This window comes from Perissodus microlepis, chromosome 19, assembly GCF_051167445.1.
Source record: "Perissodus microlepis isolate ML-2025 ecotype Zambia chromosome 19, ASM5116744v1, whole genome shotgun sequence".
Lineage (NCBI taxonomy): Eukaryota > Metazoa > Chordata > Actinopteri > Cichliformes > Cichlidae > Perissodus > Perissodus microlepis.
This window is the reverse complement of record NC_140479.1, coordinates 24883277-25027455: the sequence shown is the minus strand read 5'-3', so window position 1 is coordinate 25027455 and position 144179 is coordinate 24883277. Positions and strand designations below refer to the sequence as shown.

The window sequence follows — 144179 nt, the reverse complement described above, 5'->3', positions numbered from 1 at the left end:
TATTTTATGTGCTGGAATGTGTAGAAAATAGGTTTAAATGTTAAACTAATTTCTTCCAGTCAGAGAATGGTGCGTATAATTACATTTTTGCTTGATGCATAAAGTTAAAAGATTAAAACTAATAAAACAAGTTTTAAAAAGAGACTTTTCCATTTGATTACATTTTGTATGATGGATTATGCAGAAAAAGTAGAATTGGGCTGAAAGATCTATCACTTTATGACCTATTCAGGTTGTAAATCCCGTTTTAAAAAAGTAACTAAGTAACTAAGTAATTAATTACTTTTGAAAATAAGTAATCAGTAAAGTAACGGATTACTTTTTGGGGAAGTAATCAGTAATTAGTTACTGATTACTTTTTTCAAGTAACTTGACCAACACTGGTTGTTTCCCAAATTACTAATCCTGATTCATTTTTTATACTAAGAAGGTAAAATTTTCAGACGTTCAAACATCCAACCAGCCCTTTTTCTTGCACTTACATACATTTATGTCTGTATTATTTATAATAGTGATAAGATGCCTGTATTTTTCATGCATTATGTGATGAACAGCAGGTCCTCCTGCACATTTGCTGAGACTCTGAATCATGAGGTATTGCCATCTTTTCTTAAAAACTGATGCTTGGGTGAATGAGCACTTCGAGACGTGCATTTCCTCCATCCTTGCACTTCTTCCTCATTTCCTTCCTCGCATCCCCCGCTGGGCGAAGCCGAGATTCGAGGAAGAGACAAATGAGGGAAGCGAGAGGGCCCATTAGCCAAATGAAATGCAGCTTAAGCTGTACACACCTCGAAAGATGCCACAAAATGAGCAAGAGAGCGAGGAAGGTGTCAATAAAACCGGAGGTGTATACACCCAAACAGTAATGAGGTCTGTTCAGGCAGAAAAGTGGCAACACCTGTGTGGGTGGACCACAGACCTCTTTGACAGCATACTTATCACAACAGGAAAAGCACAAGTGTACTAATGACATTAACAATGGCTCTGTTCTATTTAGGTCTCCTAGTAAGCCATGACAGTATGACACAAACACACCCCACACACAATACCAGCAGCCAGTAAGTAAGCAGCCAAATGAAATTCAGCCATTATTTATTCTATTATGTACGTCTGTTCTTTTCCAAGTTAATATTTCCACTGAGATTAAACTTGGTTCTCTAGCAGATAAAAGTGTAAGTCCTCACAGACAGCGTGACCTGGTTGTGACTGCTAGAGACCAAAGAGTGACAGAGAGAGTGCGTGTGTGAAACTAGTGTTATTTTGAGATCACATTCAGGTGTTTCTAACCATACCCCCACATATTCAGACACTGTTTAACCCCAGCGTGCTTTCCTGTTCAGGCTCACATCGCTCACTTTGAACACAGAAACTCACAGCAGACACTCGAGCCCGTACAGCTCAATTGTATTCAGCCGCACAGGCCTCGTGTTCACCGTCCAATGACTTTTATTCAAACGGAGACAAAAGGGGTCTTGCCCTTTATCTGATATTTTTTTTCCCAACTTCCCACTCAAGTGACATGCCAAAGTGGGGAGAATATAAATGGCTCATATAATAGCTATTCTCAGCACATTGTACTCCTTTGGCAGCTGGATGAGCGGGGCTCTGCATGCAAAATAATATACCCATACTGTGCTGACGAACATTTAATACTTCTTCAAAACGCTTACTTAGATAAAAGGAGCCCGTCACAGAAATACGACTCCACTTGTGAAAACAGCTGTTTTAATGTCATTTATGAATCTTGAGGGCACTTTCTGAAGCCTAAAAGAAATCTGATCTCAGTTTGTATTTGGAAACAGAATACTGATGCAAACTTTGACAGGAAAATGTCATTCTGGTTGCACAAATGCCATAAGTAACTCATTAACTTGGAATTTCTACTAAATGAATTCTTGCAAATTAAACCGTGTGATCTCCGCTTACCTCTTTTTACGCTGTGGTTACATTTGATGCAGTCTGTGGGGCCAGAGGAGCACGCTCCTCTGTTAATTGCTGGAATCACACTGGTATAAGCAGAGTAGCCGTTGATCCTGCAGGGCTCTCCATAGCACGGTTTCACTGAGGTGCAGCAGTACACTGGATGGCTAATCCCTGAGGGTTGGGGACCCGTGCTGGGGAGCAGCTTCGGCCTCTTGCTGCCGCTTGGGCATAAAGCGAGGGGTGATATGGTGGAGGCGGAGTTGTCCGGGTGGCTGAAATGGACGTAGTAGCCTGGGAAACAAGTGTACGTGTGCGGGCTGATGGTTATGGCTGCCGGGTGGCCGACAGAATGGTGGTGGTGATGGTGGTGGTGATGATGATGGTGGTGGTGGAACACCTCAGACAGTGAGCCGTCCTCTGGTTCCTTGAAGGTTTTGTCATCCAGGAAGAGGGCCAGCCTGTGAAAGTACTCGACACATCTCTCCTGGGAGCAGCAGTAACAGGAAGACACCTCCGTCTCCACCTGCTCCTCTTTGATTGTTTTTAAGGAGAATCCCAGAGAAGAGCCACAGTGGAGAGGATGCTTGACACACTCCTGCCCCCCTGTGGCACCCTTCCACTCCGGATCCAAAGTCTCCGTCTTACACAAACTGCAGCATTCCTGGATGGCGGGGCTCACCTGGGAATGGACTGGATCTTCTGTGCCCTGTTTTCTGTGCTTTAGTTGCCCCTCATGTTTGGGATGTGTTCTTCGTTTGGTGTGTGTTGTTCCTTTGCACACAGGCTTACCACTCATTCCATCCTGAGTCGTAGCTGCAGCTTCACTTCTACTCCCTGGCTTGGACTCCACCTTCCTTTGCCGTTTGGCCCCATACGGGGCACTGGTGAGTTTGAGCAGCGTTGCAGCGGTGAGGCCTGCTTGACGCCGAGGTGTCGGTGCAAGCAAACTCAACCAGTCGATGTTCTGAGCCTCAGCTGTGGAACGCTTTTGTTTTTTCGGTCTCTCTTTTTGGACTGCTTTCCCTTCCAAAGAACCTTTTTTGGTTTTCTGATCTCCATGTTCAGTTTTAGTGAGCTCTTTCGCTGGCTCTTCGTTGGATGGCTGACATTTCTTTGCGTTATTCGCCATGAGTGAGTCGTCTTTGTAGAGCAGCAAGCTGTTGACAGCCTCAGCGTTAAGAGAAGCCATTCTCCTTCTGCGGGGCTCAAACATAGCTGAGGGCATCATGAGTAAGGCGTCAGATTGGTTGTTTTTTGGTTCCAGTGCTTGCTGATTGGCGGCAGAGGTTTTCTTGAGTCTATGTTTGGTCCCTCTTTGGATGGAGTGTTCCTTCTTTTTAACTTTTACACTCCTTTTCTTCCCAGCTTTTAGTGCATTCTTCTCTTTACCAGCAGCTCCTTTCTCCTCCAGACGGGTGAGCAAGACGCAACAGTCCAACGCATCTCCATCACTCACGGCTAGTTTCTTCTTTTTATTTTGGTGCAAGTCTTTCTTGTCCCTCTTTTTCTTCCTCTTCAGCTCAATCACCCCCCCTCTCCCTTTCTTCACACCATCCTGCTTTTCCTTACTTCCCCTCTCCTTCTTGGGCTTCCCGTATTTTGCCGTCTGGCACCGCTGAGCTTTCACCATATTCTCAGCGTCTGGGAGCAGATTCACTAAACTGTCTTCATCCACGGGTTTCTGATTGGTGGAGGGTTTCAGCTCAGACTGGGCTTTCAGTGGATATCATCATGGATCATCATCTGGGTCCATATGGCTCTCTGAGAAGACACAGATCAGACATTCAACATTAAAGCTTAAGCCACACACAGATGTTACTCATGCAGAACCTGAAAGTGACTTAATGTAACAGACAGGATCTTCTGATGCATTATGTAGCAACCAGTTTTACTCCGTTTGCTGTCAATTTTCCACATCCACAGAGAATAGGAGCACTTAGGAAACCCCTCTCCTTAACATGCAAATACGCTTCGTGCTCAAGACAGAGGATCAGACACCAAAAGCACATCACACGCTGCACGCACATTATGCATTCAGACTGCTCTCCCTTTTTCTTTTAGATGCATTTTAGATTTCATTTTTCTCCTTTTACACTATCTTGATCACAGCACGCTGATAACCACAACATTAAGACCACTAAAATTAAGTATCATTAATTAATACACTGTTAAGCTGAGAAACCTTGGGTCCAGCCATTCATGTGAATCTTACTTTGACACGTACCGCCTACCTAAACCTGTTCTTGATTGTTAACTTATTGTTCCAGAGCAACAGGTGTGCTGTTGCCATCACACCTGTAGTATGGGAACAACACACCTCGACAGCAGTGGTTTCCTCTGGCTGAACAATGCGGCCAGCCCCCCCACAAAAAACAGGAACACAACAAAAATGCTGCAAAAGCTGTCACTGTGGTATCTGTGACATGATGCGCAGGATCATGACAACAGTGAGAAAGGGCACACAGCCAACTCTTCACATAAAATGCTCATATAGATAAATCAGAGTCCTTTGTAGTAAATGCACGCATACTTACTTAGTGCCTTTTAATTTTTTTTTACTCTCACACAGCACTTTATTCTATGCCTGGCGTACATCCATCCATCCATGGAGTTCAGTTCCTTGGCCAAAGCACAGATTGCAATGAGGACTGGAGCCTCCTGGAATTGAACTGTAGCTCTTCTGATCAGTAGGTGACCTGCTTTGCCTCCTGAGCTGGCACTTTAACATTTAGGATTAATATTGAGAAGGGCTGAATTTTGACCTAACCCACCATCTTGTCCTAAATAAGATGCACAAAAAGGACAAGAGGTGGTTGTAGCTCAGGAGGTAGAGCAGATCATCTACAAATCGGAAGGTTTGTGGTTTGATCCCTGGCTGCTCCTGCCTGCATGCCAAATATCCTTGGGCAAGATCCGAACCCTAAGTTGCTCCCTGATGCATCCATCACAATGTGAATGTTACACAGAAAACACATAAGCATTGAAAAAGAACTGTTTGTATAAAGGAGGGAGGAAGTGTAAAGTGTTTTGAGAACTCAGTTAACATAGAAATGCCCTATTTAAAAACCAGTCCATTTGCCAAACTGACCCAAATATCCTTTTTTTTAAAAAAACAAAACAAAACAGGAAGTGAAACTCTTGCCATTTACATTTACAGGAGTATCCTGGGCCAAGCTAGGCAGCATTAGCCTAGCATGTTATATGGCAGGAGAAACCAGAGCACCTGGAGAAAACCTGCAGAAGCACAGGAAGAAGAAAAAAACTCCACACATAAGTGTTTGTCCTGGTTTGAACCCGGGATCCTCTTGCTGTTAGGCAAGCACTGTGGCTAACCTCTGAGCCGCAGTGCAGTAAAAGCCGTTTTTGCTTAACCTAAACAAGCAGCAAGCTGTGCAAAACACAAAGCTCCCAAATATGATTTGAACTGCGGTCTCTTGGCAGACAAACCAGTCCCTTCTTCTTCCACTGCCTCCCCCTCCAGCATTCTAATCTGGACTGTTTAAAGGAAGGCCGTTATCTCTCTGGATCCAATACTGCTGTGGCTGTTGTGTTCAGGCACCAGTGCTAAAGGGCACCTTGTTCGTATCACTGTGGCCCCACTGCATCTGACTGAATGGCAGCATTTGATGCCCTGGGATGAGAATGCACTGGATGCTCCCAGAGGACCCGTGTGTCCATGCCCTGATGGGTCTGAGCTGTTTTAGCTGCACGAGGGAGGCTTGCACAATATTACACAAGTTCTTTTAATGTTGTAGCTGATCAGTGTATGTTTAGTTTAATGTGCTGTAGCTTCCACGTTTCGGTTTTTGTTTTGATTCGAGTTTTAAAAGAGAACTGTTGGCTTTTGATCCTTTGTATTAAAAGACCATTTTTCCTTGAAGTCACATTGAAGCAGATTAATGACTCAAGAAAGTCACTGAGAGCCTGTTGGGTTGCAAGCACCCACTCACTGCTAAAACACAGAAGCCAAAAACCAGAAAAAGGTGAGGCATTTGAGTGATGCATTTAATATTTGATACGATGGATGCTCAGACACTTGCTTCTCATATTCTCATTTATAGTGTCAACGACACAACAAACTCTTTCAATTCACTGTAAGATATGAAATTAAGCAATGATTGTCTGACACTTAGAGGCACAAAACAAACAGTACCACGAACAAATGACTCATGAATCGATCCCGATTCTACAAAAAAAAGAAAAGAAAGGGAAAAAAACTGGTGGCAGAAACACTTGTCACACAATAGCCTCTTCAGTTTCCATGTCAACAGGCTGATACCAAAGCAGCTCCAGCAACTTTAGAACAAACGATGCATAACAAGACTTACGGCCCTCCGTAACTCACAGCTTTCTGCTCCCTCAACGGGAAAAAACACCTCACTTAGGAAAAGCCTTTAGATATCCTGATGACTCAACTCCGGCGACCTTTATGTAATGACACTCATGTGTGCAGCAGAAGGAGATGGATCGTGCTTCTTGCTGGAACACAATTATGCTACTTGACCTCCAAGGAGTAAGTCAACATGGGTCCTTTTATTATAAGTGACTCTCCAGCGAGAAAATCCCTGAGCTTTCACAAACACACACAAATGATCAAGTTCTGAGCACGCTTCTTATTAATAGATTCAGTGTAAGTGTATGATATGAGCTAAGAAGCTAACGATACTATATTTCAATCACTATATTTCAGCCAATCATGGAAGCCTATTTCATTTCCACACTAGTAAAGGTCTGTTCAGTATTTAATGTGAGTCTAAAAAACTCTTCACTTCAAAATACTGCTAGGTTTCAGATTTAGGGTATATACATATAAATAGAGTAAATGTGGCATAAGTTGTTTTTTACGATCTTAGGCACAGACATATGGGCAAAAGAAATAAAGGAAAATGACAAAAAATGTGCACAATTACTTTTAATGTTGAAGGAACTACTCATGTCATACACAACTACAAATCCCAGATTCCACAGCGACTTCGCAACTTCCCTTCTTCTTCTCAAATGTAATGCTTTGAATTTTTACTGTAGTATTTATATGGTTATTAACAGTGTTGTATGTTAATAGTTATTTAAATAAATTTTTTTGTACTGTGCATGTATAATTAATCACACCTCGAATGTCTTAACATTAGTGGGTCGAAACATTTTCACAGGTCGTTTAAATTAAGGGTTGTAGGTAGAGTAGTTCTTTACATGAACAAATGCATTCTTGTTAAAAAAGGTTAATATCATGTAGACTGATGGTTTTTATCCGGTCGTTAAGTCTGACGTCACTAGCCGTGTCTGGGCCTAAACTCCGCTGCAGGTCCATATATCAAACGATCACTATGGCATTACTGAGAGTTGAAAAACTGTCTAAAGTCTTTCATCTTTAATAAAATGATCAGCGTTCTGCTCTACCAGGTGTAACAATTGAGTTTAACATCCAGGCATCCATGAAAATGGAATTTATGACATTTAACGGAGTTAGAAGTTAGCAGGAAGTTAGCTCGCTAGCTTCTATCGAAATACAATATAGCATGTCCTGGCTGCGGGATTTTGGAAACAAATTAAAACGTACAGCTCTGTTATCACTTCCAACATAAATGAAGACAGAAAACTAAACAGCAGTGATGTTTGTAGGGTTACTGAAGTTTGGCTAGCTGGTATATAATGATGTGCTACGTGACCGCTAGCGACACAGCTATGTTAGCATAATATAAACAAGCTAACTTTTTTTCCACTCGATAAAAGTTAACGTGAGTGTTCTCGGTGGTCAGGAACAAATGTAATCGCATGGTAGGATGCTGTAAAAGGGCCAAACTTCAGCCAGGAGAACAACTGAGATAATCCATCCACAATACGAGGTTAGTCATTCATATACTGCTGCATGGGCTGGGCTGTAGTTACATCCTAAGGTTTTAAACTGAGTTTAAATAAATGATTAGCGGTAATAAAAGCCGAGGGAGGTCAACAGTGATCACTGACTGTTTTAGGAGCTTTTTGAGATTAAATAGAAGAAAATACAAAACATTAAACATGTTAACAACACAAAAGCCATATTAAACGCAGACTACTTTAGGCCCGGAAGTAGGATTCGTCACGTCATCACTTAACGACCGGATAGGAGCACATGCCATCGTTTAACAATGTCTTAGGTTGCAGTAAGTCTGCTTTAGATGGTTAAAACATTATGGCTCATCATCAAACTCTCTATGGAGAATATGAGTGGGATTTTTACGTCCAGAATGCCCCTGTTGAGACATTAATAATAATTTGAAATATGTATATTATCTCATTTACTTTAATGAAAAAAAAAATCCTATAAATCACCAGAAAAAACAAAAAACCTTTCACCCTTTGAACACCGAGCAAAAACCGCCTGCCATCTTTCTAAAGGCTACGATTGACAACAACTGATTGGAGCTGATGGTATTGTGAGACGCTCTTACAAGCCCACAGTAAGTGATGTTTATTATCTGTACTCGTGTTGGCTTTCTATAAATCAAAGCGCATCACATCATGCTGTAATCTTTTTTGCCCGTTGTCCTGTTTTTAAAGTGAACCACTTAGGAGTTCCAACAGGGCTTTAATGGCTGCGATGGGGGCATTCAAGGAGAGTGTATGCGTGTGTGCGCCGGAGAGGGTTATGAGAAACAAAACAAGGATCTCATACACTGCACGCTATGAGCTGTCTCTTTGAATTTTGCCTTTAATTATGGATTTAAATTTTTTACATTTTACAATTAGGCAGCGCAAGTCTAAAAAAAACAACTATATATAGGGCTGTGCCGTATAACATCGTCCACGACATTGTGATATTGCTGTTATAGCAACGCCACACGTTCTTAGTGCACATAATAATGAGACAAACCTGGGCATGCACCTAAAAAAGGCGAGCTACTTTAGCAACCTCCAACAAAGCACGATGCTTTGCAAAATAAACAAGAACACTGTTCCTGCCGAAGGTGGAAACAACAAACTAGTTTTCCACTCGAGATTGAAAACATCGTCAACTATAACCGGGCTACAAAGGAGTAGATACTAGCAGCTGGTGATGTGCAACCCAAAAGTAAACAAATGACTCAAACCAAGCATCGCCGGCTGCTAGTTGCACTCCATATGGCAGGAAGAGCAAACGGTGGATGGAAATTACTGATGTGGTTACACGGTGGAAAATCAGTGCTTTAAGCAGCTGGTTAAAAAGTTAAGGTCAACTTAATATACTAAAGTTTTAAGCAGTTATTCTATATTTTTACTTAAAAATTCCAGGAAAAAGCTAGCTGGGACACTTTTGTGCTTACATTTGACTTCTGCCATGTCACTGGATATACTGCTGTGCCACTACTATCACACTATAATGCTGATGCTGCTTCTGCTGGCACCTTGTTTCAGTAGATTCACACTTTGATTTAGGAGGTGTGCCATCACTGACAGCAGCTCACTGGAAAAAAGGAAAATCCCCCTTATTTACTTACACTGACTGCAAGCATCACTGAAATGTAGCTTGCTATTTTTTCTATGTCATGAGAAATATCATTGCACATCATCTTGAAATATTTTAATATCATTTTAAGGCTGTATTGCCCACAATAAGTGGTGTAAAATAATATTTTAAAAAACCATAAGGCACTCTTATGGTGCGGGCGATCGTGGCTCAAGAGTTGGGCGTTCGCCTTGTAATCGGAAGGTTGCCGGTTCGAGCCCCGGCTTGGACAGTCTCGGTTGTTGTGTCCTTGGGCAAGACACTTCACCTGTTGCCTACTGGTGGTGGTCAGAGGGCCTGGTGGCGCCAGTGTCCGGCAGCCTCGCCTCTGTCAGTGCGCCCCAGGGTGGCTGTGGCTACAATGTAGCTTGCCATCACCTGTGTGTGAATGGGTGGATGACTGGACATGTAAAGCGCTTTGGGGTCCTTAGGGACTAGTAAAGCGCTATATAAATACAGGCCATTTACTCTAGTATTTACACGAGTTGACCTTATCAGCAAGTGTGCAACAAAGTGCATTTTTTTACTATGTCAGCTTGCTCTCAGGTCCCACTTAATGAAAGCTTGAATAAACCAAAACCTTGTGTAGCTCCTTTCGGAGTTCTTTAATTATAGTGTGAATAGTTTTATTCTGCTTTTCCAGTCATTTTCCCCCCTGTCTGCTAATATAAAATATGTGCAAGACTTTCTGCGCTAAAACCTGAGTACAATTTTTTATAAGCCACAGTGCATTAAAATGAATAACGACACGGAACATACTCGGGCTTAACCAGGCGAACAAATGTAAACCCACTTAGATCCGGAGCGGACAACTCCACCCGGACGTTTTTGAAACCATCTCATAGCTCGGTCTTACGGCCCTTATTGGCGGATGAGTCGGTGAACCGTGAAATGCAATCCATGAGGGAGAAATTTAATTTTCAGATAACAAGAGGACAGAGGGAGCCTCACATTGAGTTTCTGTCTGTGGATATCAAATCAAGTTACTTCATTTGAATAAGACAAGCATGCACAGTGGAAGGACAGGAGCTCATTGAAGAGCATCATCGTTTCCCCTGGCTAGAGCATCGCCACGCTGACCACAACAAAGAACGCGGCCTTTCAGTGGAGGGAATTAATGCCAGAGTATTACAGTCACTTTTCTTTCGTGCTGTTGCGAAAATCAACCTAAAACACGTTGCCAGTTTAGATGAGCTTTGCTCACACCGCCTTATGCACAGCAGCAATGCCAGTAGGCTGCATAAAGCCACCCACACACACATACACACACAGTTTGAAAATATTAACATTTGTATTACGACTCTTTGAGGGAACATTAAACATAAGTCTTGAAAATCCCTGTTAGCAACAGTTTATGTTTTTTTTCTAACATCCTCCGTGTCCATATAACCCATTCACAGAGAACACGGAGTCTTTATATACACTGAAGGATGTTTAAACCCTGTTTATCTTTATTTTACACAGGAAACCTTTTTCTCCACTATCTGACTTTAAGACAACAGTAGACATGCCGAGTACAAATCTCTGTGACTAAATCTGTTTACTTTGAAAGGTCAAGGATTTAACAGATGAATCCAAAGAGGTCAAAGGCCATCGAGTGACTAAAGGCGGAAATCCATTTTTGCCTTCTTTGCTTTTCTCATTACTTTTGTTGTTGTTTTTTAAATAAATGTATCCCATAGCTGAGAATTAAAGGCTCTTTTCACGACGTACTGCATTTACAAAAATATTTCATCTTTTAAAACCTCCTTAATGTGATACACTGCTATATTGTATTACATTGTTATATTCTTATACAGTTATAATGCTTTTTTAAGGACTCATTAGCCCAAAAAAGGAGGATTTGATGATTTTAAGTAATCCTTTTTTTTGGTGGTGACTATTTTCAATGTGCAAACCTATAGAATACAGTGTCAGTGTGAATATACAGTATACGCTATTTCATTTTTACAGTATTAAAAAAGCTGAAAATGCTGAAAAAACTAAAAATGCTGCAATGTTAACATTTATTCATTTTAAAGTCCTTCTTTCCAAGTGTTACATAAGTAACACTATTAAAAATAGTATCTTGCAGTACAAAGTTTCAAAAGTAAAAGGGTGCATTCATAATATCATATTGTTTAGTGCTGTGTTTTACTACTAATCTCCCAACATCTAAGCTGCATTTACCTGCTGCTGGGATTCAACACATTTATCTGCTTTTAGGCAGTTTGTCCTGCAGGAACACGTCACACAATAGAAGCTGTTAGTATTACTGTGTAGAAAAACCTTAATTTGCACACAAATTGCCAACCAAATAAATGTAGGAAAGGAAAAAGCTCAATATTTAAATGTAAAGTACTAAAACTGAATTATTCAAGTACTTCATCAAGTACTTTGGTTGATGCAGTGAAGAAATATCAAGAAAAAGAAAACATAAAGCAAAAGTGAGTAAAAATATAGTCATTTTTTTCCTTTTAAATCCTTTTAAATATCTTGAGACTCCCTTTTGACCCTGAGATTAGTCGGCAGATGATCAAATGCCAGTGCAGCTCTACTGTGTGAATCTTACGCATTTTAAAGTAAATGGAGCATAGTTCACACATCAGACCTACTTGCCATTGATTTGACTCTCTCTCTCCTGCCGATGGCACATTAAGAGACTGTAGTTTCATCTACATCAGAAGTCCGATAGATACAGGATTAGGAGGAGGAGGAGGAGGAGGCGGCTCTGCCTGGCTGTCTCACAGGCTCATTCAGAAGAAGGACATGGTGTAGCGCTGTCATCATGAGGGAAACAGCCCCGAGGCTGGAGCTCTCGGGGACCTAAGCTGCTGTGCTTCAGATAGTGCATATAACCAAGCTCCACTTTCCTGGAGCAAATCAGCAGTTCCACAGTCTTACACCACCAACCAAACAAACGCTAACCATCCTCCACCACCACCTCGCTTCTCCTACACGCAGGTTCGGGCTCCAGCAGTTACACAAACACCCACTACTGTTTCGCGAATATATTGGGTAGGAAAAAACGATTAACGTTATAATCACACTGTCCAACAAAATAAAGAAAATAAATACAAATGACTCGCCTCTTGAAGATCGTAGTTGGCCACGGTGGTGGTGGTGGACAGTGTTAATCTGACAGCATGCCGTAGCAGGAGTGCAGGCTGCGATATCAGAAGTAGGAAATAAAAGGAGAGATCCTCAGCGGGGAAACGAGTGGAAAACACCCGACCATCCTCGCTCAATCGGGCTTTTTCGGAGCTGCTAGTTAATATCAGTATCATTAGGAGGCTCGTATTACAGCCGAGTTGTTAGAAGCAGCCTAACCACCGACCCTGTCATCTCCAACTGTGACTGAAACACAGCAGCGATTCACCATTACCTCGCGTGTCCCGTTGGAAATAATCACCCACTCAATTTCAAAATAAATAAATAAAAAAATATCAATAAAAATCTCCCGTCCGTGCTGTTTTTTTCTTTTCCCGATGATCAGTTTCTACTCGGTAGAGCTGCGGACCCGGGGAGCGATCCGTGGACCAAACAGCCCACAGTAGCTGGAGACATGGTGAACAAATCGGTGAGCGGTGACCTACTTCCGAAGTGGCAAGCTGGAGATAATATTCATGCGCTGCCTGCATTCGCATTCGCCGTTGCACCGGGACATCCCCGTGTAAAATCACGGTCACGTTACTGTAATATTCCTACAGGGACTAAACGGTGTCATCGTGACAGTTTTTTCCACACTTCCTCGTGGTTTTTCTTTGCTTTTTAATTCTTTAAATCTTCTGTGCATATGCGCCAAAGACAAGTGCAATTTCCCCATTTCCCAAACGTCGGTCTGTTTTATGATGCATTTGTACCAAATGAAACCAGCTCTATTTTATGTCCCAAAAATAAATAAATAGAGTTATTGATAAGTAAGTTTTCCCTCTGCCTCATTGGCTGCAAAGCAAGAGTGAATGTACTGAAACCTGACTGACTTTCAGCCATTAGATGGTCAACTTGAAGCCGCACATCCACAAAAAGCGCAAGTTAAACATAATAAAAGCAAGTGGGCATGAATAAAAGATGTGGAATATTAAAATATTCTAGCCATAAAGACCATATCATCACCCAATTCAACTACAAACTAAATCCTTTGTGTAGTTTACTATATAAAGGGTTTCAAGTTTCAAACGAGTATTTGAATAATTGTTTTAAAACCAGCTGAAAATACAAGTATACGTCCATCTAAATGTTTCATCTTAATGTTCCTACAGCTTCTATACAGGCACATAATGCCAATAGGTACTATTCATTGAATTTTTAACAAGCCTTTGTTCAAATACAGAAGAATGCTTATTACAATAGCTTTAACAACTCATTGCGTATAAAACAAAATAAAACTACAGTAACTAAAACTTTCTTGGGTGCAAAAGGCATAGGAATATTCTAACATGCAGCCCTGCTATAGGTTGGATTATGTTCTGGTTTTCTTTTAATAAGAAAATAGGGATACACTCAGTTCAACTGCTTGTTAATGCAAATATCGAATTAGCCAATCACATGGCAGCAACTCACGTGTTTAGGCATGCAGATTTGTTTGAGATGACCTGAAGACGACAAACTTCTAGCTTTAGAACGGGGAATAAAAGTGATTTAAGTCAGTCTGAGTGTGGAATGGTTGTTGGTTGTCTGGTTTGAGTATTTCACAAAACTGTTCATCTCCTGGGATTTTCTCACGTAACCATCTCTAGAGTTTAGAGAGAACTTCAGGAAAAGAGAAAACGTTCAGTGAGTAGCAGTTCTCTGGGTGAAAATGCTGTGTTGATGCCAGAGGACAGAGGAGAGTCAGACTGCTTCAACTGGTAGGAAAGTAACAGCATGCACTATTAAAATAAATGTCTAGGGTTCGTCCACGTTGCTTTATGTTCAGCCTATTTATATCCATCATTCTGGGCCAGCTGTAATTTGTTATAGTTTGTATAGTTTAAGAACTTGTATTTTTCTTACTTTTCATCTACTCTTTGTATTTATGGTCTCCATTTATATATGCTTATTAAAAAATGTCTGTTTTTAAAATATTTATTTTCTTATACAGAGAGCAAAGAACTTTGTTTGTGTAAACAAACTTAACCAAATGAAGATGAATCTGATTCTAACTCAAATAATTTATAATACAACCAAGGTGTGCAGACAAACATCTCTGAAGGCATATCGTGTCCAGCCTTGAAGCAAGTGGGCTACAGCAGCAGAAGACCACACCAGGTGCCACTCCTGTCAGCTAAGAACAGGAAATGTCAAAATTGGACAGCAGAAGACCGGAAATATGTTTCCTGTCTCATGAGTCTTGATTTCTCTTTCATTAAAATGTTAAGGTCGAATTAGAAGTAAACAACATAAAAGCATGGCTTCATCCTGCCTTGTTTCAAAACTTAGGCCGATGCTGGTGGTGTAATGGTGTAGGGGACATTTTCCTGTTACACTTTGGGCCCCTCAGTACAAACTGACCATCAGTTGGTACTAATTAAATTTTCACTAATAACACCACAGCGAGCAGTATCGTTGATGGCCATGCCCATCCCTTTATGACCACATTGTACCCATCGTCTGTTTGCCACTTCCAGCAGGATGACACACCATGTCACAAATGTGAATATATGAATATAACAATGAGTTCACTGTATTCAAGCGGCCTTCAAAATCAGCAGATCTCCGTCTAATAGAGCACCTTTGAGATGTGGGGGAAACAAGAAATTTGCGTCCTGGATATGTAGCCGACAAATCTACAGCAACAATATGGACCCAAATCTCTCAGGAATGTTTCCAGCACCTTGTTCAATCTGTACCACAAAGAATTAAAGCAGCTCTAAATGCAAAACCCAGTACGAGCAAGATGTGCCTAATAAAGTGGCTGTGACTTTATATGAAGCACAGTTTATCTGTAAAGAAGCACAAAGATGAATTGCATTAAATGCATTCATGTTAAACTGTATTCATTTAAGTAAAAGCTACAAAATATCACAACTTCCATCCATGTGTTGACAAAATAAGTCATCTGAACAGATCTCGTTAGCCTCGGAGAAGAAGAGACATTTTAATCAACATTGATAACATTTACATAGAGCCCCAGGAAAAACACTAAATAATACGATATATTATGTAATGACGAATATGCAATGAGCTATAAATCCATCATGTTAATGCCTAATGTAGTAGTTTAGTAGTGTTTTTCTCATGAATAACATCAAAAAAATAGAAGCATGTATCCCTCTTAATTAGGCTAATTTACTGTATCCTCTGCTCTTAATGAGACATTCAATCTAAACATGACTGATCATTTGCTGCTCATCATTTATTACCTCTTAACACAGATAAGATCGGCCCGTTGCGATACACACAAATTACGGACTATCACTGACGGCTGCTGGACTCACTCAGTGGGCGTTCAAGTTAAAGAAAAGCTTAACGGACGGTTCAATTTTGTTTTTCCACAACAGCCTGATTGGAAAGCCACCATGTTGTCAAGTTACTGACAAGTCAGAATCAAGCTTAACTGGGATAAATGCTGTCCTCGCTGATATCAGCTTTACAGTGTGTAATTAACAGCTGCAAAGGACCTGAGTGTGTTGAGCTAATGAGGCGTGAGCACCGGGGGGAGCTGAGGGAGAATGGACTGCTGAGAGGTGACCTGCGCTGCAACAAACACGCTGCAACACACTGCGAGGGCTAGAGGGCTAAATGCTTCCTACGTGCAGGATGCACTCACTTACCTGCTCAGTGCTGATCTATAGACATACAGCAAACATCTCAATCATTTCAGGAGAAACAAAACAAACCCACCAAAACATTTTACCAGAAGAGACGTTTGTAATGTGAAAGAGGAAGTACGTCCTATTTCACTACTAGGGTTTTATATATTAGGACATAATTTAAAAATACTAAAAAAAAACAAATCATTTGGTCCTTAGGATCTGAAATGATGTAAACACAACCTCAGATGAACCACAACATGACATACTACACCATGTCATTACTTATTTAGCAAAATGAAGAAGAAGCAGCGTGTGGAAACTAAGTACACCCTTCCTGCTTTTGTAGGAATTAGTAGGATAAGTAGCATCCAGACTCTTAATCAAATGCACTTATTTAACTGGTCATCAGCAAGTGAACAACTCTATGAAAGCAGATGTTCTGGCAGTTTGCAGGTCTGGTGCTTTCAGCAACAGAAAGTCAGTCAGCTTCACTAAGATTGGAAAGGCTAATGTCTTTCCTCGTTAAGACGTTGATCGATTGATGATCTAAAGTTAATCTGGGAATGGATGTAAAACCATTTCCAAACAATTTGAAGTGAAACAAAAGATTATTCACAAGTAGAAAACATTAAAGGCATTTGCCAGTAAGCGGAAGATTGCACAGCACGTTTGATGAGAACCTAACGCAGCATATCAGCACGAACACCTCATAAAACTATGGTGGTGGAGGGGTGATGGTTTAGGCTCGTTTTGCAGTCGCAGGACTTGGTTATCTCGCAGTCTTTGAATTGACCTTGAATGGTTCCGTATACCAAAGTATTTACAGAGTCAAATGTGAGGCCAACAGCCATCCTCTTGTAGACTGGCTCCTTTAACCTCCTAGGACCTGGCGTCCACATATGTTGACATCACATTTTGGCTTATTTAGACCAAAATACTCAATTTTGCTCTGCAAGGGCCTGATATCCACTTACAAGGACATTATACTGCTACTGTTCTATCAAAATTTTAAACGAATATCCTCAGATGTGGCTCTTATTTTTCTTAAAAACAAAAATAAGGTAAAAAAAAAAAAAAATCTGGTAATTCTTTGTTTTTACATTCATCAGCCCCAATCAGCCCAAATATCAAAGAGAAATTAAAAATGCATGCTGTGGAAGAGTTCAGGTCTTAGGAGGTTAAATAATCAAGATGTTGCAATGGCCCAATGAAAGTCCAGACTTCAGCCCAACTGAAATGCTTTGACAGGATCTTAATAGAGCTGCGTATGAATCAGTTCAATTGTACTTATATAATGCCAAATGACAACAAAGATATACCAACGCCAACAAACCTCAATGAACTGAAGCAACTCTTTAAAGAAGAGTTTGGAATTCAAACTGGGTTTTTTTTTTCATGCCAAATGTTTATTTATACCCTCAGCAGACACAAAGTACTTACAGAGCACTCATTCACTGGAGATGAGTTTTTAGTCAGTTCTAAAAAAAAAAAAAAATTGGCCTGAAACAAACAAAAAAATCATTTATTTGTTCTTTTCTGGTCTCCAACAAGTCCTCAGAGGAGTCATTTTCTAGCAGATAAATACTAGAAACTAAGAATAATGTCCCAGTGCAGTTAGGCTGCACACAGTCATTCGAGCCACTTGTTGTTGTTACAACAAAAATATTAATTATGGCTGCTTTAAAGAACTAGTTAATGACTGGAATAATTGTTATGAGATTTTCAATCATGTCCCACTAACTGTGAGCCAACACCTTCAGTCCTACAGCCATATTTTTATATAACCAGTGTGAAGCAACCCAAATGTGAATTTTTTTTTTTAAAAAATCCCCAAACTAAAACATCACTACACCAGGAGACTAAATATTTGTGACAGGCATCAATATGTTCAGGGAGTGAAGCCCTGATGAGACATCATGCAGCGAAGGTACTGCAGGTGGGCTGAGAGGTCATTTCTCATATATATAAACACACACAACACACTAAAACATTCAGTTAGAAAACTCTTAACTGAATATTTAATCATAATTAAAAGTTTTAAGTTATAAATTCTATATGATCAAATACTTTGGGAATTTAAAAATAAAATCACTTGAGTTGGTTGTGACTAAAGGTTTGGGTGGGCTGTGGAAGATTTTCACATTTCAAGCTGTGCTGTGGCGGACTGGCAAGGCAAGGCCAGCACAGTTAGGAAGCCACACTTAGATGTGAATGCACTGCCTAACAACAGTGACACAGGCACAAATAATACCTTCAGGTCAGATCTTTAAAAATAAACTTGCAGCAAAAAAACAGGATACAGAAATGTATGATTTAGGCCTTTTGAGTTGAACTATGCACTCAACCTATTATGTCACCACAAGGGTTCAACACAGTCCGTGAGGAGACGTTTGTTTCAGATCGGTCATGTGCCCTTTGCCCAGCTGCCTGACTACGCAATGCTGGTTTTGTGTCCACGACTTGCTTTGCCTGCTCAAACTGACCGAAACATCGTGTACCAGTGGAGCTGATCCAAATACAGTTTCTACTGTTGCTCAAAACCTGCTTGTGGTATTATTCGCTGCAGCTCTTATGACTCTTAGCCGAGGTGTCCTCACTCTCAGGCTAGCTACAAGTGGCTGATTTGAGACTAATGGTCAGTTTGTCATTTTCCCTACAGTTTTTTGGCTGCACAGCAGCTCTGAGCCTGACAGTGATACCCACAGCAGATAATGTGACTGTTACACACACCAGCAAAGCCTGAATGCAACAATGATGTAATGAAAATCACATACAACCGCACAAAGCTCCACATAAAACAGCTGGGTGACACCCTAGAGATTAAAATAAAAACGTACCAGCAGTGCTAATGAATGGGAAGAGTCAGTTTAAGAACAGAAGAGGAAGTGCCGTGTACACCAATCTCCTGTCATTAAAACAAAATGGACTTTTTCAGTAGGGCATATCTCTCTAACCACTTTAACAACCTGTCATTGTTTGGCTGCAGACTGTTTGTTTACCAGGGGCTTTCTAAAGGGAGCGCGCGTGCGAGAGAACGCCCCTTAACGCCCACTCACATCCTGGGCCATCTGACCTCAGGAATTCGCATGATAAGGTGGGGCCAGGTTTCACAATGAACACACCCGAAACTCTGGCTGATTGGGACCCACACCCAGTTTCACACCTTGGCTCAGGCGATTAGAGGATCATCAGGGGGTCCTTTTGTCCCTCTGTGGGGGGATACTCCCACTAGGTTTATATCTGGGACTCTCCACCATTTGACCTTAGAACTGAAGAAGCTTCTCGGATGAGAGGTGAAACGTCTTCAAGTAACTTAAAGAAGTCCAGACGCTTTTCTTTGCAAGCTCCTTTGACTACGATGACCTGGATGACTGAGAACCTTCACAGACATGTGCGAGAGAAGTGTTTGTGTCAGTCTTGGCTGATAGCAGCAATGTGACAAATAGCTGGTTATCATGTGATTGTGTTTGCATGGGTTAGGAAAGATTTTAAAGCCTAATCTTAAACTCAATTTTAACTTAATCTGACCATTTCTGTTAGAAATAGGAAGACAGGGTGCACAATTCAGTCTGACGCAGGCGGGGGGGGGGGATACACGGAGCAGTCAATGAAGCTTTTAAAAAACAGCCAAGAAACTGATAAACATGATAGACGAAAATCATCTTAATTGCACACGTGCAGAGGCAAAACGCAGCTTCAAAAGAGAATGTGGCATGTACACAGAGCAGCGCTTCGAGCTCAAAACTGGTTGTAAGCTGTTTATCGTCTTCAACGTGTAGCCTACCGATGTAAAGATGACAGTTGAGCAACGCAGAGCAGATACAGGACAGGAAGTGTAATTATCTGCTTCTACTGTTCTGCTTCAAAGAGACGGGGCAAGATGCCAGGCTGCCTGACTAGCAAAAGGGGAGAAGAGAGAGGGGAAAAAAAGAGAAGTAGATGGAGAGATACTGATGAAGATCGAAGTGAAGCAACGGAGAGGAGAGGAGAGGAGAGGAGAGGAGAGGAGAGGAGAGGAGAGGAGAGGAGAGGAGAGGAGAGAATCTCACCTCTTACATCTCACTGAGCAGAAGAAAAGTCAAACTCAGTAGAAGTCAGAGAGGCTTTTTTTTCCTTTCACATTCAGCTTCCTGCTTTTCTTTGCCTGACAGCTCTTCAGAGATACAGGCGTTTGACACAGACTTTGTGAGAGAGCAGGGGAAAACAAGAGGGGGGGGGGGGGGGGGGATATTTAAGAGAATGTGTGTGAGACAGCGATGGAGGGAGGAGGCAAGAGACAAGAGAGTGATGGATTGAGATAGCACGGTGAATGGAGACAGTGAGAGATTGTCATCATCATCATGAACAATGACTCTCTGATAGAGGAGGCCTGAGGAGCTGAGGAGTGAGTGAGGAGGGGGTGGGGGTGCCCGCCTGCCCACCTGCCAGGGTCTCAGTCATGCTTTTAGCATCTGCCAGACTGAAGGACGCTTGGTGCCATGTGCTTTTCGCTGAAGGAGCCTGACGTTTGTCAGTCACAGGGAGGACTTCTGTTCTGTTTAGTCGCAGCCAAACAGGATTTACTGTAATGCCTCCATCAAAACCCACACACACACACACACGTAAACAATCCCAGTGTGTGTCAGAAGTAGAAGTGAGTGAGACCCCATCTCTAAAATCTCCACTGCAGCTGTGGACCAGTGGACAGCTGACAGCAGTCTGTGGATCTCTGCTCCACTTCTCCTCCCGTCCACACCAGCTCTGCCTCCTCTTCTTCTATGTTTCCATGAAGCAGGCCTGTAATTTTCACAGCTGTGTCTTGGAACTGTGCCAGCGTGAGTCGGGGAAAGAGAGCGCAGAGCAGTATGGGCTGGCTAATGGCTTTTAGACAACTAAGGGCTACAGAGCAGCTTTGCTAATCCCGAGGTTCGCTGCTCATTCAGTACAGAGAAATATTCATACCAGTGAACAGGGATAAGAAGGAAACTCATTAGCATTGTAAAACATTTAAAAAAGGTGCAAAGTTCTGTAAATTGTATGTTAACCTGTAACAAGCACTTCTTTTGTGGTTATGATGGCATTCAGTCAAGTAACAGCTGAAATCTACGATCGCAGCAATTGACCTCATTATAATGTCAATAAAGACATAATTACAGGTCAGCCTGGCTATGTGCAACGCTGTGGTTGGGGGTTAAACTTCACTATTTGCCCTATTTTCTTCCCAATAAGGCCAACTAACCTGTGGCTTTGTACAAAATAAAATAATGATGTTACTTTCTGTTCCACGTGCATTTCTTTGGAATCCCATCATACACCCACATCTCAGCCGAGGCTGGGTTACCTGCAGAGGACAGTGGGCACCTGCTCTGAGGTTTCATAACTCTGCTGGGTCAGGGTTTAAGGATAAAGCTCCCAGGTAGCTCTGTGTGTCAGCTGGTTCCTTTAGATGTATTATATGAAAACATATCTGGTTCTTGCTTTATGTAAAGTTAATTTTAGGGCTTTATAAGAAGTAAGTTTGGTATTAGAAACAAAAAAGCTCACTTACTGAGCTCAGCGCATGAAGGCAACTCAGATAAGCATGATTATTTTTAACATAAAGTGCTCTTTAAACTCAGCTGGCTTGGACAGCACTGTGATCATGAATAACCGACTTGTGTTCTTCACTTAGTAAATAAGTAAGTAAATACAGGAAATGGATTTCTCTAATGTTCTCCCTAAATAATTCTTTAGAAATACATTTTAGAAATACAAGTTTCTCTGCTAGAAAACAAATCTTGAAAATGTAACAACAGATATTAGATTAAAAAGCAAATTAAAAAACTAAACTGTTACAAAAAAAACCAAAAAACAGCCCAAAGTGGTGTTTCTATTAGACAATATTTAACATCACTCTGTGGGGAATTACAGTGTGATGACAACCACACAGTGATGTTTTGGAAAATTGGGACTTGTCAGTGTGCTTTTCCTACGCAGCTGTAGGCGGAAATTGTTTCACTTTCAGATGATCTTTTCAACAAGTGAAATATATTTTTAAAGATGATAACAGGGCGACAACACAGCCACTGTTTCAGTTAGTCTGCTAACAGCTATTCTTTTCATTTTTGCCTTCTCCTCCTCCTCCTCCTCCTCCTTCTTCTTCTGACCACATGTGTCCCGACTGCAGGCTGGAGGTATTCGTCTCCTCTGGGACATCTGGGAGGTCAGTGCGTCTTTCCTCCGTGGCCACATCAGGGCAGTTCTTCATCAATAATGGGATTAAGTCCTGGATTGATATCCAGCTTTATGGCTCACGTGTGGGCAGCGCAACGCTATTCAACATGCTGCTATGGCAAGCCTGTCAAGGTAACGCTGGAGAACCGACCAGACACAAATCTACCACGACCTCCAAAGCTGGCGCTCTATTGTTAGGCTCTTCTGCTCACAAGAGCCTTTACAAACACTATTATGCCCAGGAACTCACCAGGCAACCTGTGTTATAAAGCTCATGTCATATGAAAAGCCTGCACTTTCCAGTGGCCTTTAACAGCAGGAGATGATTCTTCCCAGATTATGGCATTTCATTTCCTTGACTTACTGATTGTTTAGTCTATGAAATGTCAGGGAAAAGTGCAAAACAGTCCAAGTTAAACCTTCAGATTGCTTATTCTGTCAAACCAGCGGTAATGCAAGACGTATTCAGATGTTTTACCAGAGTAAAAGTGCCAAAACCGCAGTGAAAAGGCACACAAGTAGGCGAACAAAGCATTAATAATCTTTTATAGAAACTACAGCTGTTAAATAAGTAACCTGCAGAGAACTTTCAACTGTTTGGAGTAGATGGATTAAACCACATAAAACTCTAACATCAGTTTGTTTATCTTTCCTGAGTAAATCAACGTTTAAAACGTCCAAAACGCCACTAAATGTTTACTTTGGTGGCATCATTAGCTTGAAAGTGTATAAAAGCTTAATAAACCCCTCAGATTCGACTAATCGGCATGCTTTAGCCGTGTCTTTAGAAAAACAAAAAAACAACCCCTTACATGTTCCAAGAGGATCTCCATGTCCCCCCCTGCTCTTACAAACCCACAAATACAAACTCCAACACAGAGCCGAGCCTCAAACTTGACTCTAACAGAAGCTGCTTGCGTGACATTTTCTGCGATCACGAGCTGGGAGTCTCAGCCGATCGAGCCTTGCTACCCAGCGTTTGGCCGATTAAAAAAAGAGGCAGCTTTGCCACCTGCACAAGTGACACCACTGACAACAGATGTCTCCGAAAGTTACCTCCGAGGGTTTTACAGATCCCCGGCAACAAGAAGGATCTGCTATCTGTCAATAGCTGACACATTATTCCAACCCGAGCTGTCTCCTCTCTCTCGATCCTGTCCTGCCTGACACTTTCAGTTTTGCCTCGAATGCGATAAGAGTTGAAACGCTTTCGCGTCTTACCGTTTCGCAAAGTGTAAAATAACCCAGCGGGAGTCGATATGTTGGAGAGGAAGATCAGTTCCACGGCAAGAGAGAGTGATGCGTCAGGTGTACGCTTCCCGCAAGTGAAGGAGGAAAACCGTGCGGAGAGCGACTCATGTTGAGTTGATCGGCTGAAGCCTTTTTTCTTCTTCTTCTCCTCTCTCCTGCTCCGATCTGCGCCGCTCCACGCTCTACGCGTAAAAATCGCCACTCGGTAAACTTAGAACTAAAGCAGAGGTTAATAAGACGGAGCGAGGCGCACTCGGCACTCCGCAGAAATCCTGCAAACTACGGCTCACTTTGGTATGTTTTTACATAACAGCATCATCCGCTTTTTGTGTTGACGCATCATGTAGCCTAGAGAAAACATGGAGTTTCTTAAAGGGCCACGGACGCATCGTCCACATGTCACCGTCCCCAGCAGCCCCCGCTGTGGCTGACAGATGGGTTTCACCCAGTTAATGTATTTAAGCCCTTTCCTTTTGACGGGTGTATTAACCTAACCCTGGCGGGGGGATTGAGGGGAGAGGGTCGGGCTCTGCTGCTGAACACTGTGTGAAGAATTTATGGAGTTTATGGTCTCCCTTTTTTTTGTATTGTGCTTTTGTTTGCGATGATATTTAAAATGGCTTGTTTGCAGAAATTGGTCGTCGGGTAGTATTTTAGCATTTGAATGTGATCGCGGAAACAATAACAAAGGTTATGATTAATTTAGATGAACTGACTTAAGCTAAACAAACGAGTAATTTCTAAAGTAAAATTAAGCTTCTATTTAAAAAAAAGTTGTAAGAAATGAGCAAAACCTTGCAGCAAGTAAACTACATTTGAAAATCTGCAACGTGTAATCACGTGCTTTGGTTGTGGGTTTTCATGTGGGTGTGTTTTTAGCCCTAGACTCTTATTGATTGGTGCACCAATATGGCTTTTTAGCCCCACTAGGTATCAGGGGAATACCCACTAATTATACCTCACGTTGCTGCTAACCCTGCAGATCTACAATAACACAATGACATTCCTCTTCAAGGAAACCCATCCATCCATTCAGCCAATGATTTTCTTCTGCTTATACAATTCGGGGTTGCAGGGTAGCTGGGGCCTATCCCAGCTATCATAACTCAAAAGGCAGGGTAGCAGATTGCCAGTGGATCAAGAAACTCCAAAAGAATAAGCCCTAGAAAGAGTTCATTAAAATACAATACAACACCTGAAAATGGCAAAAGCATCCCTCAAAATTGCATCGTTAGAACCACATCGCCATACCAACATGCAAGATCAGTAATTAAACTGTCACCACTTCAGATAGATGTGCAAAATTTCATGAGTTTTTAAGCACTGATAATAGATTTTTAAAAATAATTTTGGTCACTTGTTGGGGAAATTATTTGTGTAGAGCAACAGAGGCTATATGTTTTGACTCATTAATTTCTGAAAGCTCATAAATAAAATCAGCGTAGGGAGTGAAACAAAAACTACTTCCAAAAACATTCAGCTTTGATATTAATGAGTTTTTTGGGTTCATTGAGAACATGGTTGTTGTTCAATAATAAAATTATTCCTCAAAAATACAACTTTCCTAATAATTCTGCACTCCCTGTAGTGTTAACTATCAGCTGTCCATTATTAAAACAAAATCTGAGAAATAATTCCACCTGTACACTAAAGATATTTAAAAATGAAATATGTTAATATCACATGAATTAACCAGAAAATGTGTAATTAATCTTTTAAACTGCTTTTGTTGAGTTACACTAAAATATATAATATAATAAAAGTTCATTCTTTCAGCCACATTAATCATGTAGTCAAAATATCCATCATCCATTCCCAGTCCCAGTCACATGTCTGAGCCATCTCAACTAGCTCCTTTTGATGTGGAAGGAGTAGCGGCTCTACTCTGACACCCCCCGAGCCCCCGACGCACAAATGACCAAGCTCCTCTTCTTGTGTCTTAGGGAAAGCCCAGCAACCGTTGGCAGCTCATTTCTAGTGTTTTGTGTGAACAGAGTGACCTGGGATGGACTCAAAATCCCTTCTGACTTGACTGGACTTAAGCTACTGAATCCTTTGTAACCAGACACTTTGGTCAATTGATCTCCCGTTTCACCTCACTTTACAGCAGCAGTGACTGCTTTTTAACGAGACGCTGATTTCATTTGGTGTAAAAAGCAATGCCCCTCAAATCTCTTTGCTTTCAGCAAATGTGAGAGAGAAGAGGAAAAAGGTTAGCTCAGTTCTAAAATTTATGAATGGATTCAATTTAATTAAACGTCTGCTTCCCAGTGCTTTGACTTAATAAAACAGGCATTATATTGTGGCCTTTGGCTAACATTTAAAAAGTAATTTCTACAATTTTAAGCCAAAAAATAATTCTGTAATTTATGTTTTCGCTTCCTTGACACACCTGCACTAAAATTATACTGCCTACTACTGATAGACTTGCTCATGTTTTGTTTTTTGTTCTTTGTATTGTTGTGTAAACTGATTTAATGTGCGTTGTGCAGCGCTATTTCAAGAGAATGGCATATTTTTCAATTTTCAATCCAGACCTCAACGGTAGTATAACATATGGAATTTATTTTATTTGTATTCTATGATTTTTAAAAGAAGTAGCACAAAAGAGGGGGATAAAACCTGGTGCTCACACAGGAAATTGCATTGCCACTGCAGCTTTAATACAGTCGACGCATCCCAAACAGCTAAACAATATCAATTCCAAATACAGTTAATAACATATAAAAATAATTAAATTGGCCAATAACCAATGTGCAAATATGCAAACATGCAGATAAAATCATCTTATCATTACAGGGAGTGCAGAATTATTAGGCAAGTTGTATTTTTGAGGAATAATTTTATTATTGAACAACAACCATGTTCTCAATGAACCCAAAAAACTCATTAATATCAAAGCTGAATGTTTTTGGAAGTAGTTTTTAGTTTGTTTTTAGTTTTAGCTATTTTAGGGGGATATCTGTGTGTGCAGGTGACTATTACTGTGCATAATTATTAGGCAACTTAACAAAAAACAAATATATACCCATTTCAATTATTTATTTTTACCAGTGAAACCAATATAACATCTCCACATTCACAAATATACATATCTGACATTCAAAAACAAAACAAAAACAATCAGCGACCAATATAGCCACCTTTCTTTGCAAGGACACTCAAAAGCCTGCCATCCGTGGATTCTGTCAGTGTTTTGATCTGTTCACCATCAACATTGCGTGCAGCAGCAACCACAGCCTCCCAGACACTGTTCAGAGAGGTGTACTGTTTTCCCTCCTTGTAAATCTCACATTTGATGATGGACCACAGGTTCTCAATGGGGTTCAGATCAGGTGAACAAGGAGGCCATGTCATTAGTTTTTCTTCTTTTATACCCTTTCTTGCCAGCCACGCTGTGGAGTACTTGGACGCGTGTGATGGAGCATTGTCCTGCATGAAAATCATGTTTTTCTTGAAGGATGCAGACTTCTTCCTGTACCACTGCTTGAAGAAGGTGTCTTCCAGAAACTGGCAGTAGGACTGGGAGTTGAGCTTGACTCCATCCTCAACCCGAAAAGGCCCCACAAGCTCATCTTTGATGATACCAGCCCAAACCAGTACTCCACCTCCACCTTGCTGGCGTCTGAGTCGGACTGGAGCTCTCTGCCCTTTACCAATCCAGCCACGGGCCCATCCATCTGGCCCATCAAGACTCACTCTCATTTCATCAGTCCATAAAACCTTAGAAAAATCAGTCTTGAGATATTTCTTGGCCCAGTCTTGACGTTTCAGCTTGTGTATCTTGTTCAGTGGTGGTCGTCTTTCAGCCTTTCTTACCTTGGCCATGTCTCTGAGTATTGCACACCTTGTGCTTTTGGGCACTCCAGTGATGTTGCAGCTCTGAAATATGGCCAAACTGGTGGCAAGTGGCATCTTGGCAGCTGCACGCTTGACTTTTCTCAGTTCATGGGCAGTTATTTTGTGCCATTGGATTTTCCACACGCTTCTTGCGACCCTGTTGACTATTTTGAATGAAACGCTTGATTGTTCGATGATCACGCTTCAGAAGCTTTGCAATTTTGAGACTGCTGCATCCCTCTGCAAGATATCTCACTATTTTTGACTTTTCTGAGCCTGTCAAGTCCTTCTTTTGACCCATTTTGCCAAAGGAAAGGACGTTGCCTAATAATTATGCACACCTGATATAGGGTGTTGATGTCATTAGACCACACCCCTTCTCATTACAGAGATGCGCATCACCTAATATGCTTAATTGGTAGTAGGCTTTCGAGCCTATACAGCTTGGAGTAAGACAACATGCATGAAGAGGATGATGTGGACAAAATACTAATTTGCCTAATAATTCTGCACTCCCTGTACTGTGCATTAAACAGTCCTGTAGCAGCGGGTATAAAGGACCTCCTGAGATGCTCAGGCTTGCACTTTGGTGCAATCAGTGTTTGAGTGAAGATGCTACTGTCGATAACCTCCGGAGCATGAAGAGGGTGGGCAGGGTTGATGGTAACTGATTTCAGCTTCGAGAGCATCCTTCTCTCTGCCACCTGCTGGACTTTCTCAATATCAGACCCGAGCACAGAGCCGACCTGCTTGATAAGTTTGTTTACTCTGTTCCTGTGTGCTGTGTGGACCCCTTTCTCCCCAGCAGGCCACAGCATCAAACAAATCACCACCATGTGGTAGACACTGTGGAGCAAAGGTTGACAGATGCTCTTAGCCTCCTTAGGAAATTAAATTGTCTTTGCCCCTCAGTGTACACTGCTTCCATATGGCTCTTCCAGTCCAACTTAATGTGCAACTGCACATCAAGGTATCTGTGGCTGAACACTACATTAATGGTGGTTATAGGTGCTGGTTGGGTCCTCCTCCAACCTCACCTGAAGTCTAAAACCATCTCATTGGTTTTTGCGATGTTAAGATGAAGATGACTGCAATCACTCCGAGTCAAGACAGTAGGTTTTAAAGTACTAAGCTATAGTTACCCTGTGATAGGCTGGTGACCTGTCCAGTACTCTTGTCCAATAACACCAGTGATGTGATCAGGCCATCCCTGACCATTTTACTGCTTTTTGATATCAAATGTTTTAAATAGAAATTCATTTCTATTTATTTGTGATAGTTTTAACCAAATTTGGGACATAGTGTTAAATGCTTCATATTAGCGATACTTCAGAATATCCAAAAAGAAAAAAAAAAAGACCTTTTTAAACTTGGGCACGGTTGCTGAATTGCTTTGTCACGTGTCTCTACAATGGCAGGTGCTTTCAGGTCAACGTGAGGTCGTTGTCGAGCAGGTATGCCTGAGACGTGCTGCTAAACAGAGGCTTACCCTCATCCAAAGGGAGCTGCCCAATAGGAAAGGAGAAACGAGACAATGCTGTCCAGCAGCTTGAAGTTCTGCATGTGTCAGCAAGCTTTGGGCATGACTGTTAGTGTGTTTACTGCAGTAGGTTGTTTGGAAATGTCTTTGTATTTTAGCTGTCTGCTGAAATAAAATTAAAGATTGAATAATATAATAAGTATAGTATTAAAGACAATGACTTTCTGTTTTAATTCAAAGGCTTGAGGAAAATACATTTCAATAACCAGAATTTCTGCAGAATTCTCAGTGTCCTTGTAGGTACACAGGTGAGCACATTGTTCTTATTCTCAGAAGGATGGCGGTATGGAGCCCGTTAGCACTGTAGCAATGGAATCAGCTGTAGGTGACTACAGAGGGATGAGCTCAAAATTCTCCCCTTCACAATCAACATAACACAGCGCAAGCACAAGCAGGTACTGTGTGGCAATATCCATGATCTCATCTGTCTGGACTGACACAACAGCCCTGCTCTGCTCTGGGCTGATGACGTCCTCCCTCACGAGAGAAAACAAGTATCTCATGAGCTCGTTCTGCATCGTTCCCCTAGAAACCGTGGCGTTCTCAAGGTGCTACTTTCTGGGGTATTCTGGAATCCCGGGGTTGCCTGTACTCCGAACTCACCGCCGCTGGCTACACATCAGTTAAATGGAGCTCCATCAGCTCTCACTTGTTTCCTCCCAGAAACCTGTGGGTTAATTTCCCCAAATATTTTGGCTCATTGTCCATGTGTCCTGTGAAGCTTTGCTGATCAAACAATATTTTCTATCCCTGCATACAATAACATAAGAAATAGTGAAAAGGTCTAAAAATAGAGAAATTTGTCTAAGTCAGGTAGTTCACTGTGTCAGCTTATAGTCTACCTGAGCACCGTTTAACAAAACCACTGTGTTTATAGCAACTAATAACATTACAGACATAACTGACTACCATTGTAAGAATATAGACAGTAATAGTGTCAACATATATTTGCTAATTTTGCATTTTTGTGTATATCTTTGAAGACACAGCTGAGACCAGCATTCAAACTAAGGAGGAGTTCCCTGATCTGATCCAATCCTTCCTTGTCTTAACACATTCCTTTTATCTCCCGTGTTTACTTCTATTTGTTATCCTCTCCTATTTTTTCTTTTCTTTTTAGGGGGAAATCAGTCATTAAAGGGTTATTTTTGTTTATGTACTTTGTCATTTATGTCATTTAGGTTGTGTCTGCATTTTGGTTCCTCTCCATAAGGAGCTAAAATGTCACAATGGGTGAACTAATGATCAAAACTAAATGGCTTCAGACTGCTTATATCATACTTACGACATATACTTGCATGCGGTCCGCCAAAAAATACCAACAACCCATAGCCCTGTGGTGATGACACTATGCCTGAGAAGCACACAGTGTAACTTCATTACAAAGAAGGTCTTTGTCTATTATGACTCAGTGTTTTCTGTGTAGGAACAACACACAACCATGCTAGTCCTTAAATTTGGAAAATTGTAATAAATGTGTTTCGGGCCTGAGGATCACTGTGATCTTCAAGTTGTATTGTACGTAATGACACATGATGGCGATGCTATTAAACATAGCATGAAAAACGTTTGCATCATCATGATCTGTAGGTTTTAGTCACCAGTACAGAGGAGGGTCTGAATCGAAATCCACACATCCGTATGCGCTAAAAAAATGTATGTAATATTGTTTCATAAGTACAATATAAAATGTTACATTTAATGGAATCTGGTTATTTGAAATTCACTTGACAGGTGCACATTCAGTTTACACCAAGCACATTTTCCTTAGTGATCAATTATTTGAAAAAATAAATCTTTCATTTCATATTTCAGTCTTTTTTAAAATATCGCTTCATGTTTACTGAGGGTCAGGGATCTTCTTTTGTTTTGTTTTTTTGAGTGTGGCCTAATGCTAGAAGTTTTAATTCCATGCTACAAGTCTGGTTAACTACACGTTAAGGTTTCTTGACAAAACACCATAATTCACCACAGTTCCACCGACACGCCTTTCAATGAAAACTCAGAAACTCGCAATTTAGCTTCCCCGAGGTCTTTAGACTAAACTGACCAATTATGGAGGATGTCATTAAGATAGAAAGCCTGAAAATGATGAAATCTGTAAAGTGGAAAATCACGGATTTCCTGTTTGGTTGAGGGCACTGTGTTTTGTACAGACATGTGGATTTCCTAAGGCCTCGACTGTTATTGACTGATGTACACAGAGTTAACGTGTAAATTCCTGCACTAACTATGTGGTTAGAGAACACCTGTAAATTAAACACCATGTTGATGTAGTATATCATGATTAGAACGCACAAAGCTCACTTCCCACTCACGTCTGCCATGTAAATGTCTGCAGACATGAGTACTTGTAAAGGCTGTGAATTCTTGGGCTATTTGAGTTATAACAACTTCGTGTGCCATAGCGAAACAACTCACGTGCTCCCACAGATGTGCTCTTTATCAGAAAAAGCCTCATAATTTAGCATTATGAAGAACAATTCTGGTAAAAAAAAAAAAAAATCCAGTATATTTTTCTGGGTGACTTAAAGTACAATGGCTGAAAACTGCAAAAACAACTGAAGACAAAAAAAGACGTTTTTCAACAACTACATGCAATATGAAATGTATTACCATGAACGAGGTGTGCGCTAGGTGTCATAGATGTTCAAGCATCCCTAGTCCCTCAACAACAACCTCGTGTCAGAGGTGATTTATTATGTCGCCAAACTGAAAACTCGGCGCATTCACACGAAAGCAGCACGGAAGTGTGACAGTTCTTCTGACCTCATTTGAAGTGGATGTGGTCAACCTGCTAAGAGGGCTACATCAAAGTATCAAACATTTCCTAAAAATCTTTTATCTTTTTGCCTGACTTACTAGCCCAGTATCAAAGTTATTGGAGTGGATGGAGTGGATGGACAGATACACATGGCGAATGTGTGAATTTATATCCTGCTTGATACTAATGAGCGTATCCATTTAACTGCATATATTTCTAGTTTTGTGGATTGAATTTAGCATTTTTTTTCCTCAAATGGTTTAGTATGTGGTTTCGACCATAAATTTTGCTTGTTCTGCCAGGAATAAACAAACAGTCCCCAGTGTTGCCGCCTCAGTTGCAGAATTATTTAACTGAAAACTATGAAATTACAAACCAAGCATCCGAACTAGGAAGAAACTTAGTTTAAGGGACTTTGGCATTGTTGTTGGTGCCAGATGGGCTGGTCCGAGTACAGTACTGTACAAAAGTCTTGAGGCAAAATGTCTGGAGCAATAGTTCTCCAGGTTTTCTGAAGATCTTTTAAAGTTTTTCCTCAGACATTGGCTGCTTTCACTCATTTTCAGTCCAGTCCTTGTACCTGACCATTTTCAGAGGAATGCTTTTGATCTACTTTAACTATGAATCACTTAACCATAAAAAAAATGTCACGTTTACAGACAGATGACAACTTGGAAAAGAATCCATTTTAAATTGTATCTTTAGGCCAGGGGTGTCCAACTCAGGCCTCAAGGGCTGGTGTCCTGCAGGTTTTAGATGTGTCCTTGATCCAACACAGCTAATTTAAATGGCTAAATCACCTCCTCAACATGTCTTGATGTTCCCGGCCCTTGAGGCCTGGAGTTGGACACCCCTGCTTTAGGCACGTTATTAGCAACAGCTTGTCATAAAAATGCATCATTTGTGCTTATATAGTATTAAAAAGGCACAGCACCTGAGAGATGCATTCAACCATGAGCTGAAGCATCTAATTTTCTCCAAAGCCTTGTCAGAAATGGCCTCAATTGTACAAGTGATTTTTCCCATAAATACTGTATTTCCATTTATGTTTCCATTAAGTCTCATATTTCCCATTTTCTACAGAATTACAAGGCAATGAGGAGTAGCTCAAGACCACATGTACTTTATTTCTGCTGTGATATTCAGATGGTCAGAACTCAATATCAGTGTGGAGTGTGGGACATCCTTTCTTGGGATACCTTGAGCCCCCTAGCACCCTTGAGCACAGTTTAAATGTCACAGTCTTCATAAGTACTGTTCATGTTTGCACCTTGTTGAATCCAAATATGTCTCTCTTTCTCTCTCTCTCTCTCTATATATATATATATATATAGAGAGAGAGAGAGAGAGGCTGGAAATGGGTGAAAATCCACCCAGTAACGCAACTCCCATCCATGTTTAATTCACTTCAATTATAGCTCGAGCTACTGGCTCCTCTTTGGCTTTTCTCTGTGTTCAGTGGATACAGAGGAACTATAGAAACATGCTTTTACCAGACCTCTTTTTTATTCCAAGATACAAACAATGCACAAATGCTCTTCTAGTTCACAGAAATAAATCCAACCTCATTATCTTCTGCACATTAGTCAACCTGAGTCATACATGGCAGATATGATATCATGTTAACAGGTGATGGAGAAGTTTCAGCCACAAGTTACTGAGAGGGATTGGAAAGCCACAGGGATCACAGAGAAATCATTAAAGATTTAGTAAGATGACCCGGAAATAAGAGGGTAATTTTTTTTTATTGCTGTTTTATATGCTTCTAAAGTTCAGAGGTATAATTACACATTTAACTTCAACAAAGTGACTGTCAGGAGTACCTCATGATGTGTTCAGATATAATAGGCTGTAATAAACGAGTTCCACCTCAAACTATTAAAATGTAAAAAATGCAAAACTATGTTAACACGTTGTCCTCATAGTTTAACATTTGATAGCCTCGATTATGAATTTGACTTTTATAACTTATATTTTAATTTAGGGCATGTAAATCATCCCTAAACCTTATCCAATATTCATCTCGGTTGTTTTAAGGCTACTCTAACATGTAGGACAGGGGGTTTAAACACATATCATAGGTTATGCAGTGCAAACTGGAGGTCTTGTATTTTACAGACAGGATGCTGTTCCAGTGTCACAGGAGATATCACAATAATTCTCCCCAAAATTGAAATAAAATGGAATTAAACCAAATTTATCCAGGCTTCATGGATTGAGGTATGGAGCTCGACAGCAGATTTATTTTCCCTGCAATATTTCTCCCACCCATATAAACCTGACTAATCTCATAATTCACAGCAGCTGTAATTCTCAATCAGTGCAAAACGCAAGGAGAAAAAAAGTTCATGGAACGTGGATTACAATCCTTTCACAAATGTATGCAATAAACACAGACATAAATAGAAAATTAAAATTTTTATTTTATAAGATTTCATTTCATACATGTTCACAATGTACAACTACATAATTCTTTGCAGAAAGGAAGACAAATCTGAGAGATTTCTACAGACTGATTTTTATTGTATACAGTGACATATGCTCCCAAAAACAAACAAATGCTAGCAGAGCACTCACAGACATTTGCCCTTTTCACATATTTCAGTTTGCTTTGAAATCATGTTTCTGAAGATCTGAACTACAGTTAGATTAGATTTCACACTTACAAATCAAGAAAATTCAGACAATGATGGCAGCAACGTCATCAGACTTGTTTTTTTTTTTAAACTGTAGTGATAATAAGTGAGGTAACACTGAGCCCCTATATGATACACGGTTCTTCAATGCAGCCAGTGAGTGTAAAAGTTGCACAATTTGAAACATGTTGGCTGAAGGGTTTTTAGTGTATACCTCTCTGTGACCAGCGACTGCCAGTAACCTCCAGCAACCACACAAGGAATACACATTTCAGTGACCAATCACCAAAATGATTGGGCCTTTATCAACAGATTTCACAGCAACTTCTTGCTACCTGGTTGGAGAATACGAACGTTTTCGTACTGTAGCTAAAAAAAGTCACATCAAGGCCACTTAATGTAGTTAAAACTGCTTTTCATTATGTCGAGTTCTAATATCACAATTTCATAATGACCTGTTTTGACTGAAACTAATCAAAATCCTTGGCGACAAGTTCTTTTGTACAGTAAGGCCTTGTGTGTGTGAATAACTTTTATCATCCACAGCAAACCACTCGCAGTCTTTTGGTGATCACCCTCTCAGCTTTATTTGAACAAGGAGTTGAAAGCTCGTCCAATGATGAGTCTGCGAACTTCACTTGTCCCGGCACCAATTTCATACAGCTTTGCGTCACGCAGAAATCGCCCCAGTGGGTAGTCATTGATGTAGCCATTGCCACCTGACAAAGGACATACAGATGTTAGTGCAAAGTTACCGAGTAGTAACAGAGCTCAAGGGTGGCCATCTGTTAATCAACAAAAACCATGTTGGGATATCAGATATCTATGTCTCCAAAACAAAATTAATGAAAAAGTGACTTCATATAGGCACCTCAGCAAATAAATTCTACAGATCTACGTCAGCTCCAGCAGCCAGTGACTGTCAGAGCAGAATGGATTAAAACAAGTCAGACTGTTGTTGCTGTTTATTAGGAAAGAATCAGTGTAATGGATAAGGGGTTATCACATCAACTAATTAGTAAGAGGTTTTTACACATGAACTCCACAAATTGTCGGGCGAACTAAGCTGGTAACAGATCACAGTGCTGCCCTCTCACAACAGGAAAAAATATGCGTTTCAGGCACATTCTCAGTACTAGAAATCCTCCAGCTGGTTTAACAGGGTCTGCAAATAATTTGCAAGAAGTCAGACATCTGACCTGCACTCGACTCTTTTTCAAGTAAACTAACAAGGTTACACTCATTTAATGAATCATCTGACTGCTACAGACATCTGTGCTGTTTTGTGCAGTTTTGCTGGGTGAAGCCGAGAAAAGCTCAGCTATAGTCTATGTGTGAAAGCGGCTTTAGGGGAAATCCCTCATTTTACTATGAACTTTCTTTCTGTTAACTAGACCTTCCTAACAGCTGTGTGTTGGTTGTAACCTGAAATATGTTGTTTGTACATTGATTAAATCATGACAATTTCCTCAGTTTAAGAATCTGCTCTCATTTCATTTCAGCTCTGGTTCTTGGCACTCACCCAAACATTGAATCCCGTCCAAAGCAACCTGAGTGGCGTTCTCAGCACAATACAGGATCACTCCAGCACAATCCTGCAAACACACAAAGCATCACAGTCACAGAGTTAGACAAGAAAGTCTCTACGGAAAGAAAAAAAACAAGTAACTGGATGCAGACTTGAAAGTGAGAACCTTTAGGATCCAACAAAAGATTAAATATATATTACAACATTTTCTATAAAATTCTTATTTAATGTTTAAAAGGGGCCATTATACAGGATATGAATTTAGGAAACTTCTTGGCTAAAGTGACTGACTGAGTGCTGCAGAAGCATACGTGATTACAAATCTTCTCACCTTTGCGCTGAAGTGTCCTCTGTCACAAGCACGTGCAACACTGTACAAATACTGCCGACAGGCGCTCAGCCTGGTGTACATGTCAGCCATCTTCCCTTGCATCAGCTGTCAAACAGATGAACATCAGGTCAGTCTGACTCGAGTAAACGTGAATTAAACAAATCATTTAACACAATGGCCGTCAAAATATTTGAATTTTTATTCTCTGAGGAAAGTGAAAAATGAAGGCGAAACCTGAAAGTGTCCGATCTTCTGTCCGAAAGCCTCTCTGACATGCAGATAGGGAATAGCAGCATCCAGAACCGCCTGCATGATGCTGAAACACAATATGAGGATGTTACATTAGATGAAATGTATCACATCTGTAAGGTTATAGGACAACATTAAAAAAATATATGTTAAACATGTTTAACTAAATTTAAATTACAGGACAGTCTGGCCAATGAACTACCAGAGATGTGAAATTTCAGCTTTGAAACGGCACAAAATAACACTTTAAAGTCAGCATGGGCAAACACCTAATGTGCATGGAGTCGTTATAGCAACACGGGCAAAAGTCCGGTGATGTCATATGTGTGCGACATGAACACCACAACAAAGGTATATACCTGCTGCTCGGTGTATAGCTTTTCGTCCAACTCGCGGGCCACAGTGTTGTTTTTTGTGCAGCCATTTCCCTTTTTACTGGGCTTTAAAAATGGCCGTTTTGATTTTCATGAAGGAGACAGACGCTCTCATTCCTCATCGAGTGATGCCACTGACTAGCCAATCGGTGGCATGCAGTCAGTTGAAGTCACATTTATGGATTGCCTCAGATCACTTGGAATCTCAGCCAAGTGGGTACTAAAAAGGTGCCTAGTACCAGGTGCTACCACTTAATGGAAAACCCTAAAAACCAAGTGGAGCTTAGCCAACCTGAACAGGTAATAGTGGAAAATGGCTACGTCAGTCCAGGCTCAGCATGCTAATGAACAACACATAAACCAACTTCTCGCACACCAAGTCCAGTAACTTTCAAAGCTGAAGCACACACTCACAGAATCACTGGATACAGCATTTATGTACTAAAATACTTGGTCATTTCTAATTAAATCAACATGTATATGTGATTAGATATAACTTGACATCAGTGTAAACCAACCAGCCAACCTCTTCTGGTGAACCTTACCCAATAGGTCCAGATGCAAGCACCAGTCGCTCCAGATCTAAGCCGCTCATCATCACATACACGCCTTTGTTTAATGGACCCAGGATGTTCTCCGCTATAAAAGACAGGAGAAAAGAAAACAAAATAAATTCCACGCTGATAAAAGACAATCAGTTTGCATTAGGATGACATAAAGTAACAATGCATAGTGAGGCACACCTGGGATTTTGCAGTCTTCAAAGATGAGCTCACAGGTGCTTGAGCCTCTCATGCCGAGTTTGTCGAGCTTCTGTGCGGTCGAGAATCCAGGTGTTCCCTACACAAAGCGTATATATAAATGCACAAATAAAGACACTTGTTTATCGTTAGTACACCTTCTTTTACTGAATTTACCTTTTCGACAATGAAAGCTGTGATGCCTTTTTGATAGGCCTCGGGATCGGTTTTGGCATACACAATAAGCACATCGGCATCCGGGCCATTCGTGATCCAGAACTTGTTTCCATTCAGAACATAATAGTCTCCTGTGAAAAGATTATGTTCATATAGTAGTTACTTTGTGATCTATCAATTTCAGGGCACTGCATTTTCCAACAACTTAAAAATTCTCTCTGGGCTTTGTCAAAATACTGACAATCACCCACAGCTTGAAAGGCAGTACTTACAAAGCATGAATGCTGCCTCCAAACCTCATGGCTTACACCTGATGGCAATGATATATGTCACTTATTCACCAAGTGGCGCATGTGTGGAAGCACTAGAGAGCTGTGCAGCTGGTGATTTTGAGGATTTGATATTGTCATTAAAAAAAACAAAACAAAAGGCACTGATACTATTTTGGGTCTCTTAGGCCTGCCAGTAGATACTATCTGTCTCTTCACATCTTTTTGCTGTTAAGGCATCACATTTTCCTGCTGGAATTCATGTTTGTATATATTTGCATTTGTTTTCACTGGCCTTGGGCAGTATAGGTGCTTGGCATTTTGGTCTTGTTGATGCCTTTGGCTTATGCCAAGCTCTTCATGGACAGTCCTAAAACTTTTATGCACACAACCTCTAATATTTCTATTTATGTTGAAGTTTGAAGTGGAAAAACTGCTAGTCATTCAGCCAAATATACACAATAAACTGTATATAAAAGATGGACGTTGCATTTGAGTTTGAAAAGTGAAGTGCCTCAAACCTGCATTATTTCAAATGACAAGCAGACGGTGACTTTGACTGTACAGAGGCCCATTGGAGTACAGTGCTTCGGCTCCCTTGATCCATGACTTCATTATCAATATTTTATAATGAGTTTATGCCCTTAGTTTGTAGTTTCAAGTCTTAATGAATAAAATACGATACATTTTACAAATAATCTTCCCCATTTGTGTCCAGAAGGAAGATAACACAGGGTATGCTTTATGATGAGGGTTAGTGTGCATGTTTCCCTCAGGGTCTTGATCAGCTCCACCACTGCCTCATCACTTCACCAATGAGTGACCTCATGGTAGCTATGTTCATCTTTTATATACAGTCTATGATCTGCGCAACAATGTTGTTGTAAAAACAAACAAACAAAAACTGCCTGCATCCACTGCAAGGAGACAAACCTATCACAGACATGTGAGAACTTTGCTTCACAGCAGTGAAATTTTTTTTCCCCATCCCCGAATGTCGCACCAGGCAGCAAAAGTAATTCATCCATGTTCTTCACCACAGCTTGAACCCACCCCAGCAGTCACTGAGCAAGCAGTGGGGTGCAACCTGTACAGGTTATCACTCCATCACGAGGCTGAATCAGTGAAACTGAACAACACATTCACCTAATTTAGAATCAGCAGCTAAACTAACAAGCACTGTGGCAGGAAGTACCAGGTAGAAATCTGATGCAGGTACAAAACTGTCTTCCTGTGAGCTGATGGTGCTAACCAGGCTGCGAAAACAGCAGCTCAAATAGTTCTATTCATAGCTTGTTTATGACATACGCAAAAAAAAAAAGCTGTTAACTTCAATACTTACATAATACAGTCTATAACCTCACAAACTCCATTTTTAAAAAGCCTGACTTTTTGTTGCTGCTGTCACATCTTATTAACTATCAAAATAATGTTTTCAGATAAACAACACAGTCAAATTTTATGCCTCTATAAGCAGCTCATACTCACAATCTGGCCATGCAGCACACACACGACACCTTGCTGAGTCTGACTCATTTGTACATTTTCAGTGTGGTAAATGCCAATAGCATTTCTGTCAAACCCTGAGCTAATAAAGCCCTGAAAACTCTTTCCCCCCCTCATCAAGAGAGTGACCAACACATATCTATTAACATACCATGATAATAGCTTTCAGAAGATGTTCTTATGTAAAAATGCATTCAGATTTTAATGATTTTGAGGTGAACAAAACAATAGAATAATTAATCCTTCTTCTTGTAAAGTCCTTGATATTAACAACACTCAAACACACAAATAAAGCTACGTGACACTGGCAAAGCGGACCAAGAGTACAAAAAACAAACAAACACAAAACAAACACACAGATCTGTAAGACCAAGAAAGCTAATAAAGCAGATCTTATTTATGTGCACCACATACTGGATGTATAATTAAGCTGAACATTTATCATTACCACAGAGAAGTGAGTCACAGTTTGGGCGTCTTACCTTCTTTCTTTGCTCTGAGTTTCATTGACACAACATCAGAGCCAGCATTGGGCTCACTCATTGCCAGGGCTCCAACATGTTCTCCTGTCAGTAACTGGCAAAGGAAATAACACGATTAATGAAATAATTAAACAAGCTCATTACGTTCAATGTTTTTCGATAATATTTAAACGTGAAATGTTTGATCCTGACCTTTGTCATATACTTCTCCTTCTGCTTTTCATTGGCGTGGCGTACCAGCTGGTTAACACAAAGGTTAGAGTGGGCGCCATAACTGAGACCGACGGCTGCTGACACTCGTGACAGCTCCTCCATCACAATTATATGATCTAGGTAGCCCAATCCTGTGCCTCCACATTCCACTGAAAGGGATGTACAGTGTGAGCTGAGTGTAAACTCGCCTAATAACAGCTAAAAAAAATAGAAACCTTTATGCCTTGACATGTACCATAAAATATGTGTTAGACATAACTGTAACTGTATGAACTGCCTGCTACATAAAAATCACAGCTGTCACACCTGGAGCAGTGACGCCAAGAAGTCCCATCGTCCCCATTTCTTTCCAAAAATCCTGTTTAAGAGGGAAAGCAGAAAGTTAGTAGAAACAATTCACTGGAGGTACAGTTGAACATGCATATCTACTAGAGCTCAACCAATAGTAACAGCCGATATTGGCTATATATACATATATTGGTGTCATGCAGATGTGGTCAGATGTTTACATACAGTCATCACGGGGATGAACGTCAAGACAAATTTGGTCTTTTAATGATTTCTTTGAACTGTTCTCGTTCCAGGAATGCTTGTACAGCATCTTTAGTGGCTTAAAAATACAAGTGGTTGTTTTCCTGTGGCAGCACAAAGAGGATTTGTTTGATTCTCCACTCATTGGCTTGACCAATGCTCAGAAATGACTTGTTCTGAGTAATTGCAGATTCATCAGTTCACACAGTTGCATGCAGGTACAAGTAAATTGGATGTGTCACAACTTTGCCAAGTTCTGGATGAAGACCCAAACTGTCACCCAAGATGAGAGGAAACTAGTTAGGAGGTTCAGGAACAACCCAGAAACCACCAAGGCTCAAGCCTGAACTGGAATCCCGTGAAAAAAAGCCCCTGCTCCAAACCAAGTTTTAGCAGTGGTTTATGTATATATTTGAGCCTATACATCTACTTTTGAGCCTGTGTGGATTAGAGAAAATCCAAAATAAATTCAAACTTGTGAGCCAAATTCTTGTTTTTTAAAGTTATTAAAGATGTATGCTTTACAATCGCTCCACCCTGGAAAAAGAACAGCTTAAAGAAATCGTTAAAAGTACAGTAAGCTTTTGACCACCACATTTTTTGATATGATTAGATATAAAAGTGCTTTTTTAAAGCTCAAAAAGCAAAAAAAAAAAAAAAAAAAATGCTGATTCCTTTAGAAAAGTCAGCTGAGCTCACTGGATTGCTTACGATACTCAGAAGTGGTGGTGCAGGATAAAGCAAGTAAAGAATGTCAACAGATGTATCAACAATGTGTTGTTTTCTTTTACCACCTAGAAGTACTGTCCCCAAGTTCCATCACTACTTGGTACATCAGCTACAACTTTCTGAATTTTGTCACTTGTGCATTTCAACTCACCCGCATTCCTGGGAACTCGTTCTTCTTATCGATCTCGTCGGCATGAGGTCCAAGTTTTTCTACAAAGAATTTGCGAACTGTTTGCCTCAGCTGTGGAAAGGACTTAAAACAATTACTTAGCAAAAACCATACCTGTAATGACTGTGCTGGGAGGATGAAGATCATAAAGTGACGGCTTGAGAAAGCTTTTCACCTGCCTGGAGATGGAGGTAAGTGTGTTGTTTGATTTACAGGTGGACGTGTTGTTTGCCCAATCATACTGAAATGTTTTAACTGGCATTGCATGTATATTTGACTTTATAAAAGGTCTGGGATCTGAGACAACTCCTTCCATCCAATCAGATCCTGTATATGAACCCCACCCACCCCCTGCTCTCCTTGCAGCCTCGGGTCCAGTCTCCTTCACTTTGCGCAAAAATACACCCGGCCTGCAGTCACCTTTGATTTGATTTAATATCGACTGTAAACCAATGTCGGCATCAGTCACTCCATTACTACCATTTATTACCACAACCTACTTTGTAAAGTCATACGTGGAAATTTAATAAAATTGTTTAATAATGTAACTAGTAAAATTAGTTAAATAGACCATTTTCTAACTAGATAAATGTAATTAGATAAATTAATCGAGTATTAGTCGGTAGCTTTTGGTTTTGTAATTTAATTTGTAGCTGTTAGCTAACTTGTGTCATCACGTAATGGGGGACGGTGTCCTCGCAAAACTGTCTTCTTTTATTACCCTTAAAATTCACAAAACTATACAACACACTAAAAATGTTGGTCTCTGAGAGTATGTGATTGTTTTAATGCCTGCGGTTGACACGCACAGACACAAGTGTGCACTTTGTTTTGCTAGCATTAGCTAGCTAGTGTGGCTAACCTGTATCTGCTCCTCTGTGAGTCCGTTCACTACGTCGTCTATGGGGATGGCAGCTCCGGCACAGCCTCTTCTTGTCACCGCAGGGATGAATAACCTGGAGCCGAGGCGAAGTGCATTTCTGACAGCAAACATGGTGCTGCTTGCAGAATAACAGGGATGAAGGTTAGACCACGGATGAACGTCTGAGGTCTCCTGCCTGGCTGTCTTGTAGCAGATAAAACGGAAGAGGTCTCACTCCGCCAATAGTTCCTAGTCCTACAAAAGTAGTCCACGCTGTCGTTCTTCTTACCTGAAGGGTCGCGCAGGCACAGTAGTGCGCTTAAGTACCCCGCCGCCCCCTGAACCGGTGAAAAATAAAACCACATCATATCTTCCACTTCGTCTTCTTCTAGTGCGATACTGCAAATTTTGGTATCGATCAGATATCCAGTAAATGCAGGACCATCGATAACGATACCTGTAACTTACAAACTGTGGGAGGACACTCACAATTATTAAAATGAATCATCGTTAATTTGCAAATTGAATGGTCACTAAATCACTGTGATATTTCCTTTTAACAATAATTAGTTAACACAAAAACACATCTTTCAGCTTTTCATTTATTGTTTCCAGCATAGCATTGTGATATTTTGCACGGCAATATTGCATTGATGCAGAAACACCAAATAACAACATTTTATTAAATAAATTAAATTCCTCTGGAATTGCTATGAACATGCATCCATTGCAATGTCCATCCTCCTCTTGTGTCAGGAACGAAGATCCTCTGTTATTTATATTTAGCAGTTAAAGAAAGGCTTGATTTAATGCAGTGTTCTCAGGTCTTCCTTTTCCTTTCTGTATTTTCCATTTGAAGTAATGACTCTGGTCGATTTCTGTGTGCTGTAGCAGTATCGCCTCTTGATTCAAGTGTCCATATCTTTTGCCACAAATCCTTCGCTGCCTTTCTTACCAACAACTTACCATAAACTTTTCAACAGTTTCCTCATTACCTTTATAAACTTTAGCTTAAGGCTGCCTTCCACACCATCATGGGCAAGGAATCCCACAGAACAGCAGATTAACTAGTATATACACACACTCCCTCATGACTACTCCCTCCATTTTTAGATCCATCAGTAAATACTGACATGATTAAAATAATTCTTCTTTACATAACTGGAATTCTTTCTCGTTTTTTCTTCTTCTTTGTTCTTGCTTTACCAACCGACTTACTGGTGCATTAGCGCCGCCTGCTGGATAGAATTTAATATTAAAAAATAAAAAATTTCTGGGTTAATCTGCTTGGGGTCCCCAAATGTTCCATTCAGCCTGTTTTGCCATACTTTTCCAGAATTACGTTGACAGAATTTAAAACAAACAAGCAAACAAACTACACTGATTAAGGACTTTTATTCATTTATTTATTTTATTCAGTATTAGCATAGCCTCCATAGCCTTCTGTTGCTATAATGTAGTGTTTTACTCATTTGCCTAATAAGTAAGAGAACTCCGAGACACAAATTCCTTGGGGGCTGTGTCAGGAAGGGCATCTGGCAAGAAAATCTGCCAAATCAAACATGTGGAACTACCTGCTGTGGTGACATCTGGTGAAGGGAGCAGCTGAAAATAGCTCTAAATGAGCATAAACTTTCTCTGCTCAGTAGTCTGTTTATGCTTCCATCTGATAACCCATGTCTTCTGCAGAGAAAGCATTAACAATGCACACCAACATCAGCTCAACACCACCTTGACAATGAGTGCAAGTAAACTACTGTAATCACTGTTTATGTGAGTAAAACACTGAGATTTTATTACTTAGCACATGCAGGTTTTTTGTGATGAAGATTTTTTCGTGTGCATGAATGAGCTGATTTTCCAAACTGTATCTTTAATCCCCCCTTAACTTTAGAAAAAACACTAATTTAACCCCTAACCTCATGTCCTGAGATATGTATCAACTTCCAATGTGATGATGAGCAAAGACTGTATCCTTCAGAAAAGCACACACATGTGGTTCATCCAACAAGATCATAGAGCCATGCCCAGAGACCATCAAAGTATTAATTATTTCTAGGGCTACAGTAAAGTGGAGGTGGCCTCCGATGTGGCATAGGGGTGTGGTAAAGAGGTCCACATCAGGGCTGCTTGTATATCGACTGAAGCAGAACCACCAAGGCCCAGAGGCTGAAGATGTTGCACAACAGCAGAAGGCAGTGCAGACAAAATGCACAGTACAGTTTTCGCTAACATAATTCAGAATTTCTTACAGCAACCTTTCAGTATGTAGGATTATTAAAGGTGGCCAGAGTTGAGCCGCCAAGTGGTCAAATCCTGACCAATGGATGGCTTTGGAAAATGAAAAAAGTGGAAATGAAAGGAAGGCCTCCTCGCAAGCATAACTTGTGTCTCATTTTAAAATAACCCCAACATGCTCATTATTTATAAAATACAGTATAATTTGAGTTGTTTTTCTTTCCCTTTTAAATAAAACCAAATGTAGTCAGACAGTAATACTTAATAAAACAAAAACAGCAACTTTTGGCTGCTCCCTTACTCACAGGGGGACACCACAACCCCACATGTTTGAGTTTTACTCCAGATGTCCTTCCTGAAACAAGCCCAAAAGGACTGTTGTATCCAGCATTGAACTAGGGAGCTTTTGCACATCAGGTATATGTATATACCACTAAACTACGGAGCTACCGAAATCAAACAACCAACCAACCAAACCAATAGACAAGCATTCTCACACTTACGTCCATAAGTTTTAATGACACTATTTGTGTTATAGTTTGCCTTTGCACACCAGCACAGTAGGAGTGACTGAAGTGCAGGTCAGCCTTAATCCTTAAAACTTAAGTCATTTTATAAAAGTACTAAAATAACTGTTTAGGAATTGCAGCCACTTTCATGCACACTGACACATTTCCAGAGTAACTGGATGAACTCGCAGAATTTGAAACATAAAACAGTTTTTAATACTCAGCCTTTATTGCAGTCGCCTTCAGATCCTGCTTGTTTGTGGGTCTCTACCTTCAGTTTTGTCTTCAGTAACTGAAAAGCATGCTCTTTAAATCAGGTGACTAACATGGCCACTAAGAACATTTCTTTGCCTTGAGAAACTCTTGGATTGCTTTTTCAGTATACTGTGGGTCATTTTTCACTTACACTGTGAAGTTGCGTCCAGTCAGTTTTAGAGCATTTGTCTGAATCTTCGCAGAAAGTACAGCCCTGTACACTCCACACTGGCTACGTCTTCCATGCCATAACATTCCCTCCGCTGTGTTTGACAAATAATCATGAGCGATTCCTTTCCTTTTCTCCTTTTAGAAATCTTATCACCTCATTTTGATTTTTCGCTTTAGTCTCATTTGAAGTTTTCATTTCTTTTTATTGCAAATGCTGCATCTGCGATGAAGGTGCTTTACTCTGGTGAAGAAAGGTTGCTGCTCTTCTAGAAGCCCATGCACTGCCCCATGCAGTCCTTCTGTCATCGTGATTATGAGATGATAGTGAGAAAGCCCCTCTTTGAACCAGTGCTGATACAGGGTTTCCTCTCATCGCAGTGTGACTTGTGAACAATGCTGGAGTTCATATTTATAACAGATGAACAGGAGCTGCAAGCAGACTCGCTTACACGAGTATCATCTGCGCGCTGCTTGAGCGGAGGAGTTAACACATTATATATTTGCTTACATTTGATTACTGAGCTAGAAATAGTCACGAATCAACATCTTATGCATTCTTCTACTTTGTGTGTGTGTGTGTCCGTGCGCGCGTACATCCTTTGATAAGAAAACTTAGAAAAAAAATATTTCAAAGTTTTCACGCAGTTATGACAGATGCCCCCTTCTGTGGATGTGAGCGCGTGCGTTTCTGTTTCTTTAGATTTAGCATTTTTTCCGCTCAGTGTGTCCGATTGATAAAGATCGATTTGAAGGTGTCCGCTGTTGTTTCGGCTCAGGTTTGTCTAGAGAAGCAAGTCAGAAGGAAGTCTGCAAACATTAAAAAAACTTAACGTGTCAGCTGGTTTAACGTTTCAGTCAGGAAGCGAGAAAGACAATGCGGAAGATAATAAACGCCGTGCAGTTGTGTGTGGGTGCGCGCACAGTGGCGCGCGCGCGTGAGTAAACCGCGTAGAAGCGCGAGCCACCAAAGAGGGGTTCCCTTTACCTTACAGTCGGCGAAGGGTGCAGAGCAGCGAGCCTGGCTCGGGCTTCTTTTTCTTCTTTTTAAATGCGTTTAAGCTTGGACAGCAAACAGCGACGGAGAGCTGCAGAGCACCGAGTGGATACGCGCTCCTTTTGGTCTGCGTCGCGTTTGAACTTTTCTAAAAGTGAAATGACCAGATTTGAAGGTTAGAGTGACGCGTCTTTGCGCCTGTAGTCGTGCGCTCTCACGACGAATTCAGCTCGCCAATGCCCAAGGAGTGCAGGAGAAAGAGCTCCAAGGACTTCGGGTTCTCGGTGAGTGGGATAAATGAGGCGTCTCGTTTAGAGCGAAGAGTGGCTGCCAAGTCTTCGCAGATTTGCGATGAGCTCATTGAGACAGCCGCTCAGATCGCTCCGTCGTCCGGACCGCCGATTGTGATGGATGCGCCCCGGGTACCGCAGGTCACCATCACCCCGGAGGGGGGCGGCTGCTCCCGGGAGATGCAGCAGGAGGACTGGGATCGGGCGGTGGACGGTACGCTGCGCAGGAAACTGTCCAACTCCTCGATCTCCTCCACGGGATCCTCCGCCGTGGAGTCCGAGGATGATCTACTGAGTGACAACGAGAGCAAAAGCAAAGGCATCGTCACTTTAGAGCATCTGGTGGACCCCGGAGAAGTGAGTAAACTGCAAAGAGATAGCGATCTAATGGTCGGTGCAAGGTCGCCACGACGGTTCATTTTCTCTTAAACAGTGAAAAATAACCGAATGCAAAGCTAACAACAGTAAAGGTGGAGAAATGCCACTCTGGGTCTTTTTATTTATTTATTTTCAAACTGCAATCCTGACTCCCATCTGTGTGCCTTTGCAAATGTGCTATTACACCGTGAAGAGCTGAGGGTTAAAAAAGAAGAAGAAGAGGGCAAAGCAATAAAATAAACAGCACTTAAACAGCAAGCTACTTCCTAACAAAAGACCCACGGGGACTGTTTTACTGCAGAGAACAGGCAATTACAGAGTGATAACAGCATCCTTTCATTTTATATTGTTTAGTTCAGTTTTCAAACGACATAAACACACAGTCTGATTTCTCCAGAAACACATCCCCCTGGGAAATCAGTCACGTCTACATTTCAAGCTATCATGCATCTCTTGTTTTGGTCATGGAAGTGTGTTCTGGGAAATTTCAGTTATGAGTTATACTGGTCTGACAGGTGTCTCTTGCTCTCTATACAAATACATATGTATGAAGATGCTTTGAGGTCTTTCAATAGCATTGGCAGAAAGCACAGGAGCATTGTGAAACTCTGGGTGACTCTCACCCATTTAAGTGATGTTATCGCTCCTTATTTTTAATTGGTCATTAGAGCCTTTCCCATTCTATTAATGACCAGGCTTTAAGAAAAGAAACTGACATGAAAATGCTGCTAAAAGCTGGTTAGCCTTTGTTGCATGGAATGTGTTGGATGACTGATGTCAGAGTTATGTATCATCTTATTTACTGGTTTTTATCTTCAAGGCCACATGAAACTCCTTGAGAGAAAAATAATTTTTTTTCAATGGGATGTTTTGCACAAAAGATTGTGCCTAAATGTCTTTCTTGTCTTTTTTTGCACAGCTCAAGTAATGCAAATTATTAATGTCAAAAACGGACCTGTTGAACGTCAAACTTGATATATTTTGGAACTGTAAGTCTCGGCCTTTTCCCTCCTTAAGCACACAGGCTTGTGTTGAAGGACTGGCCTTTCACCCTCACTGTGGGTGGAAATTTGTTTGTATTTCACATTCTTGTGGCTGGCAAGTGTCAGGGGACATGCTTGCGTGGGCATTAAAACTGAGCTGTCTATCAAATTACATGATCTCTCTGATTATTGTACAATTACATCCGAACAGAATGTTTTTGCAGTTCTGGAGCTCGATAGCTGTCGCTTCACATGAGCTGCTGGGAAGTTGAGTGCGATCACAGTGAGTCACATCTGTGTTTCTTCACTCTGAAAGCATAATCTGCTTTTTGTCTTCATTGTCACCACTCTTAGATTCAGACTTTTTCTTGGCTAGCGTGCGTGCGCCTGAAAAGCTGACCATTTCTCTTTGCTTTTCCATACAAGGTCCGGATCTGTCACTTTCTTTTAAACAAACTGAACACACATGGCCCGTGTGACCCAGAGGACGATCTCGCTGAACGTCACGGTGTCAAGTCTGTTAGATTCCTTCCTAAATAAAAGGTCGTTTTCGTAACTTAAAATGGAAAGAAAATGTCACTTGTGTCAACGCTGATAAAAGCTACTGTTATGCTCCTCTCCCATCAACCCACACTCCAGCCCACACAAGGACACCCACACACAGAGTAGCATAGGCTAACTTGTCATTGTGTAATAAAGTTTTTGTGGTCAGTACCCAATTTTAGATTTGGCCTTTGACATTTAACAAAGAAGCGCCTCAGGAAGTCAAATACACTCACGTATCAGTAGCTTTTACTTGTTTACATTTCAGGGCAGACGCTGCACACAGATTAAGAGATGTTTTTAGCCGACTAAACAGCAGGTGGACGCGTTCATTTGCCAATCTCGCAGTGCTTTACATTCAATTACCACGTCAAGGTGGCTTCACGTGGAAGGCATGAGTTATCGTGGCTGGTTTAGCAGAACCTGACTGAGTCACATGAAGTCTGATTTCAGCTATGTGTGTGTGTGAGTAAGAGCTTTTCTTTTTGGAGTGTTGTTTTTGACTCCTTTGTTCAGATCAGCCTGTTGAGTCAGTGTCTCACTCACACAGTACGGTGTTACAAAGAAAGGTGCACCTGACGGAGCAGAAAAACATTGTTGAAGGGTGACCTTTAAGCAAACATTACACTAGTCCTGGAGCTGGATTCCTTTTAATTTGAAAGAGCAAACACGCATTACTCCACAGCTGGTGAATAATAATGAGACATTATTTGATAACTACTTAACTTTAAAGCGCTTTGCTACAAAAAGCAACTAAAATGCAAGACACTGTTAAGGATTCAGCCACTGTTTAAAAAAAATCTTTTTGGTATCCTGCCCTCATTAGATCTCTATGCAATTACTCAGATGATGGAGACAGAGAATAGCTTTATTCTGCACAGTTTTTCAAGTTTTTCTCGTCTTCACTTTTGGGTTGCATTTTTGTTTTAATATCTAAACTATACTTTTTATCATTAAAAAAAAATTACATGCTTTTTAAAATTTAACATATGTTCTTTTAAGCCCTGATATGGTTTTATGACCTGTGAATATCTCTGATATTGGGCTATAGAAGTACACTGAACTGTATTGAACCGAGTTACTCATCTAATTTAACATGTGTCTCTGTGTCTGTGGAGGCTGATCTCCTTTAGACAAAATCAGAGTAACAGAATCAGTCATGGAAACATGCATCGTTGCCAACAACCTCATAATGTCATGCATAATAATAGGTATAGGTCACAGATGTCAGCTTACCATAGAATAACTCTTCAGTAGACTTTGCTAATATTAGATAAGCAGAGCTCAGAATGCTGGCACTTTACTTGCAAAAGCATTTTTTCACTGTTGCGCCATTGGTGCTTTTTTCTTCCTAAGTAAAACTCTTAAGTGCTTTTCTTTTTTCCATCACCTTTGCCGAGGCATGTTTGGAGCTCCTATTCTTTCTCTAGCAAAAACACACTGTAAGCAAACCGTGCTTTTCAGGTTCCAACATGCGAGTGAAACCAGTATAATATCCAGTGTTATCAGTCCAAACTCTTCCGTCATCAAGGTCAGTGCAGCGCAGGGTGAACGATGTGAAGTTTCAATGTCAGACTGTGTTTAAAATCTAAATAATGGCCTAAGAGCTGCAGGGTCGTTATGTTTACGATAAAGCACAGAGTTCAGATCTAAGCCTCTGGTTCCTCTTGCTTGTGGATGACAGCAAATTATTCCTAAATACTAAGATTCCACTGAATTTCAGCCAGTAGCTACTCGAGCTTTTCTCACGTTTTTCTCACTAATGTGCTGAAAATGCGTGCACTTAAAGTACCCACATTAACTGATAAATCAAGAAAAGCATCTGAAATTAAATCTGCTTGCTTGTGGAAGTCTTCACAGTGCAGTCTTATCAGCAAACAAGTAAGAGTAAAATCAAGTGAAGCATATCACCTGACATTTAAGAGAGCCCCGGCTGGCCCCTGAAGACTTCTGCTATTAGCGAGGATGGTAAACTGTGAGATACTCAAGCATGAGCTGAGGGTTTCACTGAGAGAAGAGCCCCTGTTTCGTTTCCTCTTTCGATCAGAGCACACAGAATGTAATGACCTCCCAAGGCTAAAACCTAAGCTCCAAGGACATACACAGGTCTTTCTATCCCAAAAGTGGGAATGCACTTATTTTGCTTTAGTTGCACTTCTAATTAGTTTTGAGATGATCTGAAGAAGCACAAAAATCTTAGTGTTTTATTTAAGTTTCCTTGGAGGAAAGATAAACAGGCAGTTCCACGTAAGTGTGAAGCATTTTTGTGTTTCTGTAAAAATGCAAGCTGTTGATGTGTTTGTTCTGAGCGTGGTGTGAGACAGAGAAAGAGAAAGAAGAAGAAGTTGGGGATGATGGTAAAAGCAATCCATAAAAAACAAAACAGATTCACCAAGAAAACATGGAATACTCCTGAGTCATGTCATTTTATTTTTATCTCCTAAATTTTTATTGGTTAGCTAAGATGACAAATCCTACTTAAAGGTGCATTCCAGATTTTTCCACTGCAACCAGGAAATGAATTAAGCTGCAAACAGGCTCCTGGTTTTTCAGCAGGAGGTTTTGGAGACTTAGATTCTCTCACTGAGAATCAAAGTTGTCAGCAAATCACCACGCCGCGTTGGAGATGCTGAATAGAGATGCTGAATGAGATAAGAGTTTCCACTGAAATGGCATTTAACTGACCTAGATAGGGGGTTTCATGCAGAGGAAAACCAAAAACCTGGCATCAGCCTCACTGGGCAGCGTTTCCGTGTGATCAGATAACTACTCAGTGAACAAAGTGGAGTGGACGAAGGCCCGTTAACGCCACTCCTTCCTGCTATCAGACCAATAAAGAGCCCACAGTTAGACCCAAGTGCTTAAAATAATTCTTAACTTTAGCAGGTTTTGAAATGTTGTATTTCTTTTAACTCAACATGAATTAATTTCCTTTCTCTTTGTTCTCTTGCATGACTTCACCAGAGCAAACCACCGTGGTGGAAGCTAAAGACGTTCGTCCACTGGCCGTTCAGTGTGTCCCAGAGGAAAAGAATAAACTGGGTCCAGTTAGCCGGGCATAAAGGTGTGATCTATTCACATGAACCACACTTGACTCGGACAAATTACATAATATTTGTCCACCAGTTTAGTGGAAGTAAATACTGAAGTTGTTTCCCCATATTTATTGCTGCCCTGAACTTTGCTATACATTAATCATGTCAGACCAGACGTTAGTCATTGAACTGCCACCTCTGTGTTACAGAGGTTTGTGACGCCCAGTAGAGAAGAACACGTAGCAAGGGAGTCATGTCTTATGATGCCTACTCATCCTCTCCAGGTGCTACCCCCCGACTAAACCAAAGCATTTTCTGAAAATCTGCTGTTGTATGAAAGTACCAAATTCTCCCAACATCGCCTGGTAAAAGCTGACAGTAACTAAAAAACAATTTGGCAAGAAAAATCCATTACAATTGCACCCCAGCTATAGACTGTATATAAAAGATGGACGTAGCTAGGACTAGTTTTTGAAAGCTCTTTCTGAAGCTTCAGGTTGCTTTTTTGGAACCTGATGTGAACATATTTAGACAAGAGGTTGGTAGGCTGCATTACACGCTAACTCTAGCAGTCCTGGTTAGTGTGTGGGTGACACAATGCCTGCTAATTAGTACTAAGTACTAAGTAATATTAAAAAAGTAGATTGTTATGCAACAAATATACATTTTGGACAGTTCCTAATGTTGTTTGTCAGATAATCGTATTAAAGTGCTCCAGAAAACAAATACAGTCAAAGCACAAAGTTCTATGGCTAAATTAGGTAGATGAAAGGAGTTGAACCTAGTCAAAGAATCCACCTGCCATTCAAAGATGTCACACACTGAACTTTCTATAGGATTTCAGTCTGTGTGTAGTAAGGATCAAAGTTAGTGGCATGGCATATTTGACTGATAGCTGCTATTATCCTATTATTCGTTTAAAATAGCCTATATCAAGGCTTTTATTGGGTCTTAATACAATTTCAGCCCTGTTTTGTTGTCAAGAAGAGGCAAAGAAATGGGAAAGACTAAAGCCATTTTTAAGCATGACTGAATTTGGTATTTGTTACATGAGGGTCAGAGGGCGGTTCTTTTGGAGCCTGCCTCAAGTGGCCAATCAAAGAACTGCAGCAACTTTAGGTACCTCCTTGTTTTTCATCCACAGAAATCTTCGCTTGGTTACGAGTCATTTAATTTAATTTAAAAGAAAATGTAACATTACATTAGAGTACCTACTTGTCACAGACAATGAATTTACATTGAAGGACACTTTAATTTCCCAGTATCTCCCAAGTCTTCACATGCAGGTATATTTACCTCACACTGGCAAAATCAGGCCGTTGTTCATTCCTGTCTTCATCTAATCTCAGGCAACTTCAAAGCAGCAGATGAGGGAACCATTCTGAAAAAGTTCTCAGAGAACGAGATGCAGTGTTTCGAGAAGCTGAGGAATGACGCATTGCTCCCGTTTGTGCCTGGATACCACGGTGTTGTGGAAAAAGACGGAGAGTCTTTCCTTCATATGACTGATTTACTGGCAAACTTTGACCTTCCTAATGTTATGGACTGCAAAATGGGAGTAAGGTATGAAAGTTATGTCTTCACTGTCTTATTTACATGTAGTTAATTTTTATGCACTGTTTTTATTTTTTCTGCACATGTATTTTTTGATAATAGAGCCATACATTCATGTAATACATGTAACTGTATTAATATGTATATATATGTATATATACATATATATACATATATATATATATATATATATTATCACTACCACACTATTCGGCTAGTTGTTAGTTGCTAGTGTTTTTTTTAATGAATTAATAGGAAAGTGCAGGCGAGTGATGGTACATACAGCTTAAAGTGGTTTTGCTCTACAAGGGAACACCTGTTCTAACTGCAGGCTATATGCTTGGCTTCCTGCCACAGCGGGTGGGGTGTCTCAGTGTATCATGTGCACAAATAGGCAAACACACACATGCGCACGCACACACGCATACAAACACACAATGGCATACATATATGCTTGAATGCACACATGAGCGTATACATGCATATGTTAGTGCATGCAGAGGCATGCAGGTACTGACACTCACCCCTCTGAGGGTTTTGTTTCCGGTTCAACAAAAAAAATAAGCAGACGCACATACGCACACGGACTTAGAGACACTGACTCACAAAAATACACACGTAGAAGAGTTACACACACTACGCTTACAGAAACACCCAGCATAGCGTTTCATTGCCTGTTTGGTGTTCGCGTGTCTTTATTTCTAAACTATTCGTATGCATACGCAGAGTTTCACACACTCAGGGTGTCCCTGGAGACTCCCCTTTGTCAAAAACACTCTCAACCACACAGTTGCAAAACCGCTAAGTTGCACAAACACACACTCACGCTTTCACTCAGCTAAATGCTGCACACTGGAGTCTCCTCTTAGCTTCCCTCTTCAGCACAGAGGAAGTGTGGCTCGCAAACTGAAAATGAAATTAGCATCTGTTTGCACGTAACTTTATGCCAACTGTGAGTGTGCTGGTGGAATGTTCATAAACAGAAATAAAGGCTTTTAGCGTTGCAGGTTTTCTTTTTCCCCTCTTCTGTGCACTGATAAGCTCTTCTAACATTTGCTAGAAGGGTGTAGATCTCTTTGGATTTTAGCACAACTTAAGAAAAATTGCTCTGTAAAGTTGAGCATGAAAAAGGAGTAGGCGAGTGTTGACTAATCTTACTTATCTTTCATCTTAATTACTCAAGATAAGTGATTAAGGCCAGACAAACCCTGAAAGTCCACTGACATTTCTGTGCCTCTAAACTTCTCACTTCAAATGCCAATAGCCTAAATTCAGCACCTGAAAATCCTTTGCTCCATTCTTGTTGAAGGACCTACCTGGAGGAGGAGCTTGTGAGAGCGAGGGAACGGCCCAAGCCGAGAGAAGACCTCTATAACAAAATGGTGGAGGTAGACAGCGAGGGGCCAACTCCTCACGAGCATTCCCAGCGGGGCGTAACCAAGCCTCGTTACATGCAGTGGAGGGAGTCCATGAGCTCCACTAACACCCTGGGCTTCAGGATAGAGGGAATCAAGGTAAAAGGAATGATGTGCTATGATGTGGGATATTTTTAGTGTAAAGGAAGGAAAATAACTGCCTGTAATATGAAGGCTTTCTCACTGACAATGAACTCAGACTGAACTTCTCTGCTCTTTGGATCTTTTTTTTAGCTTATTCAAGGTCGCTCTTTTAGTTGCCTTCAATGTTACTCTTTTTTTCATTCTCACTACTCTGATCAGTCAGACAAGTGTTAAAGATCTTTGATAAGCTTACTGCAGCTACGCAACACCAAACAACAGCAAAACAGAGACAGCAATAGGCACCGAATGTAGTTAGGTACTTAGCAGTGGTGCTGATGGAGACTGAAAGAAAATGAAAGTGAGTGATAGCGTGGCTTCATATATATTAAGTCTGCAGCCAAAAATGAATTAATTGCAGTTTTAAATCTGAGTTTAACATCTGAGTTATGTGGCCTCCTAGTTACTCTTCCTGTGCTACACAACCTTAAATTCCAGCTGACACACCAGATAATTATCTTGAATTGAACTTATTTTATTGTGTAATGTTCATATGAGGCATGGTGCCACACTGTGATTAGAATTGTGGCCTCACAGCAAGAACGTCTTGGGTTCGAATCCACCATTCCTGTGTGGAGTTTGCATGTTCTCCCAGTCCAAAGACATGCAGTTAGTAGGATTAGGCTAATCGGTGCATCTAAATTGCCCATAGGCGTGAACGGTTGGCTCTCTCTCTTTTTTCTTTAGAAAAGTGACGGCACATGTCGAACTGACTTCAAGAAAACAAGATCGAAGCGGGATGTCATCCAAGTCTTCAAGGACTTTGTCGGTGGAAACGTCAACATCGTGGTACGTGGCAGTCAGTTATCCTGTTCACGCACATTTTTATTCATCCGTGTAAGGACTCGGGAGTAGACACACGGTGCAGCGGTGCAGGCGTTAACCTGAAACGGCTCATCAGCTACGAATGCAGCAGCCGAATAGGCTCCCACATCCGCGTTCAGTGTTTGAACAGATAGAAATTGTTTGTAGGCTCTGCCTTTACATTTGAAAAAAGCTCTAAAGGCAAACAAAAACAGCCTCGAAGCGATCTACGAGAGTAAACCACAGAGCAAATATTCGCACTGTGATACTGTTTGAGTTTTCTATTAGGGAGGAGGTTCTCAAATATACACTCTGCCTACATCCTGTTGTGTTCCAGCTATCTAATCCATCTAATATATGAATTATTTTAATTTTTTTTTTCAACCGCAGAAGTCATATTTGAGCAAACTGACAGAGATCCAACAAGCCCTGAAGACATCAGAGTTCTTCAAGCGACACGAGGTGAGAGCTCCTCTGCGTACAGTAAAGATGTGTGGCAAATTAAAGGGAAGCAAACAAAGCAGCCAAATAATATTTTTGCACCTGGCACTTCCTCCAAAGCTCCACTCAGGGGAACAAACAGTTTTCCTTTTTTTTCTTAGAAATATTATCTTACTTATTTCTTTTTTTTAATGACAGGCTTGAGATCGCCATCAAACACACACCGGGTACTGAGTGTTACATAATAATATTACTTGCATAAAAAATATTTCAACATGAAACTGGACTGTTAAAGTTTACATAGATACGCGGCCGTGTATCCGTACTGCTTACACTGAACCGTGGCTGAATTATCACATTATTTCTGGCCAGTTGTACGTCATGTAACAACTAATGATGTGTTGGATTAAAAAGAAAAAGTACTGCTGCAGGTTTTTTTTTAATATGTCGCCCATCTGTATTGATGCAAGAGTGGATTATTAAAAGCAGAAGATGAAGAATCAAAAGCTAATACTAACAGCTTTTTGTTTTATCAGGTCATTGGCAGCTCCCTCCTCTTTATCCATGACCATACGGGCAACGCGCAAGTCTGGATTATTGACTTTGGCAAGACCACAGCATTACCAGAGGGCCAGACATTAAGTCATGACATTCCCTGGCAGGAGGGAAACCGGGAGGATGGTTACCTGTGGGGTTTGGAAAACCTCATCCACACACTGGAGTCTGTGAGCAGTGCCACCGGCGCAGAAACCGGTAGCTCGGTTACCAAAGAAAACAGCCAAAATACAGAAACACACAGCCAGTGACCTTTGACTCAACGGGGTTAAGGAACAGCAACTATATTGATGGACACTGCGGGATGGTTTCAGATATGATTGATTGGTCGGGGTTATTTTTTTAAAGCACAGAATACTAAAAATGAAAACAAGAACATGACGGGCATCAAACGTAGATCCGAGGCTCAGGTTTTCACCGTTTTAAATGTAATGTGACCACATTTAGCATCGACACCGTCAAAAAAAACGACGCCGTGCGACGGATGCTGAACAGAGGGAAGCAGGGAGTTTTGTCACTATAAACAAAATGATTGAGAAAATGCACCGACACTAATTCAGCCTCCTACACGATGAACAGAAGTAGAAGTGCAGGCATTGTGCATTTCACTTTCAGGATGTTACAAGTGAAAAGCCTCATAAAAATGTGCCTGTTCATTGTCTCAAGAAGAGAGCGAACGAGCACAAGTTACAGACTCATTCTCACGTTACACCACTTACTGTAACCATCAGCCTTCAGTGTATTATTAAAGGTTGGGGCGTATGTTCAGTATGTAACTGTTTGGCTCACAGACCTCACAGTTATAACTACAAAATATAGCACATTCCCAGTATAGCACAGTCTACTGCGTAATGACTGGAGTGTATTATGTGTGTTAGTCTCTGGTGAACTGTCTTTCATTGTATAGCAGATTATTTCTCTTTAATCAAGTTCATTCCTGTGATCAAACTTGTAATCATTTTTATTTCCGGTGATGGACGTCATCAAATGTAAATGAAATTAAAATGGGAACAACGTTTTTCTTCTATCTTTAGTAGTGGAACACTATTTCAGCATGTGTTATGCGTGTTAGTCTGGACAGAGTTGACGGCCTTTTGCAGGGATATAAATGTGTGCGACTGATCATACTCACACAAGTGAGGTTGATATATGTTGATTTATTTGGGGCACAGTTAGGTGAGATGAAAGTAAAGACGGTATATTGCATAGAATGTCTTTGCACTTTTGTTTGAGGCATCGTCAGCTACAAAAATACAGGAATAAAAACTGAAATGAGTGTGAAATAAAATCTACCGGGACATAAGAAATATAAACTATGAGTAAGATGAGGGTCTTTTTTTTTTTCTTCTTTAAGAAAATGAGAAAAAAAACAATCCACAGTAATCAGTATTGCTATATGGCACAAATGTTTTTTTTTTCTTAAAGAGATAAACAGCAGATAAAGACACAAATATCAGCAGGTCTTATCTTATAACACACAGTAAGCCTACAGAACTCTTACATAAATGTAACAACATATCAAAAAATATAATATTGCCATGTTTAGGCTCAAAATAATGTCACACACCAAGTACAACTATAAACTTGATTAAATAAGAATAACCTGAAAGCATAAATACAGCAACTTGTTTGGTATTTCAGAGTTGAATACCTCCCCCTGTTGAGTAAACGTAAGTACTACTAGCACTACATCTATAGAGGCAGTGTAGCAGTACGTATCGAATGGCAGTGATCGATTACAGATTCATCATTAACATGACTGAATGCAAATGCAAAAACAAAACATCAACAACAAACAGCTACAAATGTAATGTTAGTCCAGTGTAAGCAAGTAGGAGCAAGTACAAAAATAGCTTTCCTGCTTTCTTAGCTGCAAGGTCGTCATCAAACTCGGACTCTTCAAACATTTCTAAAGCCAAGTAAATATTGGGACAAGGGGAACGAGACCTCATCCACAAAAATAAAACCCTCAAAGAAAGCAAATGTGTCTAATTTGGTGGGCCGGTTTCTTCAGAAGCTAACATCCATTATTTCAATCTGGAGCGGTGGTTCTCAGACTGTTTCTGGTACACTCAAGCTCACGACCCCCATCCCACAATTTTTAGCGCACTGTGAAAAAGATGCAATTCAACACGAAAGCATTAGCATACATAAAGTTATATTTACACCTCATTAGATTTAGATACACCTTACTAATGCAGTGGTAGACCCCATGTACCCTCAGAACTACCTCAGTTCTTCATAGTATAGATTCAACAAGGTGCTGGAAACATTCCTCAGAGATTTTGGTCCATACTGTCATGACTGCATCACAAAGTTCCAACATCCAGGATGCGAATCCCTTTTTCCACCACATCCCAAAACTTGCTCTATTGGATCAGAAGATGGGTACAGTGTGGTCATAAATCACCTTCCTTCCCCATTCTGATGCTTGCTTTGAACTTCAGCGGGTCGCCTTGACCATGCCTAAATGCCTAAATCAAGTTGCTGCCACCTGATTGGCTGATGAGATGTTTGCAATCGCAAGCAGCTCAACGCTTTGTTGAGTGTACCCTGATTCCTAACACCACTCCTGCAGTGGCTCTTTGCTCCACTGGGTGGGGCCCCTCCCCAGTTTGAGAACCACTGATCCAGAGTCAAAAAGAGTTTAAACCCCCCAAACTTGAAATTTATAGACCAGTATCCAGTTAGCTGAGAACAAGGCTGGAAACAGGCTCGTGCTTCACCTACCAAGTCAGAAAATACACGTTATTGCCAGAGGAAGTGTTTTCACATTGTATGGGATGAAACCAATTATATTAGAGTACCAACTAGGAGTATAAGGTCCTAAAGTGTATATATAGCTGTGATTCTGCCCATCAGCATCAAAAGAGTGGAATTACTTTTCAAAAAATTTATACCTATGAAATTAAAATGTCTTGGAGATTCTCCTCCCAATGACTCAATATTCTTTTAGCCTTTTATGGTCATACACTAAATACTACAAATTCACATATACTGCCAGCAAAGCTTTCATGAATAAAATACAGCAAAAAGAAAAAATAACAGGTATAAAAGGAGTCCATCAACAGCAGTACGTTTTGGCAGCCCTCACCCACAGTGTGGACACTGAGGAAGTGCAGGGCCGCGAGTCTCCCAGTGTTTCAGCATCAGTGTTCAGCTACTATGGTATCAGAAGCCTTTGACAGGGCTCCAGTGTTGGCTCTCTGTATTACAGTGCAGAGTGTTTGTGTGGACGGGAATGTTCAGTTGTGTTTTCCAGCATTCTAGGAGCTGAAAGAATCAGACACTGTGGCACTTGACCATGAAGGAGCCTTCATGGTCATGCTTTTTATTCTAAAAATTCCAGAGCTAAAGTCTCAGTTTGTGAGAAACGGATTCAGGTGACATTTGAAATGTTATCCTTTTCTTAGATAGGAGTAACACTGAGGTCTTCCGACAGAGAAAAGCCAGAGTCTCTGTCACGTGTGGGTTTCTCAGCTTTGGTGTGTCTCCTCACATCCTCATGCCCGTAGCTGGCATGGCGCTTCAGCAGCAGCAGCTTGGGCATGCAGGATGAGGGGGTATGGAGGCCTAATGCCAGTCCCAGGCTAGTCCCTGATGAGACACTGGTAGCAGAGCTGGTGTTTTTCACATCTTCTGGGGCTTTGGGCACAACCAACGGCAGGCTTTCTGCCTCATAGCTTTGCTCGTCGTAGGCATAGTTGACGTTGCCACAGGGGAAACTCTGGAGCTTAGCAAGGTCCATAGATTTTGTGCCACCGCCTGCTGGGGTCTTATGGGAGGACGTGCTAGAGGCAGCCTGAGCCTGGCAAGAAGAAGATGAAGTCGAGGAAGTGCAGAGGCTTTTAGGGCTGAGGTAGGTGCTGCTGGTGCCGTCACTGCCAGCCTCATGGTTTTCTGAAGCTGGGCTGTGGGTCTGCGTTTTGGAGGTGGAGCTCGAGAGTGGCATGGACTGGGTGTGAGTGAGCGCCTTCTTCCCCCTTAAGTTATCCAAGACCCAGGATCCATATGTGGGGTTCCAGAGGTTCTTAGTCTTGTTCTTCAGCCTCTGGTTCTCTGAGGAAGAGCTGTTTCTGGAGCAGGGTCGGTGATGAGGAGGCTCAGGATGGAGCCAGTTGGAGACCGCTGACAAACCAGGGGCAGGAACGGGCTCAGCCCAGCATGGCTCCAAAACCTCGCGACATGATGTGACTTCATGGTGGACAGGTTGGGTCCTCTGCAGGAGCAGATGGGGCTTTGTAGGCTGCAGGGGAAGAGGGGTGGGACCCAGGCCCATGGCTGAGAAACCCAGCTGGGAGGGACAATCCTGGGAGGGAGGGTGTGAGACTAGAAGTGGAGTGAGGCAGGTAGATGTCGGGTCAGTAGGACGGATTACAGTGCCTCCGTCATCGTCCGTGTTGGGGCCATATTCCACAGGTAGAGGCGTGTTGATCACATCTGGATCCTGAGAGAGAAAAGAAGAGTGAGGATTAAATGATAATCAGAGCAGAACAAAACAGAAAAAACATTTAAAAAACACAAAAAAGCAACATTAGCAGTCTTAAATATCTAGAGAAGATGCATGCCTGTGTACAGTAGTTGATTCTCTCCAGGATAGTCGAGAAGTTGGGCCGATGCTCAGGACAGTGCTGCCAACACTGGGTCATGATCCGATAGCTAAACAGTAATCGACAGAAGCAGAGAAGCAACCAGCAAATGAATAACTGTTGAAATTCTGAATTTCTCCTTAATTCCCGTTCATGACTCACTGAGTAGACAAAAGAAACATGTTTAATCAACATCACATCAAAGGTGGAAGATGAAGCAAACATTATTATGTCTTTAAAAAAATACCAAGAAAAAAAGCCCACAGAAACCGCAACTTGAGTCAGTACTCACACAGGCCCTGGGCAGGCTTTGGGAGGATCCATCCTGCCTCCGCTGGTGACAAACTCCAGGACCTCCTGGTTGGTTTTACAAGGATATGGCATGTAACCCAGCGAGAGGATCTCCCAGAGCAGAACTCCAAATGACCTGAAGAGGGAGACATCGATCAATAACTGAGTGGATGAAGTTGTCTTTGAGTGCTAAACTTATTCTACTGTAATGTTTCTCAGACAAGGAACAACAAATGCAAACAACACGAACAAACACAAAACCAACAATTTTTTCCTGAATAGAAGCTGACACCATTCAGGGTGATTCTTTTGTTTCTTTTGACAAAATAAATGCTTGTAATTGCCCTTATCTTTCCCCTGCAGAATTAAGAGTGCAGCGAGTTTAAGTATTCGTGTAGAAATCTCCTTGTTTTTGTTTTTCTAGCTCTGTTTTCTCAGTTGTGTGCTTGTCATGACCCCCTGTGACCCAGATCTCAATCACTCTGCTTCCTGCTCCCGACTCTAACTGATAAGAGTCCCCAAGAGACCCTGAAAATGTTGTGTAACATCTTTTACACCTTGAAAACCATGTCCAACACTGTTCAACACCTGGCAATGACCATGGAGGTGTTACCCAACCAGAACAAATATATAAAAAACCCAGTGAATCTCCCAGTACAGCTACTCTAAAGTGTATCTACAGTGCGCCTCTGTCAGTGCGCCCCCAGGGTGGCTGTGGCTACAATGTAGCTTGCCATCACCAGTGTGTGAATGTGTGTGTGAATGGGTGCATGACTGGTTGTGTAAAGTGCTTTGGGGTCCTTAGGGACTAGTAAAGCGCTATACAAATACAGGCCATTTACCATAGTAGGTGGTTTTACTAAGGTTTAGCTCTCCCATTTCCACTTGACTTTCACTAGACAAAGGATCAAAGATTATTCATTATTCATTAGTGACATTAGGAGTGAGATTCCTGCTGTGGTTTACTTTGTTTTGGGCAGGGTATTATTTTCTTCTTCTAAATTAGTGTTCTAGTGGAACAGTGTTAGTAACCACCTCTGGTTTTATTAACTTCTTTGGCTTTCTAAAACCCCGCAGGCCTTGTTACTCCCCGTTGTTTGCCTCTTCTTTTATAAGCCTTTTGCTTTTATTTGCTTGTAAAGCATCATTTTTGCATTTGAGCAAAAAAACACTCTAACCTTACCAACAACATCCAGTTACAGGTTGCTACACCGAACAGTGCAGTATAGGGATGTCAAACTCATTTCACATTGTGGGCCACATACAGCTCAGTTTAAGTGGGCTGGCCCAGTAAAACTACAGGATAAATGTGTAAAATTGTTCTTCTAGTTCATTTTTCCAGACTGCTCTGTAATTCTAATCATAAAGTGTTGGTTCATTCACAGAAAAACAGACATTTCCATAGCAGACAGTGTGAAAACAGGGATTTTTCCTGTCACATAATTGTTAATCTGTTAGTTAATCACTTTGTTCTAATATGAATGCCAAGGGGGGGGGGGGGGGGGGGGGGGGGGGGGGGTCTTGATTAATAGGAAAAGCTTTAAAATCTATGAAACACAACTAAAAGTTCAAAAATCAACGCACTGCTTCACATTTTCCAAAGCCGTCCAGTGGGCCGGATTGGGGTCTTTGCTGTGCCAATTCAGGGCCCCCGGCCTTATGTTTGACACCCCTGGGGCAGTAGATCACTGGCGTTGAGTTTTGCTAACCAATAATAATAATAATGGATTGCATTTATATAGCGCTTTTCGGGACCCCTCAAAGCACTTTACAATTCCACTATTCATTCACTCTCACATTCATACATGACTGGAAAGCCGCAGCAGCCGCAACACTCGTGTGTTTTTTGTTTTTCCTTCATTTGTTCAGAGGAGATATCTTGCCGATGAATGATTCCCCGTCTAAACAGCTTTGAAGGGACGAACTGCGGTGCAACTGTAGCTGCCTCTGTGCACGTTTCCATCAACATGCTCGGATTTTAATAGACTGCTGGTCAAATCGATTATGCTGCGGTCTCTCCTCTATAAGGGTCTAACTTTCTGATCTGCAAACAACCCTCTCTTTCACTCTACCAAATAGAGGTTTTGAAATGGTTTGCCCCAAACTAAATATTTGACTTGCACTGTCACAGGAGAAGCGGTTTGGACGCCGCTCCTCTACCATTAGAGCCACTGCGCTTTCCTAACAACAATAGAGTGCTCTTTGTTTGGCTGGCTCAGTGTCTTGAATACAAATGCTGTCCTGGTTTTGAAAAGATGTTCACTTGATGTAACGCACCCTAGCTTTGTCTACTAGGAGTAGACATGTTTGGTTTGTGGAAACCTCCCTGCAGGGCATCGTACTGGCCACATATAGGCTTTTAAAATCGAATTCAGTTTCGCTGGCGAATACTTTTCATGCCTCGTGAGAATTTTTTTTTCTGTTGTTGTTTTGTTTTGTTTTTTTGCATTTTGACACCGCTGCAAAGTAAAAATATTTCTTTCATTGCCAGCGTCTGTTTTCGATTACAATAAGTTCGCCATCTGGTATTAGTTGTTTATTGTCCAGAAAAATGTTCAGACGTCTGAATAATCACTGTAGTGTTAGAACAGTTAGCATGACCGCATGATATTTACAAAGACCTACAAATGTGTGGCACTTCTAAATGATATATTTCTGAACATGGTGCCCCAGTGTTGAGACAAAAGCAAAGTGTATACAGTTCAAAATTAACAACAGCTGTCTTGTGATTTTCTTTGTCTACTGGTATTTAGTGGTAGACTTTATACCATGTGTCAGTTTTGCAGGTGAAGATCCCCTCCATGAAGGCCTCTGGTGGCATCCACTTAACTGGCAGCATGGCCCGGCCGCCCTTCCTGTAATAGCTGGCTCTGGAAAACAAAGAAAGAAAGGCAGGGTACATTTAGGCTGAGTTAAGAACAAATGGTAAATGCTAAAAGGCCACGAACTGAAATGTAAGTAAATTACGTGGCCCTGTGGAGGGAAATGAAAAATCTATTTAGCCACGCTCCAATAACCACATCAATCCATCTTAAATTATGGATGGACAGGGCACCACTGCAGATTTAGAGTAGCGTATATGAACCTGTAAATATCTCGTGCCATGCCAAAGTCTCCAATCTTAGCCACTCTGTCCGACCCAGGGCAGGTAAGGAGGCAATTTCTGGCAGCGATGTCTCTGAAAAACACAAAATCCTTTACATAATATATCTGTGCGATGACACGAAACAGAGAAGCTTGTTGTTACTTTGTCAAATTTGTTGCCGCAGAAAATGTTCAGAACTGCGGTTTGCAATGAAGAAACGAAGGCCTTTGAAAAACCTTCAAATGCATGATTGATCGTGCTTGCAAATGATTGTACACATTTTTCAAATTAAGAAAAGCAAATTGCTCAAAGACAAACTCAAACTGCAGTCAAAATGAAATAATAGTTGTTGATGTGTTTTTTGTCGCATTGCAAGAGGTTTCGTTTAAAGCAACATATGCAGCGTTAAAGAATGTCTAATGAATCATTTTTATGCAGATTTCACCACAGCGTAGCTCTGCTAACACATTTCCTTTTTGCTGTGGCTGAAAAGCCGCTTTGAGTTTGCACTTTTATGAGCTCTAAGCTGCGAAAACTGGGTGCGAATCCAAACCTGTGTATGAAGTGGTTCTCCTCCAGATAGCGACATCCACAGGCGATATCTCTGGCCATGCGCAGCAGATCCCGCATGGTGAGAGACGAGGTCTGGCCCTGGACATAGCACAGATCAGTTTAGTGTGCGACGTAAACAAACAGAGATTGCAGGCACAAACACACATGTAAAGGTGTAGTACAGACGCACCGCTCGTGGCCTGTTTCTTCTCAAAAAGCTCTTCATGTCTCCTCCGGTCATCAGCTCCAGCAGGATGAAGCGCGGCAGGATGTTCAGACTGACGCCAATGCAGCGCACGATGTTCTCATGGCTGAACTTGCTGCATGGACAGTTAACAACAGGGTGTTTTGTTTAGAAGGCTTGCACTTGTGTGTGTGTCTGTGTGTGCATAAGTTAGCTTTGATGTCCTTAAATATACAGTAATGGTAACAAGAAAGTACAATTGTAAGGTTTTAAGATTTAATAAATAATAAGAACAATCTGGTCCTCATGAGGTCTAAAAATAATTTAAATACAACCTCAAAAACCATCAGAACAACACATGTTAATGCAGTCGTTATGTATTTAACAAAAACTAAGCCAGAATGTAGAAGCAGAGTGTGAAAAATCAAGCGCACCCCATGATTCGACTCTCCAATCGTTGTGGAGGAATTCTTTCCTTTACACTCTGGATGTCAAACTCGTTTACATCATACAGCGAAGGTATGGATGCACGCAATTGTACGTGTGGTAAAATTGCTGCTTATTTGTGTGTGGATTAGAGCATGTGCTTGTGACTCTTCAAAAATTACACACAAATCCCTGTACACATCTGTAACTCTTATTTTAGAGTACCGCACCGCAAGGTGCCGAGGTCCTGTGACCGCAAAACAAAACTTTTCCAAACCTTTCTTTAGTCTTAGTCTACAAAATGTAACTAAAATGTAGCTCTTGGATTTTTTTGCCGTTATTCTGAGCGCTGGAGGGTCTGAGCTTGAGCTGAATTTACTGGGATGTCCACTCCTGGGAAGATTGGCAGCAGTTTGTGACTTAATTTTTCACACACTGCTTCTGCATTTTGGCTTAAATTTTGTTAATTAAATAATCACACTGTGTCATATTGTCATATCTTGCCTCTTTTTTAGTGTTTATTTTTTAAATCTCATTAATGATAAACTTATTATACAACCACAAAAAAAGTCTCAATTTTAAATCAGCCAGAATATAAGTATTTAAAACTGTCACGTGCTGACTGAGGGATGGACCTGTAAATACAGTAGACTTTAACAAAACCAGATGGGAAATCATAATACTTTATTAACACCTAAGAAAACTAGGTAAACTAAGCATGCCTGAACAGGGACTTGAACTCCGGACTGTCAGATTAAAAGTCTGATGCTCTACCAACTGAGCTACCCAGGCCCTAACGAGCAATCACCGCTAGAAACCAATTAACGTCACACATTTTCCTGAGATCAAAATATACCCCTGCAGACACGATTGTCTTTGAGGGACAATTATGTCATTGTTTTGATTTCTAATGAGTAAAGTTTCACATCTAGTGTGTGAACAAAAATATTTAGAAGACACTTTTGTGTGTGTGTGTGTGTGTGTGTGTGTGTGTGTGTGTGAGATGCACGAAGGAAGTGTATGGTTGCTGTCTCGTGCACCTCATAATCAGTGCCTCCATCAGGAAATCCATTTCATCCTGCTCGGAGCAGATTTCTGGTAGAGTCTGCAGAATAGAAAGAGAATTTGAGTGCGTGCTACTTTTAAGGGGAAATATAAATTTTCAGACCTAATCAGCAGAGCATTGTAAGCAGGTAATCCCATGCGGTGCTCTCTCTGCTTTTTTGCTTTTCCCTTTTTAAACTGTCTGCCTTTTAAGGCATCTTATCCAGGGACGCCGAGCAAATCTGCATTCTTCTTTTTTAGTCATTTTGTGCTGCAGTCTTTGCACAACCTAAGAAAAGCCAACAATCATTCTGTAAGTGAAAGCATCTCCATGACCTTTAGCTCTGAGAAGCAGAAGCACCACTTATGGGATTATAAGTACTGAACATACATGCGAGGTGTCATTGTTAAACATTTAAGTGCAAATATTTAAGAAAATATGAGCGGCTGACCTTTATGGCCACCTGCATAGCACTGCCATCACCACTCATCCCCAGAACTTGACCTTCATAGACTTCACCGAAGGCTCCATGACCAAGGGCCCTAAAGAGGAGAGAAAACACAACCAATGAAATGAAGGCACACGTTTGGTGGAGAGCAGAACCTTAAACTGGCACTCTAACATTGAGTCCGCTTGTGTCATACCTCAGTAGGGTGATGTTCTTGCGTGGCACTTCCTTCAGCTCACTGAACGAAGCGGCTTTGCCGGTGAAAAAGTAGTTTGGGTTGTAGTCCGTCATGATGGTGGAGGAACGGATTTTGCTCAGCTTATACTCGGGACTCTGAAGACGCCCCCTCACTGCATGCAGGTCGTTCTTTCTGCGGTACCACACTGCAGAAAAAGACGAGGCAGAGGGACGAACAAGCTTGTTATATTAAAGAGTCGACAAACCCTTGACAAAAATTATCAGCAAACTTTAATCAGGACCCTACAATTGCATGTAAGTGGCAGAAGGATCTTCCTGACCATCTGTCTGAATGTAGGAGCGGCAACACAAGGAGGGATCAAGCCACATCTCGATAACTTTTTCAATCCTAAAACAACATTCTTAGTGGGAATAAAGCTATAAAAATATGGCAAAAAGGGCTTCAGTTTTGTTCTTAAAGAATACTCCACCAATTCTGCATAGCACTTCTCCAACACTGGAGTTCTACCTCTTCAAACACCACCCTCAGTATGGATCTGTAATTCACACGTTATGTTATGTTAGTAGCAGTTATTGAAGCCTCAAGCAGAGACGATGAGCTGCCTTCAGAAGTCAAGTGAGCTGGCTTCTTTCTAAAGCCACTAACCTAATTGGCATGCATGTGGGATGGCCTCTCCTTGGTTACTGCTCCTATACTGTCTGTGCCAGTGAGTTTGGACTCACCCGCCATGGAGGCAGCCCATGTCCCCGATGCAGGTTGGTAGTCTGCCAGGGAGGGGGGGCGTTGCGTGCAGGTAAGAGGTGCCGTCGAGCCATCGCCCGGTGCAGATGCTAGGGACTCAGGAGTTGGGATAAGGGGAGTTTTAAGGAGGAGAAGCAGGAGAAGCAGGAGAAGGAGGAGGAGGAGGAGGAGGAGGAAGAGGTGGGGGTGAAGGACATGGGGCGCCCAGGGATCAGACTACCTCCCTGCATGGGGGAGAGCTCAGGTAAGGAGACACCATTAACCTGAAGCGTGTGTGTACGTTCATTGCCTTTTTTTAAAAATTAAACACGCTCCAGTAAAAACACCCCATCCTCCCCAAATATGTGTTTTTTTAAAGCAGGCGTTATAAAAATGAATGTCATCAGCCTTTGTTTAGGAACTGATTTATTTAAGAGCAAGTGCACACATTTACACACAATGCAGTTAGTGTTCCATTTTGCATATAGTGGCCCAGTACGCACCACTAGTAGCACCGCCGTATCTGCAATTATCGTCTGTCAGATTACACTCTGATAAGCTGATTGCGGGGTTGTATTTATGTTTAATTACACCGAGCTCAAACTTTCTTAAAGAACAACTTCACAGCAGAAATGCAGACTGCAGTCTTTTATCCTATAAGGACATTTATCTGATGAATAACTCGCCTCTTCCAGTTCTCACACGTCGCTTTTCACCAGGTCCGCCGCACTTTATCGACATATTCTCTCACTTCTGCTGACAGAAAACCAACCACATCCAACATAAATCGCCTATCTTTTAATGGTCAGCCATTAGCACTTACTGATAACAAAAAAATAAAAACACTCGACTCCATCAGAGCACTGTTTCACTGCACTGTGTGCGTTAAGGGTGTCATTTAAAATGGCAGGATAAACATTTCATGCTAAGCTATCATGAGATATGATGGATGCAGAATAAAGCTTGTGGCGAAACGGAAATTTGAGGGGGGAGTGTGAAGGTGGAGGTCACCACATAAATTTTCAAATACCTTCTGCTTCAGGCTCGGCTGGAAAACGGACATTATTCTGCTCGGATTTCATTGCCAGAAGGTGAAATGTCCACATTACTCTTAAATCTGTAAGAGTTACTCCATATCGCTTTCCTTACAGGAGGTTTTTACATGCATTACTTTATTAAAAAGTCCCAACTGTTTGGTCATGCCTGGTTTTCTTGTCAGGCTGCGTTAAACCCCCGGGGAGCTGGGAGTGTAGCTGATATTCTGCAGGAAGTCAGCGCAGCGCCGATTCCTCCAGAGGCTCTGACACAAAGTTTACTCTCATCAAGTCGCGCTGTGGGAAAATAGCTGAGCTTTGCTTAATATTTGGTGCTTTCAGTGAGGTCATGAAAAGGACAACAGAGAGAGAGAGAAAGAGAACCTGCTATACACGCACACCTTTGCAAAGCTCTTGTTAGAGGATTCCCTTCTCATAAAGTCTGCAGCACACAGTTGTCACAAAAGGTGACAAAGGTGCTTCGAGTGTTATTAGCTGTATAATCCCTCACTGTCCTACATTACTGGAAAATGACTCCACGTGTTGTTAAAACTGTATTCGTATAAAGTGTCTGGAGTTAATCAAACGAGATTTGGTATACAAAAGAAGGTACTTAACAGTATATTTTGCATAGCAGCCTTTGAGACCATGTTCATTGTCAAAATGTGGTTGTCTCAGAATCCCTCTCTTCTTTCTTGAGCTTCCTGTTTTAAGTGTGGTTGCTACAGAGCAGTTAAATTAAAGCTATACAAATGTAATGGTTAATTCCCTAATTACTCCTATTTTAGCATTTTACAGCCTGCCTGACCATCTGATTGTCTCAAACCCGCAGCCTACAAGAGAAACTCTGGTAACCTTGTCGCTCAGCAAACAAGCACCTACTTATTCTAATACTCCATATCATAGCACTTTGTGTGCATAGCATTTAACACTTTTAAAGATGAACAATTTCTGCTCTATCCTCTTATCACGGAGTCGATGCCCATGGGTTCAGCTCAACTCGCGCTTGTCGCTGCGCGCTTCTCAAAATGACAAAAAGGCTAATCTCTTATCACAGTTCTTCATTTTCAAATACTGTTGTAATCTTCATGTCTGTATAATCACTTCTGTGTTTGTTTTTTTGTTTTTTACAGACAATAAATTATAACAGCTGACATTTACCGCTACAGAAACCCACTCATACTGAAAGAAACTTAAATGTCAACTCTTTCTGCTTGTGCTTTTTTTTATAATCAGCATTTTTTTTAGAATGAATTCATGCAGCGAGACACTTACAGCACGTCTCGAAAATGTTCATGCTTCCACGAGAGCAATCGTTCCACTGCAGGCACTGAATACAGCATATAAACAATACGGTATTTAACAGTCACCTCTTTATCGCCTCTCATCAGCAAAATAGTCTTGTTTCACCTATTTATACTGTATATACATACAGCCAGAGAAAAGAGAGCGTTACCTGGAATGAGTGCTTGTAATGAGTGTTCATACTGTGCTCACTGTCAACGTCTAATAATTCACAACCATATCTTTGCCATCGCTCCTTTAGTCATCTTCCGCACAGCCATTTAAACCAACATTTATCAAAGTTGTTTCTGTTTCTGCTGTCAGTAACATCTGGAAGCATGTGCGTGTCCCAGCTGTGCTCACAGCCGGTGGAAGGTGGAGGGCACAGACTGCGCACAGAACTGGAGGAGTCTCTTACTGAGGATGACGCCGGTGCAGACCAGCGCAAAGCCGCTGGCGACGGTGGAGACCACAACAGCCAGGATCAGGGATGTCGGCATCGGGCCCGGTGGAGTCGGGCTTTGATGAGCCGCTGGAGGGGTGGAGCAGAGATTGTCAATTAGTATTTGTTAGCTGCTTAGATGGGAAAGAATTGTGAGGGATTAAAAGTGTCACCTGACATTAAAACAAAACGTCTGACATATCATGGCTCACAAGTAAAAGCAAGACCGTTTGCTGGGTTTTACAGACATACTTAGAGGCCTAGAACATGTAACGTTGTCAATGTCCAGGACTTCATCATCATCATCACAGAGGCAGAGGATGAGGTGAGTATCTGCTTCTCGTTTGCAGCTCTGCGTCTGACAGTGGCTGCAGTTCAGCTGCACCTTGATCTCACACTCACCGTGACTTTCCATTGCTAGAAAGAAGACAGGAAATAAACACAAACATCAAAAGGAAAATTATTTGTTAGAGAGTGAGGGGATGAAACCAACACACATTTAGCTCTGCAGCCTATTCATCTGTGCCATAGAGGGAAAAAGACATCTGTAGCACAGAGAAACTTTAGTATAGCAGGTTTTGGCTATAAAATGAAAGCCACACGGCTCCTTTGTTGCCCTGTAAATTCCAACTAGACCACCAAACTAAAAGGTAATCCTTCAACAAAAACTCCCACAAAACAGAGTACATAAAACTGTGTTTTTTTTAAATGAAAGCACAATTATGACAAATTGAAGAATAAGTAGATTGAGATGATCCAGATAGTACTTTGATCTTTCCATGACACTATAAAATCAGGCTTGTTATTGTCCTAACACATTACATGTCAAGAACATCTTGTGCTTGTGATCAAATAGCTTTTTAATACATTCATAACCCCCACCTCTCTCCCTTTCCAAAATAAGTGGGACACTCTGTAAAATTCTGCAACTACAGCAGTTGGTCTTCTTGGTTCCCAAGCTTTTACAGAGTGTTTAAAGAGTGTTAAATGATGAGATGATGCAACAAAGTGGTAAACGTGTTGCTGGCCTCAAATTCAAAATGAGCACATAAAATAAAAACAAAAGGAAGACAATTTCTCAACATCTGATGGGTTGCCTTGGTGAGTTATATCCCATGGTCCTGGCTCTTCAACCAGTTATCTCGAGTTTGTGTTGGACTTATTATCCGTTTCTTTGGAACTAGAAGATTTTCATGTTCTTGATTAATGACTCTTGACTTTAGTATTCATTGGTGCCCTTGAATTTTGTTATTTATATTTCTTCTTCTTGGTTCTTGTTCAATTATGTTAGTTCCCTTTTTGTGTCTGTCCTAGTCGTGTGTCTCTTTGGCCTGTCTCTGTGGTTGTCTGGTCGAGTTCCCGTAATCATCACTAATCTTTGTGTTTCGTCTTTTTGGGTCCCCATTGTGACATGGCTGGACGTCTGCTCCTTGTGTCAAGTTAACATGTTTTAGTCTGGTTCTCAGTATGTGTGTTAGTTCCTATTTTATTTTGATAGTCGTGTTGTGCACGTCATGTACAGTTTTTCTTCCCCTGTCTTGTTTGTTAGATTCTGTTCCGCTGTGATTCCAGGTGTGTCCACTCTCCTCTTGTGTCTATAACATCTGCATCTCCCTCTGTTCTTTGTTGTGCTCTCCCTCTTAGTGTGTGAGTTTCTGTTGGTCTCATTTGCCTCTTGTTATTTTATGCTTATCCGGCTCTGTTTTTCTTTCTGTTTACCTTGCGTGTTATCAACTAAATAAAACAGATTCTGAGTTTATTTCTGTCTGCTGAACCCTGCGTTCAGTCCACTCTCTGCCACATGCCTGTTCCTTTTACAGAAAATGATTTCCCGTTGTAATACATTCTGGTTTTCTGTTTTGTTTTAAACACATATTTTTACATTATCAGTGCATGTGTACACTACACCATCTACATATATGGTGGATATGAAAATGACATGATGTTACACATCTGAAAATCTGATGAAAATCTCCTGGCAAACAGGTGCTAAGGCTGCCTACAAAAGTCAGACAAACGTTGGTGAAAGTGTGTCCCACTGCTGCTGAAGTGTCTTGCTGGCATTAATATGTTATATTAAGTTAAATATTATATATCTATATCTATATCTATCTATATCTCTATCTATCTATCTATCTATCTATCTATCTATCTATCTATCTATCTATCTATATATAATTTGAAACTAATAAAGGATTGTAATTATTGGAAAACAATTACTGCAAATTTATGCATACAGTACAGCAGAGCTGCATTTTTTAATGTTCTTTCTATAATTAGTTTAATTGATAAACTATATTGTGACGTAGGAAGAGCCTCGCTGTTTTAATGATGCAGTTTTCTAACAGGAAGAAGAATAGGGCTTCTCCATGTGTCCTCGATTTATTAAACTCATCCTTCAATTAAAGCGAGAGATCATTTAACTACATCACAGAGAAAAATGCATTTGCCTTGAAATTTAATTATTATAATAATGTCTCTCTCTCTCTTTTTCCCCCCTGATTGTGCTTTGAATGTGTTTCATGTTGCAGACCCCGACATTGTGTTTTAAAGCGGCATGGCACACTGCATAAACAACAAAGTCTTTCACATGAGAATGGAGGCCTGTCTGTTGGCGCCGAAGGCAACAGGCTGCATGACGCTGTGAATTAGCCACTTTCCTCTTCCTCCCACTGAATAATGAGAATCAGATGGGCTGTTAGTTTCAATAAAAATAGGAAAAAAATAAGCCCATATATTCATGAGAATGCTTCTACTCCTAAATGTTCATACAAACAGATAGAAAAGCAGTTAACACACAAACACATATCCTTGCACACCTTTCTGAGGACTTGTCCTTGATATAGTGCATTCCCTAGTTAATCCCCTAGTCTAAACGAAACCATCTCATCACGACTGATTGCCCAACCCTAACCCAAACAGCCACTTCTGCTTGTGGGATCCACCATTTTTGGTCCTCACAAAGATGCTGAACCCTGCATGTACTGTGGTCTCCTGGATTTGTGACCCCACAAATATAGTTCAAAGCACACTCAGACAAAAGCACACCGAGAGACATTGACTGGTTTAGCTGTTAGGAGTATTACATGAACCTGAGGATTCGTCATTTAGAGATTCACATTGCTGTCACAAAAACACAATGCATGGTGCTATCTTAGACCTACACATACTGAGCCTGCAGTTTGTAGCCTTATTTATGGCATTAAACATTAATCACACACTAATCAGGCAATGACCTCTGTTCTATGGGCTCAAATTGTGGTCATAAATATTTTGTACTTGTAAATCAGTTTTGTACGGAGCCCCGCAGGGGACATGGGAGAAAAAAAAATTAAGACGGACTTAAGTCGGGATCTTGCAAAAGTTTTGCGAGATCTCGCAAAACAAACTCAGGGTCTCGCAAAAGTTTTGCGAGATCTTGCAAAAGTTGAATTCCAACAGTGGCGGCAGCTACTTAGTTGTAATATTACTCTTTCTGGGTCACAAAATACACTTTTAAGATATTTTGAGGCGTGAATGTAGTGTAAATGTCAGATATCTGCTCGGTTTACAAGACATCACATATTTGCAAAAGTGCTCCGACGTTTTCGGAGATGTATGAAACTTTTGCGAGATCCCAAGTTTGATTTGCGAGATCTCGCAAAAGTTTTGTGAGATCCCGAGTTTGTTTTGCGAGATCTCGCAAAAGTCCGTCTTAATTTTTTTTTCTCCCATGCCCCCTGCGGGGCTCCATAGTTTTGTACTTGTAAATCAGGATTTGTATGTGTAAAAATAATTTGTGTGTGCGTAAAAAAGATTTGTGTGTGTTAGCCAAAAAATACATGAGAAAGTCTGCACTCAAGTTTCAAGTTACAAGTACGAATTTTGACCCGATTTTTCTTCCTTTCATCTGATTGGCCAATGTCATGTCAATCACAAATTTAACTATCCAATCAGAGAATAGATGGGTTTGGCTGTTGGAGGGGTGCTTTTTTGAACTGCAGGTCCTTAAAGGGTAATACAGTTTGAAGCTGGAGGATCTCTATATAAATATCCGATAGCAGCTAGGTCCCCTAACTTTCAGCAGCTGTTGAAAGGATGAAGTTGCTCCTTGTCGTTTCTATCTATGTCCTCTACAAGAGTTTCTGTTTTTTTTGCTGGTTCTTCAAATGTTCAATAAAAACATGTATGCTAATTCATAACGAAGAAAGCTTTGTAAGTATCCCCCACTGTCATTTCCACAACACTGCCCCCCCCCCGCTGGAGGTTTGCAGCGCTGTTGAAAAGGTTCAGGAGGTCCCTGTATTAAGCACGTAAACCTGTGACACAAAAATCACAAAACTCAGACCACCACAGACTGTTTTCCTTCGTGGTGATGAAGGAAAACGCTGGGCTGGCATGAAAAAGGGCATTTATTCCCTTCAAGGACCTGCAGTTCAAAAAAGCACCCCGCCAACAGCCAAACCCATCTGATTGGATAGTTAAATTTGTGATTGACATGACATTGGCCAATCAGATGAAAGGAAGAAAAATCGGGTCAAAATTCGTACTTGTAACTTGAAACTTGAGTGCAGACTTTCTCACGTATTTTTTGGCTAAGTCCACACACAAATCTTTTTTACACACACACAAATTCTTTTTACACATACAAATCCTGATTTACAAGTACAAAACTGATTTACACGTACAAAATATTTATGACCACAATTTGAACCCATACTGTTCGCTGATGACATTTTTGGTAAATATCTGAGCGCACGCAGAGATTTTCATTACAGAGTTGTGTCTGTTTTTAATACAGTGTCGCCCGGGGGCCGAGTGAGCACAGCGAGTCGGTATTGGTTTGGCCTTACATAGATATTATTAAACCATTTAACGATGAACTCATGAGAGTGGGAATTTCCTGTTACTAGCAAACTTTTACTTTAGCTCTGTTGTTTTCCATTCTACTTTGCTGGAGTCTCCCTCTTAACTCTAGCATGATCACACAATTTTAAACCTATGCCAAGGTGCTAGATGCTTTCAGCTGCATCTCATTGGCTTTATTAGCTGATAAAGTATGAAGCACTTGGTCTTTCTTGCTTTACTCTATTTAGTACTTGAATAAGCACTCTAATCTGATCTTGTACAAAGACTTGTACAAAACGTTTTAGCTCATCATCCAGTTATAACCTTCTGAAAAATATTCAGTAGCATTACAAGGTTTTCATCTGGGAATGGTATTTGCTCTTTTGCGTCCTGTATCCTCCGCTAATCTCTTAAAACCTCTCGTTATAAAGATGCAGGAGTAGGGTGCCACGCTCAGTCTCACCTGCCAGAGGCTGCAGAAAAATCTCTCCCATCGGGTGAATAAATGAAATTCCATTCTGACCATCAGCCGTGATGTCATCTGTCAATGCAGCATCGCCTCCTGTCAAAAACAAACCAACAAAAATAATAGTAATAACTTTAACTCTCTTGTCTAAACGACAGTTTTCTTTTGATGTAAAATCCCTATACTGACTCTCTGAAGTATGATTATCAAGGCAAAAAATACCTTAATACTAACTCAAATCTAGTTCTTAACACTGCTTGCAACAGTGGAAATTGTACATGAATGTTACACTAAAAATGAAGAACAGATTGCTGGCACAGAAGTAATGAATCAAGCTGAGAAGTATTTTCAGCAGACCGCAGTCAAAATAACCCACAATCGGCTGATACTCCTCTATGCATTCAGTCATCGAACCTCACAAAGAGGTTTGATGACTGAATGCATTTGCTTTAGCCTTCCAACAGTTTTTACTCTCTTGCATGTCCCTCTGAAACCCTGAGTTATAAATGTTAATCTGCAGAGTAGAGTACTATACAAAGGACAATGAAGATGAGCTGCCAGGAAGAAGAAGAGAGAAGAAGAAGTCCATAGAGTAGATTCATGGATGTAGCGAAGGAGCACATGCAGAGGGTTGGTGTGAGAGAGAACAAAGCTAAGGGGACAAAGTGAGATAGATGCAACAAGTCCTTTGTGGCGACCACTAAATGGAGTCTGAAGAAGAAAAAGAAGTACAGGAGTAGGGTAGTAGTGCCAAGTAGCTGGAGTGCTGACTAAAAATTTAGTCTGGGTTGAAATAACAATATGATGACAAAATACGGTTACCTCTGTATCCTCCTCCACCTCCTCCAGCTGTGCACGCACCGCCTCCTCCTCCAAACCCTCCGAAGGTCGACCAGCTGAGCTTAGAGAGCGCCAGGGGGCATGAAGATCCCCCCTCGGCACCTTCCACCAGGGATCTGCCAGCCATCAGGTGAGAACTTGAACTATCTTTCCAGCCGCCACCTCCACCTTTAAGGGAAACAAAACAAAGTCATTCACTGTTACAAGAGCTACTTTGGGAGCATTGCACAAGGTTGTAAAACACGGTTTGTGCGTTTGATGTTTACTGCAGTGAAAAAAAATTGACCGACTGAGAACAACGAAAAAATGAGTTGCCATTAAAAATTTGTTTAATATGGGTTCATAAAATAACCTGAAGGCTTACACTGTTGCTGTAATGTGAGTGAGCCAGCTTTGATTTTAAAAGGGTACTCGGGAGATTTTGAAATTATACACAGGCCAAAGTATCCTGACTTTTAGGCCCCGGTGTGGATCAAGATCCAAAAACAGGCTTTCTGTCATAACTTTGCATTTACCAAACCCAAATCAGGTTGTATGGCTGATATCTTTTAAGCAGCTTTTTCAGACTTGACAAGGGTCTCTAAAGAGTAACTATTTTCACACTTCATGACTACTAAATTAATGTTTTTATGTTCTGCTTGGGTTACACTGAGATTCTTTGGAGTCTGGATATAAGCACAGACACAGTCATCAGTGCAGTTTTATGGAGTATCTACAGCCACCAATGTGTGTAGTGTCTGTTGTGAGCTTGTCTCCGCTGTCACAAATTAGGCCCTACTTTCGACTGGTGATTCAGCGTACTGAGTCAGCGGTGGAGGCAATCAGTGAGAAAGCTGTCTGTCTGTTAAGCCAGAAGGCACACTTTAAAGACAAATAAGTTCAGTCTTGTTGTTCAGAAATTTTAGCACAGGGCTTTTGATTTTTCCGACTGTTTTTTGTTCTGTTGTTGTGTTTCTTTGTTTCCATTCGCAGGCAGCTGGTGGGTGGACAAAGGGTCAAGAGTAAAGCGTCAGCTATTCGGTCGCCATAAAAAATGTTAAAACTGAAAGGAGACTTTCCGCCCATCCACTTATACAGCAACAATGTATCTATACTGCAGCTTTGTTTTGGGCATGAATTTAACCTTTGACTGCACCAAAGTGAACTGATGAATACAGAGACGCCTCGCAATGAATAAAAAGAGTTAACGGGTTCAACCATCATCTCTAATCTACAAAGACGGGCAGATATAAGCAGGTTTCATACAAACAACATATCAAAGGAAGACAAGCTTCACTGAAAGATATTCCTCTGCCCTTCAGAGGTCTTTGATCAGTGATAACATACTGTATATATACGGCTTGTCTCATGTGGTGGCACTTTAAACATCAGCACACATGCAAACGCGCGTAAACAGAAAGACCTCATCTGCTCAGTACTTCGAGCTGCAAACTTGCCCTGACACGCAGATCTTTATCTAAACAGTCTCTCAGAGGTTTCAATAAGATGAGTTGATAAACGGTTCTCGTTGAGACTCGGCTGGTCAGAAGGGATTTACTGAGAATGTTCCAGCGAAAGAAGTGAATTCCAGATACATCCCATTATCCACAGGCCAAACACATGCATGCCAACCTGCGCCACCCTGTGTGTGTGAGAATACAGAACAAATAAATCCTCTCATATCTCCAGCTACCTTTTGGACAAATGAAATGCGTGCTTCGGTATCAGACGATACTGAATTCAGTCAGAACAACGTCTTCTCATCCAAAGTTTACAGCACGTTCTGTATAAGAAAATTAAACTTTTCTTTGAACAGAAAGTGTAGAGGGTAATTTGTAACCAAAAAGAAAAAATACCCACAATTGCAGCTTTTAAAGTTAGGCAAGAAAGTATCTGGACAATGAAACTATTTTTGTAATTTTGCTTTTGTACACCTCCACAGTGGATTCTGAATCAAACAATCAAGATGTAATTGAAGTGCAGACTTTCAGCTTTAAATGAAGGGGTTTAACAAAAGTGCTGCATTGACTAGGAAAACATAAAAGGACAAACTAAGACAAGTTTACTTATGAGGACTGTTTTCAATACTTGGATGAAGTTCCTTTCCTTTTGCACACTTACAAAAGAAATGTCATTGCCCCAGAAATCTATGGATCCAACTTTATATTAAATTTCATGCGCTGCTTTCTGTAATACATTTTTGTGTGTGCTGCTGAGTAAAAAAAACCCTGTTATGCAACAACCAATAGCATTCCATCTAACTAATTCTATTGAATCTAGTTTTTAATAGGGAAAAATGCCAGGAACACTGATTCTGGAAAGCTGTTTCATTCTTTTACATAATTGAATAGAATATTTAATACTGTGGGCACAATAACAGTAACTTCATTTTCCTCAGTTATGCAAGGGTGGACGGAGTCATCTTAAAGTCAGACATCTCAAGATTTGAACACATCAAAGTGAAGTTATTTAGTGATGAGTGACCTTTGTGGCCTGTATTGAACAAAGACTCACCCCTTATTAATTTCATTTTTGCTAGGAAAATAACAAAATATTTGTAGTTGTTCATTGGAAACACATTATAGAGCAAATAGTTCAATTATAATGAGTTTGAAGGCAAATGTTTGGTACGACCACCTTTATTCGTTGACACAGAACTCTTTTGGGCTGCTTTCTTGTAATTCCCCTGGGCTCCTTGAAGGACATTAAAAGCTCTTCTTTGGATGTTGGATGCTTTTTGTTGCATTCACTGTTAAGATGAGCCCACACTGCTTCAATAATGTTGAGGTCTCAGCTCTGGGGGGACGAATCCATCACTTCTAGTTATCGATTGTGTGTTTTTCTACCTCCATATGCTTTTACTGAATTTGCAGGGTATTTGGGATCAATGTCATGTTAAAAAATGAAGCCACTGCCAGTCAGATGCTTTCCAGATGGTATTGGATGATCAAGATGTGATGGTACTTTCCCATGTTTCTAATTCCACCAAAACCTCCACTGTGTTTCACAGATGGCTGTAGAAAGTTAATGTTGTACCTCCCTCAATAGTTCGAGCCAAAAATGTAAAATTCGGATTCATTATTCCATTTGACGTTTTGCCATTGACTTTCAGTCCAGTTCTTGTGTAATGTCGCATACCTCAGCTGTTTCTCCGTCTTTCCCTTCCTTAAGAATGGCTTCTTGATAGCCACCCTTCCACTGACACCATTTCTGATGAGCCTTCAGTGAACGGTAGATGACTCAACAGAGGGGTACTTTTGGCATTTTTTATACATTAAACTAAAATAGCAGTTTTTGCAACAGGACACTAGCAACAAAGAGCTTATATTACACTACCTGCTGCACCAGTTTGGCCATTGCTACTGGGAGCTTCGGTGCTGTTTTCATACTGCTCCAGTGGTATGTTGTCCAGACTGGACTCAGGGTCCTCCAGGTAGGCATTTCCTCCTCCACCAGCTGCGATCAGCAAGGGAACCAGCTCTCCACCCTCCTTCTGAAAAGACCACGCACGAGTAAATCTTTCAATTTAATTTATTTAAATGATGATGAACAGTTTATATAAGCTAAACAACAACTTTAGAAGTCCCAATGGTACAATAGATAAGAGCGATCATAAAAAAGTGAACCTCGTGCTAAAGTTCCATGCTGCATGCAGATATAATCTATCTATATTTAAATCTATGGATTAAAGAATGAAACACCGCTGAATCATTTCAAATGCTTATGTGCCACAGTGCTGTATCTTAACAATGCTATGCACACAAACCCAGAGAAAATGCACACAGTTCTGAAACAACTCAAAGTGTCTTCTGCTACCTTAAAGACGTACGTTGCTCCCCCTCCTCCGCCTCCTCCTCCAGCCCACTCTACACCAGCCTGCAGCTTGAGGTTGTCTTCAATCACAGATGACTCTCCGAGGCAGATCTTTTGGGTGTGAGGATTTCTCTAAAACACGTGGAAGATGGAAAATCAAGCGCCACAAGATTTAAAAAAAAAAAGAAAAAAAAAAGTTGCAGAAACATGAACCTGGCATTAAAAAAGGAAAATCAGAATTTAGGACGCCATCTTGTCTCTCCTCTCTAAGACATCCCACTCATCCCACATCAACAAATCCTTCCAGCCTGTTCTCACCCTCACTATACTCACCCCTGGGCATGCGTCCTCTCCCTGGTGTCCCACCAAGATGTAAAGCATATCTCCTTTTTCCAGAGGAAAGATGGCAGAAATAAAGACCCCATGGTTGCGTTTGTTGTGGTTTTTTGCTCCTTTTCCTCCTGCAGCCCCATAAGCAGAGATCCTGAGGGGGGGATCATTGCAACAGAAGAAGATTTAATCCTTGGTCTTAAATGAAGTGCTTTTAGGCTTAGCCACGCACTGTATACCGTAATGGATAACAAATACCTCATTACACTGAGCAAACGGCTGCAGGTGTCTGTCGTAAAATGTGGATTATGAAATAGTTACCAGTGATCCTAATAAGATTCCTTATTACGAACTCACATCGTGTTAATGTGGCTAGGAATTACATGTGTGTATAATTTAACTACCAAAGTCCACTGTTTACAAAAACTGGTACATGTTCCCTGGCTCGGTATCACCGACCACTTACAGGTATCTGTTAGTAGCAGGCACCTTCCACATCTGAATTCCTTTCAAGTGTCCCTCCTTCCCCACAGTAACGTTGATATTTTTGTTCCTGTAAGTGCTGTCACACTGGGCTTGGGTTGGGCCCTGTGGTCCACTGGCACCGCATGATGTAAACCACCAAGTCATCAGAGAAACCTCTACAAAAGGCAATAGAGGGGGAAAAAATACTGCTTTTAGTTGTTTAATAAGCTGCAAAAACTACAACCATTTTCACATTGTTATGTGGAGGGGAAAAAGTACCAAAAGCATGAAAATCAGTAAACAGCTGAGATAAGATACACAGTGAAGAACAGATGCATACATATGGCACATCTATAAGAGTCACAGGTAATTGCATTAAGGAGCTGGCATGTGATTGCCGAACACAGGCTGGATTAAAAGCTTCTGGTTAGCTGTGATGAGTGAACAATTGACCACCTGGTGTGCAAATTGTGCAAACAGAATGGATTAAAGATGACACAGTAGACTGGGACACTTCAGAAATTCACACGCTATACAAGATAACTGCTGGAGCTGTGCACTACCTGAGGCCAAAGGCTCTGGAAGGGGGCTTAAGAAATCTTCAAAGTCGGTCGCGGGCAGCAGAAAGTTGAGATCTGATGGAGGGGAGGGGAAGCCAGAGTAAAGGTAAAGGCAGGGGAAGAAAAAAAAAAGAGAGGAGTCACAGTCACTCATCTGGATTTCACCTGATTATGAACTATATTTAGAATGAAAGTGGCACAGATTTCCTGAGAACAGGGCTACACCATGAAAACCTTTCTATCTTGGCAGTGTTTACCCACTGTGGAGCGTAGAGACACGGGATTTTTGTGGTATTGGTGGTAAAGGTTGTACGCTCCTCATTGCCAAGCCCTTAGGCAACAAGAGCCGTTAAGGTCTTATAACCCTCTCGAACACAACAAGTTCCCCACATAGAGTGAGATCATAAATGTGATGGGCAGACTCATTATTCTGAATTATTGCTTTCTAAATTTACTCTAGAAACCTGATTTAAAGCCGAAGTCAGTTAGAAAATGTTCCGTCCTCACCCAACTGCAGAAGCGCAACAGACAACTGCGCCTCCCTGGAGGCTTCAAACCATATTTCTCCTAAATCCCGCCGAAACAAAAACAGACCGTTTCATGTCTTTGTTATTAGTGTAGCACCATAGTGACTTGTAAAAGTCTGCTCTCTACTTTGAAAATTAAAAGCTGAAGTGCAACAACACGGGAGCAGGAATGTTGGCACACACTGCTGTCGTACTGCGGCGCTACATTTGCAGCAAATCATGAAACGTCGGTTACCCACATGTCTCAGCCAATCAACTAAACGGGGCATCAAACGAATAGCTGAGGGCCGCTGTGGTGCTGAACAAAACACAGCAGTTGGGGAGGTCTCCCTGTGCTCCTCCCAAGCTCAGCCGCAGTTTGATTTCATAAAGTGCACCGATCATTATGAAAGCAAAGACTAAATATGCGGTAAAGCAAGACAAATGTGTGTTTTAGCCCTTGAGAACTTTTAAAGAAATCTGTATTAGCTTTACTTAATGGTTGTGTGATCTTAGCTTACCTGACTGGAAGCAGGCTGCTCCAAGTGCAATGTCATCTAGAGCGACGTCAGCATTGGAGCCTTGTCCCCACACAGCTGTCACTTTAACACGAAACCTGGAGCAATCAGAGAATTACAGTTGTCTTTTCTTATGAGAAAGCAGCAGGATTTCAATCCCAGTGAGTGTACTTAAACTCTTCAGAGTAAAGTAGGAGTGAAATCTCTTTTATTATGAGCACTAAATCTGATTACACATTCTTTAGATGAAAGGAGCAATTTTCCTTTTCTTATTACTGACCTAAAGCATGTACTCATCCCTAAGCTCCACTATCTCTGACAGGGGAAAACAAAGGAGAAAATGAAACTTTATGGAGCTCCATGGGAAAAAGAGGTGAGTAAACCTCAACGACACATCATCCCTTTAACACACGAGAGATCAGCCTTTATTCTTTCATTCATCCCCCTGTTTGTTTTCCTCTTATGTACCCGTGATGAAGGTTAGTCAGTTCCAGGGCAACCGGTTCCCAGTTATCTTCGGCTTGACCATTCCTCTCCCAGACTGGTACCGCGGCGACGGTCCCGTTTTCCTCTATAGCCACTTGCAACGAGCCATTAAAATGACCACGCAGGTACAGAGAGAAATGCATCTACACAAACAGAGATGAGGATCATTAAGATTTTTGGTGAGATATGTAATATGATTTGAACTCCCCCACACAGACACAGACAAGACAATCAAACATGCTTAAATTGAATAATTCAAATATTACATCAGGCAAGTAACTGACCTGGCAAGCAACAGAAGAGACTGGACGAGGGAATGCAGAGCTCTGAACGAACGCTTCTTTAAGTGAATTACTCTCTCTGACAGGGAGAAACAAGAAGTGCCCTAGGGGAAGACAACAAATGTAACACATTTACCAGGTTATGTGATTTAGCTAGTTAGTTAGTTAGATTTTTGAGCCAAACCCACATTAATCTTTCTTATTGATCAACATAAACCAGCAGCTTATAAAAGTAATGACTTTTATGGCGACACAAATTGGCCATAGACGCGAGGCAGATAAAGTACTTAAAGCTGAAAGAATAAAGTGCTGTTGGGGGTAAAATGTGACTTGTAGACTAAAGCGCATTGAGGTTAACAGAGCTGTAAATGTAATGCAATGCTCTGCTAGTCTCAATGAATGCCAGACACTAATTTGTCTGCTAAATGACTTGTATACAGCCACAAGATGGTCATTTCAGTCAACCTCTAGATGTTTGCTATAGAGCATATTAACTGCCAGTTACAATTACATCTTTTATTTCATCTTCTGCTGGCAATCCTGCTTTCATCCTCTTTCGGCATGCAAAAAAACCTCATGTGCAGTGTTTTACATTTGCCTGACAAACGAAAGCTCCACAGTTCAATCCTGGGAAGAAACTTGCACCCCTTGTGGTTGCTTCAAGAGCATCTGGCGTAAAAATGTTGCCAGATCAAATACGTGGCGCTACCTGCTGCGGCAAGCCCTCGTGAATAAGGAGTAGCACCTGTCAGGTCTTTCTGACAAGCATACATATGCTTTAAAGTTACACTGCGAACTAGAAATGACCTGACAATGCTTCTCAGACAATGCAGCAATAGTGGTTTTATTGTTTTTACTTACTGAACATCAAAACAAGCATTCTCGTCATTGGCTGTGTATTAAAAAAGAGTAAATTCAAAAATCCTGTTTGCAACAAAGGAAAATTAAGAAGTTTTGACACAAGGAAATGTGAGCTTCAAAAACAAATGAGGGTATTTTCCCATCACTCCACACTGCAATAATTCATCGGAGCTGGAGGAGATTCACCAGAGGAACAGTAATTAAATTAGGGCATAATTCACATGTGCTGTGCACGCACACGCACACACATTCACACACACATGCAGACACAAACCTTGTGTGCGCTGCAGAGCGAAACCCTGCATGTCTTTTCTCTTCATGAGCTCATCTCCTGCAACTCTCCTCCAGCCCGAGTGCTGGTTGGACATAGACCAACCACATGAATCCCCGTCAAACGAACAGTATGAGCCAAAGGGGAGAGCATCTGGGAAGGAAGCAGATTATCATCATACTTCAAAAAGACAGAAACCACAGCTGCTAAAAAGTCCATCTCCTACCCCGGATTCCTCGTCTTTCAGACAAGAATTATATTTTGAAAGAAATCATCCGAGCACAAATTATATGGATGATGTTTTTCTTCACGCGAAAGTCGCGCGTGTGTGTGTGTGTGTTTTCTTCTGTCACTCTCCACACTTTGCACTACACGTGTACTGCGACACATTTCAGATCAGAGCACTGTGATTACTCCCAGACCTCTTAGGATGTGTTTTTTTCAGTTTCACCTTCAAAGTGAAAATGTTGTCCAACAACTCCAAAACATAGTGACTCTTATCAGTTTTGGGGGCTTGCAAATACTTCACTGGGTCAAAAATATACTGCTCAAAAAAATTACTTCTTTGAGAAGATGCCACATTGTTTGAAATGAAAATTCTTATCTTACAGAGGGTTGAAATAACAGAAACCCTGAAAATCTAGATAAAAAAACGATGCAGCAGGCTTGTCCATTTTTCTGATATTCCATTGCTGCAATTCAAGATATTACTTAGTAATTTGTATGGCCTACAGGTTCTTGTGTGCATGCCTGACATCCCAGTGAGACGACTCGTGGTGTCCTGGGGGATCTCCCATCAGATCTGGACCAGGGCATCACTGAGTTGCTGGAACAGTCTGAGGTGCACCATGAACTAGTAGGAATCCACTGCAACAGCACAGGATCTGACAGAAGGTGCTGTTGCCTAACCGGTCTGAGGTCTGTGTCATCTTCTCATCCTGTTCTTTCTTGCATAAAGGAGCAGATACTGGTTGTCCTGGTGGATTAAAGTCTTTGTACGACCCCCTCCAGCTCTCCTAGAATAACTGTCTGTCTCCTAGGATATCTCAATGCTCTTGAGCCTGTACTGGGAGATACCCTACCTGTGCAACCTCTATAGGGTCCAGGTATTGCCTCATGCTACCAGTAGTGATACTGACCCTGGCCAAATGGAAAAACAATCAGAAAAGATGAGGAGGGAAAAAATGCCAGTGACCTCCACCTGTAAAACCATTCCTGTTTTGTTGCCTGTTGTTAATTTCATTAATACCAGAGGAGCTGAAACTGATTAACGATCCCCCCCTGCTGCCTAACTGACCAGATCAATATCTCAGGAGTTTAACTGGCGTTCCTTCATTTCTGAGATAATGTATTTTGCTGAAAAGCTAGGACATGAATCACTTGTTGCATAAAATGCACAGCACACATGCAGACTATCCTTTGATAGTCAGCATGTGTAGGTTTAACCACCAAGAAGTATGAGGTCAAATAATCAATTTAAAACATATGCGTAGGCATATCTTTGAGCTTTTTAGGTACCTTGTGCTAAGGCTATTTTTATGCTATGGAAGCTTCCCCGACTCCACCTTTGTCCTTGATGCAGACGGGAGATTGGTGTAATTCTTCTCTTCTCACTCTAGGCATGTATTTAATTGTGAAAGAAGCCAGAATACAGAGAGAGCTGTTTCCAGTTTTTGTGCTAAAATAGACAAAACATGTAAGCCACCTCTCTATAGAACCCACAGAGATTAAATTGATACCAATGTATGCACATGAAAGTGGTTAAGACACCCGTGTGCTCGTTGAAGAAATTACATCTCCGCTGTGGCCTTTCCCCCCAGCGTTTCACAGCTCAAGTGCTTTAAATAACCCTGACTATATCGATTTTACTGACGGAAGCGTTTTGCCTTTTCAGTGTCTCGGAGAGTTTTTTCTTTGCACACAGTGATTGATGTTATAAAAAAGAGAAAGAGGTAACTTGTTTGATTGTGATGTGAGAGGAACTGAAAGGTAATGACTGATGCTTTTTTGTGCATGTTTTTTTCAATAGGATAATAAATCTGCAAAGGGTTTATCATATTATCTGAAATCTTTGATGTAGACAGAGAAGAGAGCTTTGAAAAGAGAACAGCCAATTGGATTCCTGACACTACATTTTACTGCTAATTAGGAAAAAACACACTAGGCGGTGAAAACGTTTTAATGCAAATTATCCGAGGGAGAGAATCTGCACTCAGGTTTCAGACTTTAAACACCCCACATAATACTTATTCTCTACACTTTAAATTTATTGTGTAAAGGCCCTTGGCATGGAATAATCTTGTGCCTTTGGTGAAAGGATTAACAATTTATCATCACTTAAATTTTATACAGCTAATGCAAATGGATTACAGCTTGCCAATAGCTCGCTGACTGCTTCAGGACTGCGCAACAGTACGCTGGCCTGATATAACTCCCGATGTGCACAAACTGAAGCAGTCACACGTGTTTTCCTGCTCATAATGCTGTCGCTATAAGAATCGGTCAGATGGTGCAGATGAAATCGAATCAAATACATCATCATAAAAGCTCTGCTGCACTCTGTGTGATTTTATTTAAAAAAAAACAACAAAAACAAAATCTCACCACAGATGAAGCCCTCGTCTTCTCCATAAGGACAGTCCGTGTGGAAGTTACACACTTGGCTCGTGTCGATGCAGTCTCCTGAGTGGTTGCAGTGGAAAGATTCCTCACAAATGGGACTCATTTCACCGAAATGGTGTTCTGCAATGGAGACAACCACACAACAACTGTAACAACGTACAAAGCAGATTTAGAGGCCCGGTGAGTTAGGATGAGCGACGAGGCAGCTTTTACAGGAAGGTCGGTTGATTCTGCGGAGGGGCTTTTCTTGACTCGCTGCTCTATACCGTAGAGACTTGAAAAATGTGAAACCACTGAGAAAAAAGGTTCAAGAAATCTGCAAAACAGACCAGGCATCTTTTGCCTGTTTGCAAATTGACCGCAAATCATGAGCTTTTTAATTTTCCTTACGCCAGAGCATTTTTGTGTGCTGACATTCACTTGCAAAACATGCATGAGACAAAAAAAGTAAACCTAAACACGTTTTGAGTGAATCAGTTTTCATAAGCAACCTTAACTGTAATCTGTAGAGAGAAAAGTTCTCCTGTAGCAGCTGTGGAAACGTTAAAACGCGAGTATGTGCTGCTGTGAAAGTACCTCAGGTTTTAAAATAAAGTTTACAGCTGGTTCCTTTTATCTGGTCTGTGCGGTTGTAGGTGCTTATCACAGGAAATGACCATGAGCATCTGGTTTGAAAGCTCTTAACGACCTGATAAACTCACCTGATTCGCAGTTTATGAACTCCAGCGAGTCCAGAGCCACAGTGGCTTCTCTCTCACACGAAGTGTAGAGCAGGGTCACCTGAAAGGGTCCAGCCATCCAGCCAATCGGAACTCCAAAAATCTGCCACTCAGCCCTGCATTAAGCAATCACACAGAAACAAAATCAATTGCATTTCTCACATAAGCAGCAGCCCTGGGCCTTGTACTATGAAGCGAGCTCAACCTCCCCGGGTATCTCTCCAATATCTGGATTCACTTGCCCTAGCATCAGCAATTCGGGTAGTGTCAGCAAACTCTGGTTTTCCCCTCTGGGTTCACATGAAAGTAGTTGCTTTGGCAACAGCCAATAAGTATACTGGCAGCAGAGGGGCTGAGTTTACAAAGGATCCAGAAAATATAAGATTACAAGAATTTAAAGAGGTTGGACTCATAATACAGACCGATGCTCATCAGAGAAATGCAAAAACATCAGCCCCTCTTACTTTCGACGTGCAGAGGTTTGAGGAGTGGTGACACGATTTAGGTGATTCATTTATACCTGCTAATCTCTTACTTGGAGCATAACCTGTAAGTCACCATGGTACATTTACAATAATTGATTACACAGCGGTGGAGAGTAGATTTTATCAAAGTAGATGTCTTTCTGAAAGCGCTGTAACTAAGTTTAAGAATATAATCCACCCACTGTTATCATCTTCAATGCCCTGTACCAACACAGAGCAGAGCAGCTATCTGAACGCTACCCCAACAGAGGTCGATTATCTTGTTAATAATTTCACCTCCTCACTACGTACGACTCTGGATACTGTAGCTCCAGTGAAAACTAAGGTCTCTAATCAGAAGTACCTGACTCCGTGGTATAATTCTCAAACACGTACCCTAAAGCAGATGACTCGTAATCTGGAGAGGAAATGGCGTGTCACAAATTTAGAGGATCATCATTTAGCCTGGAGAAATAGTTTGCTGCTTTATAAGAAAGCCCTCCGCAAAGCCAGAACATCTTACTATTCATCACTGATTGAAGAAAATAAGAACAACCCCAGGTTTCTCTTCAGCACTGTAGCCAGGCTGACAAACAGTCAGAGCTCTGTTGAGCCAACCATCCCTTTAACGTTAACTAGTAATGACTTCATGAACTTCTTCACAAATAAAATTTTTATCATTAGAGAAAAAATTACCAGTAATCATCCCACAGATGTAATATTATCTACAGCTACTCTTAGTACCATTGATGTTAAGTTAGACTCTTTTTCTCCAATTGATCTTTCTGAGTTAACTTCAATAATTACTTCCTCCAAACCATCAACGTGTCTTTTAGACCCCATTCCTACAAAACTGCTCAAAGAAGTCCTGCCATTAATTAATTCTTCGATCTTAAATATGATCAACCTATCTCTAATAATCGGCTATGTACCACAGGCCTTCAAGCTGGCTGTAGTTAAACCTTTACTCAAAAAGCCATCTCTAGACCCAGCAGTCTTAGCTAATTATAGGCCAATCTCCAACCTTCCTTTCATATCAAAAATCCTTGAAAGAGTAGTTGTCAAACAGCTAACAGATCATCTGCAGAGGAATGGTTTATTTGAAGAGTTTCAGTCAGGTTTCAGAGCTCATCACAGCACAGAAACAGCTTTAGTGAAGGTTACAAGTGATCTTCTTATGGCCTCTGACAGTGGACTCATCTCTGTGCTTGTCCTGCTAGACCTCAGTGCAGCGTTCGATACTGTCGACCATAATATCCTATTAGAGCGATTAGAACATGCTGTAGGTATTACAGGTACTGCACTGCAGTGGTTTGTATCATATCTATCTAATAGACTCCAATTTGTGCATGTAAATGGAGAGTCCTCTTCACACACTGAGGTCAATTATGGAGTTCCACAGGGTTCAGTGCTAGGACCAATTCTGTTTACATTATACATGCTTCCCTTAGGCAGCATCATTAGAAGACATAGCATACATTTTCACTGCTATGCCGATGACACCCAGCTCTATCTGTCCATGAAGCCAGATAACACACACCAATTAGTTAAACTGCAGGAATGTCTTAAAGACATAAAGACCTGGATGGCCGCTAACTTTCTGCTTCTTAATTCAGATAAAACTGAGGTCATTGTACTCGGCCCTGAAAATCTTAGAAATATGGTATCTAACCAGATTCTTACTCTGGATGGCATTACCTTGGCCTCCAGTAATGCTGTGAGGAACCTTGGAGTCATTTTTGACCAGGACATGTCCTTCAACGCACATATTAAACAAATATGTAAGACTGCTTTCTTCCATTTGCGCAACATCTCTAAAATTAGAAATATCCTGTCTCAGAGTGACGCTGAAAAACTAGTTCATGCATTTATTACTTCCAGGCTGGACTACTGTAATTCATTATTATCAGGATGTCCAAAAAACTCACTGAAAAGCCTTCAGCTAATCCAAAATGCTGCACCAAGAGTACTGACAGGGACTAGAAAGAGAGAGCATATTTCTCCTGTTTTGGCTTCCCTTCATTGGCTTCCTGTTAAATCCAGAATTGAATTCAAAATCCTGCTCCTCACATACAAGGTTTTAAACAATCAGGCCCCATCTTATCTTAATGACCTTGTAGTACCATATCACCCTATTAGAGCACTTCGCTCTCGCTCTGCAGGCCTACTTGTTGTTCCTAGAGTATTTAAAAGTAGAATGGGAGGCAGAGCCTTCAGTTTTCAGGCCCCTCTTCTGTGGAACCAGCTTCCAGTTTGGATTCGGGAGACAGACACTATCTCTACTTTTAAGATTAGGCTTAAAACTTTCCTTTTTGCTAAAGCATATAGTTAGGGCTGGACCAGGTGACCCTGAATCCTCCCTTAGTTATGCTGCAATAGACGTAGGCTGCCGGGGGATTCCCATGATGCATTGAGTTTTTCCTTTCCAGTCACCTTTCTCACTCACTATGTATTAATAGACCTCTCTGCATTGAATCATATCTGTTATTAACCTCTGTCTCTCTTCCACAGCATGTCTTTTATCCTGTCTTCCTTCTCTCACCCCAACCGGTCGCAGCAGATGGCCGCCCCTCCCTGAGCCTGGTTCTGCCGGAGGTTTCTTCCTGTTAAAAGGGAGTTTTTCCTTCCCACTGTCGCCAAAGTGCTTGCTCATAGGGGGTCATATGATTGTTGGGTTTTTCTCTGTATCTATGAAGCGCCTTGAGGCGACTTTTGTTGTGATTTGGCGCTATATAAATAAAATTGAATTGAATTGAATTGAAATTGAATTTACCCCAGGAAGAAATGAACCACCTTCATAATACAATAACCTCCGTGTTAACCCTGAAGTTCATTCATAGTACACACTTCTGAACTTTTGTGGACCTTACCTGACGAAGGTGCACGTGAGAACCAAAGATCTCACACAGTTAGAGCTCACATCAAAATGTCAGCTCACCAGTACAAACTACATCTATTATCCAGCTGCAGTGATTTGTAATGATGGGAGAAAGCGCAGGTAATAGACTTGTGCATTCATAGCTAGTGGTGGTCTCGCTGTGACCTGCCTCCAGCATGCTCTACTCAGGCATCATCTTCACCTAAACCAAAAAGACTCTTTCCATTAGTGAGGTGGAAACTGTTTCCTGCTGTGTGTTACATTTGAAGACAACTGCGGACCACGTCCTGACTTGACTCTCCCCCACGTCTTCCAAAGTTCACATGTGAAAACAGCTACATGTGTATCTTTTTTTTCTAACTCTAATTTTTGGCTTTTATAGTTACATTAAAAAGAAGTGCATTAAAAGTAAAACAAGTAAAGGTTAAAACAAGAGTATCTTCACTTTCTTGCCTTCTTTATGCAACATTACTGCCAAGATGATTTATTTTGTATAAAAGCCTGCACTGCAGTTTCTACAGTCAAGTTTGCATTTGTTATATGTTCTGCTAAAGCCCTCTGCATTCTCTGAAATAAAGAACCTTTGTAATGTATGAAAACTGAAGCTGAATATTAAAATCCTTCACCTGCACCCTCTTCTCATTTCTCACCATAGTGTTTTACTAAATAATGTTTGAGCCTTCTTCCATCTCTCATTTATTGGCACATTTCCACTACTGCTTCAATTATCAACCATGGGAACCGCACTCCTCCATGAGCATGTGTTCCATGTAACAAAAGTACCAAACATGTCGCTATTATTCAGCATAATCCATCTGTCACCTTGTCATCAGTCCAACCTGATTGTGTTTTCACAAAGCTGGCCCACAGCTGTGTGATTATAGGTGGCGTAATAAAGCAAAGCAAATCCTGCTACCTGGGATATGTGACAGCACCCAAGATTTACCTCACACGTCACAAATCCTGCTCTCCATTTCTAAAAATACGTCCATGCTACGTAGCGCCAACTGCGCAACCCTATCGTATATGCAAACTAGACTATTTTCACCACGAAAGCTGTTTAGAGATCAGTGCCCGGAAATTATGTTTGACCATTGAAACTTTTGCAGTGCTGCCTGATCTCCTCTGGTGTGACAAAACAGTGATCCCTCATCTATGTTTTCATTCAGAGAAAGCAGGAGGTGGTGAGCAAAGTTTGTACTGATGTGATCAGAAGAAGTTGCAATGTTTCCAACACACACGGTGGCAAATGGTGATTAAGTAGGACGCTGTGTCGACAAGTCTAACTCCTGTTAACGCATTCACACCTCCTGGTCACCAGTTTGCTCCTCACACGATGCACAACCTTCAATCTTGGAAACTTTGGACTACGTCAAGTTCTCATCACGAGGATTGTTTCTCCACACGAAATCCAGGCCTGCGGACATTCAAGGTGAATAGGAAAGTCACAGACCGCACACTGCGAGTGATTAAAAATGGCAGCAGCGATCAAAGTGGTTTTGAAAGAGAGATTAGCCTAATTCTAAGTGGTACGGAGTTTTTTTTTTGCTTATTTGTCTGTCCCAAGTACACAAAACTTTTTGAAAACACCTCATACAGCCCAATGTCAACTCCTGTGACCATTCAGTCTCTATTTTTGCACTTAACAAAATTGTGCCATATGTCAATACGCATGACATCCCACACAACGCACAACACACACTGAACTACTTCACTGAAAGATGAAGCCTGTTGGATGGTAACTGTGCTTTAAATGAAGAGTGTGTCCAGACATTGTATCTGCAGATTTTGTTGGATGAATAGCCAGCTTAATAAATAAAGTCACTGTGTGTGAGTGTGTGTGCTTGTGACTCATAATGGAATTGCACAGCCCATTACTGCGCAGCCACTAACAAACCCAATGTACAAACTTATTGCATATGCCAATCCATCCTCCTCTGTCCTAACCAATGATATGTAACTTCATTTCCAGCCTGCTTCTAGTCTCAGGAATGCTTTTAGCTGTTCTAAAGATAGTTGTGCTTCAGCATTAGATCAATAGGAAATATCTGTCCGTGTTTCCCAAACAACACGCGGTCACAATTCTACAGTTTGCCTTAGATGGTAGGCAGGAAACATTTTTCTTACATAACTTTAGTAAGACAGAAGTGTGCCTTCTTTTCTTTTTTTTTCAGTGAAGAGGACTGGTTGTGTTGCACAATAACAAAAAAAAAACCCCATCTAAGTGAAAGAGCCGTGGAGGTGAGTGTGTTCGCTGACCTGCGGTCGTCTCGTCCCCTGTGGTGCAGCATCTCCGAGTCTGAATCTGGTTGAGCAGGCTTGATCAGCAGTGTGAGGTTCCCCACCACGGGGCCGGCCTCATACACAGCCACCTGAAGCAGGCAGTCCATGCTGCTTTTTGGCAATACTGGGCTCATTAAGTGGTAGTCACATTTCCCAGAGGCCTCAGCTTCAGGTGACGGGGTTAAAAGAAGGAAGTGTCCTAAGGTAATAAAACAAAGTGGAAAATTCATGGTTGACTATTTTATAGCAGCCTCATAACACTGTCTAATGCTTTAGCATTATGACAAATTCTGGATTAGGGTATATTTGAATATATGAAGCACAGAGTGAAAGAAAATGTCAAGTGAGAAGCAACGTTTTCACACAGTAGCACAAAGACTCTTCTAAACATATTTGACAGAAGAAAGAGGAACACTGTGTATCAGAGCACACTGATTTAGCTGCTCCTCTGTGAGTCTCTGCACTCTTACCATCAGACCTTCCCTCTGAGTTGTCAATTGCAGGCATCATCCCAGCCTTTGTACTCTGTGGTTGCTGTGGCGACACCAATAACCAGTCACTTTGGCTGCTGTTCGATAAAGTCCAGAGACACGGTGACTCAAAATCACAGGAGGGAACTGCAACACATGAAATAACAAAGATGAAAACTCAATTTTTAAAAAAAGAGTACATCAAATTATGTAGATTATTTGTTGTTGTTTTTTTAAAACAACAACAACTGTATCGTTTTAAAAATGCACTGATTTGATTACAGCTCCAAGCTAACAAATATACTGAAATATAAACATAAAATATGTCTTAATGGCATTTTTTTCCCCACTAGCCTGAAATAATCATATTTATACACACATGCAAAACAGCCCCAAATCTAAGAACTGAAAAAGTGTATATTTCTCACGTTATCTTTATCCCACTATGTATAAAATCTTGAAACGAACTGATTCTGTATTAAAGAAAAAAACAACTTGTCCGCAAAACTTCACAGTAAATAAACAGCATCTGCGATTTCACAAAAAAAGCCTCCAAACTCATTTATATGAATGCCTGAGTGGGGATGAGTAACACCATGTGTTTTTTAGGCTTTTTTTTTTTTTTGGGAGGGGGGGGGGATTGGGGTGGCGGTGGTGAGTGAAAATATGAGAAATGTGTTTCTTTATTATCTCGAGACCAGAAAAATCCCAACAGAGCTAAAGAAAAAAGTTAGGATGCAACTCCTCCAGTGATGCTTCTCTCTGAAAATATCTCTCTTTAATATAAAAAAGTAATAAAACGCAAATTCCAAACACATAAAGGATAGACAAAACTAGACAGGAAAAACTGTGCCTGAGAAAATGAAAAGCTGTGAAGGATATATATTTTTAAAAAGCCACAACATTTAAAAAAAATTGTATAAAATGTCAGCTCAAGGCCTTTAGTTCCACTAAATCAAATTTAAATCCAAAATCTGTTTAAAAGTCAAACAGACAGAGCCTTTGACTGATTTTGTGTCTGTCTGTGTGGGGGTTGATGAAGGGGGGACGGAGGAGACGTTCAAGACATCATGTGACAACTGGAGAGGAAACTGCCTTAACCACTAATATGGCAGCAAGCCAGGGGAATTAGGAATCCCTCCTGGGATAAAGCACAGAATTATTAACCAATTATTTCATATTAACCCACATTAATTTCTTTAAACCAGATAAAAGAGTAGCCTTCCTCTGATCACAAATGATGTAAAAATGTTGCTTTTTCACAGGCATCAACATGCTACTTGTGCTCCTGGCAATTGAAAATCTAACAGGGGAGTGTTGTTACAGCTCGAGTGATGCTTGCACTTGAAATTCAAAATGGGTAGTTTTGTCTCAAAAATCCAGTTTTTCAGGGATAATTCCCAATGTAGTCATCTTTGACAGATGTCAGTCTTTTTGATCCTCTGCCTGCACGACAAACTACTCAGGTTCTTAATTTAACCATGCTTTCCAGTCAAAGACATATTCATATAGATGCATGCAATGAGTGTAAGAAAAGCAATAAAAACAACCCAGGTGATAACTGGAATACAGATTTTCAATTTGTGTCAAATCATCAACACATCAGTATTCTAGATACAAACTCACAGTGGCTGTCATTGTCCAGGGGATGAGGAAGAAACTCATCTGGGAAGTCTTCGTCCAGAAATCGGTCAAAAAGGGCGTGGCAGGTACTGCTCACTAATGACAGAGACAAACAGGTTTTATTAGTTCGAGACGTCATACAAGCATTTCACTGTCTTCAGTCACTCTAGTAAACTGCAGCCATCAGAACCGCTTTAACTCTTCATGGCAAAAATTCAACAAGGTGTTGGAAACAGTCCTCAGAGAGTTTGGTCCATATTGACACGATAACATCTCACAGCTGCTGTAGATTTTGTCGGCTGCACATCCATGGTGCAAAACTTTCCATCACATCCCAGAGGCTACTGACTGAGATCTGGTTACTGTAGTTCTTAGTGCTTAGTTAGTAATAAAGGACCAAACCTGTGCCAAACTGTACAGGAGAGAAATTCCCTAACACCATTACATCATGACCATTGATACAAGGCAGGGTTTATCTATGCTTTCACATTTACGCACATCCTCAGACCAGGCAAGACTTTTCCAATCCTCTGTTGCCAAATTTTGGTGAGCCCATGGGAATTGTAGCCTCTGTTCCCTGTCTTTAGCAAGCAGGAGTGGCACCTGGTCTTTTGATATGGTCACCTTGATTGATTTGATTGATTTTCCCATTGATTTGAGATACTGTTGCCTTCCTGTCAGCTTGAGCCAGTCTGGCTATTCAACTCTAACCTTAGGTAACAAAAAGGCATTTTCACCCAAAGAACTGCCGCTTACTTGATATTTTCCTCCTCTTGGAGCATCCTTTGTACTGTAAACCTGACATGCCTAAATCTATTAAGTTGCTGTGATTGGCAGGTGTACCTAACAAAGTTGCCAGGCAGTGTATCTTTTTGTTTTGATAAACAGAATCAATAATTTTCATGGATGAGTCAAAGAGAAACACTCAGATTTAGTATGAATAGCTGAAATAAAGGAGGTTTACAGCAGCGTCTACCAATAAACCATGCTGCTGCAAACAAGACGAAACAAAGTGTAACACTGTTAAGAAAAACATCAAAGTGGTCGTCTGAATCCAGGCTGTGGAAACCTAAAAACTAGTATGACGCATAATTGCCCTGAGTTTCCACTGCTGCCTCGTTAGCGCCGCAACAAAAGGTGTGAAAACATATTGTTAGCAGGAAGTTTCACATGAATTAGAGGACTTTACATGTCAAGACGAAAAATGAAAGCAATTACCAACTGGCCCTTTCCCAGCTTAACTTTTATTTTATTTGATTCCTTATTTTTTTTGGCATCTGTCTGAGACCTTTAATAAAACAAAGTGGGGTTCTGGCAGCGCTTCACATACAAGCAAAAGTCATGGAAAGGAATAAAACTGCTGCGATACAATAACTTTAACAGTAAACCAACGCTTTTAGATACACAAGCCTCGAATCCATGAAAAAAACATCAGTTATTTCTGCTGTGCAAGAAACTCCACACACTGGAAATTCTTCCAGCATGTGGCACTTTCTGCAGCTCATTGTGAAACCAACCTCTCAGTCTATTAGATGTAGCTGAGTCAAAATGTTTTTACTGTCACCCGTTCCATCCCTTTCAAAGACAGCTTGCCTTGAGGCTTAAATGCTCACACAACCACCAAAATATAATATTTTTTATCTTTTTCTCCTCGTAGATAAACTCTTACATGAATGGAAATATACATACAGAAATAGCATTCACTGCTTCGCAGCAACAATCAACAGACATGCTCTTATTTTGGAGACGCAAGCTGAAAGAAAAAGTCACATTCAACGTATTAACTAGCATGACGAGTGGACAATGAGGGAGATGATAATATCTTAGAGGGTCACAACTCAAATGTTGCAATGGCCCCTGAACAGTGGCATTACTGTTATCTGATGCCTGCAGGGCAAAGTCAAAAAAGCCAAGCAGGACAAATTCAATAGCTGAAATTGCTGTTTACTGAAAGCGGTTAGTGATGCTAATGATGAGGAGGTGAGGGGTCGTGCCTATGAATGGCAGCCTTGCTATTTATTGATAATTATGGAATAACAGCTGCTATGGATAGTCCCGAGCACGGAAACAGGAAAAATTAAACTGTAGGAAAAAAGAAAAGGATTCAGCCAAAAGAAGAAAAAAAAAATTAACCCGCTATTATTAACATAAGCTTGGGAATCCCCCAAGAATCCAAACTTTTTATTTTACTCCCTCCAACTCCTTTCTTATCTTGTCCAGTATGGATTTAAAAGATAAAGAACAAAAGAAAATACAAATTTAAAAAAACACCCAAACACTCTCTTTTAAGCTAGAAAGGAAATGAAAGAATTACTGAACTATCTGCATCATCATCTGCTGGCAGCGAGTTTCTTTGATGACAATCCAGGACCCCGACTACACTGTTACTGCACCAAAGGCCTTTGAGGAGAGTGTAACTTTTAAAAGCTGTCAGCTCAGTTGAAAGCAAAGCCTGCCCTTGTTAGTTTCTCTATCAAGGTACTGTGGAGTCAGAAAACTGCTGTGCGTTGTAGTTTAGCTAAGTTCAAGGACGGGGCTTTGTTGCAGATCTGAACAGCTCAATAGAAAAGGCAGCAAACTAGCAGGGGCCTCTTTGCCACCAGTTTGCTGTCTCTCCGTCACTCAGCAGAAGTGAAACCATTAAGAGTGAGCTTTTGTTTAAAAGCAAGAGCAGCCAGAATCAAAGGAACTTATCATCAGGCCTTATCATGATAAGGTGGATAACCTGGCCTCCATCTCCTTACCTCTCTCCTGCTCTGTCATCCATCGCATACGCTGGCCTCTCAGAGGATTTGCTTTGCACCACCAGGAAATGTGTGACAACAACAACAACAACATCTGGGCCTGCCTAGAAAGCTTTTTTAAAAACGTACGTGTGAATATTGGCTGCTTGTCAAGTCAAATAACTCCAAAATTGCAGCTTCAGAAGGACTCGGAGCAATTTTCTAATGAGCAGACCATGAATTATACAGTTTTTATCTTCAAGGCTAGTTTCTGAGTGCCGAAAGCTATTTGTTACATCAGCCTCGGCACTTGGATAAACACATTCGCTCTCCATGTGCTCATGAAAGTGGCATGCTTTAAATGTCTGAGCTAAATTAAGCTAAGCGAGGGTACAACCAGAGCACTGCCTAATGCTATTTACACGCTCGCTCCTGGATTCTCTTTCTCTACCTGTGCCTAAATCTTCACATCACCTGACTTAGGGCATTTCTCCCTCTCTCTAATGAGTTTTGTAGTTTTGCAGCAAATTTTGCTTCCAGACCAACAAATGAATCATCAATCAATTATGTTGAAAAAGTATTTTTTTTCACTTTTGGTGTTATTTAGATGCCACCTTCCGTTTTCACCATGATTAGGGTCTACTGGTAATTTTCACTTAACTCACAAATAATGCTGAAAATAAAATTTGCATTATTACGGGTGTGGACGTTTTGAGTTATAGGTTGGTGCCATAATGGTATAAAACGTGGACGTAGTTTCCAGGTCAGAAAAATCATGCCAGTGTACAAGTACCTTGAACCTGCATTCTACCTGAAGGCCACCAGATGGCGATAGCTGTGGTCTAAAGCAGCGGTCGCCAACCCACGGGGCTCGGACCGGTACAGGTCTGTGAGTCGTTTGGTACTGGGCCATGAGAGTGGAGGCTCGGGTGTGAAATTTATGGTTTTCAGGGTTTTCATCGGTTTTTATAGTTCTTTTTTTAAATCGTTTTTATCGTTAACTCGGTTTCCCTGGGTCTTTTCCCGTGTGTTCTGAATAAATCCCCCTTTTTTTGGTACCAGTACTGTTTTTTTGGGGGGTTTTTTGTATTTATCCGTGACACCTTAAAAGCCAGTCTGTGAAAATATTGTCGGACATAAACCGGTCCGTGGCGCAAAAAAGGTTGGGGACCGCTGGTCTAAAGGAAAACAACTTCAACTCTTTATTATTAAGTCTTTATTGGCTCAGTCACTCTTTTTTTGGCACAGTGAATACAACTTTAAGTGTGTTTAGTAAATCTTGGTAATGTTATATTTAACAATAGAGGATTATCTGTGGTATGAAACCACACACTCACTAGCTAACAATTTAGCAATCTTAAGTTGTTAGCCAGTGGGTGCATGGTTTCATGGTCATACTCGCCCTCTTTGTCGCCTCTGTTTTATTGCAGCCAAGATGGCGATGGCATTAACACTCATGCTGAGGCTTCAAAACAGGACTTCAGAAACCAATGGCTGATGTCACAGTAGCTACGACCACTTTCTATTTTGTCTGTGGTTGGTGCCTGCCAGACTTTGCTACTAGGCATCACCTTAGCTAATTTGAGCATTTGAGGAGCATTTAAAAAAAAAAAAAAAAAAAATGTAATTACATGTCAAATGATATGTAGCTAGTGCACTTAATGGGCTTAAGAGCCAATGTGAAGAAGTTTTCTAAATCTGGTGAGTGAAATTCGGATATTTATTTGTGGGTTTGCGCTAATGGCTACACTTTGCTATCAAACCCCATTGTAGTTAGCTGATAACTTAGTATTCCCACTTCTCATTCAATAAATCTAGCTCCAATAACTCAACGTAGCAACAACAGTAATGCAGCAATGGGTGACATCCCAGATGTGTGTGTTTTTTTTACGATCTATATATCTGAGAAAACCAATAAAGGGAACAAAAGTGGAAAGAATAATATCTGCTTAAAGTTTTATTGTAAGCCATCCAGCAGTTCCTACAGATATTCTTAAAGAGATATGTGTACTATTTAAGTAACACCTGATTAGGTGGATTTATACCTCCTTTAAAACAGCACTAGAGCTCAGTGGGACATGACACAGTTCTGCACAGCTCTCACACCTGGTAAAAATAAAAAAAAGTGAGTGTGGAAACATTAAGTACCTACAATTCATCTCCTTGCGCATTATGCAGAATCATCCTTTGTAGGAAGAAGCTTCATCTCTCCACACTCGCCTAATAAAGTCCTTATCCTCTCAAATCTCTTATTCGCTACCAGGCCTTTATCCTTCATTCCCAAGATACATGACAGCTGAACTGGCTATAGACAGAGCCACGATCTATAATTGAAATGAAAGTTCAGCATTTCAGAAGTTCAGAAGTGAAGACAGATGGTGGTTTAGAAGGAGATTAATCAAAAAGGAATAAAATATGGAACTAATATTGTTCTGATATGGAAAGAAATACAAGCCCCACCTCCCCACCCCCAGAAAAAACAATACTAGATCTAAATGTTTTGCCTTATTACCTTATTAGGATTTTATGTCCCACACTACAATTTATTCACCAAAGTGAACCATGCTTTTGCATTTTTCTCACACAAAATGTTTTTTTTTCAGTTTCAAAACAGGCCACTTACATGAGGAATTCATTTCATAATGAGATGAGAACACAATCAAAATTGACCATAGGCCATATATTATTCTATTCATTTTCTATATGGACGATAAAGAGAGAACTTCAAAGGTAATGCCTCACATGAAATTCACATAATAAAAGTCCTCAAGTTTACCCCTGTCCTTGTTAGCATCACTATCATGTGCATTTTAACCATTGTAATTGCTTTCAAGTGTGCAGTTTTGAGCAAATTGGTCTCAGAACTATGCATTTTATTTATGAGGATGTCAAAGAAAGGGGGGGAAAATGAGCCAAATACACTGTAATAAAACAAAACCAGCAACTACTCACATTGCCTATTTTTGTAGTGCTTCCTTTCAAGTTAAGAAGTATGATTAAATCACAAAACCAAATCCAGAAGCAGAAGTGTGCGAAGAAAAAATAAAATCAATGAAGTGGCTGGAGATCCTTCTTACTTAACTGGGGATGGGGGCAACATTTCTGGGAGACTAATGATGAAACAGTGACAGTAAAGTGACGTAAAACCGACTGTAAAATTACATCATTAGTTAGAGACTGGATTCATGGAAGTCATTTAGCAGAGTACATACACGTGTGAGTGGGGGGATGTTATGCTTTCATGTGCAGGGACTCATTTCCAATTGATTTTACTGGAGCAATTTATAGTCTGTTCTCTGGGTTATTACTGTTGGTGGAACGTAAAATGGAAAAGTGTAAAGGGCATGGTCAGCCAAGGCTAATTGGTGCATGTGAATGGCAAAGGCTGGCACATGTGACTGGAACCCGTGTAAGAGCTATGGTGGCACAAAGTGGTGAAAACCAAAATGCTGTAAAACGCACCGTTTATTACATATTTAAAAAGCAGAGCTTCAGAACTACACCACAGAGAGATAGAAGAAAGTGTCCTGTCGCCATTTGGATGTCTGGGTGAATACAAGTCAATTCCCTTTACTGGCTCGCTCAAAAAGAAAAAGCTCAGGAAGTATTCAAGATATTGACTGGGCCTCCAATTTCCCCAGATCTCAATGAAATCGAGCATTTTTGGGATGTGCTGTGGAAACAAATCTTATCATCGAGGCCTCGTTTCAAAACTTAGAGGATCTGCTGCAAATGTTTTGGTGCGTGACCTCACAGGGGACACTCCGAGGGCTCAGACAGTCCATATCTTGAAGGATCCAGGGCAATTTCAAGCAGGTGGTTTTAATGTTGCCGCTGATTGGTGTACGTCCATACAGTACATTACTTTCAATTAGTTATGACTCATGGTGCAGTTGAGATGATAGCGTTTTGGAGTGGGGTTCTTTTGGCTGGCGCTTTGTCAGAAAAGTATCAGAAAAGGAGAGAAAAGTAAAAGGAAAATGTCATAAATGAGTTTGAGCGAACTCAGAACAGCTATCAAAACAATACAAAGTACAAAACAACAGGAATAGGCTTTGGCAGGAGAAAAAATAGTCTGACATTTTGGGAAAAAGAGGAGGTTGATAATTCCTGGATAGCCAGCATGACTCTGATACAAGGTTATAAAAAAAAGGTAAAGGTTAAAAAACTTAATGTGCCGGTTTCTCTTTTAATCACTTTTACTGCCATTAATAAAAATCTAAAAGCTGAACGGCTTAAAGATATTTAAAACCTAACATGGGCTTTAGTTTATATTAAATTTCAGGTAAAGAAATCTGCATCGACCTTAGGGGAGAGGAAAGAGAAAATGGAACAAAACTACACAGGAAATAAATGAATAAGTAGAAGGATGTGTCAGCTGAAGACTGCAAGGGGAGCTAACTAATTAGAGTGTGTGAGAAGAAAGAGAAAAGACAGTGCTGTGTTATTTCTGCATTTCACTTTTTGGCACTTTGCCCTTTATTGAATAGTTGCAGCAGAGATGGTCAGGAAAAGAGCAGGACAGTGACAAACAACTCTTTTCTTCAGTGCTGCATTAAGCTTGACGCAGCTACAGTTTTGCAGAATATTAAAGAAGGGCACAACGATCCTGTTTGATGCTAAAGGGTTTTCCCAAAGGTCTACTGGTAGAGAGTAGAAATAAAAAAAAAAGAAACCCAATTTATTATCATGTTTATGAAGAAATGTCTGGATAGTTCAACTAGAAATGACACTTACTGTAGGTTTTACCAAAAAAAGAAAAAAAAAAGGTTTGTCGGTTCAGAGAAATGGTTCATAGTGCTTGATAGAAATACTGCAAGCTGGTGTTAAAATAGAAGTCATCTCTTTAGATAAACATCCTTCATAGTTTCAATGTTTCAGACAAAAATATAAAATAAATCCAACCATCCATCCGTTCTCTTGGCCACTTGTTCAGACGGGTTTGTGGGGGCACTGGAGCCGATCCCGGCTGCCACTGGATTAGATTCGGTGTGCACCCTGGACTGCTCACCAGTCCATCACAGAGCTAACACAGAGACTCGCCCTTACATCCGTGCCAATTAACCTGACCTGCATGTCAAGTTAATTGGACTGTGTGAGGAGGCCAGAGCACCCAGACAAAATGGACACAGGCAAAGGGAGAACATGCACACTCCACAGACAAAGGCTCCAGCCATCAAATAAATCTGCTGCGTTAAAGCGTATTGAAGACAGAAAAGGGGCAAAGGAGTTTTCCATGAGTTTTGTATTCCTCCCTCAGATCTACCAAATGGAGCCATTACCCTCTCCTCTGATCTACAATACGGGACTTAGACGCAGATTATACAGGAAAAAGCACTTATTTAGAATTGGAGAGCGCTGGGAGAAATCCGCCTTCAGGGCTTTCAGATCTAAAGGCTGTTCGGCAGAAAGCTTTCTTTCCTTTTGTTGTATTCAGTTTTCAGTCACCACTTGCCTAGATTCAGCTAAACAGTAATTGGTTAGGTTAAGGGCAAGATTGTGGTTTTAGTTAAAATACAGCCTTTAACAAAGTTTACTGTCTTTAGAGAGCATGTCTGGTCAATACCCCTCATGGAAAACCCTTCCCACACATGGCTCCTGAAAGCGTCCTTGTTATTCCGATATCACGGCGATTTGTCACATTTTCTTTAATGTCAGTTACTTCTATTGTCATGGAGCTAAAACTAGTGTCCATCTGCATCATGCTTTCTCCTGAGATAACTCTTCTGCCGAGGCCACGCTCTGTGTCGGTAGTCAGGAGGAAGCTGAATGTCATGGAACTTAGAGGAAAGGTCGTCTTCTTCATCTTCAACAAGAGAAGTAAGTGCGTTTTGGTGCAATGGGAATCAAAACTGCAAAATGTGTTTTTTGGGGGCAACTGTGCCTCAGTAGGGAGAGCAGGTCACACACTAATTGGAAAGTCAGTAGTTTGATCCCCAGCTGCTTCAGTGTGGCTTGTGTCCTCAGGCCTGATACCAAACCTCTCCCAAACATGCATCCATTGATGTGTGTGCATGTCAGTTTGTTTGTGTGTGTGTTGATGATAGGAAAAGCATTGTATAGCCCAGTTAAAAGTGTTGCATGCCTGTGTTTGAGTGGGTGCATGTGGCTTGCAGCGTAAAGAGCTCTGGGTGGTCAATAAGTCTAGAAGAGCGCTTTTTGAATGCAGTCCATTTACCTTGGCAGAGCATGCTCTCCCTTCTGATTATATTGTGAATGGTTGAAAAAAGCTTTAAAGTGCTGCTCTAATCATACCTAGAGTCTAAATCTCTATTTAGTTTTCTTTCACGTGTGACAAAGAACAACATGAAATGTTCTTAACCCCACTGGAAGCCATCACCACTTTCGCAACTTAAACTTTGGCGTACTTTTGCTAACATAGCTTCAAAACATCCCCCAAGTTTTCCCTGGCTTAACCAGATGCTACAAACAAACCACATGACATATTTCATCATAAACCAGAAAGATTCAAGTTTAAATTCTTTAAAAAAAAACAACCAACAAACAAACACTGCTGGAAAGCGACAGACACGAATGGTTAATGTTGTTTTCCCCATCCATTTCTTTAATCTACCACCTCCGGCTATCAGTGCTTTCATTTCTTCCTTACAGACAAGCAGCTCAATTTAATGAAACTATCACAGAGCGTGTTACTCATGCAATATCTGGCTTATGATGCGACTGTGGCCCTAATTAGAAGTTACAGGAAATGAACAAAGCAACAGAAATCAAAGTTGAGTCTATAAAAATTTACTTTGTCTTCCCGTCTGATGCCAGGTCGCCAAAACCTCATCTATTTAGCTCCATGCACACACACAAACACATATTTGGAAACCATTTGTACATACCAGCACGATCCTGAACCATAAATCTACTTTAATTTTATGTCAGTCATCAACAAAGCCATTAGAAAGAAGAGGTATTAGACATGCAGAGGCAAATTAAAATTCACTCAGGGCCCTGAAATTGTCCTTAATGTCTTCAGGTTTCGTGTATCCAAATAAACATGTAGACATATGGGGAACAGCTGCGGACAGCCGTCATCACTACTGGAAATTGAAGCAAATTGCTGGCTTTCATTCAGGGTTGTGCTCCCATTTATTGAATAGTCAGGTGAATATTGAAGCATCAGAGAAAAATACAGTGCTACTGTGTACAATACAGTGTAATGCGTTTTTTTTTTTTTTTTTAAATGCATACAGTACAACATGAATATTCCAGCTTTTAAACAAGAAATGGATTCACATTTTGCATTTTCCTAGCAAAATATGGAGAAATAGGTTGCGGCTCAAGACTTTTGCACAGTGCTGTACCCAAACCTGCACATTTTCTTACTCAAGTCATTTTGTTTTAAAGCTTTTCATTGTGGGTTTCAGCTCAACCGTTTGCCAGTAAATTCCCTGTTGAAACTCTAAGGTTGGAAATGTGTCAACGCAGCGTTTGCTGATTTAAGAATATTAACCGAAAGCATGTCAGAATCCACCAGAAAATATTCCCACAGTGTCCCCTTTCTCTAAAAAGTGTTTGCTTGTTATGCATGACAGGCCTGTCAAGCTTTGGTTCTGCTTGTGTCTAAATGATATGCATTGCTGTGGTAATATGTCAGAAAATGTGAGACGGTGACTATCCAAAATATGAAGCAGGGAAATATCTGGTCTTATTGCACTTTAAGTATGGAAGAAATCCACAGGTCTCATTTTTTTGTGTGCAAATTTTTATTTGACAAGTGTATCTGATAGGATAAGAGACTTCAGCTGTCGAGTTAGCCAAATAAAAAGGGCAATCCAAAGAATCACATTAGTTTCGTATGAATTGAGGAATCCAGTTTTGTCCACAACAGCGACTGTGGACTTTGTCTCCCCTTTGCTCATATGGAAAGCAGATATCTTTTAATGTTTGCACAGGTGGCAGCAATAGAAGCAACAATAATGTTTTAAATGGGAAACATACTCTTGTTTGCAGAGTAAAAAAAAAATCTTCCTTAATTTTTCTGTTGCAGTTTTTTTCCTGGAATTTTATTTTTAAAATTTTAACAACACTAGGGTGGAAACCTCGTGAGTGAGTCTGCATACAAATGACACCACGATACTGAACCCAAAGCAGCTCATCATTACCTCCACAAAGGCAGTTATATTTTTGGTAGGGTTTGCCTGCGTGTCATTCTGTCTGTAAATGCAGGAGCTCGAAAAGTTTCGAATGTATCTGAATAAAACTTTGTAGGGGTGCAGAGTGGGGTCGTGTTGACAATCCATCAAAAATGGGCTTGCACCCACCAAGGTCTTCAAAGTCAACTTAATGGTTTATTGGTCAAAAATTGTCAAAAAGTCCTATAACTTACAAGCGTGGTGGGTATTGTCAACATACAAGTATCATATAAAGATAAAGATCTGAAATAACATGTGACATTTGATCTCTGACCTCCTCTTCTTTAAGGTCAACAGACTGAACAGAAGGTCAAAGTGATTATAATGCTATATAGAGATATTTACTGCCATTGTTTGTATTGAGAACATTTAGGGATGTAGGTAGTGATATACAGCATGGGGATTCTAAGTATCCCATTACTTTGGACCTCTGGCCTCTTCTTTAAGGTCAAATAAAGTCAAACTTTCATAAAATGTCTTTTATCTTTAAAACTATGCTCAAAATTCTCCTCCCTTTATTTGTATCGGCAACATTTAGGAAATGATACTGGTATATGGGGATACTACATTTGACATTATAGTTTGCATTCAAATATCATGTCACATTTGACCTCTGACCTTTCTTTAAAATTGACCCCAATAAAGTCATCGATCATTTAAAAAAGTATTGTTAAGAGAAAGAGAATGAGCTGCTTGGTTAGTTAGAAATATGCTCTAGTTCAATATTACATAATAAGCTCAAGTTATTCGTATCCAGTTATTAACAAATCTGTTACCCATTACCTACGTCTACATAATGTTTGCATAATCAAAGTAAACACCTGTCAGGCTAACCCTTATCTGAGTATTACAGCACTACAAACTTCTTACGGTATGTTTAAAAAGATCAAAGAAAATAAAATGAGTATATACAAAATACAATACTATTCCCTTAAAAGTAAATACCACAAGAGAGTGAGCTGCTTTGGTGGAGGTTTGCGCTCTCTGAGTGCTTCCAGTTGATTTTACCATTTATACCTGTGATTTGCTTTTTAAGTGCCTGTAGAAGTGCATGTTCATGGGAGGTCTTGGGATTATTGGGCTTTTCTTTGTGTTATTGTAGGGTCTTTACCAAGCACGTTGAGGAGACCGCTGTTTTGATTCTTTCCACTATATAAATAAAACTGAACTGAACTGAAGGCGAATTGATAGTTTTCGTGTGATTATGTCAAAATGGTACATGCAGACCTGATTTTACCCTCATATTAGAGACGCAAATTATCAGATGAAAACGAGAGATGTACAAAAACAAACTGAATCTTATCTGTTTAAATAAGGAAAGCATTAAGTATCCAATGACAAAACTCAGCAACTTTTTATCAAGAAAATTTGGATTCAGCACTTCTGACGTCACTTCTGCTTATTTCCACTCTCTCAAGGTGTAAAACTTTAGAAAAAAAAGCAAAGTCTTGTGACAATTCGTCTGGATCTTGCACAAGAAGCAACTTTAAAAACCCGAAAGACTTCAGAGGTGGAGATACCAAAAAAAAACATGGAAAAAAAGTATTCACTGGCAAGGTTATGAGAAAAAACTGGTGACAAATGAGGCAGCTCCCTGAAAGAACACACTAGAAAATCAAGTTATGCTGTCCCTGGCTTAAAAAGAAAATTCATCTTCATACTTAACATTACAAAACACTGTTTGCTCTCCAAACACCTTTTTGCTTTTAGACAATGAAGACTTAAAGTAAGGGGCTTTCTCAGGGTCAGAACAAAGAGAAAGAGAAAACCCCCCACATTTACCCAAAATTTCACCTTAATGCAATTAAACAGTTATGAATTTATGGGTCTGGGGCAAATCATTAGTCACTTGAAGTGAATAAAAAATGGAAATATCTTCTTCCTCTTTTTTTAAAATATATATACACACCAGTACCTTAACCCATGTTCACCCAGTAGGCTTTAATGACCAGGACTGCATTTGTGCTGATGGAAATCGCAACCAAAGACCTTCTGGATTCAACTCTACCTCTGTGTCTCAGCAAATTGAGACTAAGAGGTTGTCTACATTCCATAAAGAGACTCTATTATATTATATTTTTCTTTTATAAAAACTAGACAGATGGATGATTGTACATGTCCAAGTCAAAATATGCACACCTTTGCTGAGCTTGAACGTCTTGCCAGCATCCACACAGACCTCTGAGGACCCATTCATGTGCAGTGAATCAGCCTTTGGCATTTAGGAATTAAGACCCATAACTCAATTTATGATTTAATTGGCTGCAGCATGACTTCATTTAACTGGCCTATCGTGTGAGATATGCAGCTTCTTCCCAGAAAGTCCCTTTTCAACAAAACACAGAGATTTTAACGCAACATGCAATTTTCTGTTTTTTCCTTCCCGATTATGAATACAAAGCTTAAAAGCAGCATAGACACAAGCTAATAAGACTTTCAATTCAAGGTGGCTTGGCACAGTTTAGCTGAGATGGAAAAAGGACATGGGAGTTTGACGGAAAATCAACTGAATAAAAGCTTTGAGTGATGAGGACAGTAAAAAACTCTCACTACGTTAACATGAGTTGTGTTTTTCGTAAATACATTTTCATTCTTGTCAGAGTATGCCAAAAGCCCTTCTTCTTTACATACATCTCAAACGGTGTTCATATAGAAGAAAAAAATATGCCATCTATGCATTTTTGTAGCCCGCAATACACAATCCATCACGCAAATTAAATAAAAACTGCACAATCCAAACCAAAATCTGGTTTATTGCGTTAGTTTCAAATGGACTGGTGGGTTATTTATTCACACTGCTGACTTATCCAAATACATTAAGCCACAACGTGGTCTCAAGAAAATAGACATTTATCTGCCTTTAGCTTGGTGGGGGTGGCATTAAGCTATGATAGCAAAAACAAGAGGTGAACAGGGAGTTCTCTAGCCTTGACTTAGTAGTTTCAGTTGTGTACACACCTAGACGATGGTCAGTAACCCTCTGATAACCACCAGTCACTAGGGAAAACTCCCCGATGAAATGCAAGTGGGCGTAGGAGGTTGCTTGCTGTCGCTCTTAGAAATTGTCTGGAAAGAAGTATACCGCGTTTCACTGGAAACCTCCTTATGGTTGCAGAGGTCAGAGGTAGTTTGTATGGAAGATGCTGACTTGTTTTGCAAGCTCCTCACGAACTCCTCACTAATTAGTGAGTTAATGAAACTGAAGAGTGTGGCACAAACTACAAGCAGAGACCGTCTGCCTTCAAAGAAAAGTTGCACCTTTTGAAATTCAATTCAATTCAATTTCAATTCAATTTTATTTATATAGCGCCAAATCACAACAAAAGTCGCCTCAAGGTGCTTCATAGATACAGAGAAAAACCCAACAATCATATGACCCCCTATGAGCAAGCACTTTGGCGACAGTGGGAAGGAAAAACTCCCTTTTAACAGGAAGAAACCTCCGGCAGAACCAGGCTCAGGGAGGGGCGGCCATCTGCTGCGACCGGTTGGGGTGAGAGAAGGAAGACAGGATAAAAGACATGCTGTGGAAGAGAGACAAAGGTTAATAACAGATATGATTCAATGCAGAGAGGTCTATTAATACATAGTGAGTGAGAAAGGTGACTGGAAAGGAAAAACTCAATGCATCATGGGAATCCCCCGGCAGCCTACGTCTATTGCAGCATAACTAAGGGAGGATTCAGGGTCACCTGGTCCAGCCCTAACTATATGCTTTAGCAAAAAGGAAAGTTTTAAGCCTAATCTTAAAAGTAGAGATAGTTTCTGTCTCCCGAATCCAAACTGGAAGCTGGTTCCACAGAAGAGGGGCCTGAAAACTGAAGGCTCTGCCTCCCATTCTACTTTTAAATACTCTAGGAACAAAAGTAGGCCTGCAGAGCGAGAGCGAAGTGCTCTAATAGGGTGATATGGTACTACAAGGTCATTAAGATAAGATGGGGCCTGATTATTTAAGACCTTGTATGTGAGGAGCAGGATTTTGAATTCAATTCTGGACTTAATAGGAAGCCAATGAAGGGAAGCCAAAACAGGAGAAATATGCTCTCTCCTTCTAGTCCCTGTCAGTACTCTTGCTGCAGCATTTTGGATTAGCTGAAGGCTTTTCAGCGAGTTTTTTGGACATCCTGATAATAATGAATTACAGTAGTCCAGCCTGGAAGTAATAAATGCATGAACTAGTTTTTCAGCGTCACTCTGAGACAGGATATTTCTAATTTTAGAGATGTTGCGCAAATGGAAGAAAGCAGTCTTACATATTTGTTTAATATGTGCGTTGAAGGACATGTCCTGGTCAAAAATGACTCCAAGGTTCCTCACAGCATTACTGGAGGCCAAGGTAATGCCATCCAGAGTATGAATCTGGTTAGATACCATATTTCTAAGATTTTCAGGGCCGAGTACAATAACCTCAGTTTTATCTGAATTAAGAAGCAGAAAGTTAGCGGCCATCCAGGTCTTTATGTCTTTAAGACATTCCTGCAGTTTAACTAATTGGTGTGTGTTATCTGGCTTCATGGACAGATAGAGCTGGGTGTCATCTGCATAGCAGTGAAAATGTATGCTATGTCTTCTAATGATGCTGCCTAAGGGAAGCATGTATAATGTAAACAGAATTGGTCCTAGCACTGAACCCTGTGGAACTCCATAATTGACCTCAGTGTGTGAAGAGGACTCTCCATTTACATGCACAAATTGGAGTCTATTAGATAGATATGATACAAACCACTGCAGTGCAGTACCTGTAATACCTACAGCATGTTCTAATCGCTCTAATAGGATATTATGGTCAACAGTATCGAACGCTGCACTGAGGTCTAGCAGGACAAGCACAGAGATGAGTCCACTGTCAGAGGCCATAAGAAGATCATTTGTAACCTTCACTAAAGCTGTTTCTGTGCTGTGATGAGCTCTGAAACCTGACTGAAACTCTTCAAATAAACCATTCCTCTGCAGATGATCTGTTAGCTGTTTGACAACTACTCTTTCAAGGATTTTTGATATGAAAGGAAGGTTGGAGATTGGCCTATAATTAGCTAAGACTGCTGGGTCTAGAGATGGCTTTTTGAGTAAAGGTTTAACCACAGCCAGCTTGAAGGCCTGTGGTACATAGCCGACCATTAGAGATAGGTTGATCATATTTAAGATCGAAGAATTAATCAATGGCAGGACTTCTTTGAGCAGTTTTGTAGGAATGGGGTCTAAAAGACACGTTGATGGTTTGGAGGAAGTAATTATTGAAGTTAACTCAGAAAGATCAATTGGAGAAAAAGAGTCTAACTTAACATCAATGGTACTAAGAGTAGCTGTAGATAATATTACATCTGTGGGATGATTACTGGTAATTTTTTCTCTAATGATAAAAATTTTATTTGTGAAGAAGTTCATGAAGTCATTACTAGTTAACGTTAAAGGGATGGTTGGCTCAACAGAGCTCTGACTGTTTGTCAGCCTGGCTACAGTGCTGAAGAGAAACCTGGGGTTGTTCTTATTTTCTTCAATCAGTGATGAATAGTAAGATGTTCTGGCTTTGCGGAGGGCTTTCTTATAAAGCAGCAAACTATTTCTCCAGGCTAAATGATGATCCTCTAAATTTGTGACACGCCATTTCCTCTCCAGATTACGAGTCATCTGCTTTAGGGTACGTGTTTGAGAATTATACCACGGAGTCAGGTACTTCTGATTAGAGACCTTAGTTTTCACTGGAGCTACAGTATCCAGAGTCGTACGTAGTGAGGAGGTGAAATTATTAACAAGATAATCGACCTCTGTTGGGGTAGCGTTCAGATAGCTGCTCTGCTCTGTGTTGGTACAGGGCATTGAAGATGATAACAGTGGGTGGATTATATTCTTAAACTTAGTTACAGCGCTTTCAGAAAGACATCTACTTTGATAAAGTCTACTCTCCACCGCTGTGTAATCAATTATTGTAAATGTAAATGTTATCAGGAAATGATCAGACAGGAGAGGGTTTTCAGGAAACACTGTTAAATGTTCAGTTTCTATGCCATATGTTAAAACAAGATCTAGAGTGTGATTAAAGTGGTGGGTGGGTTCTTTTACATTTTGAGAGAAGCCAATTGAGTCTAATAACAGACTAAATGCCATGTTGAGGCTGTCATTTTTAGCATCTACATGGATGTTAAAATCACCCACAATAATTATTTTATTTGAGCTCAGAACTAAATTAGATATAAAGTCTGAGAAATCAGACAGAAACTCTGTGTAAGGCCCAGGTGGACGATAGATAATAACAAGTAAGACTGGTTTCTGAGTTTCACAGCTGGGGTGGACAATGTTAAGCATCAGGCTTTCAAATGAATTAAAAGTCTGTCTTGGTCTTTCATTAATTAATAGGCTGGTGTGAAAAATTGCTGCCACACCGCCCCCTCGGCCTGTGCTTCGAGGTTTCTGGTAGTTAGAATGACTCGGGGGTGTTGATTCATTTAAACTAACATAATCATCCTGCTGCAACCAGGTTTCTGTAAGGCAGAGTAAATCAATTTGTTGATCAATTATTAAGTCATGTACTAACAGAGACTTGGAGGAGAGAGACCTAATATTTAATAATCCACATTTCACTGTTTTACTCTTTGGTTCAGATGTGGATACTGTACTGTTCTTTCTTTGTAATTGTTTATGTTTAAGTTGTTTGTTGCTGGTTTTTAGTTTGTTTTTTGTCTTTTTGGAAGCTGACACAGTCTCTATGGAGATGGGTTTTTGGGGGGGTAGCAGGAGGAGAGAAGCTGCAGAGAGGCGTGTAAGACTGCAACTCTGCTTCCTGGTCCCAACTCTGGATAGTCATATTTTGGGGGGTTTAATAAATTTGTCCATATTTCTAGAAATGAGAGCTGCTCCATCCAAAGTGGGATGGATGCCGTCTCTCCTAACAAGACCAGGTTTCCTCCAGAAGGTTTGCCAATTATCTATGAAGCCCACATCGTTTCTGGGACACCACTCAGACAGCCAGCAATTTAAGGAGAACATGCGGCTAAACATGTCACTCCTGGTCTGATTGGGGAGGGGACCAGAGAAAACTACAGAGTCCGACATTGTTTTAGCAAAGTTGCACATCGATTCAATATTGATTTTAGTGACCTCCGATTGGCGTAACCGGGTGTCATTACTGCCGACGTGAATTATGATTTTACTGAATTTACGTTTACCCTTAGCCAGCAGTTTTAAATTTCCTTCAATGTCGCCTGCTCTGGCCCCTGGAAGACAATTGACTATGGTTGCCGGTGTCTCTAGCTTCACATGTCTGAGAACAGAATCACCAATTACCAGAGTTTGACCCCCGGCGGGTGTGTCACCGAGTGGGGAAAAACGGTTAGACACATGAACGGGTTGGTGGTGTACCTGGGGCTTCTGTTTAGGACTATGCTTCCTCCTCACCGTGACCCAGCCGCCCTCTTTCCCCAGCTGCTTGGGGTCTGCCGGGGAACAGCTAGCGGGGCCTACGCTATCTTCGGCTGCACCAGCTACAGGGGCCTGGCTAGCTACGGGTGAATGAAGGGTGCGAAGCCGAGTCTCCAATTCAGTAATCCTGGCCTCCAGAGCTGCAAATATGCTACATTTGTTACAGATATCATTACTGCTAAAGGAGGCCGAGGAGTAACTAAACATCTGACACAATGAGCAAGAAAGTGCAGGAGGGACAGGTGAAGTAGCCATGGTGCTAACGAGTCGGCTACGAGCTAAGCTAAGCTAGCGAAACAGTACAGAGACAGTGAGTGAATACTTTGGCTATAAATTAGGTAGTGAGTACACAGAGAGTGTGCTTCGGATGAAGCACGTGAAGATTATACTATGAAAGAAGAATGTATTTAAAAGTTGTTAATTAAATTGCTAAGCAAATAAGCTACTCAGAAACACCACTGTGTTTGAGCAGGAACAGGAAGTGATACTCTACCGCAGAGCGAGTGAACACCAAGTGATCGATCGTGCTTTCGTTTCGGCAACTCACAACTAACGCAGAAACACATCCGATAAAAAAACACGCATATGTTTATTCGGAAAGTTTAATACACAGATCAGCACCAAGAACACGTGAGCAGCTGACAGTGTCCGAACTGGTCGCTTCGACATCTGTCAGGATAAAACCCCGGGGGGTCCGAGGGGACTGAAGCAGGAGCTTCTCATCTCAAACCACAAAGTTCAACTCCCACTCAGTCTGAATGGGCCAGTAAGCTGACATTTCTTCCCTGAGATCAAACAGCAGTGTCTCAGTTCAGCATTAAAGGCATAAATTAGACCTTTTTTTTTTTTTAGAAAAAAATCACTGTATGACTCACTGAATCACTTTGCTTTAGCGAACTTGAATATCTGCTGCCCAGTGATTTAAGACTGATTCCGTCTGACAGTTTGTTGAAGCGACATTTCCTCCTATTGCACAAGGCTAAATGCATTTAGGGTTTCCTGTAAGAATGTGTTGTTTGTTGTTTGCTCCTAAATGAGCACCAGAAAAACCAGAAAACCACGATAACTCTGTTAGTATATACAGAAAAAGAGAATAAAGGCAGTCTGGATCTCAGCTGCTACCCAATCATTCTGTAGAACAGACTTCAAAACCCTTTCTGACATACTAATATCCTTCTTAAATGCCAACCTTCTCCTGTGTGTCTTTGAGGAAATGTGAAACATTTAATGCCTAAAGCCAAACTGGGGTGAACTCTGAGTCATATTGTCTGTGAAGGTTCTCAGTCATCCAGGTCATCGTAGTCAAAGGAGCTTGCAAAGAAAAGCGTCTGGACTTCTTTAAGTTACTTGAAGACGTTTCACCTCTCATCCGAGAAGCTTCTTCAGTTCTAAGGTCAAATGGTGGAGAGTCCCAGATATAAACCTAGTGGGAGTATCCCCCCACAGAGGGACAAAAGGACCCCCTGATGATCCTCTAATCGCCTGAGCCAAGGTGTGAAACTGGGTGTGGGTCCCAATCAGCCAGAGTTTCGGGTGTGTTCATTGTGAAACCTGGCCCCACCTTATCATGCGAATTCCTGAGGTCAGATGGCCCAGGATGTGAGTGGGCGTTAAGGCGTCTGGGAAGGGATCTCAAAACTGGATTATAGATGGCAGAGAGTTGGTGTCATAAACCCCCGCCTCTGTTCAAAGATGGTCGCTCACAGTGGACATAGATGGCTTCTTTCACTCCTCTTTCAAACCATCTGTCCTCTCTGTCCAAAATGTGAACATTGGCATCCTCGAAAGAGTGTCCTTTATCCTTAAGATGCAGATGGACTGCTGAGTCTTGTCCTGTGGAGGTGGCTCTTCTGTGTTGTGCCATGCGCTTGTGAAGTGGCTGTTTGGTCTCTCCAATGTAGAGGTCCATCTATAATCCAGTTTTGAGATCCCTTCCCAGACGCCTTAACGCCCACTCACATCCTGGGCCATCTGACCTCAGGAATTCGCATGATAAGGTGGGGCCAGGTTTCACAATGAACACACCCGAAACTCTGGCTGATTGGGACCCACACCCAGTTTCACACCTTGGCTCAGGCGATTAGAGGATCATCAGGGGGTCCTTTTGTCCCTCTGTGGGGGGATACTCCCACTAGGTTTATATCTGGGACTCTCCACCATTTGACCTTAGAACTGAAGAAGCTTCTCGGATGAGAGGTGAAACGTCTTCAAGTAACTTAAAGAAGTCCAGACGCTTTTCTTTGCAAGCTCCTTTGACTCTGAGTCATATTAGTGAAGAAACACAAAGCTGTGCTTAGATGTTGGAAAAATGAATACAACAAAGGCATTAATGAAGCACGGCACCAACACAAATATATGTTATTGATGGATGTGCGGTTTTGTCCTGGTTCTGGAAGACTTGAACAGCTCTCCATTCTCTTGTAGACATCTGGGAGTGCGTGGGAATTTATCCAACTACTCCACATGTGTTTTGTGGACCTGTAGAAGGAGTGCTTACCACACCTCAAGGAGTGTCCTGTTGGGGAAGCTTTGGGAGTTTGGTTATCAGACCTGTTTTTGCAGGCTATTCTGTCCCTGTAGAAAGAGCCTGCTTCACACTGTTAGTAGTATATCAGACTGGTTTGCAGTGCATGTTGGACTCCACCAGGGTTGTCAGTTGTTATTGATTCTGTTCATAATTTTTATAGATAGAATTTCTAGGTACAGATGAACAATTGCAGATGATGTAATTCTACAGGCTTCATCAAATGAAGGCAGTGTGAGGGTAAGTGTAAAGCAGCTGGGATGAGAATTAGAATCCCCAAGTCTGAAAACCTCAGTCAAAAAAGGATGATGTGTCCATCTCATTTCCAGGTTGGAAATGAGTTGCTGCTCCAAAGCGTTCAGGAATCTCATGGATTTTGTTTATGAATGAGGGAAGGAGATTGACACACAGATTAGTGTAGAGTCTGCAGTAGTGCAGACGCATTGCAGAGCTGAGCTTATAAGCAAGGCTGTAGAGTTACTGTTCAGTCTTTATTCCTTCCTTCTTTCCTTCATCTATGGCAACAGGGTGTGGGGAGTGACCCAAAGAATGAGACTGTGCACACAAACAGCATCAAGTGTCTGTCCTCAACCTCAGAGATAGGGTGAATGGCTCAATCATTGGGGAAGGACTCAGAATAAAGTCGCTACGCCTCCACGTTGAATGGAGACAGCTGACTTGGTTCAGGCATCTGACTAGGGTGCCTCCTGAATGCCTCTTAGGTGAGGCATGTCCTACTGGGAGCGGACCTTGGGCCAACCTAACACACTGAAGAGATTGTTTTTCGGCTGGCTTGGGCATGACTCAGTGTCCCACCTGATAAGCTGCAGGAGGCTGCTGAGGAGATTGTTTCGAAGGATTGATTATAACTAGAGTTCCTGCTGTGATCCCCCTTAAAGTGGTCCACAATATTGATTAATTTATTCTGCCCTATGGCAGCTGGGATGGGGCCTAACCCCTTCACAACCCTGAATTGGAGGAGCAGAAGAGAATGAATGCATGGATGGATAGATGGCTGGATTAGTAATAATAATGGATTGCATATATATAGCGCTTTTCAAAGCCCTTTCCAACTCCACTATTCATTCACACACTGGTGGAGGCAAGCTACAGTTGTAGCCACCGCTGCCCTGGGGCAGACTGACAGAAGCGAGGCTGCCATATCGCGCCATCGGCCCCTCTGGCCATTACCAGTAGGTGAAGTGTCTTGCCCAAGGACACAACGACTGAGACTGTCCGAGCCGGGGCTCGAACCGGCAACCTTCCGATTACAAGGTGAACAGCCAACTCTTGAGCCACGATTATTGTGGGAAACAGTCACTGTTGTCATTGTCATTAATTCTTTTAATATTGTTTTTTTTTTGCCTTAACATACCCCAATTTACAGTTAAAAGATACATAGAAATATTTAACAAATGTCTCTATAAAATGCTATATGCATTTAATAGATGTCTGAGTCCTCATAAATATGTCTGGAAAATATTTTAAGGGCCTAATACTAAGGGCTACTTATGGATGCAAGTATGTTCTCTGGCATAATGCCTTGTTTTCAGAGTACATAACTCCTCAATCATTTTTGCAGACTTCATCTTCAGACACACAGATCATCTTAGAGTTCGTTGCTGACTAAAGTGCAAAAAACTGACGTGCCATCAGCTACATTCTTAAAAACCACAACTCATCATTCAATTTCAGATTGACACAAAATAGTCTTGCAATGAGAGTATTCCCCTTCCCATCTTGTTGCAGTTTTATCCTTTTTTTTGTTTTTTTAGAGTTCCAGAGTTTTTAGAGTTAATTATGATCCACCAGCGTCTGGAACACGCTATTTGGGCTTTAAGAGCAAAAAGTTTAATTTGAAAAACTCAACACTTCTTCCAGAAGTAAACACCCACAGGATTTATTAGGTGCCTTGCTTTATGAGGAGTGAGAAGTGAATATATTTAAACTTCGCCCATTTTTGTCAGATTGTTTATGACCATCTGTATATTTACATTTTTTTAAACACATACTCATAAATCATAACAAGAGAAACTTCTCATCGTTTGGGTGTGATTTATTTATGTGTGTTCTTCTTTTTATAACCTTCAAAAATATCGGCAGATATTAACTTTAGCCTATCGGTGTTCAGGTAAAGGCTGAAAAAGTTGTGGCCTGTGAAAAATTGTTAAACTTTTCAATAAAATTCACTGTGCTGCGAGCTTCAACTGAGAGGAAAAGGTGAAAAGCCTCGACTTTGAGACGACCCACTCTATTTGCAGACAGCAGTTGAGTAGGCGCCCCCTAGAGGTCAAATGCGACAATATTTGTAGAACTCAAGAGAATCTGTTTATTCTAAGTTTATTTTTTATTTAAAATAAAATAAAATAAAATTGCAGTGTGCCAGACTTCAAAACTTATTACCCTTCACCTCTGGGATACTAAAGATTTCCATTGTAATAAAATATTTCTGAACCCTCTTTGAGTATCGGGCTGCTGTTGACATACAGGACATCTCTGGAGATCTCAGAAACTGACACGGGTACTTATCAGTTCTTTTTTGATGGTTTACAATTGCAGGAACAACTTATTAGCCCTTAGGGATTTTCTCCAACTCTGCATAAATATGACCTATGATTTTCACTGAGTTGAAGTCATAAAAACAGTAATGAAACAAATTATACTCAGTCGTTATTTATTGAGGAAAATAATACGATATGGTAGGAAAAGTATGAGAAGGTGTTTTCAATCACTGGGATGAAAATAAGGGCCTGAGAGAGTGGTCTGTTTTTATTTAAAGAACAAGGATTTATCAAAGACTGCTAATTAGGACACATGTTCATGGAAGTGTGTAATGGCACGAACAAGGAGAGTTCTCTGGAAGTATATAAAGTATCAAATATCAGTGTCGCTGTCGGTCCTATAAATATTCATTCATGAAGCAATTTGGAATTATAAAAACAATGAGTGAATTCTAAAAAAACACCCATCAATGTCCCAGAGGGCAGTGGCTCATGCAGTGACAGTAGCCCTGAACACTGACACTAACCCTAGCAAAGGATAAAGACAATGTTTTTGGAGTGGCCTTAACTATGAATGCACTGATACAATATTTCCTAGTGTATCTGCTATATCCTCATTTGAAAAGCAAGACTGGTAACATGACTCATCCGTTTAATTCAGTTTTATATTGCTTACAACATGTAGCACTTGCTAGCAGAAGAGCTAACGTAGCATGAGGGATGCTAATATAGGGTGACCAACCGTCCTCTTTTCCCTGGACATGTCCACTTTTCACGTTCTGTCCGGGGCATCCGGGTGGATTTTTGAGATTGATGAAAATGTCCGGGTTTTCCTACAGAGGACCCATATGTGTGACGTACGTCCCTCGTACCGTCCCGGTAGTGGTAATTTTTCTTATACAGATGAGGCCTTATCTCTGTACCATTATTAGGTTTTTAAGTTATTTTTTGCCCTTGTTGACTTGTAAAAGCCTATATGACATTTTTGTTTCACCATTCATTAACCGCACAGAGAAGGCATCGTTTAAATATGTTAAAATTTTCTTTAAGCAAACAGTATTATTAAAGTTCTTCATGACTGGGCCAAGTGTCCTCTTTTTTGGAGATCAAAATATGGTCACCCAATGCTAATAGGGGCAGCTTGGGGGTATTTCACCTACTATTACAAACGCTGGATTGCTGCATCCCTGAACTTAGTCCAACAAAAACACTGCTCAGTTACCTGAAGTGAACAGTTCACGTAAGGAAACCCATCAACACCTGCAATTGGTGCTATTCACTGAAAAAAATGAGCTGAAATCAAAGGTTAGCACCGGTTTTCGCATTACAAATGCAAAACGTGTTATTTTGGCTGATAAAAAAAAATATTTATGCTGTCTAACTTGTTTTTTTCTCTTTTCCTACTTTAGAACTTGTCACATTGGGTCATTGTGGGTCACAGTCATAAATCATGAAAAAAACAGTTAGTTGCAGGCTATTAATCATTTTCATTTATCTGAGGCTTTGAATTACAGTATTAAGCAAGAAAACAAAAAACCTAACTTAGACACTTGAAATGTTTGCCAAGTCTAAAATCTCACTCATTTTGAATATCTTGCCAAAGGTCAGCTTCATATCATGTTTCTGCCTAATTGTATCTCTGGACTATTTTAACAACCTTCTTTAAAAAAAACTTTTTTTATGGAAAAAAGGGTTTGGCTTTGTCCCAACCCAAAGTCGCCCTTGAACATGGTCGACACACAGCTGGCTACTCATCTATCTGTTAGCCAGCCAGAAGAGGGAAGCCCCCGAGGTCAGCTTTGATCCTCTATCCCTCCCTCTTTTTGCCAGCAGTGGAAAAAGATCATTACCCTTGAACTACACCTGAGCAATAGACATTAGACCAGCAACTTACTGGTCTACTCCAACACTACATGGACACAGGAGGAAATACTCTCACTTGTCTCTTTGTGTTACAGGCTGTTGATGGCTCAGGAGGCGGATAGCAATAAACAGAAAGAGCCTCCAAGATAAAAAGACAGATGGAGTTCTAAAACATGAGGTCGATGCCAAAGCCTGCCAGACAACTTCAGAAAGGAGAAAGACTGAGGAAATAAGATGTTTTGAAGAGGAAAGTGAGAACAACTTGCATATGCAAATGATACAGTTTGCACCTCTTAAAACAGAGTGAACAGAGTGATCATATAAATACAACAAATCCTCACACCAAGTTCCTGAAATATAAACACATAACTCCTCAGCAAGTTTAAAACTTGGACTTACCAGTTTATGCCTTAAATTCGCTCATCTTGGGTCAACCTTTCTTTTTTTTTAATTTGATCTTGCCAAAAAAGTTGTCTTCTTTACCATTAATGTCACATTAAACAGTAGGTAAATTCTGGAGGTGAGTTTGGTTTTTCTATATATAATAATAGTCAATCCAATGTTGAACTGACATGCTTTGTATGTGAACGAGCGAAGGGCACATTGCGTGCAGTAATTGCATTCAAACTTTGTTGATTAAGTGCAGATCAGATCGGTCGTCTTTTAACATTCACAGAGACACATGGGGACCGAGACACATAAAATAAACACAGGTGATTGGAACTATCATTAAAGCCTCACACACACACACACACACACACACACACACACAGACTGCATGTTAGCACTGTTTGAAATTCACAATCAAAATCAGATCCAGCAGTTAACCACATATTGAGTCAGGAAGCTCACGCATTCACTACAGTCACACTTCCATTGTATTTACCTTAGAGTCCCAATAGAATAGTATGCATAAGCAATCCCATTTAGTTTTAATTAGCAGATATCGTGAATAACTATAAAAGTTAAAGTGTGATCAAAGCACAAGCTGAAATCTGAGGATACAGTCAATTTGGCCTCTGTTACTGGAAGCAGAAACAGGGTAAACTACTGAAAAGGGTCATACGGCAGAAAGAAAGCACGATCGGAATTTGACTCTTTGTACTTTATATTTTTGCATATTTTAAATTCTTTCATGATAAAACGCATTCTTGCCAATTCACATTTTTTCAGGAAATCCCCAGTGGCATTCGGTTAATTGATAAAAAGAAGTGATTGATTGAATCAGTGTGACAAGAATCACTTTCTCCTAAAACTAATGGGATAGTTGGCTTTTGTCTCTGCTTCTTCCTGTGCTATTTCGAAAAATGAAATTTTGGCACAACTCTTAGACATGAGGAGAAGGTAAGATTATGAAACTTGGATATCAGTAACTGTTTCTGTTGTACAATCCTATTTTAAAGCCATCTCCTTTATATATTTTCCACGTTGCACTGTGTTAAAGCAAAGTCTGTGTGTTTAAATCTTTCTGTGGGGTGAAGGAGAAATTTCATCTGTCCATCTTTCTTCTTTACCACTTTATCCACTTCATTGTCATGCAGGGACAAGAGCCTATCCAAGCAGTCGCAGGGCGAGAGGCTGGGTTTATCAGAGGGCCGAGGACAAACATATATACGGTACTGCGCTAAAGTCTCGAGACACCTTGTATCTGATTTGCAAGGAACAAGATAAACAGGTGATTTACTGAACCCTGTGCAAACTTAGATGGAAACACAGTATATAAGGCAAAAAGAGATAAGACTCTCAACAAGTTTAAAACTCAATATTTAGCATGACCATCTTTATTCTTTAACACAGCCTGAACTCTATTAAACTTTCTTATAATTTCTTTATGCAGTCTACAGGAAAAGTCTTCCAGGCTTCTTGAAGGACATCCCAAAGCTCTTCTTTGGATGTTGGCTGCCTTTTGTTCTGTTGTCTGTCAAAATCATTGGGTTAAACAATTTTGAGATCCAGACTCTGGGGAGGCCAATCTATGACTGGGTGTTTTCTACCCAGGTATGCTTTTACTGCATTGGCGGTGTTGGCACTGGCCAATCAGGTGCTTTCCAGATCTATCTTTGGCTTTTTTGAGAGACTCAACTAAAGAAACGAGAACATGATATGTAATTTTGTGACAAGCTTGTGAAAAAGGGACAAACATGAACTCATTATTTAAGTTAGTTGCTTTCTTTTTAAATGCAAATGATTCATATGTCAGTGTTAAGTGGCTTAACAAACAGGGAGATAAAATCTCTGAAGTTGATCTGGTACCAGACTCAACTGAAAATGAGTGAAAAAGTACTAAGAAGGACCTTCAGAAAACCTGGAGAACTTTTGCTCAAGACCACTTTTCAGAAAATCTCAAGAATGACTGATGGAAGCAAAATATAAAGATTTGATGAGCGGCTCAAGACTTTTGTACATATTACCGTATACATCTTTTAAATAATAGGAATTTAATTAACAGTATTAATTAAAAGAAATTGACAAAGATAAGCCTCTTTTAAAAAGACTGCATTGAAAATGTGTTTTTATGAGTGTTGCAAAAAAAATCCGATCTTTTCCTTCGGCCTACCGGGCCCAATAGTTCTGTACCATCTTTTTTGTATGAATGCAAAGTAATTTACTGTACACAAAACTTGTTTGGAGATGTTCAATCTCCAGTAAATGGTGACATGAAAATTACTGTCCAATATACCTGTAGTGCAGAACTTTGGCATGCCAATATTAACATGTACAAATTATATGGACAAGGAAATATTTTCAAACATTTCATCCTGATGATAATGGAAAGTAATGTTTCTGCTGTAATTTAGAGTGAGTTTTCAGCATACGAATCTGGTATTTTCCAAAAGAATACTTACCATTTGTAACTGGTTTGTCCACCACCCAAATTGCAGAGTGGATCAAAGATAAAGGTTGTTGGCGTTGTGGACGGAATCACGCACCTGATGTGTGCACCCTGAAGGCACCCTGTAAAGTGTGCAAACAGCAACATCTTACAGTGCTGCATGAAATTTGCCAACAGGAGCCCAGGAAAGTCCTGATGGTTGGCACTGCCCCAGATACGTCCACCATCTACATTGATCACCCAAACCGTCCTCATAAGGTTCTGCTAAAGGTTGTGAAGGTGTATCTGTACAATGCTGAGTATTCATTAGAGACCTTTGCTGTACTAGATGACCATTCTGAACGATCCATCATCCTACCACCAGCTGTGCAGCACCTCAATCTAGGGAAGGAAGCCGAGACACTTCCATTAAGAACTGTTCGTCAGGATGTGATTCACCTGCAAGGGGCCTCGGTCTCCTTTGAAATTTCCCCTACCCATGATCCTAAAGTGAGATACCACATCCATCATGCCTTCACTGCTGACAAACTGGGCCTCTCTGAGCACAGTTATCCAGTTGTCCAGGCACTCATGCAAAAATATGCGCACCTGCGGGGACTCCCACTTTCCCCTGTCGACAGGGTGCAGCCTTTAGTCCTTGTTGGCTCAGACTTCCCTCATCTGCTTGTCCCAATGAACCCTGTACGGTCTGGCCCTCCTGGGGGTCCATTGGCAGTCTGTACCCGCCTTGGATGGGCTCTGCAGGGTCCAGCTAACTTAGCCCAGTTCACTGTGGAAGAGCAACAGTGTCTCTTTACTGGGTCCCCAAGCAATGATCTCCTTTAACATGTAGAACGATTGTGGAAGGCGGATGTACTCCCATACACAAATGTGAAGACTGCGACACGTTCTAAGGAAGATCAGAAAGCACTTGAAGCTCTTGAGCAGCGCACTACCAGAGTGCAGGTGAAGGGAGTGACAAGATATGCAACGCCCCTCCTCCGTCGCAAAGACAGTCCTCGCCTCTAGGCACCCAGGCTGGCCTTGCTACCACAGTTACGGAGTACTGAACGTCGGATAGCGAGAGACCCAGGGCAGGCTGAAACCTATTGTCAGGAAGTACTTAAACTGGAGGTGGTGGGCTATGTTGAGAAACTATCACCTGAGAAGGTGGATTGTTCGAGCGAGTCATGGTATCTACCCCACCATGTAGTTCACCACAACAACAAGGCTAGACTTGTATTCAACTGCTCATACCAATGCAACGGGCTAAGCATCAACAGCCAGTTGCTTCCAGGTCCAATTCTGGGACCTTCACTGCTTGGGGTCCTCCTCCGCTTCAGGGAGCATACTGTGGCCATAAGTGTTGACATCAAGGCAATGTTCCACCAAATTCAGTTGCTGCCTGAGGACAAACCTCTGCTCCGCTTCCTATGGAGATCTATGAGGAAGGATGAGGAGCCAAGTGTGTACGAGTGGCAGGTTCTACCTTTTGGTACAACGTGCAGTCCTTGTTGTGCCACCTATGCCCTCCAAAGACATGTCAGGGACAACAGCCAATGTAATGAAGATGACGGTGGAGAGGGCCTTCTACGTCGATAACTGTTTGCATAGTCTCCAATCTGCAGAGGAGGCTAAGACACTCATAGATCGGATGCGGGAGTTACTCGCCAAAGGGGGATTCGAGATTAGGCAATGGGCCAGTAACGTTCCATCGGTGGTGGAGCACCTGCCAGTGGACGCCAAAGCAGCCAGCACAGAGCTTTGGCCAGCACAGGCAAGACCCAGAAGAACCAGCTCTGGTCCTTTGTTGGAACTGTCTCACTGACCGCCTTGGATACAGGCATCGATTTGTGGAGTACTCTCTGCCCACACTGAGAAATGTTTATCGGGTGATGGCATCGCAGTATGATCCTCTGGGCTACCTCATACCCTTCTCAACTCGAGCGACGGTTTTAATTCAGGATCTTTGGAAGGCAGGAGTTGGATGGGATGAACAAATCCATCCTACGGCCCTGCTAGACAGATGGACACAGTGGGAGAAGGAACTAGTGTACTTGCCACAGGTGGAATTACCAAGATGCTATGTCCCACCAAGAGCAGACACCGGGAGACCAGGTAGAGGGGCTCACATATTTTGTGATGCCTCCGAAAGAGCCTATGGAGCGTCGCCTATCTACGAACACAGGACTCCCAAGGCGACGTCCATGTGGCATTCATGATGGTGAGGTCAAGAGTAAGCCCCCGGAAACAGATTTCTATGCCACGTTTGGAGTTATGTGCAGCTCTTGCCGGAGCCCAACTGGCTAGAGTACTCGAGACCGAGCTGGCATTTCAACCCAGTGACATCACCCTATGGAGTGACTCAACAACAGTTTTGACCTGGATCCAATCCGATTCATGCCACTATAAGGTCTTTGTTGGTACCAGGATTGCCGAAATACAAGATCTTACTGAGGTGTCAAGTTGGAGATATGTCAACACCAAGGACAATCCGGCTGATGACCTCACGCGAGGGAAAACCCTTCTCGAGCTGAGTCAACCAAACTGTTGGACTCAGGGCCAACCTTTCCTTTTAACAAACCCTGATACCTGGCCAACTCTCCATGAAGGTGAAGGTCAAGAAGACAATGGGGAGCTGAGAGCAACAGCATTCTGTGGAACCACCACCACATGCAGTCCACAGCTAACGGTGCCAATTTCCAATTTTGGCAAATGGAGTGCAGTGGTTAAGGCTACCCATCGGATCCTTCATGAGGCGGCTGCTAATCACGAAAACCAGATGCTACAGATGCATCAGCTGCTGAGCTGCATCTCCTGAAACAAGCTCAAAATGATAGCTTCCCCGAGAAATTACAGGCCCTGACTGCTGGTAAGGCAATTCATAAGCAGAGTCGCCTGCTAACACTAGCTCCGGAGGATGACCCGGCTATTGGGCTGATAAGAGTTGGGGGCAGACTAAGAAGAGCAGAAGGTTTTTGGTCCACTGGAGTCGACTGCTTTGGTCCTTACAACATCAAAGTAGGACGGCGCACCAAAAAGCGTTGGGGTATCATATTCAAATGCATGACTACGAGCTGTGTGCATCTTGACCTGTTGGACAGCTTAGATACCGATGCCTTTCTCATGGCTCTGCGTCTGTTTATTGCACGCCGGGGCAAGCCATATGAGATCCTATCTGACTGTTCAACTTCAGGGGAGGAGAGACCAAACTGCGGTCTAGTTTCTCAGCTCTTGAATCCCCCATTAAAGAGTAGCTGGCGGAGCAGAGGATTGAGTTCCGGTTTAATCCACCAGGTTCTCCCCATTTTGGAGGTACTTGGGAACGGGAGATAAGATCTGTGAAGGCAGCTCTTCAAGTGGTGCTGGGAGGCAATACGGTCACAGAGGCAGTTTTGCAAACTGTGCTGGTCGAGGTGGAAGGGATCATTAATGCAAAGCCTCTCGGCTATGTCTCTTCGGATGTAGCGGATCCGGATCCAGTCACACCCAACTTATTGCTAATGGGGCGACGAGATGCATCACTCCCCCAGGTGATTTATGCTTCGAGTGAGATGCTGGGAAGATGGCGATGGCACCATAGTCAGATTCTGGCAGACCATTTTTGTTCCAACTTCCTGCGTCACCATCTGCCCGATCTTCAGAGGAGACAAAGATGGCAGGGTGATACTGACAACTTAACCACAGGTCAAGTGGTTATGGTGGTTGACTCACAACTACCGCGAGCGCAGTGGCCTATTGGAAAGGCCTGTCCAGGGCCAGACGGTCGAGTGAGAGCGGCTGAGGTGACAATCAAGGGACAGACATATCTTCGACCTGTTGCCAGATTAGTCAGACTCTCAGCCTGGGAGGATGAGGAGGACTGTAAACCCAATGATGCTTAGACTTTCGGTTGAAGAGCAAATTTACTACTTAAATTTGGGGGCGGCTGTGTCCGAAAGTCTCCTTATATTTCAGTCGCATAGGGTTAGCATATAGTTATAAGTGCACTGGTAATGTCTGCCGATAAGTTCCACTTTGTTCTTACTGTTTGCTACGGTGATGACGTCACATGCTTTTACGACGGTCCTGCCGTATCACGAGTCCGGGGAGCACTAGGCATGCTTTTCTCCATGAGTGCGGGTGAATAGCGATCTCCAGTCGTGTGCGTTCCTGTGCAAATGCGAGTCAAAATCCCTCCAATTCTACGACTCCATTTCCACTTATAGCACGGGTTGTACTTTGATGATAATTACAGGGGGTTTAGGCTAGGAGATTTATCGAGATTGGTAGAGGCATGTGACTTACCATCGTAGCCTTTGTTGCGGGTTGGATCTGTGCACCGCAGTTGGGTTATTTAGCCACTAGAGAGCACTGAAGACCATGTAATTGTCAACTTTTCCTAATTTTGGGGCATTAGGTCTTTTCTGTTGCCTGAGATATGCAGGTCTTCTTGTTTCCTGCCTGTTCAAATGGGATTGTGGGACTTTCTTGTGTCAGAGCATTCACCTCTGGGCATTATTTGTGTTACAGTTCGTTATATTGGTGTGATGTTGGGAAGTGATAATTGTTATATTTACATGTGATAATTGTTTCTCCTTGTTTCTTGTTATTCAGAACCACACGTCTGTCCGCCCCTCCCACACTTGTTAAGTATGCCTACTGCTGTACTGTTGAGCTGCTGTTAACTTCCATTAAAGTATATCTGGACATCACTCTCTGTGCCCCACTCTCTGACCGGAGTTTAAGTCCTGAGGGAGCTATCATCCCAGCATCCCAGAGATAACTTTCTAACAGTGATGTTTAAAAAAAATAACATAATGATAGGATCTTAATAATACACATATGATGAAAAGACACCAATGCAGGAGTATGAGAAACAGTTCACTGAGCGGCCACTTGAGCCGGCCTCAAATGGCCTCCTAGACCCTGCTGATAAAATGCCCCAATTTAGAGAAGAGATAAACATGTTTACAGAATAGTGAGACGTCTACAAACCGATGGGTGACCTCACAGCGCACACATCCATCATTTATACAGTTTATCATGTTAATCAACACTAAGCACACAATAGGACAGTGCTACCAACCTGGTTAATCACATCCGCCCTTTGATCACACAGTATTTGCCACAGCAGAGAAAGCAATTTTCAGTCAGATATGTATCAGCTGATCTGTTTTGCATTTCCACTTGAGTGTAATTGTAATTTTTATGGGCTTTCTATAATTATGGTTAAAGATTCTCTCTCCAACTCCCCACATGTAGTTTGAGAATACTGCGAATAGATAATGTTGCGAAAATCAAATATTGGCCGCGCTGGTATGAGAAGACTATCCCTCACGAGTCGGATGCATGCTAGATGTGCCTCAGGCACGGAGAGGGGAGGAGGGGGATCTGACATAATACTGTGAGTTTTGGCGGAGCTCATCCTGGACTCATTCCTGTCACTGGAGTGACTGCAGTAAGAGCCACTTACACTGATCCAGCCACAGTGGCTGCTAAAGCCAAGGGGAGGGGCTCCTGCATGTGGCTTTTTCTTGCAAATAAAAAAACAAGGTGTTGTTGCTTCAAGTGGAGTAAGCTATCTACTGCCCTCTTTAGGTACATGTTGATTGGCTAAACATATATGATACATACAGCTATTCAGCAGAAAGAGAAAGCATGTGGTGCTGCATCAACCTGTGTGAAACATAACAAAATATATGAGCACTTACCAGCAGTAGTACTAATGATAACTCCCCCCTCTAAAGAACTGATAACAAATCTGGCTTTCAATAAGCATGAGCAGATCATTAAAAATAGCATTAGCATGTAGAAAGTGAACTAACTGTGCTGCATGAGATGATTTAAAGCCAGAGGAAGTTACAGTGATGCTAATAAGCCAGCTCTAGTGGATCCCTGTGAGTGAGTTCACCATAATTTCCCTGACCACATGACATGCCTCTGCTGGTCACAAACACTCACCCTATTCATATGAAATTAAGCCTGATTGGATCTGGCAGGCAAGAAGCACAAACAAACGTGATTTTCTTCCAGTAAACAATGATTCATGGATTTTATTTTTTTATTTTCTAAATACTAAAAAAGGGGGGGAAAGGAAGAAAATTCAGGCCTTTTTTGTTTAATGATATTTGCCTTTTTCAGCTAGGTTTAACAAAACAAAATCTGGGTTAATCTGCTTAAAGCCTAAAGAAAAATGTCATATTTTCCTCTGTTTATTTAACATAAGCAGTATAACCAACAGCATACAATTATTATGTAACCCCACTAACTGCTCCGAGAGCCCATTCCTTGCCAAGTCTTGTCGTCCTGCTGCAGTGTAAATGAATGTAAATCAAATTCCGTCAAGTGTTGCCTCCAGAGAAAATGACACCTCGCCTGATGTCGCTTCTCAGAGTGGATGTGGAAGCACCGCTGGGACGTGTGCGAGACGGCGCGTTTTTGTGCCAAAGATTCATGATCGGATCAAACTGCAATAGACTCTGTCTAAACCCTGGACCAACTCTTCCCCGTGGCCCCTGTGAGTGGCACGACGCTGCAGAAAGGCTAATTAACGTGGCACACTGTTGCCAAATGTGCCCATTCAACCATTTAAAGAAAACACAAAGTAAGCGCAAAAAGGAGACAGAAGACGGGAAAAGTTTTATCAAAACACTCACTGGAGTCAAAGTGCGTGACTTACTTATCAAAATGAAGAAGGGGAGGTAAGTGTTGTGGTTTTTTATATAGTCCATGGCTCCTCTTTCTTCGGCGGCAGCTCCACAGAGAGTCCGTGTTGGGGGTTTCCTTGTTGGCACCTTTTAAACCCTCATGAATACGCTGAAGAGAAACCCGGCTCGTGAAGTTAACGATTAACGGTCACACGCGCGCTCCTCCAGACACTATAGTTATTTCTCAAGTTGCGCACTGTTACTCATTCCGGTGATGCTGATGCTGCTGCAGCTCCCAGTGACGACAACCGCCCCAAACCCTCCTCCCTCTAAACCCTCCTCCCCTGCCTCTGCTCCCTTTCACTGCGTGTTAGTCACCAGTCGAAAGGGCTCCGAGTCCAAGAGAAGCTTTCAGGCTCACTCTGCCCACATATGTCAAGACAGACTTTTATGGAAAGGACTCTGTGAACCAGCTTCTCACGCCAGGATTAAACACCTTACCCCGAGAAAATCAAATTAAAAAATAAAGCGGACATTATTGCATAATTGAAGTAACATCGCTGAAAATCATTAAACATTTTTCCATATTTCAGTTTTATCTGAACAGTGTCAAAAACAGCAAAAAGGGAACATCTGTAGATAAAATGAATGCAGTCGAATGCAATAGTCATATACTAGAGCCTACTTATATTCATGAAGACTAGCTATAAAGATAAGTCTTCCAACTTTATGGTTATTTTGGAAGTTTGGAGTTTATGGTGTTGTAAATAGACACATTAACGTTTTATTTACTAGACCTTGCTAGTATCGGTTTGGACCCCGTTTTGCCCTCAGAACTGGTTTAATTCATCGTGGCAGTTGCAGCAGATTTATTTTGTTTTGGCTGCACATCCCTGGTGGGAATCTCCCATTTCATCACATCCCAAAAATGCTCTATTGGACTGAGATCTGGTGACTGTGGAGGCCATTTGAGTACAGTGAATTCAATGACATGTTTGAGCAAGCAGTTTGAGATTATTTGAGCTTTGGTGCATTATCCTGTCTAGAAGAAACCATCAGAAGATGGGTACACTGTGGCCATAAAGGGATGCACATGTTCAATAGAAATACTTAAAGTCTGTAGATACTGAGGGGCCTAAAATGTGTTGTGAAGATATCCCCCACACCCCCAGCAGCAACTTGCAGTATTGATACAAAGCAGGATAGAGATGAGCAGTTTCTGAGAACAGCCTGTCTGGTACCAACAACTGTGCCACATTCAGAGTCACTTAAACTACCTTCCTTTCTCATTCTGATGCCTGGTTTTAATTTCAGGAGGTTGTCTTGACCATGTGTACATGTCTAAATGCAGTGAGTTGCTGCCATGCGATTCACCCCTCAGCCAAACATCACACTATCACTGATTCCTTCTTATATAACTCACAGTTACTCCATGAGATCATTAATACCTCCTGCCAGCAGCTGATTTTGAGTAAATATTTATTCAGGTTTCAAGATTGTTCAAACTTTTGGGGATTAAAATAAACAATGCATATACCCAGAATATCTTCATTTGTTTTGTAGCTGTCAGATTAAAGTGATGGAAAACAAGTCAGTGGGTAACCAAAAAAGCAGCAGTGCATGACAAGGCTTTACTTCAGAATGACATAGAAAAAGGTAGACTGTGGCATTTAAACGATTCTCTGTTGACACTAGGGGGCCCAGAGTGTGCCAAGAAAACATCCCCCACACCATTACCCCACCACCACTAACCCGAACCGTTGACACGTGTTAAGTTGATCTATGCCTTCACATTGGTTACATCAAATTTTGACCCCAGCATCAAATGTCACAGCAGACATTGAGACTCATCTTATTAGACGGTTTTCTGATCTGCTACTCTTTTATTTTGGTCTTTATTACAGCCTGTTTTGTGTTTCTACTTTCCTATTTTTAGCTAATAGGAGTGGCATACAGTGTGCTCTTCTGCTGTTGTAGCCCATCTGCCCGAGTATTTTATTTGTGCAGTCAAAGAAGCTCTTCTGCATACCTTGTTTATAACAAGTTACTGGGTTACTTCATAACAGTTCGAAGCAGTCTGGTCAGTCTCCTCTGACCTCAACAAAGCATTTTTTGCCCAGAACACTGCTGCTTGTTGAATATTTTCTCTTTTTCAGACGATTCTCTGTAAAGCCTAGAGATCATTGTGTTGGAAAATTCGAGTAGATCAGCAGTTTCTGAAATACAAGCAGCAGCAACCATGCCACGTTCAAAGTCATTTAAATCACCTTTCTTCTCCATTCTGACGCTCTGTTTGAAGTTTGGCAGGTCACGTCTACGTGCCTTATTGAGTTGCTGCCATGTGATTAGCTGATTAAATGTTTATGTTAATGAGTATTTTAACAGGTGTAACTAACAACATGGTGAGTGAGTGTATCTGAATATTTTGAGAGTCTGTAGTCAAAGAGCAAGACTTTCACTTTTAGGAGGTTTTGTTCTATTGACAAATCACATTTGAGCAGTCTTAGATGTTTGCAAGTGAAGAGTTCACGTGGAGAGACAAAGTCAGCCCACAGACTGATGGCCCTGTTGAACTGAATTGCATCCCACGGAAAGGTGTTCCTGTCAGTTTCTCCACTCCAATTTGTATCATTAAGGGCAGGCCATTGTAAATATCAAATTGCAGTACAGAGGATGTTAACTTTAATGAACAAACACCAGGCTTTTGTATACAGACACTTGTGTTTTAAATATAAGCTAGGGTAAATCACTGAAATATTCAGCTTGAAATACGCACCCGAGTCCACATCAGTCAGAATTGGCAGATAGCACGTACCTCTAAAACGACTGAAGTCACAGGCAGATTGAAAATTTAAGCCGGAGTAATGAAAGGCTGTCAAGAAAATGATTAGCTTTGTTTTTGTGCTTTTTTCTCTTATAAAGAGAATTTTTTTCACCTTTTCTTTGAAGTAGTCCAATATCTATGACCTACATTTACACACTGACGGGTTTGCAAAATCCAAGTTATAAATCTCCTTTATACACTGTTTAAGTTTTCTGTCTTTCTTTCTTTCTGTCAGTCAAGCATGTGGCACTAACTGTAGCTTTCTCTCCAGAGGATGACAGTTCAAAGGTCAAACCTCTGTGTTGTTCAAGTTACATCTTCAAACCTGTGAAAAGTACCTTTCTGATCATTTATGAAGCTGTCAATCAATGTCAGTTTGAAGAAAATGTTTTTCAAGGCACTGACACTATAGATCTGCAGGTAGAGAGTGCATTAGAGTGGGAGGAAAATAGCTCCAGGATAGGGAACAATACATGAACTGAGAATAATAACCATTGTTAAAATAATTATAAATCATTACATACTATAAAAATGTGCTGCTCACAATAACAGATAAGAATAAACACAGGAAATGCAATGATGCCATGTGCTCTCTTCTTTAAAAGCCCTCAAAAAGGCATTTTAATGCTCATTGGCCAACAGTCCAAGCTAAAGTCCAATGGCTTCCTGGTAAGCACCAGGAAGTTGCTGATTTTTAAACTTACCTTTCTTTCATTTTTAAACTTTCCCAACAACAAAGCGGGATTTAAGCTATAATTCTGCACATCTACCTTCAAATCTGAGGTAGTATATCATTAAAATCAGATGTGTCTTCTTTTCTGTGGACGTCAAACTGTTCATTCCTAAAATACTTTCATGTTTTCCCATCTGGATGACTGCAATTCCCTCTGTATGTACCTCAATCAAGGTGCACAAAATCGATTACAGTTGCTTCAAAATGCAGCTAGTAGCCTCTCACCTACAACTATTGCCCACCTGATCTTCCACCCCCCAAACACACACACACTTGTTTCCATTAAAATTGATAATAAAATACATTATTTGGTTGATTAAGTGAACTGCACAGCCTTACTGCTTTTTATATTTCTAATCTTGTTGTTCCTCTTTCTGCTTCTCAATCACTCCAGTCCTCAAATGTCTGCCTTTCATCCATCACCCACTCCAAGTGCAAAGCAAAAGGCAACAACCCTCTGCAATCACCTTCCCAAATTCATCAGTGTTTCTGAATCTTTAGGTTGTTTCAAGAAGCTTCTAAAATGCATTGCTTGTTTGTTTGTAACTTAGCATTAGAATGTGCTAGATAAATGACGCTTCACTAAATTACATACGACACTAGAGATCTGTCAGACTACCAGACAAACAAAGTGCAGGTTGGTCTGCAAGTTAATGGGGCTAGTGCCCTAAATCAAATCTGATTTAAGATCTGATAATCCTGAAGGTCAGGATCAGGGTTATGTTAAGTTTTAAATTGTATTAGATCTGTTGACATAAGGTGTAAATGTCTTGAGCTACCTCTCATTTCTTTATAATCCATGTCACGGCTGCGGTGGCAGACGTTCGGGGTTATGAATGAAGGACCCAAGATGCAGGCACTGGCTGTGTGGCGAGGATGGCAAGGACCGAGCTAAGAAAACCTAAACTGGGAAAAACCTAACAAACAAAACTCGAAACCATACATGCAGGGAGAAACATGATGAGCAAAAGACCCCACGACAAACACTAGAGAACACACACTCATATACACAAAGGGAAACAAGGAAACAGCACACAGGAGGGAGACACAGCTGAACCCAAGAAGCATGACAAGACAGGGAGAACGCAAACTGAATACACTGACATCAGACACAGACCTTCAAAGTAAAACAGGAAATACACGCACACAGAACTCAGAGACACCACACTGACAGAGAACAGAGGGAACACACGGGCAGAGACATTAAACAGAGGGAGCACAGAACTAAAACCTGAGAACGAGGAAAATCTTAACAGAATACATAACCTGAATAACAACAACATAAGATAATGTTAATTAATACCCAACCCTGAGTCAACAGACTCAGGCCCATGACAATCTGCCTGGAAAATGAAAAAAAAGACATTGTGATTTATTAAAACATGTTAAAAATACATAGAAAGTTGCCTTTAAATTCACTAATAACCTAGAAAGCCAATATTAGCTGCTGAGTTTGAGGAAAACTTTCAAATAATTTCTTTAAACAGTCTTCACAAATAATTCTCCAAGCTTCTTAAAGGAGATTCAAAGCTCTTCTTTGGATGTTGGCTCCCTTTTGTTTCATTTGCTGACGATCCCACATTGGTTCAATAATGTTGAAGTCCGGGCTCTGGGGAGGCCAATCCACTGACTGATACCAGTATGCTTTTACTGCATTAGCAGTGTGTTTGACTACAAAATGAAGCTGCTGCCAATCAGACGCTTTCCAGATCTATCTTTGACATTTTTGATAGTCAACTATAGTCATGCTGAAAAATAGAGCCGTTGCCTATCAGATGCTTTCCAGATCGTATTGCATCTTGGAAAATCTGACGGTACTCTTCCATATTCATAATTCCATCAAACTGACAAGATTCCCAACACCACCGGCTAAAATGAGGACTTGAACCGTGACATAGTGTCCATCTTGTTTTGCAGATGGCTGTAGACACTCATTGTTGTACAACTCTCTTCACCTCCTCTGTATATATTAACAATTATTTGAGCCAGAAAATTTCAAGGCTTTTCCACAGCACAGTGTTTCCAAACAATATGATTTAAGTTCTTTGGAAAAATTTAAGTCCAACATCATCAAGGATTAGGCGGATCACAATGACCTGTCTCTACAAGTAGACAAGCTTCTTTAATTTGTCTGCATGTACTTGAACTTTTAAAATTGTTTTGAAAATTTGTAGTTTGTGTCATCTGTCAATCAAATCATGGCAATCTTGGCCTACCATGCCTGCAACCAGCCAACCACTCCAAGGTGAGTGGCCACTTTGTCACATAGAAAGAATTTTTCTTGTAATGTAGAAGAGGGCACTATCAATACTGTGCAATGTGTTGCTTCCTTCCCAGTAATGAAAATGCTGTCAACATCGAAATAGTTGATGTAAAACTTAGAAGGATTTACAGCCTTCACAACATTTCTCTCGTGTACATATAAAACCTTTACTACCTATTATGGAAGGTTAAAGAAAAAAAAAAAAAAACGTTATTGATGAAAGATCCCAGTTTCATCAATAACAAGAGAAGGTTATGATGGATAAGAAAGCTGCGTTTTCAGTTATTCTCCTCAATAACTGTGAGTGTGGTTCACTTTTTCTAAAGCTCATCTGCTTAGATAATTTAGTTACGAGTGTGTCTGTATTGATTGACAGATGTTTTGATCTGAGTCTGCCAGATTCAACAATCATGGAAAATTTAAGAAGGCTTCACTTCTTGGATGTTCTGTAATCATTCACTGTTTTGATTGAAATTCGAGTATTTTATTAGTCCTTTACTTGTCACAAATTAGCAACACATGTGTGTCACTGTGTTGGATCCATATCATTTATGAATGCAACCTGTTATGGCCTCAACCATAGAGGTCTAGAGAGGATCTGGTAACCCCAGGTTACAAGGTAAAAGTGTGCATTCCACAACAGGTTGGTTAGTGGTTGCTGGGGGTTACTCACTATGCCTTGGGTGAAAAGGGTTGCAAAAAGGTGTGCAGTTTGACACCAAAAAAATTGTGACTGGTATGGCAGCTAGTTGTCATGATCAATCACAAGTTTTTGGGCGTAGCACTGTGCAAATGACAAATGACAGCCAACAACCTCCAGCAGCCAATAACCAAGCTGTGTGGAATACACCAGTGGTGTCAGGACGAGCAAGGCAGCAGTGCTCGCCTATTCAAATATATATATATATAAATATAGTGTGTGAATGTGAGAGTGAATGAATAGTGGAATTGTAAAGCACTTTGAGGGTCTCGAAAAGCGCTATATAAATGCAATCCATTATTATATAAAAATAGGCATAAATTAAAAGCACCAAAGAAAAGCGATGACTGTAAAGTGATGAGAGTCATCAGTGATGATCGCCAAGAAAGTTATGACGCTGTTGGAGAGGGGACAGCAGGTCTGACCATGTCTGGTCGAACAAAAAAAGGAAATTTAACTAGGTACAAGTTCAGCAGCACCTTCAGATTAGCATCTAATCTTAATCTAACACACTTAATTTTTCATTCATATTTTTAATCCTCCACAGATATCGACAGTAACCATGTCACACACTGCTCACGCCTTTTAATTCAGATTTTCTGTTATTAATATTTTAATATAATTGATAAGTTTAGTACTATGATGTGTTACATTACTGCATTGCTGAAAAATATAATATAATTACACCAGCATTACAATAACGTTGATTTGTAACACGTTACACCCAACACTGTTTACCAAGCTTGCTGGCGTTAGCCGATAAGTTAGCATTCCACTCTTTTATCTTTGTGTCCTTCAAAATGCTTCCATGTTTTATACTGTCTATGAAAAGAAGAATCTCTGGTCAACACTGCTACAAACAACAATATTTTAACATAACTGAATTCTAAAAATTTCAGTTTTAATCAAAAACATTTGTTTCCCTTTCCTCAATTATAAATTTTTTTTCCAGCATGACAAATCCACATGTTGTATTTCTCCCTATAAAAATGACAGTAATAATAAAAAAAAACCTATTGTGCTCCAACGCTGGCTCTGATAGAGAACTTATGGGTGGAAATAAACCAGACCACAAGATCTTCTGCCAACACTTCTCTTTTTACTGTTCATCCCATTTAACGGTGTCATCCTCGGCTGACAAACATCAGCGTTTAATAAAAACACAGCTTCTGTCTTCTCACTCATCATCCTTTCTGTATATGGATTGTGTTGGAAGAAATTCTTAAAACTACTTGCATCCTCAACCCACCGAAAATCTTGAGCAAATTCTTTGCAGATTTTCCATAGAGAACAGAATCAGAAACGCCCCGAATGCAAAAGGCCCCCTAAACACTTGTGGAAAGTTCTGCTGTCATTATTTATTTAAAACGTGGGTTCCCACAGGATGATTTGGCGACTGTGTTTTTTTGCACAGCTGAGTGTCTTTTTCATGTGGAGCAAAGAGGTCTGCAACACATTGGCTACAAAAGCCTTAGGCAAATCATGACTTGTATCACCTTTAACTGTGCTTCTGTTATACGCGTATTTGCAAAGGAGAATCCAACATTATCATGCCATGCCTGTCTTTTACCAACCAACGTGTCCAAATCTTTTTGTGTGCTCTTGCTACGGTGACACATCACCTTTTTTTTAGAGGAATGTTAACTATCTTAACAAGTGTGTTGCACAAAGTCTCACCTCTGCTATCCAGCATAATGTTATGTTCAGATTTGCAAATTCTAACTACAGGAGCAACTGACTACAGGACAAGCAGGTCATCCATTGGTCTAGATGTTGTGGTTTGATCCCAGTCTCCTCTGGTTTGAATCATGTAGTCTCCTGGGGAAATATGGCTGTGTGTGTCATATAAATGCACAAATGGTCTCTGTTAATGGATGAATGTGACTTGTATTTAAATGACTTCATTGTTTAAGTGGAACAGAGTGGAAGGATGGATAGATTTGGTGGTGAGAAAGATTTGTATATCATTATATTGTAAGACTTTTAAGAGTTGTATTCATTTCCATACAAAAGACAGCACAGTCCTCATGCCAACCACTGCTTTACAAAGCCTTAACATTAGCATTTACCCATGTTGTTTTCCTTTTCTTACTTGTTCCAGATGAAAAACAGCTTGAAATGATATGCCAAATTTATTTTTAACAACTGCAAAGGCACGCTGCAATCATTACAGCTGCATCCCCGCTGTGTAAAACATGCACACATTACAATTACACAAGTTGCTGACGAAGGCCAAATTAAAAAAGAACGTCAGCATTTTCAGGTAGAGAAAAGAAAAGATATTCCAATTATCCAGTCTTTGGATTTGACTGAATGACACAAATGTCTTTCTTTTTTTCCCCTCCCTTATCTGATGCACAGCATTTTAAATACCGAGGCAGGACACAACTTAAACATGTTAAAGAATTAGGTTTCACTTAAAAAAAAAGAGTGCATGAACTTTATGATCATGATTCCTTTATTCAATTGTCCAATTTGTCTGCCTTTATGCCAGGTACTGTTTTTTCATTTACTCGTAATTCTTGCAAATTAGGACATTTTTCACGGAGGAGCTTTCATGTGAAGTTTCTTCTACTTCCTGGATCTGAGCTTCTGTGAAGGCAGTTCAGTTTGGTTGCTCTGAAGTGACCTGAACTTATAGTAGAAACATAAATGTAACAGCAGCCTCTGGAGCTGTTGATTGAGTGTCTTTGTTCAGGGAGTGAAACTGAAATTTATGACAGGAATATAACCAGTCATGAATGTGAATCTCTGTAATGACACTGTCAGCAGAGGTGTTTTAAAGCCAACACATCTGCTAAATATGTAGATCCTTAAAATAAATGCAGAGTGTTTTGCTTAACCTAGTGTAAGCCTTTAGATTAGCTGGGGATAAAATTACTAGTCTGGAGTATGAAATTTAGGGTTTTTATCTGAAAAGTATCCAATGTACTTTTTTTAAGCAAAGGTTTTTCCACATAGTGTCTCTAAACACACTAGTTTTCTTTAGAAAAGAAATAATTTCTATTTGCACACAATAACAGGATTATTTGAGAAAAAAAACACTATTAGTCCCCTGACAAACTGACCTTTTTATTGAGCCATAGAACAAACCACTGGAGTGATGTGCTTTAACTTTGTAACGCTCAAAGCTTCTAAAATCAAGTTAAAACAAAGCGTTATCTTCCAATTTACACACTGTATAAAAACTTCAGCAAGGGTTTGAGCTGTCACTTGAGAAAGCATCATGCCAAAAACAAAAAGAATGAGTTTAGACTAAAAAAGGAGGTACTAATTGCCAAGGAAGCAGGAGATTCAGTTAAAGTTGGGCAAGATACTAACCCCATGTTTGCCTACTGGTGGTAGTCAGAGGGCCCGGTGGCGCCTGTGTCCGGCAGCCTCGCCTCTGTCAGTGCGCCCCAGGGCAGCTGTGGCTACAATGTAGCTTGCTATCGCCAGTGTGTGAATGTGTGTGTGACTGGGTGAATGACTGAATGTAGTGTAAAGCGCTTTGGGGTCCTATGGACTAGAAAAGCGCTATACAAATGCAGGCCATTTACCATTTACCATTTACCAAAGTAATCAAAGGATTTCTTGGTGTCAAGAACTGGAGTGAGAAGTATCATCAAGAAATTCAAAGAAAATCACACAGTACAGAACAAGCCTGGCAGAGGTAGAAAGTGAATGATTTCAAAGACCCTGGAAAGAAAACTAGTGAGATATGCGTCTAAAGACCTGAGAACAAGTGCCAAGACACAAGTGAATCTTAGCCAATTTGGGAACTGTAGTGTCACTGAAGACAGTCATTAGAACCCTGCACAGGAATCGACTCCAAGGTTGCAGACCAAGAAAAACTCCACTTGTGCAGAAGAGGCACCTTCAAGCCTGAGTGAAGCATGCTGCACAAAGCCCTGACTCGAATCCCACTGAAAATCTGTGGGGTGAACTGAAGACCAGGGTCCATGCCAGGAGACCATCAAATCTGGAGGAGCTTGAGACTTGTTGAAAACTAAAACAAAGGACTGGAGGCTATTTTCCAGCGAAAGGGATCCACAATTGACTATTAGCATAAGGATGACCAATAATGTTGAATAATTTTGGTGGTTTTTGGATTTTTTTTTTTGTAAAGTAATGTGCAGCAGTTTGGGAAATACATTTGGGAAAAATTAAATAGCAATAATTAACTAATTAATCCTCATTGGTATATCATTGTACAACCAATTGGGGGTTAGGGTGAGAATGTGAATAAACACAATGCAGACGTTTTGCATACATTGGACCCCGTTTACCTGTTTCTGTCAAATTAATATTTAAAATAAAGGGAAAATTTTGGTAATTTTGGAATAAAAATGCTTCACTGTGATAGCCACACAGTCTTAGTGTGGTATTAATATTACTGCGGGTGATTGCAGCCAAAGTGGCCAAGCTTTTTCTCTAGTTTTGGTTTGAAGGGATGGATCTTTTTTTTCTGAGTTCTTTTTGTTGATTCGAGAATCCTTTTCATTTTTTAAAATTGTGCAGATATTTTTAAAAAATTCTTCTACTTCTCTCTGATCTATCACTTGATCCGAGACAAGTGAAAAGCAAAGAAAGCAAAGAATCCCAACATCGGCAGGATCAAAAAGACAGAGTACAGAGACTGTCACGTTCCTGGTAGAGAGAAAATGATTATTGTTATTACGTGTACCATATGTGCACCATTACATCAACAACAGAGCTGCTGTGGGTGCTTATTTTTATTAAGCCCCGAAATATTATAGAATCAAGTTACTACACTTTAGTGTCGTTGTGCAATACGGGTAGGGAAGATTTACCCTATTTCCATGGCAACGCTGAAAACATATAAAAACAAATTGCTATAAGTCCAGCATGACCTCAGTGGTACTCTATATGATTGTGTAAGTTCTTTCACTAAAAGTTTCTGGATCACGCAAACAAAGAACTGAAGAATCTTTATATACTTAGAAATTTATGATAAAAATTTTATTAAAACTTATTAAACATTTTATTAAACAACACTATAATATCTGTATATACAAGATGCTTCATATAAAGTACAGCCACCTCTTGACCTGATGCAAGCAGTCAAGTTTCCGGATCTGTCGTGGATGAATTCATTTCTGCAAATGGTTTTTGGTTGTGGCTGTCTCTGATTAGCATTTCAGCTCAGGCATGTTCAGTAGAAGACATATTGCAAATGCTGTTAATACAGAAAGGTCTGGGCTATGCTGGCAGTGTGTGTGTGTGTGTGTGTGTGTGTTGTTCTGATGAAACAGATGTAGGTCATGGTGCTCCTGCCAGACTTGCACAAACACCTCACCTCTGCACCTGTGTCCAATCAGAGTTCCACCAAGAACAATCGGGTCAGAGAAGGTGCTCTCATAAGTGTACCATATCCCGTCTTCTGTGAACTTTAGTCAGTCACAGCATGGTGCACAGTGTTGTGAGTACAGTTTTTTGTTTTCTGACACCACTGGCCTGGGAATGCAGTAAGCTTTTCCTTAGTTAACAGTCTCCCCATTGACTCAAACCAATCAACCAACGCAAAACACAACTCACAGAATATGTTTGGGTTTTCTAACAGATTAAAATAATGTCCTCCAAATTGGATTCACGACAAAAAATGGAAACATTTTTCACAATTCTTTTTTTGATTTATATATACACATGTAGCTCAACCAATGTGTGTGTGTGTGTGTGTGTGTCTGGAAAGGCGTAATGTAAATTCACCAAAAGCCTCCCTCATCAATTCTGCATTATCTCAACACGATGATTTTCCAGGTGCTCTTCACATCCACGTGCTCTCAATACGCTTCTAAAAAGTTGAAAAATCGCCAGCTGAATCAGGAGTACAGAAGGAAGGCAAGCGTGACATGAAGTAGATGCTTCAGCAGGAAATAACAGCTGAAGCACAGCGATTATCTTAACAGGACGATATCTCCTTGTTCAAGAGTTTGAATATGCATTGAGTAAACTTTGGACTGATACTGATACTAAACACATGATCTCGGGACTAAAGAAAAGGTGTCAATAGTAACGAGGTTGTTCAAAATGTCTATTCTCAACAGCTGTAATGCATGCTGTTGTATAACAGGTGATTATTGATTATGTGTAATATGAAAGCAGTTTCCAGCTGCTCTCTTTTTTGTACAGTCATTCAGCTCACTCAGAAGGTTAGAGAGGTTTGTTGGATAATCAGAAGGTCAGGATCAGCGTCCTCTATAAATACAGTCCCTTTAATGATTTACCTGTTAGCCTTCCATCTTGCTGCTATTCCTGACATTATTTGCAGCCCCAAGACAGCTTTTTTTGCACACTTGACCTTTTTAGGCATGACAGTGTTTTCTATGGCCCGTCTCCAAAATTCATTAGTGGTCTTTTCGTGCTCTGTATGCTGCTCAGGTTACCGGTATTAGATCTCTCATGCTTTTACTCTGGCCGTTTATTGGTGTATATCTCTAAAATCTTGAAGCTAGTCTTCAAAAGTTGATCCGACTGGATTTATCCAGCATTAAGGCAGCTGTTGTTACTCTTTCACCACATTTCCCCCGACCTTCATAAACTACTGCTCAGTATCATTTTGAGAAGCCCATTAATCTTTTTTTTTGTTAGAGGAATGTGACCGAGCTAAAGTTTTCCATATCTGAAAAAAAATGTTTAAAAAAATTGTTTATGTATTTAAAAATACTTTTATGGAGTTTCTTTGATTCAGTT

The 144179-nt window shown here is 40.9% G+C and overlaps 4 protein-coding genes and 1 non-coding gene across 6 annotated transcripts in view; 1 reads left to right on the top strand and 4 right to left on the bottom strand.

Annotated features, from left to right (window-relative positions):
• bahd1 (bromo adjacent homology domain containing 1) overlaps positions 1 to 23888 on the bottom strand; it is a 35696-nt gene extending 11808 nt beyond the window's left edge. Inside the window, exons 1-2 of one of the 2 annotated variants that reach the window (XM_084914474.1) lie at positions 23518 to 23888; positions 1930 to 3687 (exon numbers count right to left, since the gene is read on the bottom strand). In XM_084914474.1, the coding sequence (XP_084770600.1) occupies positions 1930 to 3556 (1627 nt within the window). In that variant the 5' untranslated portion in view covers positions 3557 to 3687; positions 23518 to 23888. Of the gene's footprint in view, positions 1 to 1929; positions 3688 to 12456; positions 13519 to 23517 lie in introns of those variants that run through there. The other variant, XM_084914475.1, reaches the window with a different exon arrangement.
• Positions 23889 to 34096: 10208 nt separating this feature from the next.
• On the bottom strand, positions 34097 to 42781 carry ivd (isovaleryl-CoA dehydrogenase). The gene is made up of 12 exons (XM_084913948.1): positions 42488 to 42781; positions 41608 to 41697; positions 40503 to 40554; positions 40176 to 40345; positions 39984 to 40077; positions 37727 to 37857; positions 37553 to 37649; positions 37355 to 37448; positions 36421 to 36502; positions 36187 to 36291; positions 35850 to 35922; positions 34097 to 35046 (listed from the first exon to the last, which is right to left on the bottom strand). The coding sequence occupies exons 1-12, from the start codon at positions 42617 to 42619 to the stop codon at positions 34913 to 34915; spliced, it is 1254 nt and encodes a 417-aa protein (XP_084770074.1). The 5' UTR covers positions 42620 to 42781; the 3' UTR covers positions 34097 to 34912.
• A 3829-nt stretch (positions 42782 to 46610) lies between these two features.
• Positions 46611 to 57811, top strand: itpka (inositol-trisphosphate 3-kinase A). The gene is made up of 7 exons (XM_084913946.1): positions 46611 to 47301; positions 51813 to 51912; positions 53233 to 53446; positions 54747 to 54951; positions 55681 to 55782; positions 56188 to 56259; positions 56775 to 57811. The coding sequence occupies exons 1-7, from the start codon at positions 46891 to 46893 to the stop codon at positions 57042 to 57044; spliced, it is 1374 nt and encodes a 457-aa protein (XP_084770072.1). The 5' UTR covers positions 46611 to 46890; the 3' UTR covers positions 57045 to 57811.
• A 119-nt stretch (positions 57812 to 57930) lies between these two features.
• Positions 57931 to 131273, bottom strand: ltk (leukocyte receptor tyrosine kinase). Its single transcript, XM_084913945.1, has 29 exons — positions 130999 to 131273; positions 96358 to 96450; positions 94732 to 94878; positions 94238 to 94460; positions 88619 to 88752; positions 87900 to 88037; positions 85299 to 85448; positions 84167 to 84267; positions 83865 to 84025; positions 83400 to 83494; positions 82376 to 82447; positions 81814 to 81988; positions 81351 to 81501; positions 81021 to 81149; positions 80541 to 80697; positions 77208 to 77393; positions 76383 to 76481; positions 71345 to 71509; positions 71069 to 71182; positions 67610 to 67796; positions 67417 to 67507; positions 66961 to 67025; positions 65501 to 65630; positions 65312 to 65409; positions 64759 to 64851; positions 64442 to 64543; positions 61675 to 61809; positions 61362 to 61452; positions 57931 to 61240 (listed from the first exon to the last, which is right to left on the bottom strand). Exons 1-29 carry the CDS (start codon positions 131048 to 131050, stop codon positions 60203 to 60205), a joined length of 4572 nt encoding a protein of 1523 aa, XP_084770071.1. The 5' UTR covers positions 131051 to 131273; the 3' UTR covers positions 57931 to 60202.
• trnak-uuu (transfer RNA lysine (anticodon UUU)) lies at positions 66640 to 66712 on the bottom strand. The gene has a single exon. It is a non-coding gene; the product is annotated as a tRNA-Lys (tRNA).
• Positions 131274 to 144179: the final 12906 nt, after the last annotated feature.

What these genes read in the sequence shown, in the direction of transcription:
- itpka (XM_084913946.1), top strand. Translation starts at nt 46,891, where the DNA reads ATGCCCAAGGAGTGCAGGAGAAAGAGCTCCAAGGACTTCGGGTTCTCG. An exon ending in CCAGTTAGCCGGGCATAAAG is followed by an intron (nt 51,913 to 53,232) that starts GTGTGATCTATT and finishes ATCTAATCTCAG; the next exon opens with GCAACTTCAAAGCAGCAGAT. An exon ending in TCAGGATAGAGGGAATCAAG is followed by an intron (nt 54,952 to 55,680) that starts GTAAAAGGAATG and finishes TTTTTTCTTTAG; the next exon opens with AAAAGTGACGGCACATGTCG.
- ivd (XM_084913948.1), bottom strand. Translation starts at nt 42,619, where the DNA reads ATGTTTGCTGTCAGAAATGCACTTCGCCTCGGCTCCAGGTTATTCATC. An exon ending in TCACAGAGGAGCAGATACAG is followed by an intron (nt 41,698 to 42,487) that starts GTTAGCCACACT and finishes TCCTTTCCACAG; the next exon opens with CTGAGGCAAACAGTTCGCAA. An exon ending in ACGAGTTCCCAGGAATGCGG is followed by an intron (nt 40,555 to 41,607) that starts GTGAGTTGAAAT and finishes CCTCTTAAACAG; the next exon opens with GATTTTTGGAAAGAAATGGG.
- ltk (XM_084913945.1), bottom strand. Translation starts at nt 131,050, where the DNA reads ATGGACTATATAAAAAACCACAACACTTACCTCCCCTTCTTCATTTTG. An exon ending in AGGTGGAGGAGGATACAGAG is followed by an intron (nt 76,482 to 77,207) that starts GTAACCGTATTT and finishes TGTTTTTGACAG; the next exon opens with GAGGCGATGCTGCATTGACA. An exon ending in TTTTCTGCAGCCTCTGGCAG is followed by an intron (nt 71,510 to 76,382) that starts GTGAGACTGAGC and finishes TCTTCTTTCTAG; the next exon opens with CAATGGAAAGTCACGGTGAG.